This window comes from Pelmatolapia mariae, linkage group LG7 (genome assembly GCF_036321145.2).
Source record: "Pelmatolapia mariae isolate MD_Pm_ZW linkage group LG7, Pm_UMD_F_2, whole genome shotgun sequence".
Lineage (NCBI taxonomy): Eukaryota > Metazoa > Chordata > Actinopteri > Cichliformes > Cichlidae > Pelmatolapia > Pelmatolapia mariae.
The window spans coordinates 533,266-670,879 of record NC_086233.1 but is presented as its reverse complement, the minus strand read 5'-3'; the positions used below and the strand labels follow the sequence as shown (position 1 = coordinate 670,879).

The following is a 137,614-nucleotide window of genomic DNA, read 5'->3' as shown; positions in this document are numbered from 1 at the left end:
AGCTTCTTGCCATTTTTTGTTTCTTTTTATCGCTGTGTAACTGATTTCAATTGAAAGCCTGCTTGCGCTAGTACCTCTTGCCACGGATACCCACAATCCTTTGCGGTTTTACCCCTCAATGACGTCACATTTTCAATCTCTATACAGCGCATGTACTGCTAATACTACAAATCCTAGAATGCTCTGTTGGTGTTTTGGCGCCTCAGTCACTAACGCCCTCTCCTCTGTTGACCATAGTCATAGCAACCGTGCGAATACTGCCACGCTACCTCTCCCAAAATGGCCAAAAGAAAGAACGAAAACAGGAGCTTTCTGGACAGGTGGGAGACAGAATATCTGTTTACCTATGTAAAAGACAGACCTGTTTGTCTTGTATGTGGAGCTCATGTGGCTATAACCGAGGAGTACAACATTAGACGACACTATGAAACGAAACACCAAGAGAAGTACAAGGACCTGGACATGACTCAAAGGCGCCGGAAAGCAGAAGAGATGAAAAGAAGTTTTGTTTCACAACAGACTATGTTCAAAAAAGCCATATCACAAAGTGAGGCTGCTGTAAAGGCTGGTTTTGTTGTGGCAGCAGAGATCGCAAAATCAGCCCGGCCCTTCAGTGAGGGAGAGTTTGTGAAAAGGTGTATGATGAAAGTTTGCGACGTTGTGTGCCCAGAGAAAAAGCAAGCATTTTCAAATGTTAGCCTGAGCAGAAACACAGTAGCTGATCGCACACGTGAACTTGCCAACAATCTATATAACCAGCTGATGGAGAAGGGAAACAGTTTCGTTGCATTCTCCCTCGCTGTGGATGAGAGCAGCGACGCCTCTGATACTGCCCAGCTTTCAGTCTTCATCCGTGGTGTGGACTCAACTCTCTGTGTTACAGAAGAACTTTTAGGATTAAAATCAATGCATGGCACAACCACAGGGAAGGAAATATTTGAAGAGGTTTCCAAATGTCTAACTGAAATGAAGTTGCCATGGGAAAAACTTGTGGGGTTAACGACAGATGGTGCACCAGCGATGTGTGGTCAAAGGAGCGGACTGGTGGACAGGGTACGGGAGAAGATGCGAGCGGAGAACTGTGCAGGTGAGCTGACTGTTTACCACTGCATCATACATCAAGAATCACTTCGTGGCAAAGCCCTAAGGATGGAACATGTTATGACCGCAGTAACACGAGTAGTTAACTTTATAAGAGCCAAAGGTCTGAATCACCGCCAATTCAAATCTTTCCTTGAGGAGTGTGGTTCGGAATACGGAGACGTGCCGTATCACAAGGAGGTGAGGTGGTTAAGCCGAGGAAAAGTACTGAACAGATGTTTCGAGCTACGTGAGGAAATATTTCAGTTTCTGGAAAGCAAAGGGCAAGACACAGCTGAGCTCAGGGAGCAAGAGTTTCTGTGTGAGCTGGCCTTTATGTGTGACATCATGAGCCATCTCGATGCGCTGAACCTGCAGCTTCAGGGACGGGGGCGTATCATCACAGATATGTACGCTGCAGTGAGGGCTTTTAAAACGAAATTGTGCCTGTGGCAGAATCAGATGCTACAAGGAAACCTGGGCCATTTTCCCTGCTGCCAAACGATGAACATGCAGAGCTCTACTGCTGTGTTCCCATGTGCACAGTTTGCTGAAAAACTCTGTGTACTCAGTGCTGAGTTTACCCGGCGGTTTGCCGACTTTGATGCCCAGAAATGTCGATTTGAACTGCTCAGTAATCCTTTTGCAGTTGACGTGGCAAAAGCACCAACAAACCTCCAAATGGAGCTGATTGAACTCCAGTGTAGTGACACGCTGAAGTCAAAGTATGATGCTGTGGGCGCTTCACAATTTCCACATTTCATCCCTGACACAATGCCTGGGCTCCGCACCAACGCTGCTCAGGTGCTCTCCATGTTCGGCAGCACTTACCTATGTGAGCAACTATTCTCCTCGATGAAGATGGCTAAAACATCTCACAGGAGACGTCTGACCGATGAACACCTTCACTCGATCCTGAGGATTTCCTCAGCTCAGAGCCTGAGCCCAGACATTGAGGAACTAGCATCCAAGAAGAGATGCCAGGTATCTGGCTTGGACACATCAGAGTAGATCAGTGTGTAGCAAACTGAGCTATAATTAACATTTTCTTTGTGCAATTTGTCTTGCTACTCCCAGACATGGGCTTGAATGGTTTCACGTTTAATGATATTTTTATTAGTTAAGTGGTTTATTATTGTTATTTTATTTTTACATTTATTAGCCTTGGGAAAAAGTTTACTGCTAAAATTTAATTCAGAAGGCTGCAAATACATTTTTTATTTAAGAAATGAATTCCAGTGATATGTTATTTAATTGGAATTTCAATTTTGCATGTGTGCAATATTAAGTTATATATATTTTTATATAAGTTATATATCGTTCAGTATTAAGCTTTGCTTATTCCATATTCAGTTTTTCAGCAAAACTTATTTGAGTCTATAAGAAAAGGTTCCTTGTTATATCTTGAGGAAGATTTTTTTCAATAAATATTAATGTTAGCCCGCGACTTTGTTCCAGTTTCTAATTTTGGCCCACTGTGTATTTGAGTTTGACACCACTGCTCTACCCCTTCATCAGCAGAGGTCAGAGGTCAGATTATAGAAGCCGTTATTCTGAGAGCGCTCCATCGTCCTTGTCTTCCTCCTCCATCAGTTTGACTCTGCCTCGGTCAGAGAAACACTAGTTGGCGCTGTTCCTCTTCCAGCTGGCTCAGTAAACAACAGCAGCAGAAGAAAACTAGGCGTAGGTTTAACACGCAGCGAATCCCCTGCTGGTCGTGTAGGGCAGTGTTTCCCAACCTTTTGGAGCCACGGCACACCCCCAAACAAAAATGTCACAAAAAGCACATTGATCATTTCCCCCGCACTCCAGGCAGAGCAGAACTGGCTCAGTTTGTCCCCATTTTACCTTTTTTGCTTCCTTCTGACCACTGCTCATGCTGGGGCCTTCATCTGGGTCGGAGTTTCCTCCAGGACCAGGTCACACTGACTACTTTTCCTTTGCAATTACTTATCTATTGCTATTACGCGCTGCGTCGTCTCACAGCATGACTATTATGTCATTTCTTTGTCTTCTTCTGTCTTACTGGCAGTTGGCAACCCATTGAATTAGAGCAGGTAGTTGTACTGCCCTCTAGTGGAAGAGAATGTCATTGTTCTGCCCGTTACTCACGCTGGTTGCTTAGAGTACTAATCAGGTGGAACCAGATAATCTTCCACGGCTCACCTGATCATTTCTCACGCCACACCTATGTCCCGCGGCCCAGTGGTTGGGAAACACTGGTGTAGGGGTACTGTCCATAGGCTGTATATAAAAGATGGAAGCTGCCACCTTACTTCACCTCTTGGTTCGTCACTTTATGCAGTTCGAGCTGAGCGTTTTTGGCCTCACCAGCTTGGAGTAGGGTTTTAACTTGACCCACAGGTCAGGATTTGAAGGGGCGGAGCCAGGGCTTAAAGGAGGTGGAGCTATAACAACTAATTCCCGACTGTATCAGATAAAGAAGAATTATTTTGAGCTGTGAATCATGCAAAGCTGCTGAAACAATCACTTAAGCGTTTTAAACTCAGCAGGACACACCTGGGTAAATCCAGGTGAAGCCTCTTCAAAATAAAACGGGTGTGTTCTGAATTTTGACCTGCTGTTATTTGTGACAGGAGGGGCGGAGCTTGTCCAGGATGTCTCTGAGCCACTCACCTGTGTCGCCCATGACGGCCCAAGGTATCCCATCGCCCGCCCAGCTCACAAAGGCCAATGCCCCTGTCCACATCGACGTGGGCGGGCACATGTACACCAGCAGCCTGGCGACGCTCACCAAGTTCCCGGAGTCCAGGTGAGAGACGTGAGCCTGGGGGAATACCTGGGCATGCAAGTATGTTTACTGAAGCGAGGTGAAAGGCATTCTGGGTCCTTAAAGTGAAGACCGGAGGGAACATGTATATTCACGCTGGACGACAGAGGGCTCGGTCACGTGGTCGATGCTGGACGGCGAAATGTTCTCAGATGAATGCTAGTTTGTGGAACAGTGAGGCCAGCACCGCCCTGCTGGACAAACTGTGCTATAACAACACAGCATTTTTCTTTTTGCTTCCTTCCCTGCCTACGATAGCCGTAATGCTCCGACAATCAAGCTGTGCGGCTTCGTAGCTTAGCAAAGTCGTACTGAAACATGTGACGGATTTTCGAGCGCCGTGTACATAAAATCGTTTCGAGGTCATAAACACAACCAGAATTCATACATAAGGCCAGTGTTGATTTTCAGAAAAATCAAAGGATTGATTTTAAGTGTGCCGTATTTTCCAAACAACACGGTAATAACGACGGCCCGCTAGCATGCTCTACCAAAAATAGTGCTTTGTTGTGTATCTGACGGACGAAAGCTAAACCAGTTCCACACCACTGAAGTTGCAGCATTTTTACAAACCAGTTCTGCTTCTTCTGTTTCATTCAACGATCCGCTTTCGCCCTTCTCATTCTCCGTCGCCGCCATGCTTTTTCCGCCATGTGCATATGAAAACAAAGGCACTGCGCATGCGCGTTTTACCCATATTCTAGCGCCATATTTCATTTTCTTATCGTTGCCCAACATTATACCGGTGTTACCGTGAACAGTAGGTGTGTCTGAGTCAGGCCAGTACCAGCAGGTATCTACAGCCAATCAGGCTCTGATGTGGAGTCTTTCTCCGTTACCTGTATCCGCCCACAGCGCAACCATCAAAAACACACTGGTTTCACTTCCTGCTTTAAAAAAATAATCATGGCCTGAAACAAAAAAAGCCATAATAACATGATTAATGATAATGTGTGTGCGCTGTATGCTAATATTGCTCTGTGGTAACGTTAAAATATTAACATTAAAATGAAAAACAGGCCCTGGCGGGGCCTTCCCCTAATTATTAAGTTAAAGATGAAAAGGAGCATTTAATGGTGAAAAATGTGATGAATACAAACACCTGCAGCTGTTTAATGGTGGGAACAGGGAGTTTAATGATGGCGTGTTTGATCGCTCTTTGCCGTACCCAACCAAAGAGAGCGAGAGAAGGACAGAGGAGCTCTAATTTACTTTTGAAGGACAGAGGAGGCGACGAGGAGGCGAAGCTGATAAGAGGAGGAGGAGGAGAAGAGATTCAGCCTGCAGAGACTCCACAAGAGCCTGACCACGGCTCAGAAATCCTCCAGCACACGTTACATGATCCTCCTCACTGAGCATGCTCAGACTGGGCTGGCTGTAGTGGATGGTACAGAGATGGTAGAGCAGATCAGCTACTGACTGGAAGGTTGGCGGTTCGATCCTTGGCTTCCCCCAGTCTGCATGCCAAATATCCTTGGGCAAGATACTAACCCCAAGTTGCGACCATTGGAGTGTGAATGTTGGTTAGATTGGGTGTGACTGGGTGAATGTGGCATGTTGTACAGAGCGCTTTGAGTCCTCCGGGAGAGTAGAGAAGCACTACATAAGAATCAGTCCATTTACCATTACTCCTCCTCATCCTCCTCACTGAGCACGCGCAGACTCCTCCTCCTCCTCCTCCTCACTGAGCACGCGCAGACTCCTCCTCATCCTCCTCACTGAGCACGCGCAGACTCCTCCTCCTCTCAGTGAGTCACAGCTGCTGAAGTTTGGAGCTTTTGAATGAGCGCGCTCAACAACAGACGGTTTCTATGACATCATCACCTTTATTCTGTCACTGATCAGGTGTGTTGAACTGATCCAGATGTGCCTCTGTAAACACATCAGCACAGATTGCAGCATGAGCCCGTCCTCGTCCACTTTGAGTTCGTGGGGTAAAATCAGGATTTTCTTTTTCTGGCGCTAACCAAGAGAACGCTTCAGTCTCATCTGCTCTGCGTTCCTCAGATCTTAGTACTTATTGGCGCTCTGGCTGCATGTTGTTGACCTTTGACCTCGGGCAGTCTGACATCAGACCGTGACCCCGGCTCGTGTCTCTGCAGGATCAGCCGGCTGTTCAGCGGTGCAGAGCCCATCGTGTTGGACAGTCTGAAGCAGCACTACTTCATCGACCGGGACGGCGACATCTTCCGCTACATCCTCAGTTTCCTGCGCACCTGCAAGCTGCTGCTTCCTGAAGACTTCCAGGTGAGCCCCTGCAGCTGCCGGCACAGGTGAACGCCTGTTCACGGTTCAGACTAATTGCATTACTGATGATCTTTATATGGCCGCCCTTCTATGAGCCTGGGTCTTCCTGTTAAAAGGGGATTTTTCCTTCCCACTGTCTCCAAGTGCTTGCTCACAGGCAGTGGTCCGCTTGTTGATTTCCTGTTATTGTGCGACCCTCAGCCTGAAGTATGAAGCTCCCTGAGGCACACGTGTGATTTGGTGCTAACCCGTGAGCTTGGTCCAATCAGTGACCAGCAGAACGTGAGAGGATCACATGCTGAGCAGAATCTAAATAAACTAAACCGAGACAACCGGCACTCGGTTTAGTTTATTTAGATTTCACCGTTTCCATGGAAACAGCTAATGTTTATTTGTAAAGTACTTTCATGGTCAAATTTCACAAATGTGTAAAACAAACTCTGTGAGGAGTCGTGAACAGTTTGACTCTGAGAGATGATTGGTTCATACTGAGACTCGTTGTTTTAGCTTGGACTCTGTAACGTGCTGATGCGGCGGCGCTGATGCTGGTGGCAGCGCAGGCGAGTGTGTTTTACTAAATGAAAGCAGGAGGCGTGTGTTAGCAGCATACTGTTTCCTCTGATCTGTGTGTGTTGTTACTGAGATACTCGACTCAGTGAGTCAGACGGCCCGCGGACACACCGCCTCTTTACAAAAACACATCCACCCCCACTTCCACCGGGGGGGGGGAGGGGGAGAGGCTTTGATGGACGCCTGAGGGAGTGAGGGGTAAAAAACCCACAAACCTCCATCTGAGTGTCAGACAGAGAAAATCAGAGGCAAGGGAATTAAGTGTGCTCAGGTTTTCAGAATAAAAGCACCAGTACAGCAGGAAGTGAAGGTCAGGAGAGTTTTCTTTTTTAAAGGGAAATAGGAAGGAAAGAATTAAAGGAAATAAGAAAACAAAGACAGGAAGGAAGAACTGGAGAGAGGATCTGATGTGGAGCTCCTCGTCCTGCTGGGATTCTTCTCTGTGATTGGTAGATTGATCCTACATGCTCCAGCTGTTGATCTGACAGTTTTCAAATACCACGCAGGAAACAGGTCGTCCATTATGAGGTCATGTAATCAGGCTGATCTGTAATTAGCTTATTATTTATATTGATCAGTTGATTGTTGTCATGTGACTCTCTCCTCAGGACTTCCCCCAGCTGTATGAGGAGGCTCGGTACTACCAGCTTACTCCGATGGTGCGTGAGCTGGAGCGCTGGCAGGCGGAGCGCGAGGCCCAGCGGACGGCGCCCTGCGAGTGTCTGGTGGTCCGCGTCACACCTGACCTGGGCGAGAGGATCGCGCTGAGCGGCGAGAAGGTCCTCATCGAGGAAATCTTCCCCGAGACCGGAGACGTGATGTGCAACTCGGTGAACGCCGGCTGGAACCAGGACCCAACCCATGTCATCCGTTTCCCTCTCAACGGGTACCTGAGGCTCAACTCTGTGCAGGTGAGTCCGCTCGCATCGCCAAACGTTCTCCACACGCCAGGAGCCCAGGAGAGGCGGGTCTCATGCTTCGTGCTTCCGTGTCTCCCCGCAGGTCCTCGAACGCCTCTTCCTGAAAGGCTTCGAAATCAAGGCGTCCTGCGGCGGCGGCGTCGACTCCTCCCAGTTCAGCGAGTACGTGCTGTGTCGCGACCTGCAGCACAGCCAGTCCGTCACCAGCACGCCAATCCGGATTAAGCAAGAGCCTCTGGACTAAAGAGCAGCGGAGACCGTGTCACCTGAGCACGTCGAGCACACCTGCAGCGGAGGCCCCAGGAGGCGGAGCTTGGCTGCCGTGTACATAATGTTTTGTCATTACATTTTTATAAAGTGCTGTTTGTATATTTAATGTCTTTGTAGCTCAGCTGTTGTTCTCATAAAAAGAAACCACACAAAGCTCCGCCCACTTTCTCTTTCTCTTTATTTCATTTTTTTTGCAAAGGTACAAACGACTGTAAAACGGCCCGGCGGGCCTCAGGTGCGAATACACAACGTAGGAAATATAAATAGTCCCAAAAATGGCGTCCTTCAGTTCATAGGGCTCTACGCCATCGCCACACAGACCGACATTAAAGCGTTAAAAACCTTCCGGAAACTTTCAAACTGCATTTCAACCACGAGGCTCGAGTCCAGTAGCACGCAGCCGCCGCCAGGAGGAGGAGCACTTCCTGTTTCACCTTCATTTAAAGGGACAGTCCGTCAGTTTACCTGCTGAGAGTAGTGACGTTCAGACCCCGCCCCCTTCCAATGAAGCCACTCGTCATCAACAATTTTTCTAAAGAAACGACTTCATGAGGAAAAATGTTTTTGTTCCTCAAACTTGTAGAAAGTTGGAATTTTAGGCTACAGTCGCCCTACGGTAACCGCGGTAACCACAGTTGCTAGGGAAAATAAATAAATCTGCATTCTGCAGATGGCGCTGCATTAAAATCCTCGCGATCGCGCGGCCGATGTTTTCCGAGCTGCAGGGAAACCACGCAGGAAGTTGTAATAGTTCACCTTCAAAGTAAAAGCTTTGGCGTCGCAGGCAACAAGATTTTAGAGCGTTTGCAGACAAGGTGCGTGTTCAGCAGGTGATCACAAGAACAACGGGTGGTTACCAGGGCGTCAGTCTGCGTTTACAGGATATTTGTAATTCCATTATCTGAGAAAAGAATCAGCTGGTTAATCAAAACAAACTGCAGGTCGGGACTGAAACTGGACATCGATTTTTCTGATCGATAAAAATTTTTCAGGTTGTGAAATCAGACGAAACGCTTGCTACGTTTTGCGCTCGATTCGCCCGAAAACGCCACGACTTCACCGATCTGACCGTCCGGCTCTCACACAGATTTGTCTTAATGTTAAACTGTTCCTTTGACGAACACAACATCGTGAAAAGAAGCTCCTCCCATCACATGACGGAACTGAGCCGAAGGATCTGAGCGCGCTCAGAAAACTTTCAAAACAAAACGATGAGCCTGCGAGCCTGGCGTCCTGAGTAGGCCGACAGGAAATCTAAACAAGAGGTCGGGAAAGGTTTGACTCAAAGGCACCTGTTCAGGTACAGCGCTGGAGTCCGGAGGCGCTCGCCACCTCATCTCACAGAAGAAGCTCAGTGTCACGCTGCATGCCCGTCAGCTCAGCTCAGCTTTTTATGGTGTCACAGGAACACCACGTGAAACCGCGGGAGACGGTTCACGTGTTGATCGGCGGACTAATTGAGTGGAGTTGCAGCGGAGGAGGAGCTGTGGACGAAAGGTTTCTAAGAGGAAGAGAAACCACAGCATCCAAAAACATTGGCGAAGAACAAAAGGACCCAAAATGGCGCCCTGAGGAACTCCACGCTGAAGTAGCATTTGCTCAAATGAGTAATTAAGAGAATAATTACAGGTGATGTTCCTCAAGTCAGCAGCTAGACACAACAAAGGAGATCTTCCACACAGCTTCTCGAGGTCCAGCTGGATTGTGGGTAATGGAGGGGGCGGACTTAATAAGGCAGTTTATTTCCTGGTCACATGACTTGAAACAGTATTCAACAGCAGTTTGTTCCAGACATCACTGCTGGACTCAACTACAGGGGTGGGCGTGGCCACAGCTTCGATAGCGTAACCCAGGCCGTGTTTCACACCCTGTTTTAAACTGCATCAACGAGCAGCCGAGCACCAAAACAGACCAGCCTTTCAGCCAATCACAATCTGTCCAATCAGCCTTGGATCTGGTTTCTGATTGGCCTGATCTGGATGAGAGCAGTGGAGTGCTCCGCTAACGGAAGGGCGAGCTGAGGCGGGATGTCCTTTTCTAAAAATAATCGTAAAAGCAGAGCTGAGCGTTAAAAGGTGCTGTAAGAACTGAAGACCAGAATCAAACACCTCCCCTGGAGGACTGGGGGCGAGGGGGGACGGCTGCAGCGGCGGTGGCTCGCTCCTCACTTCAGCAGAGCCTTGTAGAGTATCAGAGAGCGAGCCGTGGGCCGATCGTGCTCCATACAGAAGATTAAGTCCCTGAGGTTAACTCGCGTGATCCGCTGGCGGGGCTGCTGGCGGGAGGAGCCGGCCACGGAGGAGCCGGCGGCTGAGCCCGAGGACACCTGGAGAGGAGGAAGGAGAGAGAGAGAGGAGGCGGAGTCAGTGAGCAGAGAACAAACATGGAAGGAAAAAAACATCCTGATGAGCTAAAGCTGCACTTGCTGTGCGACCTCTGACACACCGTTCGTCTCTGTGGTCTTAAAAAGTGCCTGAAGCACAGCGACCTTTGACCTCCATGTTTGGCGCATTTACAGATGCCGGGTCTACGCCGAGGCTCCGCCCCATGTCTGCACAAGCTCTCCCACGCTGCTTTAATCCCTCGCTGGGTCCAGACCTGCTGCCGGGCCACGCCTGCGTGCGGAGGGTGCGCCGGCAGCCGGAGGTCAGGTGACTCCCAGCCCTGCAGCGATTAGTCAAAGTACTGAGCAGCTGCTGCTCCAACATGCCCGTCGCAGCGGTTCCAGTCACACGGTCTAAGGTGAGCCAATCATATTCAAGCATCCAAAACGAGAGAAACTGATGAAGCCCCCCCCCCCCCCCCAGACTGAAAAGGCCCCAATAAGCCAGAAAGGCCCTGAGCGATGGGTTCTCACAGAGCTGCAGGTATCTGCAGTCAGCTGATGGCGAACGTGATGGCGAGCTGCAGGCTGACCCGGTTACCGAAGCCGACCAGGCTCATGTTGGCGATGAATCCAGAGCGAGCTGCTCCTGAGGATGACGGATGCTCTTCCTCACTCTGCTGGATGTCATATGAAGGAAGATGGACTTCTTGTTTCATTCAGAGCTGACATCACCTCTCAGTGAAGGAGCTGGCAACGCCACAGTGACACCTGCGTGCACGCATCTGTGACTCTGTCCTGTCAGCATGTGTCACGGTGTCGGAGCGCTGCTCCCTCTCCCACTCCGCTGGAAATTTCCAGCACAAACAGATTTGTGTTGCCTCTTTCTAATCTGCCCTGGAGCTGCAGCAGTTTGCCCTTCAGCGTCCACTGCAGGCCCGATCAGGCTTCAGATGGGTCTGCCCGCCCCGGTCCCGCCCCCCACCACCTCAGGCTGTAGCCTGCTTTGAATGCACGCCTGCAGACGCCGTGTTTCACCAACAGGAAGCACAAACGCTTCCTTTCATTCGGCTTTGATCGCCTTCAGGCTCAGTTTGAACTCCTTTGTTTTCTAACAGTGGGGCGGCATTCGTGAGAACACCTGAGCAGGTGTCACGGCACAAACGCAGACTCTCCCAGCACCAACCACAGCTGCTCCGACACCGCCTCGGCCCGCACAAACGCGACCTCTGTCCCTCAGCGGGCCGTCTAAGCTTGTACCATTAACACTGATGGTGTGTGACCTCACGCTCAGCCGGGGCTCAGGTAAAGGTTCCATCTACACCGACGCCCTGCGGGCTCGTGAACGCCCCTCAGGGTGACTACAGGAGCCACGGCGGTTCACTCTGCAGCGCTGCTGCCACATGGTAGAGTTTGAGTTTCTCACTGAGCTGACTCCTCTGAGCTCAGAGCGTCCACGAACACAAACGGCGTCTGATCCTAATGCAGACTGAGCTCAGTGAGCTCGCGCCACACACTCCATCGCGTGGTCATTCCTCTCAACCTCCAATCAGGCGCTTCATTTCCTGAGAAAAGCCCTGACAGCTGCAAACATCTGGAGCCCCCCCCCCCAGTTCATTAGCCAATAAGTTAACTCATTAGTCCAACGAGCATGGCGCCACCACACTGTTACTAAAACATGAACACAGCACCTCCGACCGGAGTGCCTCGCCCCTGTTGCCCCCGCCCCCACGCTTGCTGCCAGCTGCTCTGTATCTGCTAAACGAGCCCAGAAATGCTGGATTTCTCTGTAGGGGCTTGGCTTTGTCTGCGGCTGCTGGGGGGCCAGCCTCAGGCAGGACAGGATGGGCAGGGGGGCACCACCCACCCCCGCTGTCTCAGTTCATTTCAGAAATGAATGGCTGCCCCTGAGGGGAGGGGGAAGTGGCAGAGGGGGAAAGTCAGACCCTCACAGCCCCCCAGGCACACACTGACCCCCTTCACTCAACTCTGCTCACATTCACAGCCTGAATTGAGGGGGGGGGTCGTTACACACACGCGCTCTCTCGTGATTGGTCAGACACGCTGCAGGTTCTCCACTCTGTGCCATTAAAAGCGCAGCAGCAGAAGAAGTAAACCTACAGTTCCTCTGACGACCAGCGGAGGCAGCAGTGAGTCATCACCTATACAGGGTGGGGGTGGAGTCTATGGCTCACCTGTGCAAACTTTGTTAAGGCTATGATTGTTATCAGTTCTGCTGGTTTTGGGTCTGTTTATCATGTTGAGCAGGGTGGATGAAGGTGGATGAAGGTGGAGATTGTTCAGTAATGAATTCAACTGGTCATGCAGGGGCTCTGAGCAGTGGCGCCCCATGCTGCACAGCTGATTGGAAGAACAGCTGAGCTAGCAGCTGACATCATCACACATACACACTGATGATGATGATGGGGTTCCCTGCTGTGTTCTGTTTCTTACACCACCTCTGACCTGGTGTCTTACCTCTGTGCCAGCTCCGCCCGGTGAGTCCAGCTTGCGTTTCTTGCGCGGGCCGATGGCGGCGAGCGCAGTGAGGTTTGCGTCTCTCTGTCGCATCTGAGCAAGCTCCTGCTGCTGCATCTGTGGGAACAATCAGAACATCAGGAATAATCACATGACTCAGTTTTTACACTTGATAAAGTCACAGACAGACAGACGGGCGCACAGACAGACGGGCGCACAGACAGACAGACGGGCGCACAGACAGACAGAAAGATGCACAGACAGACAGGCGCACAGACAGGCGCACAGACAGACAGACAGACGCACAGACAGACAGACAGACGCACAGACAGACAGACGCACAGACAGACAGACAGGCACACAGACAGACAGGCACACAGACAGACAGAAAGATGCACAGACAGACAGACGGGCGCACAGACAGACAGACAGAAAGACGCACAGACAGAAAGACAGACAGACGGGCGCACAGACAGACAGACGGGCGCACAGACAGAGACAGACGGGCGCACAGACAGACAGACAGACGGGCGCACAGACAGACAGACAGACGGGCGCACAGACAGACAGACAGACGGGCGCACAGACAGACAGACAGACAGACAGAAAGACGCATAGACAGAAAGACAGACAGACGGGCGCAGAAACAGACAGACGGGCGCACAGACAGACAGACAGACGCACAGACAGACAGACGGGCGCACAGACAGAGAGACAGGCAGACAGACGGGCGCACAGACAGAGAGACGGGCGCACAGACAGAGAGACAGGCAGACAGACAGGCGCACAGACAGAGAGACAGACAGACAGACAGGCGCACAGACAGACAGAAAGGCGCACAGACAGACAGACAGGCGCACAGACAGACAGAAAGGCGCACAGACAGACAGACAGGCGCACAGACAGACAGACAGGCGCACAGACAGACAGACAGAAAGATGCACAGACAGACAGACAGGCGCACAGACAGAGAGACAGGCGCACAGACAGACAGACAGGCGCACAGACAGACAGAAAGAGGCACAGACAGACAGACAGGCGCACAGACAGACAGACAGGCGCACAGACAGAGAGACAGGCGCACAGACAGACAGACAGGCGCACAGACAGACAGAAAGGCGCACAGACAGACAGACAGGCGCACAGACAGACAGAAAGGCGCACAGACAGAGAGACAGGCGCACAGACAGACAGACAGGCGCACAGACAGACAGAAAGATGCACAGACAAACAGGCGCACAGACAGACAGACAGAAAGATGCACAGACAGACAGACAGGTGCACAGACAGAGAGACAGACAGACAGGTGCACAGACAGAGAGACAGACAGACAGGTGCACAGACAGAGAGACAGACAGACAGGTGCACAGACAGAGAGACAGACAGACAGGTGCACAGACAGAGAGACAGACAGGTGCACAGACAGAGAGACAGACAGACAGACAGGCGCACAGACAGACAGACAGACAGGCGCACAGACAGACAGACAGACAGGCGCACAGACAGGTGCACAAACAGACAGACAGGCGCACAGACAGACAGGCGCACAGACAGACAGACAGAAAGATGCACAGACAGACAGACAGGCGCACAGACAGACAGACAGACAGGCGCACAGACAGAGAGACAGACAGACAGACAGGCGCACAGACAGAGAGACAGACAGACAGACAGGCGCACAGACAGAGAGACAGACAGACAGACAGGCGCACAGACAGACAGACAGACAGACAGGCGCACAGACAGACAGACAGACAGACAGACAGACAGACAGGCGCACAGACAGACAGGCGCACAGACAGGTGCACAAACAGACAGACAGGTGTACCTCTTTAGCCTTCTGCTTGAGTCGAGCCTGTTCAGGATCTTCTTGTCTGGCACGACTCTGGAAGTAAAAACAGAGTAGATGCATTAATCTGCTCATCTTCACCTGTCAGACACCAGCCCACAGCTCAGACCGACCCCTTTATAAACCGATAGATGACATTATTAAAGTTTGGGGTCAAGGGAGCAGGTAACCTCGGTAATCGACACAAAGAGAATCCTGGGTGACGACAACAGCATCCACGGGTGGAAATGATCACCTGCCCCAGGCCACCGTGGCAGGTTTAGATTGAACTCCTGACCTGTTGGGGCAGCAATGCACCACGTTGCTGCTAGTCTGCTTTATGCGATTATGTGATCCCAGCATGTGATGTCGTCAGACTGCATGTCACCGATTGGCTGGTCAGTAGCGTCACTCGGTTCGTTCATGAAAATTAAAACCGCCATTTTTGAAACCCGCCGATGAAAGAACTGGTTACAAACAACAACAACGGTGTGTTCCCCGAGCGTGACGAAAAGCTACAGAGCGAGCAGCTGGTATATCGGCTTTGAAGCGCTCGTGTCGCACATTGATTACGTCGCGCGATGCTCTGACGTGTTGCTATGACGACGATCATGCAGGTTAGGTAGTACAGCATTGTGATGGAAAACCAGTCGATCCAAGTCAAGCCGTGGCGATCCATGGCGAGCCGATCCGAGTACTAATGGAGAAGGCTCTGGAAGGAGGGAAACAGTAACTTCAGGCGTGTGACGTTACAGTTCTGGAGTTTAGTGGGCGGGCGAAAACAAAAACGCTGGTGTCAAAGGAAGAACCCAAAGTTAAACGGCGGAAAATGGAAAAGACAACGGCGAGCCACGCGACCAGCTCGTTTTGATGAGAGCAGCCAGTCAGTGGTTTGTTCCAACTGTCGGCAGCACAACTACGAGTTTCACTGTAGGAAAAAAAAAAGTGAAATTATCAACCACAAACGGTCTAAATGAGGAGGAGGAGGAAAGCATCATTCGAGGAATCACAGCTATGCGGGTTGAGGGCCGATACAAAATGTTCTCCCCATCTTTTACCTACAGTCTGTTCTTTCAAACCAGAGTGTCTAACCTCAGGCGGGGACAGAAGCACGAGCTATTAGTGTGAGCTCATCAGTGATGAGCAGAGAGACGCCTGAGGGCACACAGCGAAGCAGACATCGTCACAGAAACAACCTTTTCTCTGTCAGAGAGGACAGAAGATCCAGGACCGCAAACAGAGCTCCTCAGTTTGGACTTCCTGCAGCAAACACACCTGAAATCTAACCTGCGTGCACGCTGAGGGTTCGACACCGGCCTGCGAGCCGCCTCCTTCATCCAGGCGGCTCACACGCTCGTTTTAGAAACACACCCGAGAGTGAAGGTGTGCTTTCACTGTGAGCTGTGATTAGTGGAAACTAGGGGTGGAGCCGAACCCGAATACGGTGTTCGGAAAGGCACGAATATCGTGGTTTTTACAAATAATTATTTCAAACAAATACTTTAAAAAATATTTTCATTCGGGAACAAGAAAAACTTTATATCAAAAAGCTGAGTTTCCTTATCAGACCGCAGTGCATGATGAGTGAGTGACACGGGCTGCTGCACACAGTGACAGAGAGGCTCGGCTGAGTGAGAAAAGACTGAACTGCATCACTGTTTTTGTTGAATAGATTTTTTTCTACCTTAACTGGTTTCCGGAGGCAGTTTATAACTTTCGCGAGGATCTGGAGATTAATCGATTAAGCTGCATTATTGACGTCTGCAGTCGGGTGCTCTCGTGTTCGCTCTGTTTACGTAGCTCTGTTAGCGCGCTCATTTAGACCAGCGGTCCCCAACCCCCGGCCACGCACCGGTACCTGTCCGTGAGTGTTGAGGTTCAGGTGTGAAATTTACGGTTTTCAGGGTTTTTATCGTTAATATTTATTGTTTTAATCGTTACTTCAGTTTCTCTGTGTCTTTTCCTGTGTGTTATCAATAAATTTTATTTGGTACCGGTACTGGTTTTATTTTGCTGTATTTATCCGCAACACATTAAAGGCCGGTCCGTAAAAATATTGTCGGACATAAACCGGTCCGTGGCGCAAAAAAGGTTGGGGACTGGATTTGGACAATAGGCTGTTGACAGAGTAACGTTAAAGTTCGCTTTAAAAGGTTGAAACAATGCTTGTGTAGTTGTGTTGAATTGTATGTACTTGTGGGAGTTATATGTACGTTTAGGTTACTCTGTCTTTTGCAGACAGCAAGATGTAGACTATAGGCCAGTTAACCTTAGCAGAGCTTCCCGTCACTCACTGACTTAACTGAAACTCCCCACATGGTCAACCGAATGGAAAAGATAGTGGCTGCTGTTGAGCCACCTCTTGGTCCTCCAGCAGCCAAAACAACTTGATCAAGTTCTGTGTGGAAGCATTTTACACTCAGTGCTGCAGATGAAACCAAACTGATATGTAATGTGTGCAAAAGTCAGATCAGCAGAGGCAGAGATATCAAACATCTGCCAACATCTGCTATGCATAATCACATGCACTTAAAGCATCTTATTCCTGGTACTGTCTGCAAACCCCCCACAAGCACCGGTTCATCATCACAGCCATGTTCTGCCCCTGCAAGTCAGTTTCACTGTCTGTTCAGCGTCCTCCAACAAGAACGGGTGATGGTGGGTTCATAATGTTCACAGTGGTATTTTATCAGTTGTTGGTTTAACCATGGATGAGGCAATGGCTTTTGTTATTTTCTTTTCAATGACGTTCCTTGTTACATGCTCATTGCTGGATTTATGCAAAAACATCAACTAATACTGCACATCCATAATTATTATAATGGATATAATTAAAGAATACTTACACTATAACATTAATTAGAAGTGTAATGCAAAAAACTGGATTTTTACGCCTATTTTGAATTTTTCTCGAATACAAATACTTCCCTCCCCTCAACAAATACAAATACCGGCTGCTTTGCACATCTCTAGTGGAAACACTGATCACTAGGCAGGTCCATAAAAACACAATTTGATTTCACGTCCACGAAATTATAACCTTTAGAGAAACATGAATTTTCTTGGTGAGTTTTTACACACAAACATCACACGTGGAGTTCCACAGGGCTCAGATGTGGGTCCTCTGCTGGTGGATATTCACAGACACACACATCTACCCAACGTCTCGGTTATTGCAGCTCTTTATACGTTGCTCTGATCTTACTTCGCTGCATGCAAGCTGTTTGTTTTTAAGAGTCTCGATGGACGAGCTTACTTAGCAGAACTTCTGAAACCATATAATCCTGCGAGCGCTGAGGTCCACCAACCAGCTGCTCCTGCAGATTTAACAGCCTTCCCATTGGCTCCTGATCTTTAGAACAACTTACCTGCCTGGTCTCTCAGGAGCAGAAGCCCGGCCTTTTATACAATCGCAGTTTGATTTACTTGTTTCATTTTGTGTTTAGTTTAGTGATCGTTTCTATTTAGTGTATATTTGGTATAACTTTGCATAAAATGTGCTACATCGTTAACTTTGACTTTCATTCCCAAACTCGGGAACCAGAGTCCTGATGATCAGCTGAACCTGACGACGACACACGAGACAAGGACGGGGAACAGGAAGCTGGTCCTCTTCAAACTCAGCTTCTTTCAAAAACATTTCATGTTTGACTAAACTCTTCAGAAAGGCGAACGCAGAAACGTGTCCGATTCAGGTCCGATCACACGAACGTACCTTGGCGGCCTTCAGCAGCATCTCTCTCTCCTGCTCGTCTTTCTTCTGTTTCTCCAAACGCTCCAACTGCTCGAAGAAACGCAGCTGAGAGCGAACGTCCGACGTCTGCTCGTAGCGCTCTTCATCCTGATGGGGGGAGGAGAGAAACGGGACATGTAAACCAGACTCCATTTAAATATCTGCTAATTTAACATCAGCCTGCGCAGCTCAACGGTAACAGCAGATCTACAGCAGAGTCGTCCTGGAACAGCCCGACGGCGGCTCGATCTAAACGCAGGTAAGGCACGCTGCGAGCGTTCTTACCTTCCCGCCGTCCGTGCGGTGCTGCGCGATGGCCGAAACCTTCTCCAGCAGGGTGCGCAGCCTGGACTGCGTGGCGTGGGAAACCAGGTTCACCACTTCTGGCGGGACCTCGCTGACGCCGAACTTCTTAGCTGAGAACGAGAAAACAGAGAGATCATCAGGACGGGACGCCGCTGCACGTTAGCAGGTGGTTTCTGCGGGTCGATCATCCCAGCTTCATTTCCTTTCTGAACTCGTCTTCATCCTCTGCAGCGCCTACAGTTCTCCTTCTGTCCTCGGACTAATTTTAGACTCCTCCCTGCATCCTTCACTAAGAACAGCCGACAGAGAAGGAGGACGAGGTCCAGACTGACTGAGCTGAACTTTGAGGCTGAAGGTGAAACAGGCTTTCAGACGTGATACCTGAGCAGGTACAGGAGAATCAGGAGACCCGCTGATTCGCTGAGTTTTCACACTGACCTGTGTCCAGGATGCGGCGGAGCAGCAGGCCGCTCGGCAGGAAGGACTCGTCTTTACACGAGCGGATCTTCGTGCCCACGAGCTCCGAGCTGGTGGCAAGGATTCGGGCGTTCTCCTCATTGAGATTGACGCCAGCCATCGAAGCCACATCGTTGATGTCGTCGTCATCTCTGCGGGTTAAGAAAAGGAAAGCGGGATGGTTAGGAATGTCGAGGCTGAGGAAGAACGTGTCAGAGCTCAGGTCCACACTGCAAACGAAGCACAGCAGCGTTCCCCAGTCTCATTGGCCCAAAGATGAAGTCACTTCCTGTTTATCTTTTTTATTTCAGTGTATTAAAATATGTTCCTCTCACACCTACACTCAGCTTTGCTCGCTGTGCCATGGGCACACACTGCCCCCTCCTGCCTCATCTGTGAACTACACTTCCAACAGGAAGTGGTAACTAGTCTTTTTTCTGTTGGAGCCTTCGCAGAGTCAGAGTAACACTTCTGTTTGTAGAGCCGGCTCATCACGACCCCTCTGACCCAAATCAGGAACCAGTCAGAGCCAGAGACGCTGGACAGTCACTTCCTGTTTGAAATTCTGTTCATGCTCATGTGACAGCGGATGTGAGGTCATCCCTCCGGCCGTGTCAGATTAGCCTGAAAGTTTGGGCTGCTGTCCTCGCGATGAAGCCCGACCTGCTGTCACAGATCACGCGTGCTTCCTCATCGTGACCTGTGCTCACAGAGGCCCAACCTTAAGAACGCTTAACCTTTTCAAGACTGATCCGACACGGTCAGGTGTTCTCAGCTGATGTTTTTAAATTAATGTCACCTGTGCCGTTTCAGGTGAGGCGACCCTCGACCGTCCTCAGTAAAGCTGAGCTGTGTGACTGAAACAGCTGTTCTGCACTTCCTGTTTTGATGCTTGTTTTTTGGCGCTCCAGGGCCTCCGTATCTCTGTTCGACCTCCAGGACTAGTTTATCCATCGTTCCGTGTCCATCGTTAGTTTACAGGTGTCACAGACGCTGCTCTCAGTTCGCGCTTTTTACTTTTTAAATAAAGTTTTGCTCACCTGAACGTCCCGCCCCCTGGATCGCTCAGCTTCTTCTGATTGGCCTGAGCTGCAAGGTTCACAGGGCTTTTGCTGATGATGGTTGTGGGTCCTCTCACCTGCAGCGTAGCTGAAAAGGGAAAAAAGCGATGCTTATTAAAAAAATTAAAAAAACTCCTCCCACCAGCTGTGAAACAGGCCTGATAACCCTGCGGTCTGCTGCCACCTGGTGGTGGCGCTTGCTGCTTTTTTTAACCTTTAAAACAGCCGATTTATTTAAATCTGAGCAGCTTAAGCTGCGGGAGGCTCCGCCCCTTAAAACAAAAGTGAATCTCCAGGTGCGCCGAGCAGCTCGATAAACTCACCCTGAGGTCTGAAGACAATCGGCGCCCGAGCCTGCACGGTCTGCACTCCAGGTCTGCACACAGGCTGCAGGAGAGCATCATGACATCATCATTACATCATCATCACAGAGGGCTGAGCCTCAGACTTCCTCTGAGGGGTCAGCGTTCACTTGTTTCTTGACGGCGAGTGGCGTGCTCACGGTTACCCGCAGCGCTCCGGTGAGGACGTTAGAGTCCGAACAAACGAGTCTGACGCAGGTTTGCAGCTGGAGCGTTTTTCCAAATTAAAACATCCGAAATATTTTCATATTTACAAGATCAAAGGTTACAAAACTCTTTTTGTTGACCTCTAACCTCACGATTCTTACCAGAGCCGCCGTGCCGATGGGTGCATTCAGACGGACGGTGCCGCCGGCCGGGCTGACGGGCAGCCGCGGCCTGATGGTGGTGGCGGTGACGGAGCCAGGGGTGGCCGGAGGCGTGACCACGGCGCTGGGGGGTGCAGTCATCAGAGACTGCTGGCTGTTGAGCAGCGTCTGCCGCAGAGCGGGGAGGCTTTTCTGTGGAGACACACACGCTTAACGCCTGCAGTAAAAGCAGCAGTAACAGTAGTAGTAGTGTTTGCAGTACTACAGCAGTACCTTGAGGAAGGGGATGAGGTAGGGCTGTGGGGAGGACTTCAGCTCAGCCTGCAGCCGAGTGGTGAACTCCTCGGGCTCGATTTTGGCGTCCTGAAAACATGAAGACGGCATCATACGATCACATGACCCCATAGGTCCAATCAGGCGGCAGTGAGCAGGAGGAGGAGCTACTTACGAGCAGGTCCTGCACCAGGGCTTTCACGTTCTTCGAGGTATCCGGTGAGGGCGAGTTGTGGGACGCCAACTTGATGAGCGTGGCGAGGAAGTTCTTGCATTTCTTCACGTTTTCCTGCATTTCCTGTTGAGGACGACAGAGGGTCAGAAACAGGAAGTGCCTCCATCACAGCAGCCCAAACCTGCCGGATACACCTGAACCCACCTGGGACACCACGGTGACTCTGGTGGCGGGCGAAGCTGCGGGCGCCGGTGTGCCAGTCATGGGGGTGGACGGCACACCGGCAGGTTTGGCGACAGGCGTCCCCCCCGTCGTGATCACCGTCGGTGTCTTCTGGGGGGTCGTCATCTTCACCGATACCGGCGTGACGCCAGGCGCCACTGCGAGCGCCTTCTGTAAAGCAACAGAAAACAGACAAGTCACATGACCACCATCAGGCTGAGCTCGGATGTCACACGCCGCCGCGTTCGCTCTAAATAAAGACCTGGTGTGAAGATGGCGGTCTGATAACTTTTAAAAGTTTAAAGCTCAGGTGTGGAAGGTGAGGCGGGGTCTTTAACACGTCTGTCGCCTTCATCACAGGCGAGCGACCACACAGTTTGACCCACAGCCGTGTGGTACCTGTGGGTACCTGTTACTACGAACGTACCTGGTACAACCCCACGCACGCTGAGGCGGTACTAACTGTTAATGGAACATTAGAGACTGGTGGAAAAGAGGCTTAAAATAACCATCAGGTGTCACATGACGTGCTGCCAGGAGGAAACACACCTGCACTGCGGCGGTCGTGGAGGGAGGCTGAATCATTCTGGTCTGAGTAGGCGTGGCCAGGCGGACGGTCTGAGGGGTGCCCGGTGCCTGCCGACAGCAGGGAGGAGGGAAAACAACCAAAATCAGGTAACATCAGTTCCACCAATCACAAAAAAGCACTACAGAAGGACTTCCTTTTTACTTCATTAAAGCCCCTCCCCAGAGCTTTAAAAGGGGAGGGGCTTGACTTCTGGCTGCAGCAGTAAATAAACTGAAAAGTAGGGCTGGGTATTGATCCGATTCACAAGGTCCCGATATGATCGATTCGACTTGAATCGGGGAAATTTTGCCTCAACAGTCAGAAATATTATAATTCTGATCATTTATCAGCGCATATCCATATTTTTACAGCTATAAAAGAAAAGCTGATGCTTGTGAGACTTTATCAGAGGTGTGAACATCACAGCAGATGCCTTAGTGTCAAAGTAACTGAGCATACAACACAGAAAAACATGAAGGAGATGTTCCTGGCCTGGCTTTTTATAGCAGACAACCTTAAAATATTCTGCAGTCGATCAAAAACAGAAGAAAACCATGAATCAACATATAAACATTACCTGATGCTGCTGAAGTGAAGCAAAGTTACAGAGGTTTGATTAGAGACAGCTGAGTGTTTTGCAATTTGGCATCATTTTAAAAAGTTTACATTTCTTCAGTATTGAACAGCAGAAATGACGCTTCCTTGTCAGAAGTCAGTTAAATTAAAACAAAAAAACCACAGCGGCCGACAGCGTTGTAAACAACGGTAGACTGGTGCGTAATAATGCAGAAAACAGATTTTTAGACGGGAAACTGTTCTTGAAGTACACAGAGAGAGAGAGAGAGAGAGAGAGAGAGAGAGAGCTGTGCAGGAAGTGTGACTTTTTCGTGGTGGAAGCAAAACATCCAAAGTCAGAGTGAATTCATGACGATGTTTATGTGAAGCGTAGTTTGGATCTTCTGTTGCAGCTGGTTCAGTAAATTTTGGTTGGAGAGAGACAAACCTGCAGCTTCAGAATCAGCGCAAAAAAAGACGTAAACACAAAGCGCGGACCCCCCGACGCATCAGAATCTGTGAGCCGTCAGCTTTCTCACCTGATGGCGCGTACACGGGCACGCCGTTGGGGCTAAAAGCCGACAGCTCGCTGATTCTGATGCGTCGGGTCCGTGCTTTGTGTTTACGTCTTTGTGCAGAGTCCGTGCGCCTGCTCTCATTTACTGTTTTAGCTGTTTGGTGGTTGTAGAAATTTTGTGAGGTTTAGCCTGAGATTCTGGCGTTTCGGGCAAAATAAATGTATATTTAAAAATCGATTCAGGATTTTAATGAATCGATGTCGCCTCATTCAAGCTAGAATCGATTTTAATCAGAAAATCAATTATTGAAACCCACCCCTACTGAAGAACTTGACTGTGATTGGTCAAGCTCATCAGATTGGGAGTATGACAGTGAAACAAAAATTAAATGTGAAGTAAAAAACTCTCGTACCTGCAGTGTGTGGGCGGAGCTTACCGTGGGGGCAGTGCTCACCCGGATGGTGGTGCCGGCCGTCGGCGTGGCGGGTCTCTGCGTGATGCTCGTCACCGCCTGGCTCTGCTGCGTCTTGGCCTGAGCCTGAGCGAGGACCTGCTGGGGGACCATGACCAGCTGACCCGTCTCAGTCCGGACCAGAACCATACCTGCAGGAGGAGGAGGAGGGGGGCAGGTCAGGACATTTACTGTAAACCGAGCGCGTGCTGCCAGGCCGCACACTCATGGTCCCGATGCCTCGCCCAGTGTCTGTGGAGGGTCAGGCAGTCTCACTGAGGGGAGGAGCATAAGGAGAGGAGACCTCGGAGACTCAACGACATGCCATAGAAACGCAAATCATCCCCCTCTGACAGCTGCAGGCCAAAACACTCACACTGAGCACGCTCTGATGACTCAGTGCACGCTCTCCTCCAATGGCACAGCAGAGGTTCTACGCCTGAACGCAACACCTGACTCTTCACTTCCTGTCTCAGCTCTCACCTTTGACCAACCCACACAATCAATAATCAATCGTTCTCAACAATGTGCTGAATATGGTCATGTGACCCTGAGGGGCTGGAGACTCGAGCTAGTCCACTGATCAGAATCCTTTATTGATCACTGATGTGGTCGCTGTCGCTCACACAGCAGGAGCAGGAACTCAAACAGAGCCAACCTCGGTCTGATAATCTGCCTGCTGACCAGATTATTGATTTAACATTCACACAACAAAAAAACTCAAAGCTGCAACTATCAAACGTTCAGATTAGTCGATCAATCAGGCATAAACTGATCAGCAGCTGATCACTTCATCGATAGCCTTCCATCAGACGCCGCCAGCTCTCAGCAGATCCATCAGTTACTGAACAGCAACAGGTCCTCCTCAAAGGGACGATCGATTACTACTATCCACTGATCGATCACTGATCGGCTCACAGATCAGCTGGGAGACTGTGGGTCACCTGGTGTGTGTGTGAGAGAGAGAGTGTGTGTCTGTTACCGAGTGTGTGTGTGTCCTCACCTTGGGGCATGGTGAAGCCCTGGGGCAGCTGGATGGTTGTCTGCTGCTGGGGCCGGACAGCCAGCGAGGGTTGGGAAGTAGCGACCCGGGTGGTGGCGGCCACCAGCCCGGGTCTCTGCTGCGGGATGGAGGTGGCCACCACGGCCGGTCCGGGCGGCCTCACCACGGCCACGGCGGGCTGGGACACCCCGTTGACTGCGGGCTTAGCCCCGGGGGAGGGTGACGTGCTGGTCCCGGTCTGAGGGTGGCTGATGGGGGCCTGGACCGTGGGGGGGGTGCCGGTCAGGATGACCGAGCTTCCGGTGGCGGGCTGGCTGGGCACGAGCACCTTGGCGTGCACGAGAGGGTTGCTGTGGTTCACGACCTGAGAGGCGGAGGCTGCCGGCGGGCCGCCCTGCGGGTCGAGCCCGTTCTGGGCCGCCGGGCTGGGGAGCCTCTGCAGGACTGCGGAGGGGGAGCCCCCGGAGGGCTGAGGTACGGGGAAGCCGGGCTGTGAAGTCGCGGGGCCGGCCCCGGCGGTCGCAGGAGCACCGGGAGAGCTCACCAACTTGGCGGCTCCGGTACCGCCGTTCACGCTCTGCAGTCCGGGGGGAGAGCTCCTGACCGCCTCCGCAGCGCTCGGACCCGGGACCGCAGCCCGGGGGAAGCTAGCGCCGGCGGCCGGAGCGCCGAGAGTTCCCGGTCCCGGAGAACCGGCGGGCGGAGGCGGTCCGACCGCGGCCAGGCTGGCTCCCACGGGCCCGGCGGAGGTAGACGAGGGCAGCGGTGCGGCGGACGGCGGCTCGCTTGCGGTGGGCTCCGGGGTCAGCACCGCTCCGGGATGTCCTTGTTGCGGCTGCTCCGCGGACTCCGCTCCGCGCACTTTCCCTGAGAAGTGGCCCGCGGCCGACGGAGCCGCGTCTCGTTTCCCAGCGGAAAACGGAGGCGCGGGAGGCTTTCGGTCGCCTAGCTGAGATTCCAGAGAACCGACCAGGTCGCTCACCGCCTTCTCGTCCACCTCATTGAAGAGCATGTCCTCCAGTGGGTCGGAGGCTCCCGCCATCTTTGATGCTGGACCGTTGTGCAAATCGTATTTTAGAATGTACGCATGCGCCGAGGATCCGGCTCGCTTCCGAGCATAGAGATAGGAGAGGCAGATTTTCCATTAGAGCCGCAGCTCTTTGTGTACAGGTGAGCTCGCAGGTGAGGGCAGAGTCCAGCCACTCAAAACTTTATTTGAACACAGGTTCAGTTCCGTTCAATTCAGCCAACGAGGACAAAGAGGCTTCGTATATAACCCGTAAAAACAAAAGTGGAGTAAAAGAAAACAAAAGGATCCAGGAGAAACCTGATCAGATTCTATCTATCAATCAGATTTCTCAATAATCTGGTCAATAAATCCTGCTGATTTTATTCCACACATGTTTACATCTGTGAACTGTCACAATCCACCACTTCAACAGATCCACGCGGCCCTTCCTGCTTCCAGCTCTAAAGCTTCCGTTTTTTAGAGGTGAGCGAGGAGCTCCGGAGGCAGCTGAGATAGTTCTGGAGGATATTTCCTAGAAGTTAAAGATATCTGACCTGGGAAGAGCTCCCAGGAGAAGGTGGAAACTGACCGCGCTTCAGACAAACATTGGATGGTGAATAAATAAAATAATATTAATAAAAGATCAAGAAAATAAAATTGATCCTTTTAATTAAGCGTTTATTATTGGTATGGTGCTATGGTAGAGTAGTTCTATTGTTCCATATGAGGGCCAGCAGCTGCCGTCTCTTCTATCGTCCTCAGATCTACAGCTGACGAAGCCGTGAAATATCGCGATGCTGGGTAGTATCGTTAGCCCCCGCGCTCAGAGCCTCAGATGGAGGAGCAGGTAGCCATGTTGTAGCCGCGGAGCGCAGTAGAGTCAGCAGACACAGACCCCCCGGAGGATCGTTTCTGTTTCGCGTGTACTTCACACAAGGCGCCTGTCCGTTTCTCTGCTAGAAGCTCCCAGTCACGGACAGCACCATGAGCGGCGGGACCCCCTACCTCGGCAGCAAGATCAGCCTGATCTCCAAGGCCGAGATCCGCTACGAGGGCATCCTCTACACCATCGACACCGAGAACTCGACAGTGGCGCTGGCTAAAGGTAGCACTGCCGCGTGAGTGGAGGGCTCGCGGCTATGCTCTTGCTCGGTTTAAGCTTTGTTTGTGTTGCTGAGCTGCGGCTGCGCGGGAATAAACAACGGTGATTAGCAGTTTTAGCCGAGCTTAGCACGCTAAACTAAACCCATTGGAAAACACGGTTAGCTTGGCTAACACTATCATGCTAACATTCGTCACAAAAGCGTGTTCTGCCGAGCTAGCATGAAACTGCACCGACTTATTCGGGTTCAAGCGGATAAAGAGAGGCTAAACTGCTGTGACGGCTCACAGCAGCTCTCTGTGCGCAGGTAGAGTAACAGGTGATTCAGCTAACCGGCTAACGCTAGCCAGTAGAGGAAGCCGACACCAGGCTCGTTTCCGGTCAGCCTCACCTGCTCACCGCACTCTCTGACGTCACTGAGTGCGCGTCAGAGACCGGTGCAGGCGGAGCCGGGACAAGTAGTATAGTGGATCGCGTGGTTTTGTGGTGGTATGTCCAAGAGTTATGTTGTGCGAGTGAAGCACGGTGTCACGTGACCTGTGACAGAGCAGGAACAAAAAAACAAAACACACACCAGAGTGAGGGCTGTATGTATATGTGTTTCCTTAGATTTCTCAGAGCCCTCTGCAGGTATTCCGGGTCCTCTGGGTGATCTGAGAGGAGATGTGTCCGGTCTCCTCCCAGCTCAGACCACAGCTCCATTTACTGACCTCTGACCGCCATTAGGTGCCTGACGTCTGATAATGATCAATAACTAGGTTACCCAATGCTCTCCTCTCTGTAGTAGGGGTATCACCTAGACTACTGTTCTGCTCTAATTGGCGTTTGGTGCTCCATTAGGGTGAATTTAAGAGGGGTGGTTTGAACCCTGTTTGCCCTTTGACCTGTGATTCTAACAGCACTTTGTTTCCTCCTCTGACAGTTCGTTCGTTCGGCACTGAAGACCGGCCCACCGACCGGCCAATTCCGCCTCGGGATGACACGTTTGAGTACATCATCTTCAGAGGCAGCGACATCAAGGACCTGACCGTGTGCGAGCCACCCAAACCCACCTGCTCGCTGCCCCAGGACCCTGCCATCGTCCAGGTACGCCCGTCCTGAGGAGGCAAGGTCGTGTTTGGCCTGTGGGCCGTCTGATTGGACTTGGCCCCTCTGACCTGAGGGTCCTGACCCGATCCACTTCCAGTCCATCTTATGTTGAAATATTATTTCCACCACCTCCTGTAAGCTGAGCTGTGTGTGAGAGAGCTTTATTTTAATCTGTCCCCTCTGCTATCACAGGACTTTTACTGTGAAAGGGACAAATTAGGCTTCCTGTTTCAGTTTTCTGCGAGAAATGAAACGAGGAGCTGATGTGACCTTTAACCTTTCTTCCTCCTCCTGCAGTCATCTATGAGCTCCAGCTCCTCGTCCGCCGCGGCGCCAACCCCATTCCAGTCTGCCGGTTCCTACGGCCTCTTCAGCCGAGCCCCGGTCCCCGCCTACAGCCAGTTCAACAGTAGCCCGTTGGTGTCGCCGCAGCTTGGTGCTGCAGGTAAGCAGGGGGGTGGGGTTCTCGGCGGGCATGAAATCCAAGGGTTCAGGGTCTGTCCGTGACCCTTGTGCCACGTAACTCATGCCACAGGAAGCGAGCAGGGGTGGTTTGTGGCGTTGGCGTGATTGAGCCATCAAGGCCTTCACTTCCTGCTCCACATGACTTCCAGGCGGTCCAGAGGATTAAAAGTCAGCTGTGATGTTGAAGCTGCCACTCGCAGCGCTTTGTTTCTGCTCACCAGTTGTTATAAGAAATCCCGATTGCAGCAGAGACGCAGTGAGAATGTCGCCTTTACTGTTACTGCAAATGTTTGTTTCACTTAATCGTGTCACGGACCCAATCGCGGTTTTGCCTTTTAGTGTTTTTGCTTTATTGTAAAATCTTTACTTTGTGTTAAATGACTTCAAAGGTCAGCACAAATTCCTGCGCTGCTTCGCCACCGTGTGATGCTGAAGAGTTGTATGAGTCACTTCCTGTCCTCCTGCAGTGCTGAAGCAGGAAGTGAGGAACACCTGCACGCCCTGCTCAGTTTCTCTGATATGACTTCCTCTTGGCGTGATCATTGATGATTGATTAGCGCCGCACTAACTGTGACCTTTCCCCCGGTTCTGCAGGTCGAACCAGCCCAGGTAGCCTGGACCCTCTGAGGAAGAGTCCGGTCCTGGATCAGGCAGTCAGCGCCGCCCCCTCAGCCGCTACCACTACTGCACCGGCTCCCGGCCTGGGACGCAGAAGCCCCGCCCATGGCCGCACAGCCTCCTCAGGACAGAGCAGCCAGAAGGCGCAGCACTCACAGGACAGCGTGGACACGAGGAGAGGTGAGGCTGTGAGGGAGGGTTGGCCTGTAGATATGGCGTCGGCACCACACATACTGCTCTGTGTTTACGGTATGAGCCAATCGGAGCGTGATGTCCATCCTCACGGTGTCCCATCAGGTAACAGGAAGTCAGTCGAGTGTCACCTGACTTCCTGTTACCTGCATGTGTGATTGCTAACATGTGACATTACCTCTAAGTGCTGCGAGGTCGTCTGTCATCGTGGATGTGCCTCAGTTCACGTCCTCGTGTCTCCCCCTCTAGTTACCACGGTAACTAATGTCCTCCTCGTTCTCCCTCTATTCTTCAGCTGCCGCGGGTGCTCCGTCTAACAGACGCGGCAGAGGAGGCGGTCACCGCGGCAGAGGACGCTTCAACGTGCGCCGGGACGGCCCAATGAAGTTCGAGAAGGACTTTGACTTCGAGAGCGCCAACGCGCAGTTCAACAAAGAGGAGCTGGAGCGCGAGTTCCAGAGCAAGCTGAAGCTCCGAGGTGAGGTCACCGACAGTGGGCTGAAATGTGGCGTTAAGTGTAACGTTCGTCTGAGCGTGTCCCGTTTCTGTTGTTCGCCACACAGACGAGAAGGCACTCAACGGCGAGGATAAAGGCGACTCTGGCGTGGAGACTCAGAATAGCGAGAGCAACGCCGACGACGAGTGCGACCCGCTCGGGCCCAACTGCTACTACGACAAGTCCAAGTCGTTCTTCGACAACATCTCCTGCGATGACACGAGGTACGAGTGCTGTCAGTGTGGGCGTGGCTTCTGTACACTGATGGGGTGGCGGTCACTAACAAGTGAAATGTTTTCTGTCCGGCAGGAAGACGAGCGAGCGGTCCGGAGGGTCGGGGTTCCCGAGGTGAGTCGCTTTAACCATAACCCCGACCACTTCCTGTTTGTAGCGTGCTGCGTCTCTCCCTCACCGCCTCCTCTTGTTTCTCTTGCAGGGAGCGGAGGCAAACGTGGGCGGAGGAGCGGCGGATGAACGCTGAAACCTTCGGCATCCCGCTGCGTCAGAGCCGAGGACGCCAGGGCTACCGTGGCCGCGGCGGCACAGGTTATCGCGGTGGGCGGGGTCGCCCGGCCAGCCGGGGCTCCTTTGGGCCGCCGCAGGGAGGCGCTGGCGGCTACAGGGGAGGATACAGAGGAAACCAGGCCGGCCGGGAGTTCGCCGGCCGGGAGTTCGCCGACCTGTCGGCGTACCGGGTGAGGTCACGTTATTGTGTTTTAATTTCAAGACAGTGAAGGCTCAGGGGGCAGGGTTAGAGGGCTCCTGACTTGAGGAAGTAGGAGCTGGAGTTCCGCCCCTGTCCTTCTGACCTTAAAGTCTGACGTCGCCTCTCGGTGCTAACGTTGGCGTTTGTTTCTGTTTTTCTTGCAGAAGGACGACAAAGTGGCGGCGTAGTAACGGCGGGAGGAGTCGTCGGCACAGAGGCGGAGCTTCTTCAGAGGAAGACGAGTAGTTGTTGCTGTTTTGTTGAAAATAATGAAGTTGTGTATTTGTCACCAGCACCGGTGTCGACGCTTGATGCAGCGTAACCTTCCATGTCTGGCAGCGGCGAGAAACCCTCGCAGGCAGCCGTGCTGAGTATTTGCGAGGCGTTTCTGTCATGCCGTCTGTGACGACTCGTCCGACCAATGCCTGCTGACGTAGCTTTACGGGCACTTACTTTCCTCTAACTTCATCGCCAAAATGGCTGCCAGCTCGCTCTCACCTTTGTAATGTGTATTTTTCTACTGCTACGTAGACTTCCTGCGTTCTTCTTCGTTGCCGACCCGCTCGCCCTCACGCGTCGTGACGTCCTCTCCTCCGACTCGCTGTTTCTTTCCCGCGTTTCCTTTGGTTGTGGCGTAGGGTTTGGCGTTTTCTCCCTTTGTGTCGCGGTCTCACGTTAGCGTAGCCGCCGACGTGCACACGTCACTGGCGTTTCTTTTTCTTTGTTTTTTTTCTTCCCGGGTCACACACTAACCGAAAGGTCAAAGTTCACCTTTGTCGCCATTTTGTTTTTCTCATAGTTGCTTTCAGTTGGAGGCGCTGCGGGAAGTACGGAGGACGTTTAATGCTTAAATTAATCCGTTTCCACAGATTCATTAGAATTCCATACTTGCTGTATGGAAGGTTTAAAATGCCACAGTTTAGAAAATAACTTGTAGATGGTTCACTTCATGTTCCTTGAGCGTGTTCAGTGATAGTTCAGGAAAGACGTCAAATAAACTTTATAAAGAGAGAAATGAAACCTGCAGCAGCAGGAAGTGCTAGAAATCTTTTAATTCTGACACATTAAAAACAAATGAACTAAATCAGGCGTGATATTCGATGTTTGCTGTCAGCTGTGAGAGTCCTAAAGACACGTACAGATGATTGAAATCAGATTCTGACACATTAAAAGCGTCTGCAGACAAAACTGAAGCTTTTTCTTGATTTAGCCATTTAAAGTCTTCCGCAGCAGAGTGCGTTTTGCACTTTCCTCATCGTTAACTCGTTCGTACACTAAATATCTCTGCGCTACGTTTACCCTGAAGCGCGAGCCCGTAGCCGCTGCAGGAAGTGATGTCAAGTAGAACAAGCACGAGCTCGCTGTAGCATCGTAGGTTAGCAATATTCAAACTCTTGGGTTCTTACTAACGTGAGTCCTGACTCTGCCCCCTCGCAGCCAGGCACGTGCAGTGTGACCTCAGAGGATGCGTTCAGGGTTTCCATGGCGGTGAACACATCCTCTCAGTTTGATTCTCGCTGCCGTGATTGACAACGGGTCGATGCACCCGGCGTCCAATCACAGAGAGACTTGAACAGGGAGCGAGAGACTTTGAACTCGATGTGTCACAGGACTTGATTTAAAGGCCAGTACGGAAGCTCATCAGGGCCAGTAAAGGTGCAGAGTAAGAGCTGGATGGACTGGAGTTTATATTTGGCCGTGATGGGCCTCCGTAGGTGTGGGAGCTGCACTTTGACACGTGTTTAAAAATCAAACTTGTTGAAAATAATTTTGTTTTTAATGATGACACGAGCAAAATAAATTGAAGTCACTGATTGTGTCCGCCTGCTCATTGTGTCTGCTGGAGGTCAGAGGTCATCCTCAACACTTTGGTGTAAAGGTGATTGATCTGTGTCGCGGGGTTACAGGCTGGTGCGGGATCATCGCGAGCCGCCACAGGTGCTCCAGGTCATCGGTGCACGCCGCTGCTCGGTGCTCATCGGGGTCTTCGCCTGCTCTTGCCTCAGCATTCCCTCGGGTGAGCTGCGTCTCCACCCGGGTCTGATGATAATTACAGGTGTTTGAGTGCAGAGACGCGTGGACAGGTTTGTGAGCTCCACCCTGAGCCCAGGTCGTCAAGTCAGGTGTGTTCCTCTAAAAGCTGCAGCAGCTCAGACTGAACGTGAAACGAACGCAGAGCGGCGCCTGAATTGCTCTGACCGTGCGTTTGAAGCGATCGATCCTCTCTGTGGCTGGACTGAAGCGAGCACAGAGGCACTGATCATGGCAGCACAGGAACAAGCTCTGAGTACAAGATCCATAGAGGCTGGGGTCTATCACAGCGGGCAAGACCCCAGGCTGTGTAAAGATGCCCCTGAGACAATCCAGCACATAACAGCAGGGTGCAAGATGCTAGCAGGCAGGGCATACATGGAGCGCCATAACCAAGTGGCCGGCATAGTGTACAGCAGTGGTTCCCAAACTGTTTTCGCTAGGCCCCCCTTTGTTTTACAATACACCCCCCCCACACACACACACCCATATTTTGTTTTCAACTCCGTTGCAGTTTATTCCACACCTCAAACCTTTTGTACACAATTAAACCGAAGTTAACTGCAATAAATTACAGGTTGCAATTAAATAAACCACTGCTTCTTTTAAATAAAAGAAAAACCATCTTTATGGTGTCATTATTTTACATATAGTTGGGTTATTTTCACTGTGTAAGAATATTCAACACTGCTATCAATACATCAAAAATGTCTCTGTGCAAAATGGGTTTAAAAACATAAACAACTTTGGGATCCTGTCTGTGATTTGAATCGGGGAATAAGCCGTGACACGACCGGTGTTGTACCAAGGTAGGTATCACTGACAAAACGTGTTCCCCCTGCAGTTCAAAAAAGTGCCCCTCCGACAGCCAAACCCATCTGTCCTCTGATTGGATTATTACATTTGTGATTGACATGACATTGACCAATCAGATGAAAGGAAGAAAAACGGGGTCAAAATCCGTACGTGTAACTTGCAGGGGGTTTTTGGCTAAGTCCACACACAAATCTTTTTTACACACATACAAATCTTTTTTACGCACACACAAATCTTTTTTACGCACATACAAATCTTTTTTACGCACACACAAATCTTTTTTACACATACAAATCTTTTTTACGCACACACAAATCTTTTTTACACATACAAATCTTTTTTACGCACACACAAATTCTTTTTACACATACAAATCTGATTTACAAGTACAAAATATTTATGACCACATTTTGAGCCCATAGAAAACAGCTAAACATGAGAGGTTTTTGGACAAAGTTTGTGTTTTTTCCATTGTTTAAGCACTGCTTCCAGCCAAGAGTGATACCATATATGCCCTATAGCTGCAGAAAAGGCTAACATTGTTATCTTTTTACAAAAAACAGCTGAACATGAGAGGTTTTTGGACCAATTTTGTGTTCTCCATTCTTTAAGCACCAGTTCGAGCACCGTTTAAGCACCGGCACCGTTTCAAAAGTACCGGTTTGGCACCGGTATCGGATAAAACCTAAACGATACCCATCCCTAATCATAACACTTATAAATGTCGGTCTGTCCTACAGAGAAACTGCAAAGAAAGTCAAGGTGTCAGTGAGCACAGTTTCCTTCAGCATCCAAAGGCTCAGAAACTGTGACAGGAAGAGGTCTGCAGACCCAAAGACACGACTGAACCAGAGGACAAGTTTCTGAGAGTTAACAGCTGTGTGATGGCGGCTGACAGGACAACAGCTTCAAGCAGCTTCATAGTGGTCGTAGTAAGAAAGTCTCAGTTTCAGCTGTGAAGAGAAGACTTCAAGCTGCAGGTCCTTTAGTTCATCACACAGGATCTTTGTACGCCGTCGAGTGGGTGAAAGGACGGTTCCACAGTGAGTGGCATCAACTGTCAAACATGGAGGAGGAAGTGTGATAGTCTGGGGCTGTTTGCTGGATCCAGGGTCGGTGACTGGTACAGAGTGAGAGGCTCCCTGAACCAAAACAGCTACCACAGCACTCTGCAGCACCATGCAGGACCCTCTGGTATGCATCTAGTCTGTGAGGGGTTCATCCTACAGCAGGAAACATAAGTCCAAGCTGTGCCAGAACTACCTCAGGAACAAAGAACAAGACGGTAAGGTTGTAAACATGGAGTGTCCAGCACAGTCTCCAGACTTAAACCCCATCGAGCTGGTTTGGGATGACCTGGACAGAAGAGTGAAAGCAAAGCAGCCTACAAGGTCCACATTTATGGGACCTTCGTCCACAGATATGGGAGAATATTTGATTTCTGTTGGAGACACAATGCCATGCTGTGTTCAGCTGTTATATCTGCCAGAGGGGGCTACATCGATGAGACCACTTTAAAACATATTTATAACAATTATATATGATTTTTTCTATTAAATAAGGGTAGCATGGTGGCATGCCTGTGGCCTCACAGCAAGAAGTTCCCGAGTTTAACGCCGCCATGTGGGTGGGGTCTCTCTGTGTGGATGTTCTCCACATGAGTGAACATGAGTGAGTATGTCAGTTTGACTGTAGCCCCTATAATACATAACTATGCAGCCCAGTGAGTATAAAATCCACAAAACTACACAACATCAGGTTTTTCAGTTACAAACACGGGTCTGACTTCAGTTGGTTTTGTTTTTTGTTAGAAAAAATCAAATTGTTGCTTAAATCCACACAAAGTGTCAGAAATCTGCAGCGTGATGAAAACACTGGTCACCAAAATTCAAACCTCATTTTTCAGGATTTGTTGGGTTAACCCTCTGAGTCCAAAATATGATTGGACATTTTTGACTACAGTTTGATTTTACGTTTGTATTTTACCTTTAATTTTTTCTCCTTGTTTGGTATCGTTGTTTTCAGTGTCTGAATTTACAGTTATTTTGCTACTGACATGCTGTATAAACAAAACTGATCTGAAATCACACAAAAACATAAAATTCTAGTAGTTTTTTTTTTACTGTAAAAACCACAGACATGTTTAGTAAATTAGTTTCATAACTTCAAATGTAAATTTTAAAAACTTATGCACAAATTTTGCAAACAATAAAGTTATATACAACTATTTATCTAAAAATGCAGCCAATGCTTCTGGCCTTTTTTGTGCACCTATTCTAAACTAAACTGTGAGAACAACCAGGAGTCACAATAGCATGCCCCAGAAATTATTTGAGCCAGTAAAAAAAAATGGGACACCAAACCTGCAGGTCTGACAGCAGGAGGTGTATCCAACAAATACACAACACACTAACTACACAGTAACTACACACTCCATGCCAAACGTCACAAATCTCTCACATCTCAAAACTCGCCATCTCTCTCTCACTGCCATCATTCCCAAAACTTCCCCCTCTTCCTAAACAAGCAAATCCCACGTGATGCCATATTTTTTTTTGTTGGTCGACATGGTACATTTTTTGTGATGTCCTTAGAAAATTACCATTTCTTCCCGCACAAACGTGACAATAGTACTCAGGAAAAAAAATACTTATATAAATATATGTCTATATCTACCTATCTATACATAGATAGATAGGTAGATAGATAGGTTTTAGTGGCCTAGCTATGAAGTTTACAAACTAGTATATAATTGAAGTTGGAACTTTGATCACAAGGTGGACTCAGCGTGGCTGCAGCTCGTTTCTATGGCAGCTTAAATCAGTCATGTGATTTGGAGGTGCAGCGTATCCGTTGACTCCAGAGCATTAGTAAGACTCACCTTCAGTCCATTTCCAGAGTGTAACAACCAACTGTGTGAAATCTGAAATGCCCATGGTGTTGATTTAAATGTGCTCTGGGAACAATCATAGGCATTGTTGCTACAGAAAACAAGAAATCCGATCCACGCTATGGGCTGAACCATTTGCTAATGGTGTGTGTTTGTGTGTGTGTGTGTGTGTGTGTGTGTGTGTGTGTGTGTGTGTAACACTTAGGGCTGGGTATCGTCACTGATTTCTAGATTCGATTCGATTTGATTTGAATCGGGGAAATTTTGCCTCAGACAGTCAGAAATATTATAATTCTGATCACTTATCAGTACATATCTATATTTTTATATCTATAAAAAGAAAGCTGACACTTGTGAGACTTCATCAAAGATGTGAGCGTCACAGCAAAGGACTTTGTGTCAAAGTAACAGGATAAAACACAGAAAAACATGAAGGCGGTTTTCCTGGTCTGGGTTTTTATAGATGACCTTAAAAATATTGTGCAGTAGATCAAAAACGAAGTGCAGCAGAGCAAAGTTACAGAGGTTTGATTAGAGACACAGCTAAGCATTTTGCAATTTTGCATAATTTTAAAAAGTTTAAATTTGTTCAGTACTGAACAGCAGAAATGAGGCTCTCTTGTCGGAAGTAAGTAAAAAAAAACTTAACGGCATTAGAAGTTAGCTCGCTAGTTTCCGTCTAAACATGATATAGCATGTTCTGACTGAGAGATTTCTGAAAGAATTCAAACGTACAGCTCTGCTATCACTTCCAACGTAAATGAAGACAGAAAACTAAACAGCAGTGACGTTTGTAGGGTTACTGAAGTTGGGCTAGTTGGTATATAATGATGTGCTACGTGATTGTAGCGACACAGCTATGTTAGCATAAACACAGTGAAGCTGCAGGATGAACGCTAACTTTTTTCCACTCGATAAAAGTTAACGTGAGGGTTCCTGATGGTTAGAGACAAATGCAATCGCATGGCAGGATGCTGTAAATCACATGTGTCAAAGTCAAGGCCCGCGGGCCACATCCGGCCCGGCGTACATTTATATCCGGCCCGCGAGATCATTTTATATAGATGTATTATTATTGTTATGCATGGCCCGGTGACATGAGGCGCTAATAATATACAAACTACAGATCCCATAATGCAGAGCTGCAGCCTCCTTGCTGAACGCTAGGCTAACTGGGAACATTCCCGTCAATCAAGTCAAACTTCTGTTATTGCGAAGCTAGCCGCTCACAATGGTGGAGAGAAAAGTTGATTCTGAAAGCAGAGCCTTTCAGCGCCAGTGGGTGACTGAATATATGTTTACAGACATTGTTGGTAAACCCGTGTGTCTTATTAGTGGAGCTAATGTGGCTGTAAGACGGCACTACGAGACAAAACGTCAGGATAAGCTGAAAAACCTAAATGCAGAGCAGAAACTACAGAAAGTAGAAGAGCTAAAGAAGAATCTGACATTTCAGCAGACTTTTTTCACCAGAGCAAAATCACAAAGTGAAGCTGTTGTGAAAACAAGTTTTATTGTAGCAGAGGAGCCAAATCAGCCGGTACCAATCTGAAGAGCTGCATGATGAAGCTGTGCGACGTCTTGTATCCAGACAAAACGCAGATTTTGGCAAATGTGAGCCTGAGGAGAAATACGATTGCTGATCGGGTTTGTGAGATGGCCACTGATTTAAGAACACAGTTGTGTGAAAGAAGCCAAAACTTTATTGCATCCTCTCTTGCTGTGGATGAAAGTACAGACATGATGGACATTGCACAGCTGACCATCTTCATCCGTGGAGAGGAAATATTGAACATTAAATCGATGCACGGGACAACGACAGGAAAAGAAAGTGTAACCGACGTGAAACTGCCCTGGGACAAACTTGTTGGACTTACAACAGATGGAGCGCCGGTGTTGTGCGGTGAAAAAAGCGGACTAGTCAGCAGGATGCGAGTAAAGATGCAGGAGGAGAACTGTACCGGTGAGTTATCAGCATATCACTGCATCATACACCAGGAAACACTGTGTGGTAAAGTCCTAAAAATGGAGCATGTAATGATCACCGTGACGCAAACCGTGAATTTTATCTGAGCTAAAAGTTTAAATCACCGTCAATTTCAGGCTTTTATGTGGGAAATAGATTCAGAGTTTGCCGACATTCCTCATCATACAGAGGTCCGTTGGCTGAGTTGGGGAAAAGTTCTCAATAGAGTTTTTGAGCTCAGCAAGGAAATCTGTCAGTTCATGGACATGGCCTGTATGATGCGGTGAAGGCATTTCAAGTGAAGCTGTCACAAATGCACCAGTGCAACCTGCCTCACTTTCCCTGTTGCCAAGTAATGTTGAACCAAGTCAGCGGACTTTGCTGAACTGCACCTGTGCAGATTCAGATGGAGCTGCAGTGTAATGATACACTCAAGGGAAAGTACGACACTGAATGGCCCGCACAGTTTATTAGTTCCATTCCTGAAGCAATGCCCAGCTCCGTCTACATGCAGCTCGAACCTTGTGTATGCTTTCATTTATTTTTTCTGGGGTTTTTGGCAGCATGTTCATATTTCTAACTTGCATAATTTTGACAGGATATATTTTTATGAAGAGCAAAATATTTAAAGTTAAAGTTTATTTATTTTTTTTTAAGTTTATTTAATCTGGAATAATATTCCTGTCTGTTTTTATTCATATTTATGTTTAAAAAACATTGTTTTAATGTGTTCAGTAAATGTTTATCTTGTTTGGCCCACGACCTAAAGTGTGCCTTGAGTTTTGGCCCCCTGTGCAATTGAGTTTGACACCCCTGCTGTAAATGGACCAAACTTCAGTCAGGAGAACAACTGAGATAATCCATCCACAATACCAGGTTATTCATTAATATACTGCTGCATGGGCTGGGCTGGAGTTACATCGTAAGGGTTTAAAAACTGAGCTTTAAAATGAACAGTGGTGATAAAAACCGAGAGAGGCCGACAGTGATCACTGACTGTTTTTAAGGGCTTTTGAGATTAAATAGAACAAGATACAAAGCTTATTTTAATAAACAACAGTGTCATATGCAAAGCTAGGATGGCACTAGGGGTGGCAAGAGAGCATTTTAGGGTGGCACATGCCAGCCCATGCCAACCCCGTAGATCTGCCCTGTCGCAATAGCGACGCAATATCGTCACTAATCGGCTTCCATACTTCAGTCCCGCTGCCTTTGAGGACGTGACGGGTCGGGTCTGTGGGCGGAGCTCGGGCGGTGGGTTCTATGCTGTGATTGGTTGGGAGCGGCTCTTTCCCCGCGGTGCTCCTCCCTGACTCTCCACCACATTCAGTCAGTCCAGCACCGGCCGCGGAGGGTCGAGTCTCACCGGGGAGCGTCTTCAATTTGTCCACATCGAGCACCGAGCAGCCGCCATCATGGCTCTGACCGCCGACGCAAACTTCCAGAAGCTGAAGCAGTGGCACGAGGCGAACGGCGCGAGCCTCAACATGAGGGCCCTGTTCGAGTCCGACCCGGAGCGCTTCGGCCGGTTCAGGTGAGGACAGCCGGAGGACGTATCTCCGGGGTTGGAGGTCCTCAGCGCTCCGCCCGGTTATCGATTCTCCTTCTCGGACTGTGACCGCAGGTGACCGACAAGGTCACCGTTCCGCTCCGCGCGTTTCCGCTGTAAGTCCCCCACCCCCGTACTCCCTTCGTCATCATCGCCCCCCCCCCCCCCCCCCCCTCCCCCCCGCCCCGGTACCGAGCCCGAAACCCGCAGACCAGAGGCCCGACACCCGGTGGCTCCCTCCTCTACCGATACGGGTTACTGTTAGCTGCTTGCTAAAACGAGTGCTTCCATTATCGGACAGTCGGCAGAGATTTCCTGTTTGTGCCGAACCTGCGCGCGTGCTTACTAAGCGTTCACCAACACACCACGAGGCCCTCACAGGTGGGTCTCAGGTGTGGGGTTGACCTCATACTGACGTTTACGTTGCAGACTGTCACGGGAGCGACAGGTGGCCTGTGGCGCCTCTGTCCGATAATGAAAGCAGAAAATCTGAAGGAAGCGGACCCCGGTGGGGGCTCGCCCGATGACAGGGCGGGATGTGGGCGGTAATGAAGCACAGGAGCCGGGGGTGGGAGAACCGGGCACCGGGTCTGCCCGCGGGTACGTGCGCTGTGACGCATCCGCAGACAGACTGAGTCATCGCGTGAAAGAGGCCCACGTGCTGAGGGAGCCTGAGCAGAACCATCACAGGAGGCGGTGTGAGGCGTTTCCTGGACCCTCACACTGTGAGCTGAGGGTGATGCGGCGTTCATCACCCTCAGGCGGTCGGCTCTGTTGTTGTTCAGGTTCTGTGTTTGGCTGCTCTGTGCGTGTCTGTGAAACTGGGTGTAAATAAAGGTTTTTGGCTCTGCTCACAGCACCACCCTGCAGACGGACGATGGCAACATCCTGATCGATTATTCCAAGAACCTGATCAACCAGGACGTCTTGGCCATGCTCCTGGCCCTGGTGAGAACACACTCGGTCTTTGATTTTGAAAGGCAGCTGGAGCTCACCTGTAGCAGCAGGTTCAGCTAAAGGTGAGCAGAGGAGGCGTGCCTTATCTGCTCAGAGCTTCAGTGAAACAGGAAGGTTTCCACACTTTATTTGGAAAGAGAAGCGTTGCGCCACGGCACCAGTGGCGGGCGCCGTGTCAACATGTCACCGCTTCCTGGTGGTGAAACGAGCTTCCTGAAGTCACCTGATTGCTGCCCGTGTGTTTCCTGTGTGCAGGCCAAGTCTCGGGGGCTGGAGGAGGCGCGGGAGAGGATGTTTTCCGGAGAGAAGATCAACTTCACTGAGGTAACGCCTCCTCACACGTCGACGTAGAAACTAAAAGGGGAACGGAGGTCACGTGACCGCTTTCCTCTAGCTTCACTTATCCTGACATCATTAATCCCACGAAGGTGTTTATCAGGTCGATCGAGGAAAGGTTTGTAGAGCGAATAAATGATTCAGCCCTCAGAGGCTCTGAGGTGTGTGTGTGTGTGCACTCGCGTTAAAGTACACCTGTGCAGGCTCGACCTGTACGCATCTAAATTCCAACTGACACTCAAACGCACCACGATGCCTTTATTTTGTTGGTTTCAGAGACGCTCTTCATCCTCCACCTGACACCGCGCAGACTCAGAGCTGCTGACACACACACACACACAGGCTGAAGGTCAATGTATTGCTCAGCAGCGGCTGATTGAGCAGCTCCTGATCAACACGATGGATCACAAATCTTAAATATTTACGTAAACACGTTTGTATCACTTTGTGGTGCTTTCAGGGTGAATTCTGAGTTCAAATCTAAACGTCATCGATCACAGGAAGCTGTTATAATTTTACCTGAAAGGGGCGGGGCTGGCATCATCCAATCAGATTGTTGACAAAGAGGAATACATAGAGTGCTATGAAGACGAACACTGTAAATGGCTCCTGTACCAATAAAGTTCAACCTGTTTGAACGTGCTGATGGATCCTGACCTGATCGGGGGATTCCACAGATCTGATTGATCAGTATGGTGATGTCACACCTGCTGATCTCTAACCTGGGAGCAGGGTAGGGTCACAGCATCTGTTGCCATGGTGATATATCCCAGTGTGAGGTGGCCCTCAGACTCGGAGTTGACTCCGACATCAGCGTGTGTGCGTTTGTGTGAGGGGGTCACTGCTAACCCCGTTGTTGTCACCGCGTGCGCTCACAGGGCCGGGCTGTGCTCCACGTCGCTCTGAGGAACCGCTCCAATACGCCGATGCTCGTCGACAGCAAAGACGTGATGCCCGAGGTCAACAGGGTGCTCGACAAGATGAAGGCGTTCTGCCAGGTGAGTGTGTGTGTATGTGAGCGTGTGTCAAGGCGTGTGACACCTGGAGGTCGTGACCTTTGTCGTGCGTTTACAGAGAGTTCGCAGTGGTGAGTGGAAAGGCTTCAGCGGGAAGAGCATCACTGACGTGGTGAACATCGGCATCGGAGGCTCCGACCTGGTGAGTGACCGCCCAGCTCTCGCACGCACTCGCGTCAGCGGTCATGTGACTCACTGTGTTGTGGTGCGTTCAGGGCCCTCTGATGGTGACGGAGGCTCTGAAGCCATACTCGGCGGGAGGACCGGACGTTTGGTTCGTTTCCAACATCGACGGGACTCACCTGGCCAAGACGCTCGCCAAGCTGAACCCCGAGACCACCCTGTTCATCATTGCCTCCAAGGTCACACACACACACACACTTAACTCCTGGGTCTGAGCGTGCTCAGTCAGTTGCTTTCAGTTTCGAGAGACTCTATTGGTTTGAGTTATTGTTTGCTAACTCTCCGTTCCTCACTCTGACCTTCTCAGACCTTCACCACCCAGGAGACCATCACCAACGCCGAGTCCGCCAAAGACTGGTTCCTGCAGACCGCCGCCGACGTGAGTAGACCCGAGTCTGACGCAGCTGCTCTAAAACACACAGTCACTTTAAAATGGAGGCAGACGGGGTCAGGGGTCGGGTGGTGATCTCTCCATCACGCTCACTAGCTTCTCTCCTCTCATCCTCCACAGAAATCTGCTGTGGCCAAACACTTTGTGGCTCTGTCCACCAACTCAGTGAGTCACACATGCAGACACACACATGCAGACACACACATGCAGACACACACACGCATGCAGGCAGACACACACGCATGCAGACACACATACAGACAGACAGGCGCACGCACGCAGACACACATGCTGCCCTAATCAGATCACCTGCAGCCTCCTCTGTCTCCGCCTCCTTCAGGCTAAGGTGAAGGACTTCGGCATCGACACGGCAAACATGTTCGAGTTCTGGGACGTAAGTGCGCCTGTTACGATGAGGATGATGTCACTATGAATGCATGTGACTCAGATGGTTTTCAGCGGCGGGTTGGTGACGTGTAACCTGGGTAACACGGCTCCTCTGTGACGTTTTTGAGTCGACCCTCGTTATTTATTTAATAATATTAGTTTGTGTCGATTCTGGCTCCTTCACAGTTAAATTCATCGCTTTTCTTTACATTTAAGGAGCTCTGGATTTTTACCGTAGTCGGAGTTCCTTTGTGTTTCTCGTGAGGTCGCTCCTGTCGTGACCTCGGTTAACGCTGCCATCCTTCCACTGAAAACAAACTGACAGGAAGTGTCTGAAAGCGGCTCGGTGCGAGCTCGCTGCTTCCCGTCACTGCTTTTATTTTGACGATCTGCTGCCCTGCCTGTGCTCTGATTGGAGTGACTGTGTGATGTCATGTTTGCTCGTCCTCAGTGGGTCGGAGGTCGCTACTCGCTGTGGTCGGCCATCGGTCTGTCCATCGCTCTGCACGTAGGTACGTCTGTGACTCGGCTGTCGCCGGGGCCGATCATCGATCAAAGTTATCGATCAGTGATGGTGTCATCCTGTCAGAGCAAAGAAGGATTATGCTGGACTGAGAATCAAGCAAAGCTGCTCTGCAACGATCTGAGCTTCAACCTGTTGATATGTGCATGACTGAGTTAATGTCCCTCCTTCTGAGAGCCTGATTAGTAAACTCTGGTTTGTTTTGTGTTTCAGGCTTCGAGAACTTCGAGCAGCTTCTCTCCGGAGCTCACTGGATGGTACGTCGGCGTCTCTTCTGCTTTCTTGCAAGCGAGTTACTTCACGTTCGTCTGCGGGACAAAAACGGATTTCAACACGTGTTATTTGATCGTTGCGTCACTCTGAAATGTTTCCACGCTTCCCGTCAAGTTACTGAACAGGACACTTTCACAACTCAGGCTCGAATGTGATAGGCGAGAGAATGGCGCCCTTTGTTTCTGCACGCGCTCTGTGCACACTACTTGCACACGCTCTGCTGACTGCAGGTGAACATCTCACCTGCAGTCAGCAGAGCGTGTGCAGCCTGACAGCAGGAGCATGAACCTAAACTCTCCTCCTCCCCCCTCCTCCCAGGACAACCATTTCCGCAGTGCCCCCCTGGAGCAGAACGCCCCCGTGCTACTCGCCATGCTCGGCGTCTGGTACATCAACTTCTTCCAGGCAGAGACCCACGCCATGCTTCCCTACGACCAGTACATGCACCGCTTCGCCGCCTACTTCCAGCAGGTCAGTGACGCGGGTCTGCAGGTGTGACGCCTGCGTCACGTAACGCGCAGCAGACCACAGAAACCGTACATTACATCAGACTGCGGCGTGGGGTTTCGTGTTCGTGATGAATGTCGGCGCTGATGACCCGTCTGTTTGGTCTTCAGGGCGACATGGAGTCCAATGGGAAGTACATCACCAAAGATGGCGCCCGCGTCAACTACCACACTGGACCAATCGTGTGGGGCGAGCCGGGGACCAATGGGCAGCACGCCTTCTACCAGCTCATCCACCAAGGTGAAGCTCCACCCTTTAATTATGTAACAGTGACCGCTCGTTAGTGAACATCAGGGCAGCTTATCACACCTGCAGTCCCAGCGCAGGTCACACAACAAACCTTCATGATCCACGCACAGGTGAGTTAAAATGGTCGCAGACGACGTGCCGCGTACCTGCAGCGCCCGAGCCTGAAGCTGAAGCTCCTCCCCCTGTGGAAACACCTGTACAGGTCCTTTTGTAAACATAATCAGATGTCTTTTATTTGATAAGAGACGTGAGAGGGGCACACCTGAGTGTCTTTGATCTGCTGCTTATTGATCTGAGAACGTTGTGGAACCCAGCAGAGCATTGGAGATGCTGTGATTGGATACCACAGGGCTCCTCCCACAGATGATTGATGGTGTAGAATGCTTTCTTTAACTCTCCCACGACAGCACAGCGAGCTGGATTATTCTGGATTACTGAGGCCAGACAGATTTTTCTTCTTTGGTCTGATCTGATTGGAGCTCGCCGCCTCGTGCGTCTGAACAGTTCAGCCTGTGATCAATACCCAGAGTTAACAGACTGCTTGTCCTTCCTCAGGCACTCGTATGATTCCTGCTGACTTCCTCATTCCTGCTCAGTCTCAGCATCCAATCAGAAACAACCTCCACCACAAGGTCTGAACATTTAACGTTACCATAGCCAGGCTGAACTGATTAGCTGGAGGAACCGAGAGCACACCTGGATGATGTAACGCCTCACAGGTGTCGTGTGCTTCATGCAGATCCTGGTGGCAAACTTCCTGGCTCAGACCGAAGCGCTGATGAAGGGAAAGACTCCGGACGAGGCTCGGAAAGAGCTGGAGGCCGCCGGCATGTCGGGAGACGCTCTGGAGAAGCTGCTGCCACACAAGGTAAGAGCGCACACCTGGACACAGCTGTGTGTGACCATCAGAGTAGAAACAGTCAGGTGACTGTATAGCGTGTCGACGTTCCAGCGTTTAAATGACGTTTTTCTCTGCAGGTGTTTCTGGGGAACAAGCCGAGCAACTCGATCGTTTTCAAGAAGCTCACCCCGTTCATACTGGGAGCTCTGGTCGGTGAGTTCTGGCTTTTTAATCAAACATGCTGCTGTGGGCGGAGTCACTGCAGGTGATCTCCGGTTACTGTAAACTTCAGTTGCACCAATAACGTCTCAGGTGTGTCCATTTAAAGAGGAGGAGTCTGACAGAGCTGTGTTGTTCTTTCAGCCATGTACGAGCACAAGATCTTCGTCCAGGGCGTCATGTGGGACATCAACAGCTACGACCAGTGGGGGTGAGTCACACCTGGGCGGGGCTAAACTCGGGTTTAAGGTAGATTAAGCTTCCACGTTTGGGTTTTATTTTACGATTAAACATATTTATTTTTTAGTTTTAATTTTTTTTAACGATCTTGAACGGTCACTTTGCTGCCACTAATAGACCTCCATACATTCCCTTTTTTAAAGAAATGAAAGTTGTTGGGTTTTTTGTATTTAATTTAAAACAATGAATTTTCACTGTATTTATTTTATATCACGTCTTAAAACATGTATTCAGAACTGCTTACCCTTCGTGACGCCGTCTTCTTCTAGTTTTACATGTTTTCATTTTGTTTTGTCAGGTAACCTTGAGGGTCTTTAAAGGCGCCTTTTATTATTATATATATTCAAACTTGCCCCATTGGCACCAGCAGTCTTCCGTACGTTTCCCTTACAAAATAAATGTTGTTGACCAACCAGCGTTGCTGTGTAAAGTTGCGTTGCTGACCCGCCTCTTTCCGCCGCAGGGTGGAGCTCGGGAAGCAGCTCGCCAAGAAGATCGAGCCGGAGCTGAAGGACGACTCGGAGGTGACCTCCCACGACTCGTCCACCAACGGCCTCATCAACTTCCTGAAGAAGAACTTCGCCTGAACGTCGAGCCCACGTTAGCCGACCTCATCCTCATCCTCCACCCTGATTGGCTGAATGATGTTTGTCTTGTCGTACACTGTGAGCACTTCCTGTCTGTGATCTGTGTGCTAAGAGTCTTCACGTATAGACGAGTCCTGAAAACGTACACGTCTGTGTAGGTGACCATGCCCAGTCAACTGTGACTTTCAAAATAAAACCCTGTTTGTCACCAACGCTGTGTTTGGTTTCATTGTGAGGTTGCAGGAAATGCTTCTGTCCAATCAGTGAGCTTGTTTAAAGGAGAAGTCGGCTTCAGCAGTCAGTTAATTACTGATCAGGTGTGTTTATGTTGGACTGGCGTGTTTCCTGCCTCGCTAGACGACGAGTGGGGGGGGGGGGGGTGCTGAGCTGAAGCCTCGCGCTGATGTTTGGGACGGGACGAGGGAAGTGCTGGTGACGCTGCACAACAAGGCCGTGCTGGTGACACATGAGCAACAGGTAACACACACCTGTAATGCTCACCGGTGCTGATTTTACACGCCTGCTCTGAACTTATCAGCCAATCAGAGGTCAGCAGTACCTATGCAAGTCATGGATTTCCGGTAAATCTCACATCAAAGCAAATGTAAACTCTTCTGTGACAGAGCGTGGCGACTCACAGCCAAACGACAGTTTTAAACCTTTTCTGGTGGAAAAAAAGCATCTGAACCCAGTTCAAACAGGTGAGTTATGACACATCGTGCCTCCGTACAGGCGTTCAGTTCTTGCATCAGCCGGTGAACGTGTTTATTTTAACATGAGATGACTCACTGCAGAGCCTCTAGTGGACATCAGGGGAACTGCAGGTGTGGAAGCAATGAAGGGTGCTGAGTCTGACTTCCTGAAGTTGAACACAGTTGTTATTAAGACGTTTAAGATAAAGTAGGATGATTTTGGTCTGGATCAAGCAAAGCTGCTCTTATTTTAAAGCCTTATTATTAAATTAACTCTTTAATGCCTGCTAGGAGGAATTTAACGTTTGTGTGGAGCAAACATTGATTAAAAACTAAAACAGCCGCATGCCTGCTCTGACCTCCGTGCACGAACGCATCGTTTGTGCTTCAGCGAGCATCAGCCCGCTCAGACTGGACGAGCAGGAAGCGAGGATCAGACACAGTTTATCCTCAAGGGGTTTTTTTGCACTAATAAAGTGGAGTAAAGTATTTTGTCTTGTGTCAATTATATCGTCAGTTATATCGTTATCGCAAATTTTCAAATGTATATCGTGATAAATATTTTTGGTCATATTGCCCTGCTCTAATTACCAGGCCTCTGGAGAACTTCAACACATGCTGAGGAGGCCGTTTAGCCATTTAAATCAGCTGTGCTGGATCAAGGACATGTCTAAGACCTGCAGGACGCCGGCCCTCGAGTTCCCACCCCGCAACAGACTGTAGTTAAAAGAGGACAGGACGCTGCACAGTGGGAACATGGAGCTGTCGTGTTGCTGCCATCAGATTACAAACAGGCTCGTATTCTTATTAAAGATGTTTGTTTAAGTGGAAATATCTGAATTACACATCATCCTGAGTTTTTTGAGCAGGGTTGAATTTATTCTGAAGTTTTACTGAAAGTTAAAACATCAGTAACTCAGAAAGGTACAATTTTACTTTTATTTTGAAATTTTAATTTATCCAAACTTCATGTGTGACTCTACTGTAAAATTATTTTCAGTTTGAAGTTTTCTAATTATTTCCATATATTTACGTTTATATTCGTTAACACTTTACGTTTCTAAACCGTCATCTCTAACTGGTTTCCTCTCAGTCACCTTTGGGAACAAGGAGGCCGCCACTCGCTGCGGAGACTAGCTTCTTGCCACCTTCTCCTCCGTGGCTCGGGCAGATTACGGGGGTGTCTACGCGGTGTTCTGGCCCGCATGTCACGGCAGTCAGCCGTGGATCCGTCTCCCGTGGCGAACGCCGTATGTCACGCTCTGCTGGCAACCCGGCCCAGACCGTTGTACACCTCCGGACAGACGGGCTGGTTCCTCCCGTTCATCGACCGCCGCCATGTTCGACCCGTTTTTAAACACACCGACTGTCAGCCGGCGGGACTTCAACACTCGAGCTTAAACGAGACACTCTGAAATAAACACACGCTGACCTCTGCGAGCCTCCATCTTTTATTTACAGTCTGTGTTTTACATCTTCAGAGGTCTGAACTAACCTTCACCTCCTCATGACGAGCAAACAAGTGGAGGAGGCGTGGCTTTAAACACACCTCAGGTGAGTCACATACAGAATTAAAAAACAAACAGGGAATAAACATGCAGCTCTCAGGAGCTCTGAGGCTGCTCGTGTCCTCCTCGTGTCATAAAAGCAGGATGTATAACATCCAGACAGCTGCTGCTCCACGGCAGCCTCATGTCTAAAAACATCTGGAGCGCGAGCGTCTTCAGTCCTGAGGCTTCACGAATGCTCTCTTCACCTCCTTCTGGTTCTCCTCGTCCGCCTCCTGCGCCACTCGCTCTCGCTTCGTTGCAAACTTCTTCTTCATGCTTCCGACTAAGCTCTCGTACCTGCCGAGAAAAACAGCAGATGAGAGCCTCGCCTCACACACTGTGTGTGTGTGTGTGAGAAATGAGCTACAGCAGAAAAACGCAGCGCTTCAGCATCAGAGGGAAACAGTTCGTACCTCAGAGCCATTTCTTCATCTGTGACGTCTGTTTGCATTTGGCTCAGGTCCTCCTCTTCCTCCTCCTCTTCCTCGCTGGGGTTCATCAGAGCCATCAGCTTCTGCAGGGACACACAGGATGGTTCCAGTTTAAATGCTGCAGAGCAAACACTCAGAGAGACTCGTTGTTCTGGGGTCAGGAGTCAGGGGGTAGGACAGAGGACCCAGGGTGAGGAGTCAGGGGGTAGGACACACCTGAAGCCTCCAGGTGACAGAGGCAGGGTCGTACTGGGATGCTTCTGCTGCAGTTGTACAGCTGAGATCTTACAGCATTGCTCAAAATTTAAACATGAATAAAACAGCTGGTCGTTTCCATGGTAACCTTCAGTCAGACACAGTCCCTGCTGGTTTAAATGGAGGCTGATTATTGTTAAAAACACGAAGAACAAACTGATGTTTCTCAGCTCTGTGTCCTCCCAAACACAGCAGTCAGGTAATCTGACACTCCGCGAGGTCAGGGGTCAAAATAAAAACAGGAAGTGGGCGTGAAATGAGACACACCTCGACTTCAGGATTGAAGCCTCTGAAGGAGAGTCGGCCATACTTCAGATCCTCGCAGGGAACGAAACTCCTCTCCTCGATGATCAGGTTCCTGCAGGAGCAGAGACGCCACAGTATTAGGAACACCTCCAGAATAACATCATCCGCCTCCATGATCACATGACCTCTGACCCCTAAGTACTTAAATCACACTTCACTGTGTGTTCAGACTTCAAACCAGAGTCCATTCAGAAAACTGCACATTAAGCAGCTGCATGAAGAAAGTCCTTTAACGACGGTGCGAGGCTGTTATACTCCTAGAGTATTTAAAAGTAGAATGGGAGGCAGAGCCTTCAGTTTTCAGGCCCCTCTTCTGTGGAACCAGCTTCCAGTTTGGATTCAGGAGACAGACACTATCTCTACTTTTAAGATTAGGCTTCAAACTTTCCTTTTTGCTAAAGCATATAGTTAGGGCTGGACCAGGTGACCCTGAATCCTCCCTTAGTTATGCTGCAATAGACGTAGGCTGCCGGGGATTCCCATGATGCACTGGGTTTTTCCTTTCCAGTCACCTTTCTCACTCACTATGTGTTAATAGACCTCTCTGCATTGAATCATATCTGTTATTAATCTCTGTCTCTCTTCCACAGCATGTCTTTATCCTGTTTTCCTTCTCTCACCCCAACCAATCACAGCAGATGGCCCCGCCCCTCCCTGAGCCTGGTTCTGCCGGAGGTTTCTTCCTGTTAAAAGGGAGTTTTTCCTTCCCACTGTCGCCAAAGTGCTTGCTCATAGGCTCGTATGTATTATTGTAGGATCTACTGTACAATATAAAGCACCTTGAGTCGACTGTTGTTGTAATTTGGCGCTATATAAATAAAATTGAATTGAATTATACATTTTGCTTGAACTAAAGTGGGCGGAGCCTGAATGACGCTCATACGTACTCTTTAGCCTTGAGCTCGGGTAGGTCCAGGTACCAGTGCTCATCACTGATGATCCTCCGCTCGTCCTCCTCCAGCTGCTTCTTCGTCTCTGCATCCAGACGTCTCTGCATGAACTGTGGACACAGACACACACACACACACACACACGTCACTTTCAGCTGACGTGTCTGAGAGGCTTTAACCACACCTGCACTCATGAATGATGATTTTACTGCACTCAGCTGTGATTGGCTGAGGTCTCCTGCAGAGAACCACAGCAGTTTCTCTCAGTGTGAAATCTTCCACATCTGCCGACCAGATTTTTAAAGTAAAGGTGAAAATCAGCTGAGAGGGCTTCAGTCTCATTGGTCAAGGCATCAGGCCGCAGAAACATCTCCTCCACGTTGGTTCAGCCTCCCCAGGAAACAAACCAGCACTCTGCAGGTTATAACCGCCCCCTGGACGTCATATCCGGTTCTGATACAGTTTTTAAAGCATGAATTTCAGCCGTCGTTCCCATTATTAGTGACAGCCATTCCCCAACTCTCTGTGAATGGTACTCATGGCCATTGATCAGTGGTTGTTGATCAGTGGTTGTTGATCAATGGTCATGAGAATTTGCATAATTAAGATTAAGGAACTGAGCTCCCAGCCCATTGTTCCTTCAGTGGGCTGGTTTCAGTCATTATGCAAATGTACTGTTATGTTTCTCCGTTACGTTTCTCCCACAAAACGCTACGTCCAGAAAAACAGAATCAACTTTTGGAGATTATTAGTGACGTAACACAAATACCCGAGCATCCACACCGGTTCAGATTCGCATCACGTGACAGATCATTTTAAAGTCAGAGTTTATCTTTAGTGTCTCAGACTGGCACACATTATTTATAATAAATTACATTTACAGCCTGTTATTAACTCTGCTGCACACCGATTTACTCTCCGGGTCACACTCGACATCAGGTAATAAAATTCAGCTTCTGTGTGAGATTTAAAACTTCATGTGAAGCAGAAAACCTTAAATCATCAGATTTCTGAGTGGAGTTATGCGCCGGCGCATTACAAAGCTAACGTTCTGCTAGCTATCGGCTGCTAGCTGCTCTCGCGTGTCCGTTAGCACGCGCAGCTTCACTCACCTTCATCCGCAGCAGGTTTTTGGACAGCTTCACCGACTCACTCGCCATCTTTAACCCAAGAGAATGCGGCAAACCAAACCGGAGGACCCTCGGTGCTGCACACCGAGCTAACGCCACGCTAAACAGAGGCAGAAAGAACCGAGCGCCGAGCTGCTTCTCCAGCCCTGCTAATCGAGCGCTGATGTGCAGCCCAGGGGCGGATCTAGAGAAATTTTCTTAGGGTGGCATGGAAATCAAATGGGGTGGCAAAATCAAAGCCATTTCTTTATACATATGCAGGTGTTACATTCTGTAATATGCATTATAAATGGTTAAAATACATCAAATGCAGTATAAGTAAACGCATGTTTTATATAAACATTTTTCTTATTTTCTCAAACCACATAATTAAACATCTCAGTTACATAAAACAACTCCAGTTTGGAATTTATGTACTGTATCCACCATATAATAAATAAGCATGTAGCCCAATAACTATAACACCCAGAAAGCTACACAACATGAGGAGCACAAAGTCAAAGTAAACTGTATTGTTATCTCTGCTATACACAGTACAGTATATAGGGTTAGGGGTTAGGTAGTGAGTTCAAGAGTCCAATGCCTTGTGAGAAACAGCTGTCATGCAGTCTGGAGGATCAGGCCCGATGCTGTGATAGCGTCTGCCGGATGGAAGGAGAGAAAAGAGTCCATGTGAGGGGTGTGAGGGGTCAGGCACGATGCAAGAGGCCTTACTGATGCAACACGTGTACTATAGCAGAGGGAGAGATGTTCCGATGGTCTTGGCAGCTGTTTTAACTACAACTGTAATTTAAGTTTCTGAGTTTCTGACAATGACAATAAAGACATTCTATTCTATTCACACTGCTTTTATTAGAAGTAATCAAACTGTTACATGTTACTACACACTGACTACACCACACAATACTACACACTAACTACACACTCCAAGAACACTAAATGTCACAAATCTCTCACATGTCAGAACTTCCTATTGATGTCGTCTTGCCGTCGTCACATCCAAAGCTTGCCTCTCTCCCCAAACAACCAAATGCCATATAATTTTTTGATTGGTCGACATGGTACATTGTTCCACTATTCATTGTTAATTGTAGCAAGGCTCAAAGTCTAAATAAAGAACATTATCATATGCAAAACTACGGTGGCAAGAGATTGTTTTAGGGTGGCACCCCAGTAGATCCGCCCCTGCTGCAGCACCAAGTTTATCAATAATGATCAATAATACTTTAAGGAGTCTGTATCTGTATGCTCATTTATATCCTATCTATCAATCCCTAAATGTGATCAGCTCCTGATCCTTGGACTCACCTCTCAGGAATCTAAAGCCCCTTTTCCATTAGTACCTACTTGGATTGACTCGGCACGGATCGACACGGATCGACTGGTTTTCCATTACAATCAAGTACCTCCTAATGTTCATGGTCATTGTCATACGTTTTTATGTTCCCCTAAAAAGGTCCAGGGGATGAGGGGAAGTAACAAAATGTGTCCGGGTCAAAAAAAGGAGACAGAGAGACAAAATGGTTAAATTAAAGAATTTTATTACTGCTTCTATTAACAACTGAACTAAAAGAGACGGACAAGCCGCTATCACCATTTACAGAAACAAAACAAAACTCAAGCGTTAATCAGTAAACTGAAAAGTACGTCAAAAAAGGCTTAGTAACCAAACACACTCCTCTCCATCGAGCAGGGGCAAACAATCATAAAACATAACATAATTAGTGACACCAATGGTAAAACAAAAGTGGACATCGAGGCAGCGGTATACCTGCTGCTCGGTCCGACTCGGGGACAACGGCGTTGTTTTTTGTTTTGGACATATATGAATCTAGAGATCTGAACCAATCTTGTGGCGGTTTAGTTGGGATCATTGAGAATAAATAATTTATTTTTGGTAAGACCATCATTTTTATAGCGGCAACCCTTCCCATGAGTGATATGGGTAGACATTTCCACCTAGCCAGATCACCTTCTACTTTCTTTAAAAGTGGGATATGGTTTAATTTAGTTAGATCTGCAAGCTTGGGAGAAACATTAATACCTAAATATTTTATATTTCCTGATTGCAGTGGTGTAGAAGAAGAATTATGGAAGGAGCAATTAATCGGAAGGACTGTAGATTTTGACCAGTTAATTGAATAATCTGATATTACTGCAAAAGAGTTTATCAATGCAATCACCCCAGAGAGATTGGTTTGTGAGTTCTGGAGAAAAAGTAACACATCATCCGCATAAAGGCTGATTTTATGTTCCACGTTCTTGCATTTTATGCCCTTAATTACTGAATTCTGTCTAAGAAGGCTAACCTGCCACTTTTATAGACGTTTCTCCCTGAAAACATCCAGATTACCTGGATGACTGAGCATGCATCACCACAGAGCAACAACAGTTAATTACTTTTCATAACTCTGCAAACCTCTGATGTCAGGGTGTGTGTGTGTGTATGTGTTGCTGATGATGTGGAGACCCCCTTCTCGGGGGTGTGACGTACAGAGTATGGAGCTTGGTTGAAAGTGACCTATTGTGAGAGCAGCTTTGCATGATTTACAGCTCAGAATAATCCTTCTTTATCTGAAACTGGCCCTGGGAACTTCTTTTCAATGTAGAATAAAGAAAATTTGTGTTGTATTTGTTGTAACTTCTGCTGCCCTCTTGGAAAACAGACACCTGAAATCCAAACACCATTTCATGCTACATTATCCTGGAGCCATCAGAAAATTGGGCCCGTAGTTCATTTCTGGTCCGTGCGCTTTGAGGCAAACTTGGATTTTTCTAACGAGTTATTCGTGCGAATTGCAGCTTTTGGAATATTTGTAAATCCCAGGCCTACAGACACCGAATAATGATGTGCTACACTCTTTTTTCTGACCTTGACGTTGGGCCACGAAGCACCAGACTGCTCGGTGCGCACATGATTTTGAAAAAGTCACAAGTGGATTTGAGGGAAGTTCTGTTTTCACATAAGTGTTTCTGCCATCCTGGATTAAGTACAAAGGTACAAACTACAGACCGGGAATGACACTATTGTCACTCTGAAGATGGGAACCTGTGCTGAATCGTTAACAGCACTGTGACAGTACAGTCCTTTGAAAGGTCTTTGCCTTCACTGTGTCCCCCCCCCCCCCCCCCCACCCCCCCTCCATCCTGTGAAAGGAGAATAGCAACGAGTTTTGCGTTTCTTTGACTGTTTTAAACATTAGAAATGATTTTGTGTAAATGGTTTACAAAAGCCTTTCGTGTTTGTCTCGACCTTTGACCAATAGCTACTTTTTTCAAATTCAACACTAGAATTCTAAATATTTTTTTTTTATTATTTTGGAGTTTCAGTCACAGGTCACAATTTGCAGTTTCCTCTGTTCCATTTACATTACAATGGTAAGTAACTGTGTTTAATGAGATTTTAAGCAAATGATTCTTTATCAGTTTTGATCTAATGTTACATCATTTCCACCATTTTACACATTCAAACTTTGTATTTAGTCTTTTTTTATTGCTCAGGGGATAAAGTGATTATTTGTATTTTAGAGGATTTGGATCTTACACCACCTACTGAACTGCAAACCAGAGTTTCTTCAGACAAAGGAGCAACATTTGTAAGTTCAGCTGTGCCATCACGCTTTTTTATCCATGTACATTCATTGGAATGAAAATTTAAAATGAGAAATGTTATCTTTTGAGCATATTAAAACGATTCCTTTCCTTAAGTGTTGTGTGGCAGGCAGGATGTAGGACTCGGAGACAGGAGGATTAACTACAAGCAGCAGCTTTACTGCTGCAGAAGGTTTGAATATGAAATACAAGAAAACTAAACTAGAAACTCCAAACTCAAGTTCAAAGTAGAAAACACAAACGGGACGGAGAACCAGAGAAGTAAGCACAGAGAGACACACGGGCAGCACAACGAGAGGATGGGGACAGGTGGTAACACAGCACGAGACCTGACTGCACACAGGACAGAGACTATCAAAATAAAACAGGAAACACACGACAGTCACAGAGGCACGGGCATGACACTGAACAAAGGGAACACGGAGCACAGGGACGGCGTGACAAAATGCCACGGGACACAGGAACTATAAGTATCCACACTTCAATGGATCCACACACCACACAACAGCAATTAAAAATCCTGAATACTGCTCAGTTTCTCAGTCAGTGCACTGAAGAGCACTGATTATTAAAAACATACGGTGTGTAGCACATCTTTTTATTTAGACACATAAATAATGACAACTGCTGCAAATGTACTGAGAAGTTGTCAAAAATGTTTGTGTAACTTCATTCAGATTAAAGTGTGTAACCTTGGCTTGGATCTCCTAACAAGCGAACACTGGCCTTCTTCATGTCGAGCGTGCTGTTGGATCTCATGGCTCCAGCTTTAAAGAACACTTGACAACTGCAAACTTTTTTAACATCATATTTGTTTCCTTGTTTTTCAGGATGTGTGGTTCAGCCCTGGCAGAAAACTCAGGCCAGCAGCAGGATTTCTGGAGGAGTGTCTACGCAGTGTCAGGTGAAGGCTTCGTTCTGGCAGGAAGAAGAACTCAGCAGCACAGGAACGCCAAGAAAACAGCCTAATTTTGCCTGGTACTAGAAAATATACTTGCTTCTGAAACCCCTTGATTTTTGCAGCGATCTAAGCTTTTATCATTTGAGTGCTTGGCCTTCTATCTTTGGTTTGAATTTATTTACTTCTGCTTCCCACAGAACCAGAACAGAAAAACTTCTGGCTCAGGTTTCCCAACACATGCTGCAAACTGCCCTCCACAGGGCAACGTGGACCCAGTCAAATGGGACGGTCCCACTTCAGCAAATTTTCACCCCGGGCATGCTGAGGTCACATCTCATGGACTAAGGACCTGTTCAACACTCAGAAGTAATACAATGTGTAAATGTACAGTGTACAATTACAATACAAATCTTTTTACTCTAAATATTTTTATTCAGCGATTGTGGATACAGCTTACAAAAAAGGAAAAAAACAACAGAAGGGAAACATAAAAACTGGTCACACTGAATACAAACCAGTCTCTGAAAGTGCTGCTGAATCTACTTAACCAGGATCGGAGACATGGTTGGGGTGCCACAAATGAGGTCCTTGTTTTTATTTTCTGGCTGGAAAGTGGAGCATCCTACAGAGTCGTCTCCAGGGTGTTTGCAATACCCCGTTCCACTGTTCACCGCATCGTCCACAGGGTCACAGAGGAGGTGGTGGCCATTTGCCATCAGGTCATCCACCTCCCTCAGACCCCTGAAGATCTAGACGTTGTTTCATGGGTTTGCACAGCTGGCAAGACACAGAGCCTTTTTGAAAGCTGCTGGTGCAACTGACGGCTGCCATGTCTGCATCAAGCCTCGCAGTGGCCCTGACGGTCTGTGCTACAGGAACAGGAAACTGTTCCCCTCCATAACCCTGCATGACTCCAGGGTGCTACGCAACAGCCCACTGTACCGACAGGCCATTTACCCCCCTCCAGGGCATTTCATCCTAGCAGATGGAGGGTACCCCTGTCTCCAACATCCACACCACCTCATCTCTCCCTACAAGAGGCGAGTCCACTGTGTGGGAGCCCACACTTCGACCCTCATCATTCCAAAAGCACGCTCTATTATAGAGCGTGCTTTTGGAATGATGAAGACGAGGTTCTGGGCCATCTTCCTCAAAGTGCTGGAGGTGCACCACACCTTTGTACCTCATGTAAGTCAGTAGAATACATAGCCATTGTTTTTTTTTTTGAATAATCATAATGACATAAAGGGAACTACAGTGTATGTTCATGTATAAACATGTTATTTACAACACAAAACATCTGTTTCAGGTCATAACAGCATGTGCTGTGCTGCATAACATCTGCCTCGGTGCTGGTGACGTTATGGCCCCGGAGGATGAGCCCGAGGATGACGTTCGAGATGAGGGGGAGACTGGTTTGGAGGCAGTCAGTGGTGCTCTCTGGTGGGACCAGCTACCTGCTGAGGTGTCTGGACTGGAGGAGCTACCCCTGGACCATGATTGTTGTTAACAGCTTTTAGTGGCGCATTGTTAGAGTGCTAGAATATTACTTGTCATATCTGTATTAACAGGAGTGTTTGCACCACTTTGTTCTTGCATCTTTCTGCATACATTAATGACATGTCAGCCGTTAGTTACATCAGCCCTGCAAACCAAAGTGATAGACGATGCAGTGGACAGTGGAAACGAGCATCCCTGAACAACTTCTGGCGACCACGCTGTATGATGCTCAGCTGGAAACGCTCATTCATGTGTTTGGTCCTGGTCCAGCAGATTGAACAGCACTGCCCAAGACTTCCTGCTCAGCCAAATAACAGGCCTAGTTAAGCCTGTGCACTCAGGACTTAAATGAGAAGTCTTACTGATTAATTATCCTGTTACTTTTTTTTTTTTTTCACTGTTGGTATTCCCTCAGTTCAGATAATGTCTTAATGCAGTTACACATAAATTGTTACGTTGTACATAGTATGAGAGAATAGTTGAAATACAGTTGGAGTGTTACCAATGATTTTTATTTACAGGACTTTCTACATTCTGTTAATGCTGTACATTGTTTGTCCAACAATTCAAATAAAGTTTGACTCTGTACCACGACTTTTATTTACAGAACTTAAATCATTTCGTATCGGTTGTACAGATTTTGCACAGACATTCATACAAAGTGTAACTCTTTACAATGGGTTGTATTTACAATACTGAAATCATTTTTTTACTACAACTTTCTCCAGTCAACATATCAGCCTGTCCATCCTCTCAGCTTGTCTTCCTCCATTTCTCTCTGCAGTCTCATGTCCTCTCTCCTGTTCATCCCCCCCCCGTCCCTCTCTCTCTTTTCCGGTCTTGGCTCCAGCTGGGCCTCATCCTCCTGCCGTTGCTCATCCTGCACTCGGTTGTCCACTGCTGAACTGGGCCCTGGAGTTTCCTCCTGGATGGAGTCCATTAGGACTGGAGGCCTGGTCTCTGTCCAAACACCTCATCCATGAGGGCAAACCAGGGCCATGTAGCAGCAGTGGGTTTCCCACTCACCCCCTGTCCTGACGTGGGATACCTGCAATCCTAAAGGCAGAGGAAGTCAAAAGTGGCAGTTCAGCAAAACAGCAACAGTACAGGTTTACATGAATAAGTTCGACTAATACACATTTCAGTTCTGCTGTACATACTTTGTATTTACGCAACAGGGTGATTTTCCCCGCCAGGCCCATCTTCTCCAGAATTGCCCCAACAGACAGACTATAATAGAACATCATGTTAATCCCTGAACAGGACCCACAGCAGAATGTACCAACTTAGAACTAAAAGAAATAAAAAAGCTCTCTCCGTTATGCCCAACAGATACATGCATACTGTTGCTGTACCTCCGACCACAGCGGCTGAGTTCACCGGTGAACAGGTGTTCAGAGTTTGATGAGCTCAGCTGTCTGCTCCTTGCTCCCTAAAATATGACAGGACATTCTCAGCTATCTCACACTTCTGTTTCATCGGTTTTGTTTGACGTTTGTACAACATATTCAACTGTGTGAAGACTATAAACTTTAATCTCAGCCGAACTGCAACAAATAAAACACTGACAAAAGCCAAACGACAACATTTTAGTTATCTAAGTGACTTATATATCATGTTTAACCTGAGTAGTGAAAGACCGCGGGGGGTTTCAGTTATGTGGGTAACAGACATGGCCAAAAATGTCAGGGCACTATTGCAAATATGTGATGTGTTGATAAATCGAGCAGATATTTGGAGTTTACACAGCTACATTCTCGCCTTAAAATACCTTAAAAAGTTTATTTTGTGACCCTGACAGAGTAATATTGAAACGAACTGTTCTGCTAAACATCAGTGGGACAGTCACCTACGTTTAACCACTGTGAATAAATTCACCTTGACATGTACAATTACACTTTCATTAACTTTTGCATCTCGACATTTCTATTGCTACTTCCAAACTAACATTTATAAATGTAAGTGTCCTCCGCCGCTGTTTCTACCACGCCGCTGGTCCCAGAGTTGGGACCAGGAAGCAGAGTTGCAGTCTTACACGCCTCTCTGCAGCTTCTCTCCTCCTGCTACCCCCCCAAAAACCCATCTCCATTGAGACTGTGTCAGCTCCCAAACAGACAAAAAACAAACCAAAAACCAGCAATAAAAAACTTAAACATAAAAAATCAAAAAGAAAGAACAATACAGAATCCACATCTGAACCAAAGAGTAAAACAGTGAAATGTGGATTATTAAATATTAGGTCTCTCTCCTCCAAGTCTCTGTTAGTACATGACTTAATAATCGACCAACAAATCGATTTACTCTGCCTTACAGAAACCTGGTTGCAGCAGGATGATTATGTTAGTTTAAATGAATCAACACCCCCGAGTCATTCTAACTACCAGAAACCTCGAAGCACAGGCCGAGGGGGCGGTGTGGCAGCAATTTTTCACACCAGTCTATTAATTAACGAAAGACCAAGACAGACTTTTAATTCATTTGAAAGCCTGATGCTTAGCCTCGTCCAACCCAGCTGTAAAACTCAGAAACCAGTCTTATTTGTTATCATCTATCGTCCACCTGGGCCTTACACAGAGTTTCTCTCTGATTTCTCAGACTTTTTATCTGATTTAGTGCTCAGCTCAGATAAAATAATTATTGTGGGTGATTTTAACATCCATGTAGATGCTAAAAATGACAGCCTCAAAATTGCATTTAATCTGTTATTAGACTCAATTGGCTTCTCTCAAAATGTAAAAGAACCCACCCACCACTTTAATCACACTCTAGATCTTGTTTTAACATATGGCTTAGAAACTGAACATTTAACAGTGTTTCCTGAAAACCCTCTGCTGTCTGATCATTTCCTGATAACATTTACATTTACAATGATTGATTACACAGCAGTGGAGAGTAGACTTTATCACAGTAGATGTCTTTCTGAAAGTGCTGTAACTAAGTTTAAGAATATAATCCACCCACTGTTATCATCTTCAATGCCCTGTACCAACATAGAGCAGAGCAGCTACCTGAACGCTACTCCAACAGAGGTCGATTATCTTGTTAATAATTTTACCTCCTCACTACGTACGACTCTGGATACTGTAGCTCCAGTGAAAACTAAAGTCTCAAATCAGAAGTACCTGACTCCGTGGTATAATTCTCAAACACGTAGCCTAAAGCAGATAACTCGTAAGCTGGAGAGGAAATGGCGTGTCACAAATTTAGAGGATCATCATTTAGCCTGGAGAAATAGTTTGTTGCTTTATAAGAAAGCCCTCCGCAAAGCCAGAACATCTTACTATTCGTCACTGATTGAAGAAAATAAGAACAACCCCAGGTTTCTCTTCAGCACTGTAGCCAGGCTGACAAAAAGTTAGAGCTCTACTGAGCCAACAATCCCTTTAACGTTAACTAGTAATGACTTCATGAACTTCTTCAGAAATAAAATTTTTATCATTAGAGAAAAAATTACCAATAATCATCCCACAGATGTAATATCGTCTACAGCTACTTTTAGTACCATTGATGTTAAGTTAGACTCTTTTTCTCCAATTGATCTTTCTGAGTTAACTTCAATAATTACTTCCTCTAAACCATCAACGTGTCTTTTAGACCCCATTCCTACAAAACTGCTCAAAGAAGTCCTGCCATTAATTAATTCTTCAATCTTAAATATGATCAATCTATCTCTAATAATCGGCTATGTACCACAGGCCTTCAAGGTGGCTGTAGTTAAACCTTTACTCAAAAAGCATCTCTAGACCCAGCAGTCTTAGCTAATTATAGGCCAATATCCAACCTTCCTTTCATATCAAAAATCCTTGAAAGAGTAGTTGTCAAACAGCTAACAGATCATCTGCAGAGGAATGGCTTATTTGAAGAGTTTCAGTCAGGTTTCAGAGCTCATCACAGCACAGAAACAGCTTTAGTGAAGGTTACAAATGATCTTCTTATGGCCTCTGACAGTGGACTCATCTCTGTGCTTGTCCTGCTAGACCTTAGTGCTGCGTTCGATACTGTTGACCATAATATCTTATTAGAGCGATTAGAACATGCTGTAGGTATTACAGGTACTGCACTGCAGTGGTTTGTATCATATCTATCTAATAGACTCCAATTTGTTCAAGTAAATGGAGAGTCCTCTTCACCCACTAAGGTCAATTATGGTGTTCCACAGGGTTCAGTGCTAGGACCAATTCTATTTACATTATACATGCTTCCCTTAGGCAGCATCATTAGAAGACATAGCATAAATTTCCACTGCTATGCAGATGATACGCAGCTCTATCTATCCATGAAGCCAGGTAACACACACCAATTAGTTAAACTGCAGGAATGTCTTAAAGACATAAAGACCTGGATGGCCGCTAACTTCCTGCTTCTTAATTCAGATAAAACTGAGGTTATTGTACTTGGTCCTGAAAATCTTAGAAATATGGCATCTAAGCAGATCCTTACTATGGATGGCATTACCTTGGCCTCCAGTAATGCTGTGAGGAACCTTGGAGTCATTTTTGACCAGGACATGTCCTTCAAGGCACATATTAAACAAATATGTAAGACCGCTTTCTTCCATTTGCGCAACATCTCTAAAATTAGAAATATCCTGTCTCAGAGTGATGCTGAAAAACTAGTTCATGCCTTCATTACTTCCAGGCTGGACTACTGTAATTCGTTATTATCAGGATGTCCTAAAAACTCGCTGAAAAGTCTTCAGTTAATCCAAAATGCTGCAGCAAGAGTACTGACAGGGACTAGAAAGAGAGAGCATATTTCTCCTGTCTTGGCTTCCCTTCATTGGCTTCCTGTTAAATCCAGAATTGAATTCAAAATCCTGCTCCTCACTTACAAGGTCTTAAATAATCAGGCCCCATCTTATCTTAATGACCTTGTAGTACCATATCACCCTATTAGAGCACTTCGCTCTCGCTCTGCAGGCTTACTTGCTGTTCCTAGAGTATTTAAAAGTAGAATGGGAGGGAGAGCCTTCAGTTTTCAGGCCCCTCTTCTGTGGAACCAGCTTCCAGTTTGGATTCGGGAGACAGACACTATCTCTACTTTTAAGATTAGGCTTAAAACTTTCCTTTTTGCTAAAGCATATAGTTAGGGCTGGACCAGGTGACCCTGAATCCTCCCTTAGTTATGCTGCAATAGACGTAGGCTGCCGGGGATTCCCATGATGCATTGAGTTTTTCCTTTCCAGTCACCTTCTCACTCACTATGTGTTAATAGACCTCTCTGCATCGAATCATATCTGTTATTAATCTCTGTCTCTCGTCCACAGCATGTCTTTCATCCTGTTTTCCTTCTTTCACCCCAACCGGTCGCAGCAGATGGCCGCCCCTCCCTGAGCCTGGTTCTGCCGGAGGTTTCTTCCTGTTAAAAGGGAGTTTTTCCTTCCCACTGTCGCCAAAGTGCTTGCTCATAGGGGGTCATATGATATGATTGTTGGGTTTTTCTCTGTATTTATTATTGTGCGATCTACTGTACAATATAAAGCGCCTTGAGGCGACTTTTGTTGTGATTTGGCGCTGTATAAATAAAATTGAATTGAATTGAATTGAATCTGTAGCTGCTGCCATCGTTACAAACTGAATTGGCTAGGCTGCGCTATGCATTCTGGGATATGTTGGGCGAAGGATACACTGACCCATACTTCAAATTCGGACAAATGAAGGACTCATTTGTCAGCCGCATTTGGAGCAGCCTTGGGAGAGCCTTTGTCGCGTTGCTGTGACGTAATCGACCTTCAAATGCGGCCTTGAAGGATGCAGACCCTGAATTGGGATGCAGCCATGGTGGAGCACCACACAGCCCAACAACAGGACACATATGTGCTTGTGCTGGGGGACAGGCTTCGTTGCTCCTGAGCTTTTGGAACAGCTGTCTTCAAAGCATTTTGTTTTTGATGTAAGTTAGCCAAAAGCATGTGTTCAGGTCTGGGAATGTCTTAAAACTGTCATCTATCAAATTAATGAGGGCTCAATTTGCTATGATGGAGGAGTGAAACGTTGCTCATAAAGGTGCATGACATGATCTGAGAGGGAGTTTCCCTGCTGCTATTTTTCTTAAGTCTAGAGTTTGTAAGTCATCCCCTGTTTAATGAAGTTTTTACATGTAATTTGTTCTAAAACAACTGCATTTATGTGAAATGTTGTCTTCACTTGTATTAACATGTTTTTGGTATGAATTCTGCTGTCTGTATTCTATGTATCACATGGCAATAAAAGTAGTTTTATCTTCAATCCATTGTTTATTTGCTGAATTTTAAAGTAATTACAAATCTTTTTCTAACCCAGTTTTTGGATAGTTATCCTAACCCAGTATGCCAAATCAAACCAGTAACCCAGGGTTGGCTCGGTCTATATTTGACCCAGCACTGGGTTACAAATGCAGTTATTTTTAACCCAGCAGCTGTTAGTGTGTATTAAAGAATAGTAATGATCGACTGCTTTTCATCCAGAAAACTGTTGTTCACGTTAGCCAATGTGAGCAACATTTAGCCAACTTGTGCTCTCAGTTTAGTTTTATTTTGCCCCTCACCCCAACCAGTCATGGCAGATGGCCCCGCCCCTCCACGAGGCTGTTTCTGCTGTAAGTTTCTTCCTGTTAAAAGGGAGTTTTTCTTTCCCACTGTCGCCTAGTGCTTGCTCATAGGGGGTCATTTGATTGTTGGAGTTTATGATGTAGAATTTAACTGCACAGATGTAGACCCACCAACTGTTCTGTCATCATTACACACGAGGATATTTTGATATTTGATGACAAAAAAAGTTGAGTTTGAAGAAGGACCATTACCTAAAACACAGGTGCCAAAGTCCAGCCCTCGAGGGCCGCTGTCCTGAAACTTTTCCATGTGTCCCTGCTGCAACACACCTCAATACAATCAGCAGGTTATTAGGAAGACTGTAGAACGTGACTGCACGCTGAGGTGGCAAATCAGCCATTTGATTCATGTTACAGCAGCTCATGACTGAATGAACATGGTGCAATAAAAGTACATTTAGAAGCAAGTGTTTTACATTTACTTACATTTACTTCCTCAGCATACAGTCAAGTCTTGCTAATGACCTACTAATTGTATTTAGGTGTGTTGCAGCAGGGACACATTGTGGCCAGGCAACACAACAAAAACTAGAACATCCAGCAACTTGTTGTCAACTAAGCAAGTGTTTAAGGCTGAGCAATCCAGACGAGAACTGAAGCAAGCTGCAGGAGGTGACCTGAAACTCCCATCAACTATATTCACGTGTGGCTTTTCTGTCCTCAGCGAGGTCATTCAGATGCATCATCCTGTCTGTGCCACTGTTTCCACGTGTCATGGCTAACGGACGCACTCACAGAGTTCTTGCAAACAAAGAGTTGAAAGTGTATTTGCAACAGAGTGAAACCACAGTGATATAAATATATGTGCAGTGAGTCGGGCGGGGGTCCAGGGAGACGAGAGAAGGGAATCCACACATGTCCAGAACTCCACTCACCCTGCCACACACAGGAATCACAGGGAGGGTCCGTAACCAGGTCCGGGGGAAATCCATATACAGAGAGCGAAGGTTAGTTCACCAAGCGAACACACCGAGGGAGATTTCTTTAGAGGAAGCCGAGAGCACGAACACAGGAGCTTCATGTAAAGCTATTTGCTGGGCACCAGATTCATGGCTGCAGCGGCTGGTGGGCTGTTGAGATGAAACTGATGATGAGATGATGTTCAGTGATATGACACTGAATTTCTTAAAGCTGCTGGGCTTAAGAGAACTTGTGTGCACTTTCACTGCATCACTTATCAATACCCATGCAACATCAATTTCTTATCAGTTCATTCTGAACTTTTTCCACAGAAAATGTAAGCAGGACATGGGTGGGGATGCTGAGGGGCTGCAGGGGTGTGTGCCTGAGACGGCCAAACGAAGTCTGTCCTCCTGTGAAGACATCACACAGAGCCGAGAGCGAAACAAAGAAAACTACCTGAAAAGTGTAGTCGAGCAGTTTGACATTCAGCCTGCTGTTAGCTCAACATTTTACACTCATTTACACTAAGATCCACGTCTATGCCCAATTTAGTATCACTACTCAACCTAACATGCATGCAGAGCATGCAAACTCCCACAGAGGAAGGTCCCGTGATTCAGTCCACCGCCCTTCATATTTACCATACAGATAACTCGATCTTCTGCCTCCCCCTTCTTCCTCTAATTACTATAAAGAAGTGCCTTTAACAAGTATCCCCAATGCATGCAATAGATCATTTTTTCTTTGCCAAATGATGAAAAAAGTGACAACCTTATAATTGGTTCACATTGACAGAATCTTTTTTGGTCTCTTTATAAAAACGTCAGGCCCTCTTTGTATTTCTCCAGTAGTTACTCTTGAATTCTGTTTTTATGCGATGTTGTTAACGTTTACTAACTGGTGTGAGTGGGGGAAAATGTTAGCATGCTCACACACTAGCTAAGCTAACAAGTCGCTGACTCAGTAAACCGCCATTTTGATCACCATTGTTGCTCTACTTTACAATAGGGCTTTGGAGCGTGATGTCACGGGAGCGGGGCCACGCGCCCTCCCGCCATGACAGTAGGCCAAAGAAAGCACACGGAAGCGTCAGCTATGGTTCGTACGTGCTTGTGTTGCAACGTTAGATCACACGATAGGGAAGGCAAGAAGCTGGAAAATTGGCTCTCTTTTCATCGTTTCCCCTCCTGGAGGCAACGGGAGGGATCTCATGTATCCGATATTACTAAACGAAGACGTCAGGCTTGGATTGCAGCGGTCAGACGAGCGGATATCGAGTTCTCTGCCATCCCCAATTTTTTGTTGGTTTGCTCGCGGCATTTTCTTTCCGGTGAGTTCTAAATAAATTCATATCTCTCTTAATAGGCATTTAGTGTTATTTTGAATGCGCTGAGGTCATAGATAATTAGATAAAACTAATGTGTGATGCTGCAGAACCACGTCATGTTGACGGAGTAGCGTATTATTTGGCATTATTGCAGGCAAACCAGCATATGAAATATGAAACAGAAAAGAAAAGTATGTTTATTTTTTTTATTCAAGATCTGTTCACATGTACTAAGCAAGTACATACACATGAAATGCAAACTATTTACATGGCAACGCACAGCTGGCAACCTCTGGCTGTATCTTGGTCATATGGTCAACGTACTCACAACGTGGAGGCTTAAAAACGGCCAAATCTTGTACCCAACCGTTTGTGAATTAGATGTGCGCCTCCAGGAATTTATAATTCCGAAAATGATTCGCCGTGTATGCGCTGACTCCACAGACAAGGTACGCGACGATATCGGGATAGGACAACGGCGGTAGGCCTTCTGGGTTTCTACTCCACTGCCTTATTTCATACGGGTCCACATTACAGATGCACGCTATTTTTTCCATGTACCGTCTCTTGGCGTCTGGGCGCAATCGTTCGCGATACAGCCCTTTGTCTTTTGCGTTGATTTTAAGCGTGGTTCTGGCAGTCCTGCTATCAACACAGTGTGTTTGTTTTGATTTGTGGCCTTCTGACATGGCGCCGCGATCCCACAATGCACTGCGGCGTGACGTCAACTCCAAAGCCCTATACCTCTGCTCAGGCTGTGAGTGCCCTCCCTCTCAGCCACCACAGATCCCAACAGTGACACAGCGAGCCAGTTCGAGTTGGACTATGCCCTCCCCCCAGTCCTCCAGTGCCAGTCTGGACACCTGGCGTGTACAGTTCAGCCTGTAACTTAACCAGAACTGGTTGTTGCCTCCTGTAAAATGTTGTTTTTGTCTTTTTGATCCACTCGTCCACGCGTGTATGCAGAAGCATAACTGTGAAGATTAACATTTTAATAAACACTTGTCATGAACATACATTTCTTCTTCCCCAGGTGTGCACTAACTGCCATCCTAGGCTCAGTTTGTGCCCAACATGCTGAGGTCCCCTGGCCGTGGAGAAGGTGGCCAACTCTGTGCTCTTCCCCTGCACGCACGCTGCATCAGGGTTCACTGGGTTTATTATCATGTGTGAAATATCAGTGGATCAAGAAGAGAAACTGCTCTTGGTTCGTCTATATATATATATATATATATATATATATATATATATATACATATATACATATATATATAGGATGTTCAGCTTGTTGCCTCTAGAGCGGACCAAAGGGTGCTTCCCTGTGATGAACACCTCACATCTGCATTTCTACAGCATGGAGCACAAATTATGTGTAGGATCTACAGCATGAGTTAAAATGGTAAATGGCCTGTACTTAACTTAGTCCCTATGGACCTCAAAGCACTTTACACTACATTCAGTCATTCACACACTGCTGATGGCAAGCTACATTGTAGCCACAGCTGCCCTGGGGCGCACTGACAGAGGCCAGGCTGCCGGACACTGGCGCCACCGGGCCCTCTGACCACCACCAGCAAGCAACGGGTGAAGTGTCTTGCCCAAGGATACAACAACCGAGACTGTCCAAGCCGGGGCTCGAACCGGCAACCTTCCGATTACAAGACAAACTGCCAACTCTTGAGCCACGATCACCCACCAAAGCCAAAATCTGAGAAGAGAATATGCACTTAAACACAGCTGACAGGGTCGGCTCTTCTTCTTGTTGCAAACACTGATTTCCAAAGGCACAAAGAAAAAAGCCCTCACTGTCTTTGAGTAATTAAGAGTTCTGATCTATGGGCTGATTTAGAAAACAGGATGAAAAAAAATGGAAGAATCAGTTATTTAGATAGAAGGTAACTTACCAGTAAACAAATCACGCTCCTCCAGTCCTCTGCTGACATCACTGTTACCAAATCACATGATTGAGTTCTGCTGTATCTCATAGGATACTGTAACTTGGAATCAGGTATGATCTGTGAGGAATTTTATTTGTGTTAATCCAACTAGCAAGTTGGATTAACTTGCTAGTTGCACTTTACTGGGCGCTGTCACGTCGGGGCGCTGTCACTTGGTGTTCGCTCGCTTTGTGGTAGAGTATCACTTCCTGTTCCTGCTCAAACACAGTGGTGTTTCTGAGTAGCTTTTCTGCTTAGCAATTTAATTTAAATCTTCTGATACATCCCTTTTTCATAGTATAATCTTAACGTGCTTCATCTGAATCACCCTTTCTGTGTGCTCACTACCTAATTTATAGCCAAAGTATTCACTCACTGTCTCTTTACTGTTTCGCTAGCTTAGCTTAGCTCGTAGCCGACTTGTTAGCACCATGGCTACTTCACCTGTCCCTGTTGCACTTTCCTGCTCATTGTGTCAGATGTTTAGTTACTCCTCGGCCTCCTTTAGCAGTAATGATACCTGTAACAAATGTAGCATATTTGCAGCTCTGGAGGCCAGGATTACTGAATTGGAGACTCGGCTTCGCACCCTTCATTCACCCGTAGCTAGCCAGGCCCCTGTAGCTGGTGCAGCCGACGATAGCGTAGGCCCCACTAGCTCCCCCCCGGCAGACCCCAAGCAGCTGGGGAAAGAGGGCGGCTGGGTGACGGTGAGGAGGAAGCATAGTCTTAAACAGAAGCCCCAGGTACACCACCAACCTGTTCATGTGTCTAACCGTTTTTCCCCACTCGGCGACACACCCGCCGGGGGTCAAACTCTGGTAATTGGCGATTCTGTTCTCAGACATGTGAAGCTAGAGACACCGGCAACCATAGTCAATTGTCTTCCAGGGGCCAGAGCAGGCGACATTGAAGGAAATTTAAAACTGCTGGCTAAGGGTAAACGTAAATACAGTAAGATCATAATTCACGTCGGCAGTAATGACACCCGGTTACGCCAATCGGAGGTCACTAAAATCAATATTGAATCGGTGTGTAACTTTGCCAAAACAATGTCGGACTCTGTAGTTTTCTCTGGTCCCCTCCCCAATCAGACCAGGAGTGACATGTTTAGCCGCATGTTCTCCTTAAATTGCTGGCTGTCTGAGTGGTGTCCCAGAAACGATGTGGGCTTCATAGATAATTGGCAAACCTTCTGGAGGAAACCTGGTCTTGTTAGGAGAGACGGCATCCATCCCACTTTGGATGGAGCAGCTCTCATTTCTAGAAATATGGACAAATTTATTAAACCCCCCAAAATATGACTATCCAGAGTTGGGACCAGGAAGCAGAGTTGCAGTCTTACACGCCTCTCTGCAGCTTCTCTCCTCCTGCTACCCCCCAAAAACCCATCTCCATTGAGACTGTGTCAGCTCCCAAAAAGACAAAAAACAAACCAAAAACCAGCAACAAACAACTTAAACATAAAAAATCAAAAAGAAAGAACAATACAGAATCCACATCTGAACCAAAGAGTAAAACAGTGAAATGTGGATTATTAAATATTAGGTCTCTCTCCTCCAAGTCTCTGTTAGTACATGACTTAATAATTGATCAACAGATCGATTTACTCTGCCTTACAGAAACCTGGTTGCAGCAGGATGATTATGTTAGTTTAAATGAATCAACACCCTCGAGTCATTCTAACTACCAGAAACCTCGAAGCACAGGCCGAGGGGGCGGTGTGGCAGCAATTTTTCACACCAGTCTATTAATTAACGAAAGACCCAGACAGACTTTTAATTCATTTGAAAGCCTGATGCTTAGCCTTGTCCAACCCAGCTGTAAAACTCAGAAACCAGTCTTACTTGTTATCATCTATCGTCCACCTGGGCCTTACACAGAGTTTCTCTCTGATTTCTCAGACTTTTTATCTGATTTAGTGCTCAGCTCTGATAAAATAATTATTGTGGGTGATTTTAACATCCATGTAGATGCTAAAAATGACAGCCTCAACATTGCATTTAATCTGTTATTAGACTCAATTGGCTTCTCTCAAAATGTAAAAGAACCCACCCACCACTTTAATCACACTCTAGATCTTGTTTTAACATATGACATAGAAACTGAACATTTAACAGTGTTTCCTGAAAACCCTCTGCTGTCTGATCATTTCCTGATAACATTTACATTTACAATAATTGATTACACAGCAGTGGAGAGTAGACTTTATCAAAGTAGATGTCTTTCTGAAAGCGCTGTAACTAAGTTTAAGAATATAATCCACCCACTGTTATCATCTTCAATGCCCTGTACCAACACAGAGCAGAGCAGCTACCTGAACGCTACTCCAACAGAGGTCGATCATCTTGTTAATAATTTTACCTCCTCACTACGTACGACTCTGGATACTGTAGCTCCTGTGAAAACTAAGGTCTCAAATCAGAAGTCCCTGACTCCGTGGTATAATTCTCAAACACGTAGCCTAAAGCAGATAACTCGTACGCTGGAGAGGAAATGGCGTGTCACAAATTTAGAGGATCATCATTTAGCCTGGAGAAATAGTTTGCTGCTTTATAAGAAAGCCCTCCGCAAAGCCAGAACATCTTACTATTCATCACTGATTGAAGAAAATAAGAACAACCCCAGGTTTCTCTTCAGCACTGTAGCCAGGCTGACAAAAAGTCAGAGCTCTACTGAGCCAACCATCCCTTTAATGTTAACTAGTAATGACTTCATGAACTTCTTCACAAATAACATTTTAATCATTAGAGAAAAAATTACCAATAATCATCCCACAGATGTAATATCATCTACAGCTACTTTTAGTACCATTGATGTTAAGTTAGACTCTTTTTCTCCAATTGATCTTTCTGAGTTAACTTCAATAATTAATTCCTCCAAACCATCAACGTGTCTTTTAGACCCCATTCCTACAAAACTGCTCAAAGAAGTCCTGCCATTAATTAATTCTTCAATCTTAAATATGATCAACCTATCTCTTATAATCAGCTATGTACCACAGGCCTTCAAGCTGGCTGTAGTTAAACCTTTACTCAAAAAGCCATCTCTAGACCCAGCAGTCTTAGCTAATTATAGGCCAATCTCCAACCTTCCTTTCATATCAAACATCCTTGAAAGAGTAGTTGTCAAACAGCTAACAGATCATCTGCAGAGGAATGGCTTATTTGAAGAGTTTCAGTCAGGTTTCAGAGCTCATCACAGCACAGAAACAGCTTTAGTGAAGGTTACAAATGATCTTCTTATGGCCTCTGACAGTGGACTCATCTCTGTGCTTGTCCTGCTAGACCTCAGTGCAGCGTTCGATACTGTTGATCATAATATCCTATTAGAGTGATTGGAACATGCTGTAGGTATTACAGGTACTGCACTGCAGTGGTTTGTATCATATCTATCTAATAGACTCCAATTTGTTCAAGTAAATGGAGAGTCCTCTTCACACACTAAGGTCAATTATGGTGTTCCTCAGGGTTCAGTGCTAGGACCAATTCTATTTACATTATACATGCTTCCCTTAGGCAGCATCATTAGAAGACATAGCATACATTTACACTGCTATGCAGATGATACGCAGCTCTATCTATCCATGAAGCCAGGTAACACACACCAATGAGTTAAACTGCAGGAATGTCTTAAAGACATAAAGACCTGGATGGCCGCTAACTTTCTGCTTCTTAATTCAGATAAAACTGAGGTTATTGTACTCGGCCCTGAAAATCTTACAAATATGGTATCTAACCAGATTCTTACTCTGGATGGCATTACCTTGGCCTCCAGTAACACTGTGAGGAACCTTGGAGTCATTTTTGACCAGCACATGTCCTTCAACGCACATATTAAACAAATATGTAAGACCGCTTTCTTCCATTTGTGCAACATCTCTAAAATTAGAAATATCCTGTCTCAGAGTGATGCTGAAAAACTAGTTCATGCATTTATTACTTCCAGGCTGGACTACTGTAATTCATTATTATCAGGAAGTCCTAAAAACTCTCTGAAAAGCCTTCAGTTAATCCAAAATGTTGCAGCAAGAGTCCTGACAGGGACTAGAAAGAGAGAGCAGATTTCTCCTGTATTGGCTTCCCTTCATTGGCTTCCTGTTAAATCCAGAATTCAAAATCCTGCTCCTCACATACAAGGTCTTAAATAATCAGGCCCCATCTTATCTTAATGACCTTGTAGTGCCATATCACCCTATTAGAGCACTTCGCTCTCACACCGCAGGCCTACTTGTTGTTCCTAGAGTATTTAAAAGTAGAATGGGAGGCAGAGCCTTCAGTTTTCAGGCCCCTCTTCTGTGGAACCAGCTTCCAGTTTGGATTCGGGAGACAGACACTATCTCTACTTTTAAGATTAGACTTCAAACTTTCCTTTTTGCTAAAGCATATAGTTAGGGCTGGACCAGGTGACCCTGAATCCTCCCTTAGTTATGCTGCAATAGACGTAGGCTGCCGGGGATTCCCATGATGCACTGAGTTTTTCCTTTCCAGTCACCTTTCTCACTCAGTATGTGTTAATAGACCTCTCTGCATCGAATCATATCTGTTATTAATCTCCGTCTCTCTTCCACAGCATGTCTTTATCCTGTCTTCCTTCTCTCACCCCAACCAATCGCAGCAGATGGCCCCGCCCCTCCCTGAGCCTGGTTCTGCCGGAGGTTTCTTCCTGTTAAAAGGGAGTTTTTCCTTCCCACTGTCGCCAAAGTGCTTGCTCATAGGGGGTCATATGATTGTTGGGTTTTTCTCCGTATTTATTATTGTGCTATCTACTGTACAATATAAAGTGCTTTGAGGCGACTTTTGTTGTGATTTGGCGCTATATAAATAAAATTGAATTGAATTGAATTGAACTAATGTCATTAATCACATGTGCACATCATCTGTCTGTATAAAGTCAGAGTTATTTGGAATTACATTTTGGAAATGAAATCTAATGATTGTAGAACAAAGACACACGATGTTCATCTCGAACAGAACATTTTTATTTTTGTCTGTGTGGTTTTCTGTAAATATACAACAGGTCTAGTTACCACTTACAGTGGCTTGCAAAAGTATTCGGCCCCCTTGAACTTTTCCACATTTTGTCACATTACAGCCACAAACATGAATCAATGTTATTGGAATTCCACGTGAAAGACCAATACAAAGTGGTGTACACGTGAGAAGTGGAACGAAAATCATACATGATTCCAAACATTTTTTACAAATAAATAACTGCAAAGTGGGGTGTGCGTAATTATTCAGCCCCCTGAGTCAATACTTTGTAGAACCACCTTTTGCTGCAGTTACAGCTGCCAGTCTTTTAGGGTATGTCTCTACCAGCTTTGCACATCTACAGACTGAAATCCTTGCCCATTCTTCTTTGCAAAACAGCTCCAGCTCAGTCAGATTAGATGGACAGCGTTTGTGAACAGCAGTTTTCAGATCTTGCCACAGATTCTGGATTGGATTTAGATCTGGACTTTGACTGGGCCATTCTAACACATGGATATGTTTTGTTTTAAACCGTTCCATTGTTGCCCTGGCTTTATGTTTAGGGTCGTTGTCCTGCTGGAAGGTGAACCTCCGCCCCAGTCTCAAGTCTTTTGCAGGCTCCAAGAGGTTTTCTTCCAAGATTGCCCTGTATTTGGCTCCATCCATCTTCCCATCAACTCTGACCAGCTTCCCTGTCCCTGCTGAAGAGAAGCACCCCCAGAGCATGATGCTGCCACCACCATATTTGACAGTGGGGATGGTGTGTTCAGAGTGATGTGCAGTGTTAGTTTTCCGCCACACATAGCGTTTTGCATTTTGGTGTCATCTGACCAGAGCACCTTCTTCCACATGTTTGCTGTGTCCCCCACATGGCTTGTGGCAAACTGCAAACGGGACTTCTTATGGTTTTCTGTTAACAATGGCTTTCTTCTTGCCACTCTTCCATAAAGGCCAACTTTGTGCAGTGCACGACTAATAGTTGTCCTATGGACAGATTCCCCCACCTGAGCTGTAGATCTCTGCAGCTCGTCCAGAGTCACCATGGGCCTCTTGGCTGCATTTCTGATCAGCGCTCTCCTTGTTCGGCCTGTGAGTTTAGGTGGACGGCCTTGTCTTGGTAGGTTTACAGTTGTGCCATACTCCTTCCATTTCTGAATGATGGCTTGAACAGTGCTCCGTGGGATGTTCAAGGCTTGGGAAATCTTTTTGTAGCCTAAGCCTGCTTTAAATTTCTCAATAACTTTATCCCTGACCTGTCTGGTGTGTTCTTTGGACTTCATGGTGTCGTTGTTCCCAATATTCTCTTAGACAACCTCTGAGGCCGTCACAGAGCAGCTGTATTTGTACTGACATTAGATTACACACAGGTGCCTTCTATTTAGTCATTAGCACTCAGCAGGCAACGTCTATGGGCAACTGACTGCACTCAGACCAAAGGGGCTGAATAATTACGCACACCCCACTTTGCAGTTATTTATTTGTAAAAAATGTTTGGAATCATGTCTGATTTTCGTTCCACTTCTCACGTGTACACCACTTTGTATTGGTCTTTCACGTGGAATTCCAATAACATTGATTCATGTTTGTGGCTGTAATGTGACAAAATGTGGGAATGTTCAAGGGGGCCGAATACTTTTGCAAGCCACTGTACACTTTTTAAAACCCTTACAAGGTAAAAGCACTGGGAATGTAAACCATTACAAACAACTTAGGGATCATGTTGGTATTTGTCCTCTTTTAAACAACTTCAATTATTTTAAAAGTAAAAGATAAAGAGAAGAAGATAAGAAATGAAAGGAGAAAACCAAAAATTACACTCAGTTAATTACTTTCCATAGCATGTTTTTGAGAGCATAAATGTTTCTGGGTCTCCTGTCAGGTTCAAGCAGCACCTTCATCCTCAGCTCTGCTGCTCCCGTCATCACCAGAACTCCTCCGTCAGTCCGTCATACCCGTGCTCCACCAACCCCACCGGCTGCGGTTAAACATTGTTCAAGTTCAACCTTCTCCACCTTTAAGTCTCTGCTGTTCTTCTCTGAACACATCTTCGCCCTCTCAGGTCCTCCGTCCATCACTCTCCACTTTCCAGCCTCTCAGAGCACACTTCCTTCCACCTGTCACATGACTCCTCTGTCCTTACTGATGTTATATTCATGTTTCTGAGTGAGGTGACTTTAAATCAAACGTATTATTATTCATGTGTTTAGGAGGAAGCCGGAGAGAACACGGGAACACGGACAGTTCCCTGTTGTCATTAACAAATGTACTCAAACAGAAGCTAACCTGGCAGTGCTGACTTTGGCCACACCCCCACTCACCTGTTGGTTTTCGCTCTGTGCTCACAAACACATCGATAGAAGCTAACGCCCCAGGATCTGTTTACATACTCATTTAAATATGCACATGTGCAAAAATGATGTTTACAGTAAGACGGGTCTCTTATGGATGATAAACAGATCATCCAAATCTCAAGTTAGCTCATAATCTCTGATGATGTTCGCTAAACAGGGTACATAAGCAAGCTAAGTGACATAGTGAGAGCTGAACAGTTTGCACTTTGGCTCATTAACATGTGAGATACAGCGAGCTTGAATCTGCTTATTTAACCTGTTGTAACGTCTGCAGTATACACACGGTTCAACTGAACTGAGCGAAAACAGCAAAATATAATAAAACACAAAAACACCTGCGTGAACGAAAAGGTCACACAGTCGTAACTGATCTCAGCTGAGCAGCAGCTTGTTCCAAAGAGCAGCGACTGAAAGCAGATCTGAGATCTGATCCTGGAGCAGCAGGTGCTGACCCCCACCCAGAGCTACCACAGGATGACCAATGACGTGGCTTCAGTACTGCGTGGTCAGATTTCCATGGTAGAGTCAGCCGTTAATCGCTAATCATCAAACATCATGAATCAGACCCAATACCAAAATTACTTTTAAATACTTTATTGCAGGACAGTACTGTAGTACTCTGGGTACTCTGACCCACTGTGAGCTGTTACACCTCCACAGCTGGCAGGGGCTGTGCAGGGGTTTACCTGCTAATCCAGGTGTGGACAGGGGGCTGGCCGCTCCACCCTCAGAGGAACTCCTGGATCACTACCTCCTTCAGGGAGTGGGAGGACGCCTCCCCACGCTCGGCATCTCTCACAGCGGTCAACTCATCCTGCAGCTGAGCCACGGGCCGGCCCAATTGGTACCCGAGGTCCACCAGCAGCTCCAGCAGCGGCGCTCTGTAGCGCGTCAGTCCGTAGCGCCTCACCGGAGGCAGCGCTCTCTGAGCGGCGGAGAACGCCCGCTCCGGTTCGTCCAGGTCCCGGTAGCAGACAGCGAGAGCGGCGAGGGCGGGCACGAGGAGGGTGGGCTTCTGCCAGGGCAGCAGCTTCTCCTGGATGTCCAGCACGGTCTGCAGCAGCTCTGCGGCCGGCCGGAACTGCCCCGCCCGGAGCAGGCCGTGCGCCCGCTGCTGCTCCTGCTCGGTGAAGAAAGCCGAGAAGCAAGGGGAGTGTCTGACGCAGCGCGTGGCGTACAGCTTCGCCAGGTAGTCCTGCAGCGCCAGGCGCCGCTCCCCGATGCTCTCGGGGGAGAAATTCCCCGAGAGCATCTTGCGAGGCAGCTGCACCTCCTCCAGCTCCTCGTCAAACTCCTCCAGCAGTTTGTGGTGGAAGCGGGAGAAGTCGCTGTAGCGGCGCTCCACCGAAACACGGCGGGAATCGAAGCTGCCGGAACGCATCACCACCACCTGGTAGAGCTGCAAACAAACAGAAAGAACCGTGACCTTTGACCTTTAAAGTTAACTCTGCTGTAGCTCAAACAGCCAGTCAGAGAGACAGGCTGGACTTCCTGTTCCCTCTCAACGGTGAACCCTCCGCGGGCGTCTTTTCTCTGATACGTTATGCTGACAATTACATTCATTCATACAACACCAATCACGACACCGATCACCTCGAGGTGCTTTACACTGTAACATAAAGATTCTACAATCATACAAAGAAAACAGAGAAACCACCAACAATCATATGACCCCCTATGAGCAAGCACTTTGGCGACAGTGGGAAGGAAAAACTCCCTTTTAACAGGAAGAAACCTCCAGCAGAACCAGGCTCAGGGAGGGGCGGGGCCATCTGCTGTGATTGGTTGGGGTGAGAGAAGGAAGACAGGATAAAGACATGCTGTGGAAGAGAGACAGAGATTAATAATAACTAATGATTAAACACCCAGTGCATCATGGGAATCCCCCAGCAGCCTACGTCTATTGCAGCATAACTAAGGGAGGATTCAGGGTCACCTGGTCCAGTCCTAACCATGTGCTTCGTCCTGATGATGATGCTGTGTTTTGGTCCTCTGGGGCACCATAGACAAGCAGAAAGTTGCTGATGTGTCAGTTTGAATATTTCCTTCATTATGGAGCACATTAGCTTCTGTGACCGCACAGCGTCGGTTACCTGCACTCATCAATGAACAGCTCCCTGACTGAGTTTTACATGTTTGAGGTTTAAAATGAACACACCTGACAGTGGCAGGCAGGGAAACTGTTGGGACCGCACAGCAGGTGGACAGGTGAGTGCAGGCAGGTGTGTTAAAGCTGGTCTTTGGGTTGCTTATTATCTCAAATATGTCTTCATAAAGATTTCACTGCTCAGCCAGTGCCTCTTATGACCAGAGTTCACTTTCACTGCTTCCTGCTCCAACGGCCACACCTTTGGAAAATAAGCCCCTCCTCCTCAGGTTAAACTTTCACTTCCTGCGGGCTCACCTTCACTGAAAGTTAGCTGTGAACATTTACAGGTTAGCCGCTTTGCCCCTCATCCTCATCCTCTGTCTGAAAGAATCTCTTCTGATTGGCTGTCCCTCAAAAACAGAAGGTATTTCACCTCTATGACATCACAGGGATCCAAGAGTATAAAAACTGCTGAGCAGAGTGTTTGGAGTCGGCTGGTGGGTGTGTTTCGGTGTCTCACCACGTATTTGTGTAGCACGTGCTCGACGATGCGGGTGGAGGGGATCTCAAAGAGCAGCCGGACGGGTCGCTCTCGCTGCTTCACCGCCCTCCAGTTCTGCTGCAGCTCCTTCGTGGTTAAACTGGAACAGCCGGGCAAGTCCTCTGAAACAGCAAACACAGCGAGTCAGCACCCACTGCTGGACTGGCTCACCTGTGGAAAGGCTGCATTATTAGGGGCGTGGCCTCTTTGACTCTGTATGCTGCTTTAGCAGCTGCCAGCCTCTTTGAAACCCACCTCCCTACCAGCTCCTCTTTTCACTGTTTCTGACGTGAATCATTGGCTGCAAACACATAAATATCTGACAGATAGCGTCAGCTCAGCGTCAGTGTTTGCTCGGGTGGTGGTCTGAAATGTGAGTGAGACTTGACCTAAAAGTTTGACGTCTGAGTTCAGACAGAAGAAAGAAGAAGAGGAAGGTTAAGAAGGTGAAAGACGACAGAACCTGGAGTCATTGTGTCCACCTCAGTCAGGTCTTCGGCTCCCTGCTGAGCTTCTGCCATCGGGTCCAAACTGCTGATCTGAGGCCAGAGAAGCTCGCTTATCCTCCTGATGTTCACTCAGTGATGGGCAGCTGTGTTTTCTGGCTCTGTTTCATCTCTTTTGGATTTTTTTCTTCCTGTAAAGATCAAAGCTGCCAGTGTGGCTCCTGCAGGTGAGTGAGGGGTTAAAAAGGCCCGAGCGGCCTGCCGAGTGTCGCTAACAGAAGAACAGAAGAACGTGCTGCACGTTTGCGTGCTGACAGACGAGTGCAGGCAGGAGGAAGTCGACTTCAGCAAACATGCTGAAGAGGAAGTGAAATGAAAGACCAGTGTGTCGTAAATGGTGTGTGAGAGAGGTGCTTGTTTTATGGCTGCGGAGCAGCAGGCGGGTGGAGTTAGCTAGCAGAAAGCAGAGTGTTTCGCATGCAGCTCCTCTCTGCTCCTCTAGGGGGAGCTCTGAAAGCTCTTTAAGCTTTAATGTCCATCTGCAGGTGCACAGGCAGGTCAGACGTCACAGGCAGACACCACTGACTAGTCTTTATTAGATTTACCTTAACATGCTTCACAGTGTTAGAGAGGAACCCAGACACTGAGCAGCTTTCTGTGACAGAGGGGAGGAAGAAGACCTCCAGCAGAACCAGGATCAGGGAGGCAGACGTGGTTCAGACGATGCTTGCTGTGGTTTAACTGGATAAATCAAGCTGTGACTCATCTGCACAGCTGAACTTTGACCTATGGTGCTCAGAAGGAACTGAGACTAAAGTAAAAATAAAACCAGTCTCAGTGACGGAAATAAAAATGAAAGCCAGACTTTAGAAAAACAGGAAGTCTGACCACAAAACTACCCCCCCAGTGGGGATCCCAGCTGCGTGTCTCCACCCCTGCATAATCACGTGTCTGGCTCGGGGCGGCAGCAGGGCGCAGTGTTAGAGGAAGCACCTGCGCAGACTTGCCCCGTTTCTCAATATGCGTACTTGTGCGTACTTGCGTTCTCGTGTACTCGTGATACGTCATCAGTCGGAGACCAAGTACTGTTCCAATTCGAAGTACGCATCAAGCCGAGAACGCGAAAAAGTCCCGGATGTGTTCTCGCTCCGCCCGTTTTATCGAGCATGCATCGGTGTGGACTTGGTACAGCTAAATATCCCAGAATGCATTTCGTCCAAAACTCAACAGCGGACTCCCGGCACATCGTTTTCAGTGTTTTATTTGTTCCTGAGTAAACCGGTTTGGCTGTGATTAAAGTTAAGCTTCATAACATGTTACTCACAGTTAAATTAAGAGGGGACGGCAGTAGAAACTCCGGACCTGTGACATCATCACGTACGCAGGTGTTCCAATTGTACAAATCGCGAGTACGTACTCGCGTACTTGAGAATTGAGAAACGGCCTTGGTTCTTCTGCGCTGTGACGCTGATCAGCTGTTTCTCCGTCAAAGTGAAAGTAAAAGTTCGCTCGCGTCGCAGCTCCAGGATCAGCTGATCCGACAGGTTTGCTCTTCCTCCTCCGCAGGTGTCCTGGACACGGTGAGTCAGGTGCCAACATCACGGCAGCCCGAGCCGTTATTCCTCGCTCTTAATAACCGCGTGGGAGGACACGCGTGGAGAGGTGATGGAAACACAGTGGCTGTAAAAGGAAGCAGGTCGCACTGCGGCTGATTTCGGCATCACCAGAGTAACTCAAAGTGCACTTTTTAAAGGATGATTTATTCATTAAGGGAACAAAGTGATCAAACCTACCTGTGTGCAAAAGTAACTGCCCCATGAACCTGATAACTGGTTATTGTGTTTGAGTCGGTACAGCAGGAGAGGAAGTTCAGTAGAATACAGTAAAATGCAGTAGAACATGCATCGGTTTTGACAGCAGGCAGCTGATGGCGCGCTCAGCATGCCCACTGGCACCAAACAGGTTCAGACACTGATGTCCACCTTTCTGTGGTTATTATCTGACCGACTCTTCCTGTTCCTTTATTTGTGAATGCTGCACAGAGCGAGCGTGGTGGAGGTCTCTGCTTCTTCATTTCATTTTAAATACAGACGTTCAAATATTCCGGTAAGCTCTGGTTTCTGCTCTGACTCTCAGCAGCTGAAAATGACGAGCCGGCGAGCTGAAGACGCCACGGCAACCAGCGAGGTGTTCCAGCTGCTGGAAAAGTACTGCAGCAAGAGGTCAAAGCAGGGGTCACCTGAGACGGCAGTGAGGACGATTGCTGCCCGCCGTGTGAAAGGAAATGTCCCAGGTTGGTTTGAACTGTGAGCACGCAGCTGGTGCTTCCTCCTTCCTCCGCTCACCAACACGGGAAAGATTCTCTGTGGGTCTGCTGATGTGCTCACCTGTGTGCTCACCTGTGTGCTCTCTGGTCAGTTATCTTTCCTCAGGGTCCAGCTCCCTGTGCAAGTTTCCAGAAGTCTCTGGAGGTCGTACTTGATGGAGAAGGTGAGTGAACAGGTGTTTCTCTGACGTCCTGTCCGTGTCGAGGCTCAGACTCATCACGCCGACCGCTCAGTTTGTTTCTCAGGTGAGTCTTCCACCTGTGATGAGGTGCACAACAGGATGCTCAGTACCTCAGCGCACATGGATGGTGAGTGTCCAAAGCGGCAGCAGGACGCTTGTGAAGGTGAGAATGTCGGAGTCCTTTTACTCTGCCCGTTCTAATGAGGCGTCTCGCTGTGCCGCAGACATCGTCCAGAGGCTGGTGGAGCTGATCAGAGCGGAGGGAGACGACATCGACAGGAAGGTGAATCAGACGCGTAGATGGCTGCGGCAGGTAGGCACCTCAGTACTGAACACCGGTGTGTTTCTGTCAGATCAAACAGAACCTGGACCTCCAGCAGCAGCTCAGAGACCTGGACTACGACATGTTCAAGAAGCTCACCTCCAGCATGCAGAGCCTGGTCCACCCGGCGGAGTGGGCGGCACCCTCTGAGGTTCAGATTCAGAGGCAGAAGATCGCTCTGGCCTTCGAAGTGACCAGCAGGCTGTCAGCCACGAGTCTGGTGCACCAGAGGAGGGTGCTGAGCTTTGGAGAGCGGTATATTCAGGAGAACCACTCGGCTTGGGTGGAGCAGCACGGAGGCTGGGTGAGCATGAAGATGTGTTAGAACGTGAACTGTTAACTTTCACTGATGTTGAAGCGATTTCTGTGAAATGAAAATGATTTCTGGGTATGTTGTCTCTGTCCAGGCGGAAGCTTTCAGCATCGACTGAGCTGCACGAACCTCAGAGGAATCTCCAGGTGGAGGTCACCACACTGTGAGAGTTCAAGTATTTGAGCCATATTTGTTTTGTAAAAGTAGAATTTTTTAAAATAAACTTTTGAAAAACACACATGCTGACTGAGTGTCACTGACAGTCTTTGTAAACTGAGAAGTTCTTGAATTACACCCATCAAACTCTCGCGCCGCCTTCCTGGACGGTCAGTGACCTCGCAGCAGCCATGTTATTGGTCACATGATGTTATTACAAATACTCCAAAAGGCTCCAGCAGCACAAACACAGTGCAGAGCTCAGCCAAGCAGCTACAGCCACCTGTGTCACCATCCACCTGTCAGTCAAAGAGGCCACGCCCCTAACAATGCAAACTTTCAATCAGCTACAGAGACCAAACAGTTTGTGTATCACACTGTAAACATGTTGATTTTAACACAGGAGTCTGTGAGTGCTGACTTCATTCAGTTCAATTCAACTTTATTTATACAGCACCAAATCACAACAACAGTCACCTCGAGGTGCTTTATATTGTACAGTAGACCCTACAATAACACATACAGAGAAAAACCCAACAATCATATGACCCCCTATGAGCAAGCACTTTGGCGACAGTGGGAAGGAAAAACTCGATGCATCATGGGAATCCCCCAGCAGTCTACGTCTATTGCAGCATAACTAAGGGAGGATTCAGGGTCACCTGGTCCAGCCCTAACTATATGCTTTAGCAAAAAAGGAAAGTTTGAAGCCTAATCTTAAAAGTAGAGATAGTGTCTGTCTCCTGAATCCAAACTGGAAGCTGGTTCCACAGAAGAGGGGCCTGAAAACTGAAGGCTCTGCCTCCTGACTGAAGGCTTTTCAGGGAGTTTTTAGGACATCCTGATAATAATGAATTACAGTAGTCCAGCCTGGAAGTAATAAATGCATGAACTAGTTTTTCAGCGTCACTCTGAGACAGGATATTTCTAACTTTAGAGATGTTGCACAAATGGAAGAAAGCAGTCTTACATATTTGTTTAATATGCGCGTTGAAGGACATGTCCTGGTCAAAAATGACTCCAAGGTTCCTCACAGTGTTACTGGAGGCCAAGGTAATGCCATCCAGAGTAAGAATCTGGTTAGATACCATATTTCTAAGATTTTCAGGGCCGAGTACAATAACCTCAGTTTGATCTGAATTAAGAAGCAGAAAGTTAGCGGCCATCCAGGTCTTTATGTCTTTAAGACATTCCTGCAGTTTAACTAGTTGGTGTGTGTTACCTGGCTTCACTGCTTCCTCTGCTGGACGTCAGAGGAACTGCAGGTTTTGGTGTTAAGCCAGTGCTGAAGAAAAAAATATTGTTGATCTTTTTGAGAAAAAAGTCCAAATGTGGAGATTAGTTGTTTCAGGACAAACGGCTGCTGTAGCGCCGACGGGTTAGTGAAACTAAGTGATCAGCTCTTATTGTGATACAACATAAATGCTCTTTATTGCACAAGGCTGTAACCTCACATCATCACTGCAGCTCATCCAGCCAACTCTTCCACGTTTGTTTTTTCCTGCTGACCAGAAACAGCTTCCTGCACGCTCTTCAGCCTCCTTATTACTAGCCTGTGTTTATGAGACAGTAAAGAAATAATTTCCTTAAAATAAACTAGTTCTGATTTCACTAACTGGTGTTTTGTAGGAGGTGCAGCGGGCTGGATGACTCTACACCACGTGGTGCTCATCTCACAGTTGAAGAAGCTCACAGTCGAGTATTGCTTTCAATAACGAGGAAAAGCCACAGCGTGACGGCAGCAGAGTGTCAGGAAGCTGAGGAGCACGTTGTGCCTGTGGGTCAGTCCACGCACATGTTTACACGATGGAGGTAACAGGACGAGACTGCAAGCTAAAATAAAGTTTGGGGCTCAAACATGAACCCAAATAATTGCCCGGAGGTGTTTCTGTGCCGTAGCCTGACTGTGACACATCGTGAATGTTTCAGGCTGCCGTCACAGTCCACTGAAACTAAAGGTCAACCACCTGAATCCTTTATTTTACCAACAAAAACATGTCTTTAGTTTCTGTTCTTTGTTAATGATCCTTCAGAGGGTTGGCTTTTTACTTTTATGTGTTTATGAGTCACATCTACCTCTTTAAAACCCTTTCACCTCTTTGACGAGACCAAACCGTGTGGAAGGAAACGTCCCAGTTTAAACCGTGACGCTGCAGAAGCTGAAAGGAGGCGACTCGGTAAAAGAAGGAAAATCACTAAGTAGGAATTATTAGTCCGAAGAGCCAGGGAGGGATTTTTTTCTGGGCTCATTAGCAGGGGCGGATCTAGAAGGGTGGCATGGGGTGGCAAGTGCCACCCTAAAATGATCCGTTGTCACCCCAAGTGCCACCCCAGTTTTGCATATGACAGTGTTGTTTATTAAAATAAGATAGCATTAACAGTTTGAGCGTAGTTACAGTCAACAGTGAATATAAATGCTAAAACTGAATATATTGGATAGTGTTCCCCCCTCCACCATTAACAAATGGTTCAGCCCAAAGCAGGACCGGCTTTTTTCTTGTTTTCAGTAGCAAGTAGTGGTGTGCGATACTGCATATTTTGGTATTGATCCGATACCAAGTAAATTCGGGCCAGTATCGCCGATACCAATACCGATACGATACTTTTCAATAAATAAGGTGGATGCCTCATTGAATTGCTAAATCGCAATTAATTTTCATGACCTTAAGTGTTTTTTGTGATGTTTCCTTTGGTATTATTAATTAGTTAAAACCCAGGACATAATTAGGAGAAATAATTTATTTATAATTAAATAAAAAATGTTTTCTTATTGTGGCAGCTCGTGGTCTGTGATGCCACTGCAGGTGAGATGGACTCACCTTCACTGCATCTAGAATGATGCCTCGCTGGCTTAAAACCTGTGCGCTGCTTGTGCTGTTGTTGTTTTTGGTGTTGATGTGCACAGCTGGCAGCAGGAGGGCTGCAGCCGTTGAATGTAGGCTACTGTTACAGCAACGTGTGATCACTGTAAGGGTGGACAGCGCGCGGCTCGGGGTGAGCCGGAGGCTGGCGCGCCAGCGGGACCTGCCAAGCTGGAGACGGAGGTCGAGGTGCGCGCCTGAGGGTGGCATGCTGTCTACTTCGGCACGCAGGCTGCATGGTCCTGCGTGCCGGCCGTCTGCCCAGCTGCCTGTGAGCCCCAGCTCACTTCCACGCCTGCTGCGCCGCCGCTGCTTGCCATATGGGTGGCCATCAGGCCAGCTCCGGGGCTTCCGCTGGAGGCGCGGGCGACCGCCAGAGTGGACACTTCCACATCGCTGGGCTGGGGCATGGGGCGCCGATGGTCCGGGCTGATTCCCTCGCCTGCTCGCGGGGTGAGGTGAAGCGGGCGAGGGGGGTATGTCGCAGGGCGTGTTCTGCGATGCCGCTGCAGGTTTGGTGGTGGTGATGTGTACGGTTGCCAGCGGGAAAGCTGAAGCCGTTGAATGTGCTGTTACAGCAACCGTGTGATTATTGTAAGAATAAATGATGCTGGGAAGCATGAAAATGCCATCGGGTCTGCCGTGGTGGCGAGCTTTTTTTTTTTTTTTTTTTTTAATCTTAAGTGCACGCAAACCAGTAAACAAATTAAAACAAATACTGTTGCTAAACTATAATACAAAAAATCACAATTAAAATTCTTAACAACAAAAACAAAAACAAAAAAATATAATTAATATGTAAACAATTTAACAACCGCCAAAGTGTCTAAGTCACGTGACGTGTCAGTGCAACACCGAAACATAAGAGTGGGGGAGAGGGAGCAAAGTGTGCCTGCTCTCTGCTGACACAGGAGCGGTGAGTCCAGCGACCTGGTTGTTTCGTTTTTGCCGAAAGCACAGCATTGTAAACAAGTAGAACTCAAAGTAAAGAATCGATCTCACCAGGCTAGTATCGATCCGATACCGATGCCGACTTGGAATCGATACTATTGATATTTCGATCGATCCGCCCACCACTAGTAGCAAGTGATGCTTATGATTGTGCCAGAGCACATTTTGAACAACACCATGGGCGTTTATCAATATGCGTACTTGTGCGTACTTGCGTTCTCGTGTACTCGTGATACGTCATCAGTCGGAGACCAAGTACTGTTCCAATTCGAAGTACGCATCACACCGAGAACGCGAAAAAGTCCCGGATGTGTTCTCGATCCGCCCGTTTTATCGAGCATGCATCGGTGTAGACTTGGGACAGCTAAATATCCCAGAATGCATTTCGTCCAAAACTCAACAGCGGACTCCCGGCACATCGTTTCCAACCCCCCCCCCAAACCGCTCGCGGACTTCTCACCACTCAGGATAAAGAAACTCCAGCAGCTGTCTATAGTATTGAGTGTCCACTAGAATAGAAATAAAAGCGTTCTAACATCTCACCTGCTTGTTTTTATTAAGGTATGTACACGTATGTACATGTACACTATTTTTATTAATAGAGGTTTCACTACTGAGGTTAAAAATGATATATAAGTCACTTAGATCACTTCTAAATGTTAATGTTTGGTTTATTTCAGTGTTTTATTTGTTCCTGAGTAAACCGGTTTGGCTGTGATTACAGTTAAGCTTCATAACATGTTACTTACAGTTAAATTAAGAGGGGACGGCAGTAAAAACTCCGGACCTGTGACATCATCACGTACGCTGGTACAAATCACGAGTCCGTGCTCGCGTACTTGAGAATTGAGAAACGGCCCACGAGTCCGTGCTCGCGTTCTCGGCGGGTACGTACTCACCGAGAACGCGAGTACGTACTCGCGTACTTGGGCATTGATAAACGGCCCATGGGAATTTCGCTTTTTACACAGGTGGTTGGATGTTACACTCTGGAAATGGAAGGAAGGTGAGTGTTATTAACCCTCTGTGGTCCACAGACACGCTGCACCTCCAAATCACATGACTGATGTAAGCTGACACAGCAACAAGCTGCAGCCACGCTGAGTCTCTATTTCAGCCCACATTGAAAGTTCGGACTTCAAAGTTTTTAAATTTTAATTACAGGCCAGTAAATCCAGAGTTATAATAATATATAAGCCACGCTTTTTACTAAATACTGTCATCACGTTTTTGTGTGTGTGTGTTTTAAGCGTTTTCTAAGGACAGCGCGAAAACAGTAAAGAAAGGAAAAAAAGCCACCTCTTTACTATCGGTGGAAAAATGTACCATGTCGACCAATTTAAAAGTCAACACGTGGGATTTGGTTGTTTAGGAAGAGGGAAAAGTTTTGGGGGGTGACGGTAACAGCAGCGAGACAGAGCGAGCGAGAGAGAGAGAGAGAGTTTTTAGATGTGGGAGATTTGTGACGTTTAGTGTGGAGTGTATACTTAGTGTGTTGTGTTGTCTTGTGTAGTTGTTCTGTTGTGTAGTCGTTTTGTTTTGTGTGTCAGTGAGGCCACTAATGAATGTCACAAAGGCACATTGCAGTGTAAACGCGGTAACGAAAACCAGCGGAGTGATACACCTCCTGTTGTCAGGCCTGCAGGTTTATCCCTGTGCTGTTCTCCTCTGTCTTTCTTTTGGTGGACAAACTGTTTTTTTACTGGCACACATCATTTGTGGGGCATCTTATTGCGAAACCTGATTGTTCTTTATTTTAGTTTTAGTAATATTTTTAAATGGTTGTACAAAATGAAAAAAAAACCAGCAGGTGTATTGGCTGCATTTTTAGATAAATAGTTGTATATGATTACAAAATGTACAATTTATATTTGCATTTCAAGTTATAAAAATTTACTCAACATTTACTCAAAATAAAATGAAACAATTTGAGGGTGAAATACAAACGTAAACTCAAAAGGAGTCAAAAATGGTCGGTTGTATTTCAGACCTCAGAGGGTTAATCCAACAAATCATGAAAAATTAGGTTTAAATTTTTGTTCATGACAGTGAAGATTTCTGACATTTTGTGTAATTTAAGCTGTAACAATGTGATTGTTTTCTAACAAAAAACAGTGAAACTTAAGTTAGACTTGTGTTTGTAAATGAAGCGCCCCATGTTGTGCAGCTTTCTGGATTTTATACTTATTGAGCTACATATTTATTTATTATACAGGCTGTACAGTACATAGAGTTAAAACTCACATGTTTTATGTAACTAAAGTGTGTAATTATGTGGGCTAGTTTATAGTTATAGTTATAGACTATATTTATATGAAAAACGTGTATACTTACTGCATTTGAATTATTTTAACCATATGTAACCACCTGCATATGTGTTTGAAAAAAAAAAGGCTTTGATTTTGCCCCCCATTTGATTTCTTTGCCACCCTAAGAAAATTTCTCTAGATCCGCCCCTGCTCGTTAGAGGATCTAACAGATCAGGAAGTAAACACCTGTGTCAGGTTCTTTCAGCCACGTCATTGACAGTAAAAGTTTTATTATGTTGGTTCTGATGAGTTTCAGCTGGATGTGTTCCAGGCTACGTCTTGCACAATCGTGCGCCGCCGTATTTTGCAGACAAGTCCTCGCCGTCTCAGCTCTTCAGGTCACTCATCACAGGTCGTACCTCGTACTCACCTTTCAGGTCGTAGCACCTACTCTATGTGAGCCCCTCCCCTTTATTATCAACTCTGAGGCTTGTCATCATGTGCTTTCTTTCTCAGTGTAACCATCACCCAGTGTTTAGTTGTAGGTTGTGTACATTTACTTCATGTCTTATCTGTGTTTAGTCGTCAGTCTTGTCCCCGTGTTGGTTTACCTTTCTGTTGGTATTGAAGCGGTCACCTGTTCAGTTAGTTCCTGTTTTATTTTGATACTTCTTTGTGTCATGTGCAGTTCTGCTCTCACTGCAGGTAAAAATGAAGACAGAGAACTGCGACACTCGGGAGCTTTAATGGTTCATCATTTACAGGCGTGTACAGAAGCAACACAGCAGCACAGGAAGTTCAGTCAGCCGCGGCCAATCAGCTGAGAGCGCCGCCTGTTCAGTCTACAAATCACACAAACCCTCAGTCAGATCACATGGCTCACTGATGCTCTATAGTCACGTGACCTCAAAGCTCATCAGAGGGGAGGACCTTCAGACGGAGCGTTCACACCAAACACGAAGGGAAGCTTTCATGCCGTGACATCGAAAACGAGACAACACGAAGAGAGGCGAATGCGCTTTGATGCAATAAACAATGCATTCACCCGATCCTGCTGACAGGAAGTATGGCGAGAGCTCAGACGGACGCCAGAGGAATCGCAGCGCGAATGAGGCGGGAGTCGCACGATTTCGCTTCTTGTTCACTTTGAGCCGAACTGTGGATCCATCACACAGCTGAGAGAGTGCCGTGGTTGCCTGTGCAGTTTGGCGCCAAAGTAAAGGAGAAACAGGTCGTCGAGGTGAAAATTTACCAAAAGTTCATTTGTACGATGGATGGCGGTTGGCTGAAGGGGGTTTTGAAAGAGGTGAGTCAATGTGTGAGGGTCTTATTGGACATCCTTCTTACTCATGACATCTTGCTCTGATGAGCTGATCGTACTAAGCTAACCGCCGCCATGCTTTGCAGCAGTTCAGCCCGAAATGCAGCGAAAGAGACGGGATTCAGACGAACGTAAACGGCTTGAAAGTGTCAAAAACAGGCCTTTGACTCTTTGCAGGCAGTCAAACAGAGCGACGCGGGGACGTGAATGCTGCACACAGCGAGGTGAAACTTTGGTTCGTGTGAACGCAGCTTTGGATCGGCGTGGGGAGCCTCACAGGGAGCGTTCCTCGTCCTGGATCTGCCTTCATGAGGAAACACCTGCAGATGCTTGGGCAGGGTCTCGGTGACCTTTGAGCTGATCAGTAAGTCGTCATTGATGGATTCGTGGCGCTGTGATACAGACTATGAGCTGGTATGATAGCTAATAACTTCCTGTGGTTGCTACATTGGACTCAGAGGCGTAGATGGACGCGTGATGGCGGCTGATGTTCTGCAGAAGCTTGGTGGTGCGTCCCCAGCTTCAGATGCCCATGTAGGTGTTCATCTTCCCCATGGCGTCGCACACAGTGGTGAGGTCGCTGCGCAGGTCCTGCACCACGTCCTCGATGCTGCGGGTGTCTTTGAGCAGGTCGACGCTCTGAGTGTACGGGTTGTAGTACACCGAGAACGGGCGCTTTATCGTCTTTGCAAACTCTCTGTGGGAAAGGAAGCACGCACAGGAAGTCACGGCGGGCTCGGTCCAGGCAGGAGTTTAGTTCCTGTTCAGACTTTAAAACACTCACGATGCGTTCAGGGACTACTCGCTGCTTACCTCATCTTCTCCTTGGCCTCCTCAAAGCTCTCCGACACGAAGTAAACCTCTTGGAAGGTGGTGATGAGACACTCCTGGTTACAGGTCGTCTTCGGGTCAAACATCTTCACACATGCCTTTTCAGACAGGGCATGCTGGGAAAAACATCAGCAGACAAACATCACTTCCACCGTGCGTGTGTGCGCGCGTGCATGTGTGCGTCTGCGCGTGCATGTGTGCGTCTGTGTGTGCACGTGCATGTGTGCGTCTGTGTGTGCGCGTGCGTGCGTCTGTGTGTGCGTCTGTGTGTGCGCGTGTGCGTGTGCGTGTGTGTGTGTGTGCGTGTGCGTTGTGTGTGTTACCCTCAACTCTCCAATAGACGACAGTAAACCGGCTCCATAAGCTCTCAGCTGACCGTCCTGTTTGCACAGTCCGAACTCGATGGTGAAGAAATAACACTGAAACACACGAGGCTCCATCACTGATTGGTCTCTTTAAAAACTGGTTTCTATGGCATCATGTCCAAACCTCTGTGTTAGAGACATCAGCTGTTCAGATGGCCTGTGCTTTCATGTAATACCATTTTGCACCACAGGGGGTGTAACCACGCTAACCCTCACAAACAGAAGCTCTGAGCAGCAGCTGGGTGGGGCTTCTGTCCCATCTCTGTGATGTCATGGAGATGTATGACTATAAAAACTGTGTGAAACTGAGTCTTTAGAGCGCATGTCTTTGTGTTGTTGATTCTGTTTTGTACTGAGTTACAGGGCTTCAAAGTAACTGAGTACTTTTACTCTGTTACTCTAACAGAACAGATCCACTTTAAAGTGATGCTGTAAAGTTAAAACATGTTGGTGATGCAACATGTTCTTCTAGCGCCACCATCAGGTGACACTTCATCATTAAATAAGGTGAGAATAGGACTCTCATCGTTCCCAAACAAAACATGAAAAAATAATTTTCTAAATTAATATAATTAACGTGTAATAGGGTGTAAAATATTTAATGTCATACAGCTGCTATTTTTAGTACCATTACTCTTAAAGAGAGATTTATTTATTATTTTACTGGCTTATTTCCATTTCTTTTATCCTAAGTCTTCCGTAAACCTCCCACAGCTGGATTCGAACCCTCTGCAGCATTACCATGACGATGAAACTCACTGTGGCGAGTTTCTGAACGTCCTCGTCAGACGCTCCCAGGGAGGCCAGACCGATCTCCTGAGAGAACTGGGCGAACTTTGGATCAGCCAGTAGGGGGACGTGACCCAGCAGCTCGTGACACGTATCTCTGAGAGGAGGAGGAGGAGGAGGAGGAGGAAGGATGGATCACTACAACTACTGAATACACAGAGTGGATTTCACCTCTTTGTCTGCGTGATGCTGAGCTGGAGATCATCAAACTCATCAAACTAGAGATGGATGAAAGGTGGATGTGAGGTGGAGGTACTCACGGCTCGGGGGTGTAGAGCGGGTCGGTGCTGTGCCGGATGTACTGAGTGCAGTTGAAGACTCTGTAGGCCAAACCAGCCAGGAAGTCTCTGGGAGACAGATAACCTGCCACCGGGCGAACAGTGAAGCCAGAGCGCTCTGAAACACACCGGAAGCCACACAGGAAGTGAGGTCATCACCCTGTTCAGCTCTGGCCCGTTCTCATCCATCAAAAAACGTCACCGTGCAGGGATTATGTCATCAAAGAGGCGGGGCAGTCACCAACAGTTTCAGCAGAACTTCTGGACTCTGTAATATGACTCATGGGTCTTGAACGTGATATGAACGTGTTCAGAGAGACGTACCTCTGAGGAAGAGTGAGACGTCCTCCAGCTGCGGGATGTTGTCCTCTCTATAGCCACAGAGCTTAGTGAGCAGCGGCAGGTTCTTCAGGTACTCTTTGCAGGCGTGAGTCGGGTACAGTTTGGTCAGCTCTCTGAACACCACGCCCCACGTCCTCACCTCCTCCTCCGTGTACTCGATACGAGGGATGGGCTGCCCGCTGTGGGGGGAGGGGCACGTGAGACGTGAAACACGTGAGAGGTGAAACACGAGAAAACACGACGAACGGACAAACATACTTACAACTTATAATTCATGGCCACTTCCACAAAGTACTTCCTGCGCTGGCGATAAACATTATCTTTAAACCCCTGACAGGAAGGAAGAGGACACACAGTCAGAGTACAGATATCCCATCATGCCCAGCTTTCTGCCACCTCTGCGTGCACCTCTGGGCTGCTCGCAGCTTTGCTGCCACTCGTACGTCCCACCAAGAAAGGCTGACATCTGACACGTTAGCTGGACCTCTTCCAGTGTGTCGAAGCCCCAAAGACGAATTTATTGTGTGTGGATCGAAGAGCGGGCAGGTGTGTGTAAAAAGCCCCGCCTCTTCCACGTGAGGGGGCAGATGAGCAGCACATTGAACTCAGTACCTCAACCTGTGGGGAGGTCTCACTTCCTGATCTATGCCACCTACAGGCTTTACAGCTGCAGACTCAGTTAAAGTTTTCCTCTTGAATGAAAACAGCTGTAGGAGGTCCAGAGGCAAACTCAGAGATGAGCCTGAAGGCCCGAAGGAGAAACTTAACACCCTGACCTGCACACAAAGGCCCTAAACACTGCAGTCTGCCCCCCTCTTTGTCTCGAGTGTAAGATGAACTCAGATGACCTCACGCTGCAGGCGTCTGTGAGCTGTTCTTTATAAATAAAGTTGAACTGAAACGACTCACGGGATGGTCGGCGTCCAGCTCGGACCCGTACATCAGCACTCTGTGAGAGCACTGATCCAACTCGGAGATCTTCATGGGAAACCAGGGAACCTCGTCTTCATCTGAGAAGAACACAGAGAAGCCTCACAACGCTCAAACACTGCGGCCTGTCAAACCTTTACATTCTGTATGATAGCTTTTCATTTTACAGTGTGTATGTCAGTCGATTGCAGACTGAGTCAGCTGAGTTCTATTTTCTTAGGTATATAACCCTAGCTAATCCTTTAGTCAGCAAAGAGAAAATATTACATTTAGACCGTACTGTCAACGGTGGCCAGCGTGTTCTACGACTGTTTGTGTATCAAAACATTTTTTATTCACTATTTGAATAATATCGACAATTAGCAATAAATCAGGAAATAAAACATGGATACAGTTGATTAAATACTTTGCAATATTGTTTTTGTTTTTATGTTTTACCCCTGAGGTTCCTCAAAACTCTGGCCAACATTCATCTGTAGTGAGTCATTCCCGACAGGATCTGGACAGCTTTTCCTGTATCAGTCCACTGTTTACCTCAGAGGTCAATGCTTCGCCTTCATTTAGTCTTGACTTGTTAAAGGAATCTGACACAAGTCGATTAAACAGGCTCACTTCTGACTGATGACAGCGATACTGAGCTGAGCTGTTGAGGATATCCTGAACTTTACTGTCGGTAAGCGCTGCTATTTAAGCTGCTCTTAGCCTCTGTTAGTTTTTGATATTGTCCACTACCTGCTGTTAGTGTTTGTTAGCCTTTTTAGCTATTGTTAGCCTCTGTTAGCTGCAGTTTTAGCTGCTTTTAGCTTGTGTTGGGTGCTTTGTTAGCCTCTTTTAGCCTCTGTTAGCCTCTGTTAGCTGCGGTTTTAGCTGCTTTTAGCTTGTGTTAGCTGCTTTGTTAGCCTGTGTTAGCCTGTGTTAGCTGCAGTTTTAGCTGCTTTTAGCTCGTGTTGGCTGCTTTGTTAGCCTCTGTTAGCTGCTCTTGTACAATGTGAGAATGTCAAAACTGTTTATCAGGGGAAAAGTGTGATATTTAGGACACTAACTGGCAAAATGTGACAATATCAGGAATGAATGAACAAGTTTATGCATGTTTTCATGTATTAGCTCCCTGACTTCAGCTCAGGAGATGAACTTGAGCTGCGGAGGAAGACAATATGATTTTGTTTAGATGTCGATGGCATCGTCTCTTTCCTTCCTGTTTTTGTTTCTTTGGTGAAGGGGACGCCTTCTCCAGCGGTAAAACAGGCGTGGTCATTTAATTGTCGCTCCACGACACACGAACACCTACGACTTCTCTTCTCCTCCACCCTTTGCCGTTTTATGCACGTGGCTAGAAACTGGCCACTTTAGTCAAAACAAGATGAAGAGATCCAATCAGAACTAATCAGGTACTACAGAAAAGGTGGGGCGAGTGTGAAGTGATCCAATCGGAAGTGACCTCATTGTGCAGCGTTTGATCTGCTCCTCATAAACAGCGAGGGAGGGGCAGTTCAGCCCACTCCCATGAAAACGCAACAGAAGAGGGAGAGAAGAAGAGACGCGGTCTTTGTAAACAGCGTGGAGAATCACTCACTGCTCAAAACACAACTTTTACATTTTAGATTTGAGTCACTGAATCAACTTCAGATTACGTCTGCTGTAATCGCATCACATTTAGTCGACTAAAACTAAAGCAGCAGCTGTAAAGACAAAAGCAGAAAGCCTCCAGAAATCCAGGTGTGTGCATCTGAGCGCGCTCATACCTGCTTCGGCACACCACACATGTGCTGGCGTATTGAAGGACACGATGTTGACGTGGTCTTTGAGATGCTCCAGCAGCTCGTTGAACTCTTTCTTGCTGCAGCTGCAGTCTGCAAAGATCTCCACCTCGTTAGGAACTCGCTTGGACATCCGAGACTCGATGTGGTTCAGGTTCACGTGCTTCTCCTGCGGGAGGATGCGAGGAGAGAGAGGGTGAAGATGGAGGCGGGGCAGAGGTTCAGGCGTGATCTGTTTTTGAGGGCTTCCTGACCTGAAACAGTCTGAGAGCTTTGACCAGACAGCCAACCTCGTTCTTCAGAGAAAACACCACTGCCGTTTTCCCAGAATCCTCTGTGCCCTCTTTGTCCGGCTTCTCGTTGATGGGACAGAAGGACGGACGCCTCGACTGACAGCAACAACACAAACATGACGAAGAACGTGAGGTTATTGTGACAAAATGAAGCGTTTAGAAGCATCGACCAATCAGGTCTCTGACTGCGATGGAGGTCTCATTAGGCCCTCCCACTACGCTACAACTGTGGATTTTAATGCCACCCTGCACCTGAGGGGGCGACAGTGAGTCAGCCCTCAGTCCAACGGGACAGGAAGCAGCACCTCCAGGTCCAAGAGGAGCGTGCAGGCAGGGTGGAGTGGGTGGAGAAAGAGTGTCAGGGATTTGGAGATGTGGAGATGCTCAGATGTTTGTTGGGAGTGAGCAGTGTGGACAGAATCCTGTCATCAGGGGGACGGCTCAGACTCAGAGAGGCTGAGATGGTCTGAGCATGTGCAGAGGAGGAAAGGTGAAGGGTGGAGCTGCAGGCAGGAGGACTGAGCTCAGAGGAGGTTCATGGAAGCAGTGAAGGGAATATGCAGAGGGTCGGAGTGACAGAGGAGGGTGAGTCGTCTGTGTCCTGTGCAGATTTAGCTCAGACTCCCACCAGCAGGGGGCAGTGTTTGACCAGGAGTCAGGCTGAGGTGCTTCTGCTGCTGTGAGTGAATTTAAACTGTACCAGTGTGTCTGCAGGTCACCTGACCTTCATCAGCTGATGGAGCCTTTTCTCCACCCTAAACCTTTTTACCTGCGTGTTTTTGTTTTCGCTGCGTAAACTAAAGCACAGTTCTGTTTCTGGTTGGGTGACTTCCTCTCAGTAATGCCATCAGTGTGATCGCTCCCTCTGATAGGCCGGCCTCATAAAGGCGTGGAGCGTTATCTGATGCAGACGGCAACGAATTTCCCCAGAGCTGCTGTTCAAACACACGGTGGCGGCGGCGTGAAGCAGCTTGCTCTGACAGCTGTTAGCGTCATGAAATAAAGATGTGGAGCTGCTGACGGACGCTCAGACAAACAGCCCGCAGCCTAGCAACTGACGACACGCATGACACGCCGCTTACCCAGAACTCTGAAAGCAAAGACCCCACAGTGAGCACGGACACACAACTCTGAGTACTCTGTGTGTACTCTGTGTGTACTCTGAGTGTACTCTTTACCTCATACTGAGCCTGGACATTATCCTTCGCTCTTCTTCAGTGTCTGGATTGTGGACGGTTTTTATTTTTCGTGGACGAACTTCGATCCCTGCGAGCCAACTGGCAGGAATATGCTGCCTGCAAAACTGCATGCAGGGAATATTTAATGTGTGATGTAAACGATGCAGAGCCATCAGCCTGACTGCAGGTTTTTCATGTTGGCCCAGAGAAAAAGAAGAAATATTGCTTAAATACAGTCCAAAAACATTATTAAACATCACTTTAGGCTGATCGTTTCATGCTAGGGTTTAAATTGTATTTGCATTTGTTTTTCTGCTTTTCTTTGACAGATTTCCTGTCATTAGAAAAAGATGTAAATAGAGAAAATGGTGCAGAGATAAAAACAGAAATAAAAGGAATAAATAAATTAAAGTGAATGTAAATAACGAGTATCACAGAAAGAACTCTGTAACATTAATTCATGTCAGATTGATTCGTTCCTGTAGATTTCTTTTGGCACATTTGTTCCTCCATAAAGCAGAGGGTCGAATTAGAGTGTGGAGATGAATCTTCAGTTACTGATCTGATCGCTCTGGGCAGTTTTTTTAATCGATTGATCTGTTTCTGCTGCCTGGATGAATACTCTGAGCTGATGGGATTACTTGCTTCTTGCTCAGAGGCTCTTCAGCAAGAAGGTTGTGTGGTCAGCCAATTAAGGTAAAAAAGTACTAAAAGTAGAAATAGATTAGTTTGACTTTGAATTTTTGGAGCAGAATTTGAGAAATAAAGAGTTTCTTATTATCTTCTCCTGATCAGCGATCAATAAAGTCCCGAAGCTGCTCTCAGCTACAGTACTCGAGTAAAAGTACCCAGTTACTCTAAAAGGAGGAGGATGAAGACTCCTCACCATCTGTCCGCCGGTGTGCCGCTGCCGCTGATGCTGCTGGTCAAACATGGCCGAGTCCAGCGACAGCCCGCGCCGCGACCAGTACTTGCTGGAGAACATCATCATGGCCGGCTGCATCCTGGGGATGGGCTCGCCATCGTCCTTCATCACGTGGCCCGACGCCATCGGGAACCAGTGAGTGTACGAGTACCAGGACTCCAGCCTGTCGCTCTGCCGCCGCTCAGGAGGACGAAGAGGAGGATGCTGCTGCTGATGCTGCCGGAGCTGTGAGCTGCTGCCGACCCGCCTCCTCAAAAATACTCCCCCAGGAGGGGGAGGGGGGGTAAGCTCCACCCACACAGACACCCACAGCAGTCTCCAGGTGGGCGGAGACTTTGGCTGCAGAGTGACATCATTAGAGCACACATAGCAGCTCAGAGACACACCTGAACACACACACACACTCATTTTCACATCTCCTTGAGGACATTGAGCTGATGTAACACTTTACCTGCTGTCTCACTCTAACCAATAGGAGCTAATGCCTGACCCCAACCGTGACCTAACCACAGCTGAGCCTTCAAAGCCACGAGGACCGCCATTTGGTCCTCCCAATTACTGGTCCCCACAAAGATGTTTAAACAAGCACGCACACACGGACCTGAGTGTTTAAAAGCCGTTTCCCTGACACACCTGGTCACCCCACCTGAGTGATTTCCCGCTGATGTCGAGTGTCATGTGACAGGAAGGACATAAAAAGAGTAAGAAAGGCTCCATGGCTCCGCCCTCTCCGGCTCGGACGGACCATACCACTCCCACAGGTGAGGGGCGTCAGGCCGTGTTTCCTGCTCTCACACACCTTAAATACCTGCCTATGTTCATAAATCCTGTCACACAGCTGACCTTCACCCACAGAAAGTCATGTGACCACAAATCGAACTGATCACGTGTGGCGACTGGAGCCGATCAGGTGATGACACCTCTGACCTCTACCTTACTCATAGCAGCAGCAGTGGAAGCTGAAATAGAAGCTGCTGATGTCATTCCAGCTCGGGTCACATGATTCCCACCTGTACATCCTGCTGTGGCCCCGCCCCCGACTGCCAGATATCAGAGAGAGCGGTCTGGTTCGACTGTGAACATCTGCAGCTCTCAGCCTAATGAGCTTTGAGTCTGGAATGGCGCCGTGCTCTGATTGGTCGTTTCAGATCTTAAACTTCAGTTTGAGGTTTCATCAGCTGTGAGCAAAGAGGAGCGGAGTCCTCTATTAAACCTGTGGGGGGGCAGGCAGGTGATGGACGGCTGATGGTTGGCTGATAAACAGCCATGATGGCAGCGGCGGTTATCAGCGTGCGGAGACAATTTCCTGCCACACAGGAAATGAAAGCTGCATCAGGAGGAGCCGCGGCTGCTTTGTTCCCGAGGCTTTATGAGCTGATTGCAGGTGATACCTTCATCTTCCTCCTCCTCCTCCTCTTCGCCTTTAACACCAAACTTCTCCAATCTAAGGAGGCAAGGAGGAGGTGGTGGTGAGGGGGAGGCGGAGGAGGAGGCCAGGAGATATCTGACAGTCACATGAAAGCAGCTGAGGTGACATTTGGAGCAAACGGGAGGAGGCGTGACATTTATGAAGATGAATCGAATCATTTCCTCACATCGACGCAAGCAAAGCAGCTGCCCTCCACCTCCACCTCCCCTCCCACTCTGACTGTGCAGTGGCGCAGCTCTCTGATTGGAGCTCGGCCCTGCAGGTGTGTTTTCCTCCTGCGTATGACACAAAGCGAAAACGTCCGCGCCTGATATTCAGACGAAGCCGAGCATCATCGTAAATAATCTGGCCTCCTGAGACGAGCGGCGATGCTGGGTCCAACTGTGGTCTCCATGGTTACTGACAGGTCAGCTCCAATAAGAGAGAGAGATGGCGCTCAGTCCTTAACGTATTTTAAGGTGGAAGCAGACCTACAGCTGCTGATGTTTATGAGGACAAAGTTCAGCATGTGTGGGTGGAGGTGAACATGGTGCAGTCGGACTCAGTGTCCCCGTATGCTGAACTGTCCCAGCAGCAGCGATCACAACCACAACACGCGCAGGATGTTTGATTGTATTCGGTAAATTCTGAGTGTTTGACTCACATACACCACAGATTTCAGACACAAACTGAGCCTCAGGATTAAAATACGACCCCAGACGCTCCTCCTCTCAACGCCAGCCTCGTTCCTATCACCTCCACAAATCGAAGAGGATTTAGTTTTTGTAGTCCGCCTTCAGCACCCTGTAGTTTCAACATGCGTCACGTTAAAGAGCGGTGTATTGCACTGCTTCACCTCACTACAATCAGCAGGTGATTTTAGACCCAGACACACCGCAGGGCTGTGTGCTGCTACATCATGGAGTCTACAGGAGGTGGAGGCCCTGAACCACTCAGGACTCCACCCAGGCACCTGTGTCATCAGTGCCTGGGTAAGGCTACAGCGTTACCGAGCTGTGTTCTCGTTACCATCAGGCAGGCGATGCAGACCAAAGAGCTCTACTGCACCACCTGTTAGTGTTCCTCAGGTGGAGCCATGCTGGACGCTGAGGTCATCTGCACTCACAACATAAACCAGATTCAGTGTTTCAACCCTGAGAGGAAACTGTGTGTGTGTGTGTGTGTGTGTGTGTGTGTGTGTGTGTGTGTGTGTGTGTGTGTGTGTGTGTGTGTGTGTGTGAGTGAGAGAGAGAGACTGTGTGTGTGTGATCCAGATGTCACAGCTGAGACGGGTTCACGCTGCAGGAAACAAACTTTATTTCTTTGGTTTGTTCGCTGTCGTCATGGTGACAGAAGCTGATGACGTGGAGTCTTTAATCTGATCTCAGTACAGAGAAAAACGTCAGAGTGCCAACAGGAAAAGGAACACAGGCACCTCCTGTCGGCGAATAATGCGAGCGCCATCATCCAACAGAAAGAGCTCCTCCCTCTGTCACTGCATGGCCAATCAGGGCTCTTGTGGGCGGAACTTCCTGGATCTGAAGCCTCATTCATTCAAACTACAGCCAGACAGCTGCTCCACCCTAACCCCTATCTTTAACATATCCGTAACACTCAGGAGGCGGAGCCAACAGGTGAATGATTGCTCAGTCACTGGTTGGCTCCGCCTCCTGTTCATCAGGATGAATGAGGTTTCAGATCAGAGCGGAGCCTGATTAGAGCCGCACGATACAAGAAATTACAAAAATAAGATTCTCAATAATCTCTTTACACACGCCCCCTCCTCCAGTGAGGCGGGGCCACAGATTCACCCCGCCCACACACAGTCCATCTCCACTCTTCACTACGATACGAAGGCCCCTCTGCCACTCTGCTCGCAGCTGCTTTCTCTCGAGTGTCCGTTGGAGACGCCAACCTCCCGCCGAGCCGCTCCGGAAGTCGCCGCCGAGCCGCAATCGGTCGAGCCTGCACGGCGAGACTCGACATCAAAGCCCAAGATGGTGGCGACGGGGCGAGGGAGGTCCTGAGGAGGAGCAGACAGATCAGGGTGAGGGGTCAGATGGACGTACCACGACAGAAGACGCTCCCCGCACTCACCTTGCAGCTCCTGATCTGCAGACAGATGCCCTCAGCTTTCTGCAGGATCTCCTCGATGTCCAGCTTCATGGAGAGCTCGTTGATGTGCTGAAACACACACACAAACACACACACACACACACACAGGCAGGTGAACAATCTCAGGTGTGCACAGATCTCCGGGCAGCTTTGGGGTGACGCTCACCTTCAGGATCTCGTTGAAGCCGTAGTTCTCCTCCATGATCTTCTGCTTCTCTGAGTCCAGGATGGCGCAGCACACCAGCAGGTGAAAGTTCTCGCAGGGCAGCCCGGTCCACATCACCTGAGGAGGAACCACACGTGAGACCACAGGAAGAACGACACCCGTCAGCACCTCCGACCCCGCAGGAGGACACCAACCTCCCAGAGCCGCAGCACGTCCACGAAGCTCAGCTCCCTCTTGAACCTGATGAGCAGCCAGCGGAAGCAGAAGTACAGGTATCCTGAATCCTGAGACTCTGAGACACAGACAGAGGGGGCGGGGTCATTCAGAGCCGCTGTTATTTACAGCAAGCACACACGCACAGCTGCAGGCGGCGTACCGAGGTAGTTCCAGAAGGCGAGGTCGAGCAGCCTGAGCAGCGAGCTGAGCTGGATCAGCTGAGTCTTCATGCCCTGCATCTGCTCCTCAAAGTTCTCGTGCTGCAGGACACGCGGCGGTAAATCAGCACACGGTTTAACGTCCGAGCTTTCAGAGCAAAGATCAGACTCACCATCTGGTCCATGAAGGCCACGAAGCACCAGAAAGCCTCGACCTCGTTTTCCATGACGTAGAGGATGGGCGACAGCAGGTCGCTCATGCCCTGAACGTAACCTGCAACACAGAGAGCTTCCTGTCACGAACAGGAAACGGAAGTGGCGCCGTACCTGCGGAGGCGAAGCGTTCGCTCACCCAGGTCGAAGTCGTACATGCAGTAGGTCATGAGGATGTCGTGCAGCAGGACCAGGCCCGGGTTGTCGATGCCCTCGTAGAAGCGGTTCGTTCGGTCTGTTCGGTTCACGTCCTTCTCTGAGAGCGCAGACACATACATCACATGACCTTTGACCTTTACCCCCTCACAGCAAGCTGCACCACCCAACTCAGAAGACCAAAGCGGTCGTCACTCAACTCCTGCAGCTCTCCCTCCACCTCCACCTCAGCGCGGCAGTAACTGTGCATTCACTCGAGTACCTCACTGAAGTACTGCGTTCACTCGCTGTACTGCAGTATTTCAGATGTAAAAACTGGACTCCTTTAACTTTACAGGTAACGCCGCAGATCTGATCCCGGTGACAGTGTTATGGTCTCACCCACCTGCTGCACCCGACTCCATACGGACATCATCTCCAGCATCAGAGCAATAATCAATCGCTCATCAATACTTCTGATTGACATTCTTTGGCACATCAAACATCACAAACACCTTCAAATGTGACGTCATCCACCCGCTACACTGGACTGCTCTCCATCAGGAGCCCCGCCTAAATAACCAAACAAGGCCTGAGCCGAGGTCCTGCTCACCGATCAGACTCCGGTAGTCCCTCAGTCTGGAGTTCCTCCTCTCCTGCTCCTCACTCACAGATTTCCACTGCAGCTTCATCCTGAAGTATTCATCACTGACACACACACACACACACACACACACACACACACACACCTGATTACCCTGACTGGTGTGTATATCATGTTAACATGAGGTGTGTGTGTGTGAGAGAGTGTGTGTACGTTTTCTCTCTCTGCAGGGTCTTCCTCTCCTCGTGCGTGCTCTCCCAGGGATAATACCCCAGCAGGAACTTCCAGGCCTCCTTCCTGAGGGCGTGGCACAGACCCTGCAGACAACACAGACGCATCAGGGCGTGGCCTCTGCTCATTTCAATCAGTGTCACAGGTCAAAACACCAACGAGTGCTTTACAGTAAACTCAGGCATAAAAACCAACGTGAAGATCAAACAGCCTAAAACTGAATAAATGAGTGATGCTGCTAAGAATCATGTCAGCTGATTGGTTCAGAGCTGGACACACCCACAGACACGTACGTACCCCCTTGAAGACGGCGTGTTTCAGGTCTGGGACGTTCTTCATCCTCCCGTCTGCGTCCTGGTGTCGCGCCCAGTCGTCCGCAGTCAGCGGCGACTTCCTGCTCACCTCGGGCCTCGTGCCCAGGTCGATCTGACAGGGTCAAAGGTGAGCAAAGAGCATCACACGGCTGACACACCTGCTGCCATGCGCCTGCCTAACAGCCAATCACATTAGAGCCCTCACCCTGGTGATGACCTCGAAGCCCGGCTCCTCCTGCTGGTTGATCTCCAGCCCCGGGATGACCTCGCCCAGCAGGTCGGCCACCTCCTCTGGGGGGCGCTGTTGCTGCTCCTCCGTCCCCCGCAGCGCATCGAATAAGTAGTTTGTGACTTTGGAGAAGCCGCCGAGCGTGGTGACGTACGGGTCCCGCTTCAACTTCTGCGGGAGACAAATGCAGAGCTCATCAGCCGACGGACGCCGGAACAGGACGTGAACGCAGCACACGGGAACGCACGACTCCAAACGTCATCTGAAAATCAATCCTACGACGTGTTTTCACAGCAATAAGAGAAAAAAAAGACAGAATTCTACGTGTGAAACCAGAGCAGCAAACATGGGCAACAGCCCACCGCAGCGACCTCGCTCACAAAACGAACACACAGATTTATTTAGTTTGAAATAAATGCGCTCTGATGCACAGCAGCTTCCACAGAAACATCTGCGTGAAGATCACACGTTAACGTGTCCATTTACCTGTTAAATCACCATGGTAACAGCTGCTGAACCCCTCACTGTGAGGACCATGTGATGTTCAGACTTTTATCTGCAGCATGTTTCAGTGTGACAGAGTCCCTGTGCGCGCGTCTCCACGTCGCATGCTAAAACCTCAAATGTGTTTTTGTACCTGCAGTACACCACAGGAAGCTGTGGGGGCAGCATCGCTGCATCACCTGCCAAGACTGCACTCAGCACACAAATAATCGAAGAGAAATCAGACAGGTTAATCGACGACCAAATAATCTATAGTCGCACCCCCTGTGTGCGCATGCGTGCGTGCGCTTGCATGTTTGTGCATGCACGCTGAAATATTGTTTTGTCGCCGTCACTCTGCTGGAAAAAGAACAACCAATCACATTCATTCCCTCTGATCTGGTTTCCGTCATCAGGCAGTGGGACAAGCAAATCCAGATGTTGGAGCCTAACAGCTGGCGGTGAGAGACGGTTAAACTTCTTACGTGAACCAGGCCGAAGTTGTTGTCGTCCAGAAGGTTCTCGAAAGACTGCGACAGAGCTTTGTTTGGCGTGCTGACCAGCAGGCACGTGTGGTCGCTGGGAGACCTGCAAACAGGAAACATGTGACCTCAGTAACAGCTCACAGGATCAACGCCGGCCTTCTGATAACAAACGGGTGCTTATTATTCACGGCGCGAGCAGCAAATCAGACATCAGAGGAAGCGCTCGTCTCTTTGGGGTGTACAGATTCTATCAGCCAATCAGCAGGCAGCGCATGGGTGGGACGTCATTATGAAGCCTGATAAGAACTTTAATAACAGCTATCTGCCCCCGCCTCACCCGATATTTGGATCAGAGGGACGGGAACGCTGCCGCACGCCTGTGGAAATCAGCCATTAGCATATAAATGACCCGAGAGAGCGGCGCCAAATCCCCCCCAGCAGCCCCCACCCCAAGGTGGAGTAACATTTATATGTCTCCCTGACTGAGAGTAACTTGACTAAACTGTCTGTGACACAAACACCAATAACTTTATTGATCTGTATGTGAACCTGATCAGAGCTGACCCCCCCCCCCTCCCCTCCAAAAAAAAAACCCTCCTTGAGGTGGAGGGCGGGGTCAGAGCTTAACATCAACCGCTGGACTCACTCTGTGAGCAGAGCGAACCTCCTCAGGCTGTCCAGGAACGCTCTGCTGCCACCCTGGTGGAAGTGCAGATGTGGCAGCGGGGTGGAGGAGTCCTTCAGCTGCAGGATGATGAAGGTCCAGCCCTCCTCCCTCACCGTGACGGAGCGGAGGTCACTGACACTGAAGGCGAAGGCCCAGCGGCTCCTCTCGTGGCTGCTGTTGAGAGAACCTGGAGACAGGAAGCAGGGATTAGAAAACACAGGGATTTCAAAATAAAAGCTCAGAGATCAGCCGATGCACCCGTCTGGCTCAGGCTGCTGAGATTCTTCACGACCTGCAGATCCAGCCCGGCAGCTCGAGGCTTGGCTGCAGCTACAGCATTAGAATTCCTCATCGCTGCCTCATCATCTCTGAATCTGAGTCACGTGATTCCAACATGCCGAGCAGGTTAAAGCAGCCACTCACCCTCCATGTTGGAGCTCCGCCTCTTCCTGAACGACACGGCGTTCACCATGTCCCACTCTGTCTCGTAGCTCAGCTGAGCCTCCAACAGCTGCTGAGACTGTGGACGGTCCCCCGGACACTGAGCCCACTCCACCACCGAGCTCGAGTCCTGCGCGCGCGCGCACACACACACACACACACACACACACACACACACACACTCTTAAATCACCTTTACATGAATATTCTATTTTATGTTCTTTTGGTTTGTTTAAAAATGTGTTCTTGGAAACTTTGAAGTTTGGCTGTAATCATATCAGGAAATTCAGTTTATTGATACTCAGTTGGAGTCAATAAAGTTGAACTCTACTGAAAGGGACTAACAGGACAAACCTTCCCAGCACAGAGCATGTTTGAGGGGTCGACGGCGTCCTCCAGAGGTCTGTACTCTACCACGATCTCAGCGTCCTGACGGCGAGGACACACATTGACACGTTACTTCATCGATCAATCAAACAAATCACAGGAGCGTTCAGGAAGAAATGAGAGCGCTTCTGTTCCGATCGCATAGATCTATAAACAATCAATAACAGTGACAAACTGGAGCTTTATTCCAGCCAATCATGTCCAGTTTAACAGGTCGTTGATTAACCAATCAGGTTATCGCCCTGGTATCAAACATGCTGCTGGTGTGTGAGGACGTTTTTCTCTTCGGGTCGTTCCATCGCAGAGACATTCTGATACTTAATCGATGACCAGGCTGATTAATCGATACCAGAGTGTGTCAGGACTGTTACCTTGTCGAGGATCCGGAGGGTTCCTGAAACCAGGAAGTCTGGCTCGATCTCCTCATCGCTGCTGGGATGGAGGAAGACTCCCTCGTGTTCAAATATCACCTGTGGAGCAGAGTCACAGTGAGGTCAGCTGAAGGATCAATACAGCAGGCAGGAAGTCTGATCACATCACATGACATGACGTCTGAGGACTCAGGGCATTGTGGGAAAAATAACCTGCGATACAGCAAGAAGGTGGCACACCTGTTCCACCCACAATCATCGCTTCAGATAAAACCACTGATCAATACTAATCAAAACGAATCAATCAGGTTCCCCTGAGATCAATCACGCAAACTTGAAGCGGTCTGCTGAGGTTCACCGGTCCGCCCAGGGACCACTGCACGCTAGTTTAACCCAGCCTGACCCCCGAGAGCCCCGACCCTCAGCCCTACGCCGCCCGCAGACAGCGTCCGAGCCGGAGAGGCGGACAGAGGCCGGCGGATAGCCGCCTCCCGAGGCAGCTGCGGTCGGTGAGCTCAGTGGCTAACCTAGCAGCGGCGGCGCAGAGCTGGAGGACGGAGCTCCCGGCCCGACTCGGGCCTTCTCCCCGCCGCGGAGCCCCGGAGCTCCGGCCTCCGCGGCAGAATCCCGGAAACGCGCTCATGTTTTTACCTTGAACGCAGGCTCCGCCGCCATGTCTGGACTCGCTCTCCCAATGACGACGGCAGCTCACGTGACCACCAACTTCCAAAACACAACCGACAGCTCAGCTTCCGGTTTAAAAAGGTCAACTTCCGGTTAGAACCACGCCCACTTCAACGGGTCAGCTGACGCCCAAAGGGAAAAAAAAAAGAGCTTAAAGTAAAAACTGACAAACGGACGGATACATGTTACGTTACAGTATTTATACTGTGGAGTACTGCAGCGGGAAATACTTAGGCCTCAAAGCTAATAGACCGTTGCTATGGTAACAGCAGATCGCAGATGGTGAACGGTGAACACAGAAGAACACCTGGGAGTCAGCTGACTCTGAAGCTTCGTGCTGACGAAACAGTGGGCGGCGTCACAGACACAAACTGCACCTGACCTCCGATCAGCTCAGCGAAGCCTCCATCAGCGTCCAGATGTGCCTGCTGAGCTGCTCGAGGTCGGTGACGTCATCCCAGGGTTAAACATGCTTCACGAGTTTCTTTAATCGCTTGGACTCTATTCTTCTCTGCTACTACAATATTCAGAAAATCCCAATGAACGCTCTACGTGTCTTAGAGTCACTGACCTCTGTTCCTCCGTCTGTTTCTTTCTGGACGCTGACTGGATGAAGGTTAGTAACAAAGTGAAGAGATTTCATTTGGAAACATTCACCTTTACTCAGTTGTTATGGAATCATATCGCTACGTTCATCTCTAACAGCATCTTATCAAAAACTTTTCTACCAAAACGTATTATTTTGGTTTTACTGACTTTAGTGAGAGAGACTCTCATTAATCAAACTCCACATCCATAAATGTAAGTTCTCCACTCTCAGGACAGAAACGGAACAATTTGTTCCTCTCACAACAAGAAAGCTTTAAAACCATTAATAATCTCACTGTGTCTCTCGCCTTTCCCTGTTTTAATCTGGAGTTCTGTCCTATTTAATTGTACATACTCTGCCACTGTATCATAATTTTGCACTACAATTGTACATCGTGCCGTTTTCTGCTTTTTGTTAAAGATTCTGTTGAAATAAAGTTGGAGAAAAAAATAGTTTCTTTCATGAGCGTCATCAGTGCAGGTTTTTAAGTCCAGATTGAAAACCTATTTTTATTCCCTGGCTTTTAACTCTGTAGGAAACTGACACCACCTTATTTATTTTATTGTATGTAATGATTTTATCGTATTTTTAAATTGGTAGTTGTTTTAATCTGTGTTGTTCAGCACTTTGGACTGCCTTGTGTGTTCTTAAAGGGCTATACAAATAAACGATGATGATGAGCGACACATCCTGACATTTCAAAATAAAGGAAAAATCTAGAATGATTAATCAAACTTTTAGAAATGAGACAAAAACGGATTAAAATGAGGTTCAATGTTTTTATTTCATGCCTCGCGGTGACCGCGTCCTCCTGGAACAGCTGGCTCCGCCTCTGGACACGCGTGAAAAATGTTTTCGTCAGCCTAACAGTTTTGATATTGTCACACACAGATGACATCATCAACGAACCCGATCAGTGTATTGAGACACAGCAAGAACTTTATGCTGAAAGGTGAACACACCAGTGGTCTGGAGGCACAGGTGAGACGCCTGCTGGCTCTCCTTGTACAAAGTCAGAGAGAATCACGTCAAATACGACTGATGTGAATGTGTCACTTCCTGGTTGTGACAGGAAGCCGCTGCTGGAGGAAGTGACACGGAGGCAGTGAAGAGGCACACACCCTCTTATTTTAGAAAATAATTTAATAACAGGTGAATGTAAAAAACATCAGTGGCAGGACGCGCGTCTCCTCTGCTGCTAATACTCTTTAATCAGCTGATTGACAAAACAAAAGCACATTGCACATGAGTCTCAGAGGGGCGTGGCCAACAGCGGCGGTGGTCGGTCCAGTCTCTGCATCCGCTCCCTTTCTCAGCCGCGTCGCCTCAGCAACACTCAGTTTGTTTAACTAAAGAGTCCACAGACAGGCGACGGCGGCGTCCTCTTGACACACACACACACAGGCGCCAAACACACCCTCAGCACCCCCCTCCCCCCGCCCTCCCCGTCAGGTAAATGAGATATAAAAGGGAGGGAAATGACTCCAACTGAAAAGTGAGGAACTAAAGAAAGGTGATGAAGAGTGAGGGCGGCACTCAGCTCTCGATACTTACACTCACACCGAGGCGCTCCCGGAGGGTGCGTGGCTTCAGCGGCCGGGGAGGGGGACGTCTGGCTTACCTCGTCTGCTCTCACTCAGTCACCTACAGCCTCTCATTATTGATCTATTAATGATCAGTCCGATCAGCCGTCCTCGCTGAGCGATGGGCCGACGCCCCCGCTCACGCTCACCCCCGCCCGCTGACAGCAGTCCCACAGCCGCCGAAGGCGCTCCGAGGCCCCGCCGTCCGCTGCCTCCAGCAGCAGACGCTGCAAGGGTGTGGGGGGGACAAAGGGAGGGGTAAACAAAGGTTGGGGAGGGGTAAACAAAGGTTGGGGGGGAGGGGGGGACATGCGGGAGGGGGACGGGGACGGAGGGCAGGTGAACATGCTGTATACAGGTGAGTCAAACTGTTTATAGTCACATAGTCATAGAATACGAGGCAGTGCACACAAGCCAATCAGGATGGGCCGACGCCCTATCTGAACAGCTGATCTCAGATCTACTACAGGGCCACACACTCTGACCAATCAGATTCCAGTATTTCTTTTCCCAGTCCAAGTTTTTAGGACCCCCCGGCTCAGATCTGAGAGCAGCTGTCCAATCACAGCTTGTCTAATGTGATGTCATTATCTGTGTGTGTGTGTGTGTGTGTGTGTATTACATGTTTCCACAGGGCTGCGCTCAGTGGGAGGTTCTGCAGGGCCTGCTGGAACATGTGACGCACCTGAAACACAACAAGGGGGCGGAGACACACACCACTGAGTGCTCAGCTAGACTCCACCCTCTTTTCTTGATTTGATTCAGTCTCAGACTCACCTCAGCTCGCTCCTTTAGCTCCTCCTCCACGGCGATTGCTCTATGAACATACGCACACACACACAATCAGGACGCAGTAATCATTGATCATCACCGATCTGGCGGGACTGTCGACGGTCGCGCGCACTCACATTTTCCAGCTGCTCAGACACTTGGGGGTGTTACCGCTCAGCATCCGGGCCTGGAACTTCAGGTGCTCCACGTTCCCATCCAGCCACTCCTGGTGCAGCAACCTGAGCAGCAACAAACACACAGCAGTGACATCGCTGATATGGGCGGAGCTAAACTGTCCCTGTGGTCGGATGATTTAAATCCAACGACAAACAGGAAGTAGATGTATTTTCCATCTCATTACTGGAGTCAAATCACTGACAAGTGACATTAAGCTCCACCCAATCTTCCTCCAAGTGTGTACCTGAGGCCCAGCTCAGTGTTATTGGGCATAGTGTAGCACAGTCTCTCCAGAACCAGTGCATGCTGGGATGGCGGCAGGCAGCTCAGGTAAAGCGCGACCACCTGCAGAGGGAGACATGACATCAGCAGACTATAACTACAGACCTGCCGCTGAGCAAGGCAGCGAGCGCTCACATCTGTGTGACGACGGCACGAAGTCGTGACATCACGCAGGTGAAGATGGCGTGTGGCAGCAGACTCGACCTCTGACCTTGTTGTGGAAGCGGTAGCAGCTCCAGAACTCTGCGGGGTTGAAGGGGAGCTCGAGTCTCGAGGGGGTGGTGCTGAGGCAGCGCTGGACCAGGTCTGAGAACGTCCTGGACTGTGAGGCGGCGGTGGTGGCGCGGGCCTGCGGGCTGCAGCTGAACATCAGGTAACTGCAGAGAGAGGGAAACTGTGAGCAGCGGGTGCGTGCGGTCGAAGCGGAAGTACCTGCGGCAGGTGAACTCACTCCATCCACAGCCTGTGAAGCTCCTCCAGCTGGGTGACCGCCCCCAGCGCTCGCTCAAACGCCTCCGCTGCGTCCTCCACCGAGCCGTGCAGCCACTGCCACCGACTGCAATGACAGCGAGCACGTTAACCCTACTGCGTCCGCTTTCATCATCACCGCAGGACGCCATTTATGATGATGAAACCTTAAACACCAACCAGTGAATGAGGTGGAGGAAGCTCATCTGCTGGCTCAGCCGCTCCTGGAGCTCCTTCTTGATGGCGGGACCTCCCAGCAGCTCGGAGGAGGAGGAGAAGCCCAGGATGTGCCTGAGGGAGGAAGAACAGAGCGCCGTCAGCTGTCCGTGCGGACTACAGCTGGGAAGACGGAGGCGTCGGGACGTACCGCAGCACATCTACGGGCGTCCGCGGACTCTGTTCGTCCTCGCAAAGCGACAGCACGAAGCCTCTGAACAGCGGCGTGATGGCGCCCGCCTTCTCCTGTGGACACAGAGACGGTTCTTAGCGTCGAGAGGCGGAGCTTAAACTTTATTCACAGACTCACGGTTGAGCTCACCTGAGCCATGAGGAACTTGCAGCAGTGGTAGAAGACCTCAGCGTTGTGGGGGCATTCGGCCAGAGCGTGGAGCCACATGCTGACCGCCCGGTCGCCGCTCCCGCCGTGCAGGTGGAGGTCGGCCACAGTGTCTCGCAGAACGCACGACTCGGGACAGAACTCGAGCAGCGACTCGCACAGAGTGACGCCCTCGCTGTACCTGCGCACACACACAGCGCCACCGTTTGCTCGAGGCGCTTCATAGACCGTGATGTCACAGAGCACAAACTCAGATTTGACCTTTGACTTCACAGCTGTTGATGTCACAGCTCGAAAGCAGCGATCAGCTTGACCCCATCCCGTCACACTTCCTGCCAATCAGCTCACACGTTCACAAACCTGACCCGATGACATCACACGAGAGAACAAACATGGCAGACTCCGCATTGACCTCACAGGTGACCTCGCGTCACCACACCTGCTCCTCTGGGCCAGGTCAGAGCGGTCTGATCATCACAGTGTGATGTCAGCAGTGAGCTCACCTCTGTAGCAACTTGTAGAGGAAGATGAGGTTGGTGTGCAGAGGAAGGCAGGCCAGCGTCCTCTCGCTGTCAGATGCGTGCTCGTCGCTGCACTGACGGACGCCATCTGAGAGGAAACAGTCACACAGGAAGTGGAAACCAGTTAATCTTAGGGAGACAAGAACCTCGCGTGTCTGGTGGGTCGCAATGCCATACCTTGGAAGAGAGCGACGAGGATGTCGGCGGGCGTGCTGATGTCCCGCGGCGTCCTCCATGGCAGCAGGAACGGCTCCCTGCTGACTACACGGGACGGGCCGGACTCCGCGGGGTCGTACAGGCACGCCGGCAGTCGGTCGAACTCCGTCAGGTGGATGTAGGAGAGCCAGAGCAGCGCCCGGTCGGCAGCCATCAGGTGGTCGGCGATGCTCCGGTCCTGAGGTGACTTCAGAGCGTTCTGAGAGGAGAAACGGAGAGAGCAGATGTCACGTCACATTAGTCCCGCCCTCTGGAATACAGGTGACAGCCGGTCATGTGGCCCCCAACATGGCTGCACGCTGACTTAAACAGCTGTGTTTGTTGTTTACGAGTCGTTTGTTTTTTAGGTCATGAACCCGATTCTTTAAACTCTGTAAAAAATGTTCCTCCCACTCTGACGTTACGTTTGCGGTGCACAGCGTGAAGCAGGTGCCCGAGGTCACGTCTCACCTGCAGGACGGCGAGCGCGCTCTCCAGCCGGCCCGTGAACAGGCTCAGTTGGACTCTGTAGAGCAGCGCCTCCATCAGCTCGAAGGACAGCTTCTCCGTGACTCCAGATGACGCCTCGGCAAGGAGGAACTGCAGCAGACGCTCGCACACGTAGTCTTTCCCTTCAAACGAGCTCTCCAGGTTCAGGTACTAAGCAGCAGAGGTCAGAGGTCATTATGACATTTACCTGATAAATGAAGCTAAAACCACCAACGCGCCAACGTTAGCCCGCTGAGCTGTGCGGTGAGCTAGCGGCTCCTGCGAGCAAACCACGCTCACTTACGTTCCACCACACTCTGTAGTCGGGGGCGTGCTCCACCGCCATCTCGCACATCTCCTGCACCTCCTCCCGGCTGCCCCGCCTGGAGAACAAGGACAGGTAATGGCTCCACACCTCGGGATTATCGCAGTTGCTCTCCAAAGCGCGTGACAGCGTGTTCAGGGCGGCTTCCAAACACTCTGCCGCAGAGCTGCAGGGGACAGATTAAAGGTTAAAGGGGGTGGAGCTCCGCAGCACAGAGCTTGAGGTCGGCGGGGACTTACGTCTCGCTCTGATTGAGGTATTTGAAGGCGAGCTTGATCCACAGCTGAGTGTCTCGGGGGCTCTCCAGGACGCTGGCCTCCAGGTTGGCGATGTCGTCCGTCTCGCTGATGAAGTAGCGTTTGTCCTCCGAGGTGACGCACGCGTCCAGAGCGGAGAGGCCAGTGTGAGCGCCGCTGTCTGCACGCACACAGACACACGTGAGCTCACTCAGACCTCCCACGGAGGAAACGACGAAATCCTCCCCGTTTACTAACCTCTGCCAGGTGTCATGTGACCGGCCGCCATCCCCTCATCGCCGCTGCCGTCGTCCTTGGGACCGAGATCACTTTGCATCGATGGCTTCGGCCTCCACCTCCTCGCATCCTTGTAGGTGGTGTAGGGCGGGACTGAAGATGGAGGGGACAGGTGAGAAGCACGGAAGCGGCTGGAGAAGTGGGCGGAACGTTACGGGAACGCTGACCTACCGTGGCGCTTGCTTTCGTTGACTTTGCTGACGAGGAGGACGGCCTTCTGATCGACGCCCATGCGGTCCTTGTTAGAGCCGAACAGCCTCTTCATGTACTTCTCTGCAAACAAACACAAACACCTGAGCTTCCATGTGACACGCCTGCTGACCACCAGGCCGAGGCTTCGCACCCACCGCACCTGTGGCGGCGCACACGTCCTCGTCCGAGCTGCCGTCGGAGCAGCCGATCAGCGACAGGTCGTAGGACAGGATGTCCTGGAAGAGCTGGTTCCCGCTCAGAGTGCAGTTCCTCATGTGCTGCCTGCGGCGCAGAGGGACAAACATTAAACAGGAAGAGCAAACGCTACAGACTCAGGCGGGACGCCGGGTAACATTATCGTCACGGTAACAGGGCGACACATCACGCAAACACGCCGCTGCGTTGTTTTACTTTGGTGGCGTGACATCCACCAGCGATCAGCGGGGTGTGTGCACACTCAGCGGTCAGGTATCCATACGCTGTACGGCATTCACACAAACATGCAGTTATTCTAGCTGCTCCGTGTCTCTGCTGGTTAACTACTCCCACAGTTTTTATCCGATTTTCACCGTTCAAACTTTAAACTGTTCTGCTCTTTCTGCTGATGACAGCTGTATCTTTTGGTGCTCATAACTTTTACACTTTTTTAAATATTAAGATTTTTATGCCATTCTTTGGCCCATTAAAATGAATGAACAACATTACAAGTGTGATCACTGATTCAGCTCGCCGGGGTGATTTGAGCTCCGTGAGATGAGCAGCGGTTCTCAGAGCAGGAGGCCCGGGTTCGAATCCCGCCCATGGAAACATGTTTCAGCCAATCGTCTCGCTTGTATTTCTGCTAATTCATTACAATTCTGCAATTGTTATGATTTCAACAGCTTTTCTAATGTGTACTTCAGCTTCTTCACCTTTTCGGCACAAACTTCAACTTCTTCAGCTCTTTTCAGCAGATTCCACTACACGGCATTCACACCGCATTTTCGCAGGAAATGCAACTTTTTCTAGTTTATATCTGTGAGTACAAAGCTGACACTGTGAGACTTCATCAGGTGTGAGAATCACAGCCTTTGTGATAAAGTAACTGAGGATAAAAACATGAAGCAGACTTTCCTGGCCTGGCTTTTTATAGCAGAGAACCTTAAACATATTCTGCAGTCGATCAAAAACTGAAGAAAACCATAAATCAACATGTGAACGTTACCTGATGCTGAAGTCACAGAGGTTTGATTACAGAAGCTGAGCGATTTAAGTTTACATTTCTGAGATGAGGCTTTGATGTCAAAGTAAAACAGCGAAAGTCATGACGAAGTTTATCAAACGTGAAGCTCAGTTTGATCTGCTTTTGCTGCTGGTTCAGTGAACTTGGGTCAGAGTGATGCAACCTGCAGCTTCATGTAGCACTTACGTGGAGTTATATACAGTACCAATGGATAATTACCAAGGTAATGAGTAATTTGGGCTAGTATCAGAAGATTAAGAACGACTCTTAGAGCTCTGGTATATGAATGGCAGAGAACCAGACAAACACAGCTGTGTGGCTTTAAAAGTACTTTAGTGATGTTAAGCCTTTTAAAAGAATTTCGTAACCAACACTGAATTACAACAGGTTTTAACAGAATTTGGCGAGTCAACCCAAGATCCTAGGAGACGATATACATACACACGCACACTCATTTGCACATTGATGGACTACAATCCTCTACTGTACAAGTAGTGCGGTAGGACAGACAATCACACACACACTCCTCATTGGACGAACTCTAGTGCAATACACCCGTTTGTCATGGGCCCCACCGGTACCATTTGGACTTAAAAAAAGACTAATTCTTTTACTTGTGCACAATTTTATTTTATACTATTTTTTTGCTACTTTGGGGGAAATTTTTATACTTGAAATTCTGTTAAAACCTGTTGTAATTCAGTGTTGGTTACGAAATTCTTTTAAAAGGCTTAACATCACTAAAGTACTTTTAAAGCCACACAGCTGTGTTTGTCTGGTTCTCTGCCATTCATATACCAGAGCTCTAAGAGTCGTTCTTAATCTTCTGATACTAGCCCAAATTACTCATTACCTTGGTAATTATCCATTGGTACTGTATATAACTCCACGTAAGTGCTACAAAAGTGGCGAGCCAGCCAGGAGCTCTTTGGTGCATGAATATCAGCAGTGAAACCTCCTTAAAGTGTGTATTGTCATTGAAACATCTTTTGCTATCTCCACCAGATGGATTTTGTATTGAGTTCAGGTATCAAAGTTCCCAATGCAGTAATTGTTAGTGGTATACTCAATTCATTGGATGATGAAGAGGTTCTTGACTTTTTAAAGCAGTATGGTACCTTTAGAGCCGTCCCAGTTGTAGATTCCAACTCTGAGTTTTTCAAAAACCTGATCGTTGAGTACCAAAGTGGTAACTCCATTGATGCTTTAACTGATCTTTTGCCATACACATATGAAGTTGAAGGGAAGCCCGGTGTAAAATACCATGTAAGAACTCTCTCCAGCGTTTACACTGCCAAGGTGGGTGGCAGTGCTACCAAATCCTACCTAGATGAAATAAAGCAGGTGGCAAAACTGAGTGGCAAAAGTTTTGAAGAGGTACTGAAGTCGATGATGAAAGGTCTCTGCTGAGGATGCCGATAAACACATTCTCAAGCAGAGACTCCTCCCCTCTTTAGAGTGAGGTTCAATGCGCCCTGAAGACGGCAGAGGTACGCAGAGGCCTTTTCACCAGGATCCTGAAGAGTGTTCATGAATTGGGCGAAAAGCTCCTCTCCGTCTTCCACTGTTCCAAAAGCTGCATCCAACAACTGAAGGTAAGTTTCAGGTGTAGCTTCTGGGCTCAGTCTGTTGACAATGTCAGCTGCAGGGGACAACAAGGTCTCAAAGATCTTTCTAGATTTTTGAAGTTCAGACATGGCGGGGTCTTTCCTGAGAAGTTCCACATGTGAACGCCATGTGTCATAATCTGCCTCACCGCTGGGTCTGGGGATCCTGCCAGAGAATGAGCGGAGTCTCATTGGAGAACATCTTTCTTCACGATGTGTTCCACAATGACTTTCTGAATTTCAGGTGGGTTGAAACTGTTTGCCGCACTAAGTGGGCTCTTTCTGAAATCAACAGGTAGGTGTGGCTCTGCACCACCTTGAATCAATCCTACCTGTGGTGGATCTTCAGACAACTGCTGGTGTGCAATCTCAGAAGTTTCAAGAAAGGGGTGAAGCTGGTTCTCCCTGTTTGGATCATCAACTTGCATGGAGGAAAGCATACATTCATCTTCGGTCTCTGAACTCCCAATGATTTCACTGATCTCTGTCATCATCGACTTCAGCACCTCTTCAACCCTCTGAGAAAACTTAACCCTTGTTTGACCAGAGCATATATATATAAATCTGTGTCCCTTTTTTGTTTAAATAAATATATTGATCTAGTTTCACTTTCATTAAACAGGGACAGTAAGAACAGAAACAATGAACATTAAATGTTTTACTTTTTCTTCTCTTTGTTTGAGATGATTTTAGGAACTGGGTTACATTCAGGATCTGTGAGCTTTTGGCCTTCAGCCCGACGGCGTGTCTGTGGACGTGCCGTCGGGTGAAAGATCCACGCTCTGTGTTTACATCCTTGTAGCTGCTCTCATTTACTGCTTTAGCTGTTTGTTGAAATATTTCCTGAGCTTTAACCGGAGATACATTTAAATGCAAAAATCGATTCAGGATTTAATGAATTGATATCACGTTATTCAAATAGTTGGTTTTTTTTTTTTTGTTTGTTTTTTACAGCCCGCTCACCATCTGCAGCCGTCGTCGTTGCACGTTCCCGTGAGGTCGAAGCGGCAGAAGCACTTCTTTGCTTCGATGGCGTTGCTGTACGTCACCGAGCTCAGAGACAGCTTCTCCTTGGTCCTGTAGTACGGGCTGAACCTGAGCGGGAGGACACAGCTGTGAGCCGACCGCACAGACCACATACGAGCTCTGCTGCTGTCGGTACGACGGAGCTACCTGTAGGACCTGAAGACCAGCAGAGGGCTGTGGTACGGTCCGAAGGGAAGCGGCCTCAGCTCCAAGCTGCCCGACGAACTCACCGCTGTCTCCACCTCAGCAGGAAACACCTGGATGACCGAAAACACAGAGCGTTAGCATGAAATTCCGCCGAGACCTTCGGCTGCCCCTCTGACAGTCTCCGCTCACCTGTGCGGCGGGGGCGGGGTCCACGTCCTCCCCCAGCACCTGCAGCTCCATCAGCAGCAGATCTCCCAGAGGTGTCTTCTGTTGGTACAGCCGCTTCAGGGCGTCCATGTCCAGCCCCGCGAACATCTCAGCAGGAAGCTCCACGCCCGCCAAGCCGCTGGGCAGCGCCTTCACAGGCTTGGCGGCAGTGCTGACGTCTTTGGGCGGAGCCGAGCTCGTGGCGTCCAGGTGGGGTTTGGTGAAGGAGCAGCTGGACTGACGGAAGGAGGAGCGACGGCCGCCTCTGGCCGCAGCAGCGGGCGCAGGTTCCGGTTCGTGATCCTCGGCCTCCGCGGGGTCCTCGCTGTCCAGCGTCAGCTTGTCCTGGGAGAGGTCGTGCAGTGAGGGCTGCGGCGGCGGCAGCTGGACCTGAGGGTCCGGGGGCGTGGCGGATCGCAACGGCGGCTCTACGGGGAGCTCTGGCGGGATGCCTTTGTTTCGCAGCACCTGCGCCTCCTTCAGCTTCTGGATCTTCAGCGCGTACTCGGACTCGAGCTGCTGCAGTCGTTGCTTCTGAGCGATGAGCTCGGCGAAGTGACGCTCAGAACCACGGGGCGCTGCGTCACGCCGCGGCAACTTGCTGAGCTGGAAAGGAAAACGTTACACAGGTTAAACACACCTGCACACAGCGGTGCTCCGTCAGAGCTTTCTTATAGTTTTGGCGGCGGGTGCGTGTAACCACCAACGCCTCTGAATCCATGGTTACCCACGAGCGCCACGAGGAGCTGCGTGAGCACAAACATCCTCTGTAACAGCCCGAGTTCGTTTAGCCAGCGCCTCCCCACTGTGGGTCCCGCCCTGATCGTTGCCTCCCCCACAGCTGTTCATTAGCTAACTGGATGGGTAATTAGCTTTATTAGCTTACCAGCCAGCTAATTACAGCTAACGGCCTCACCTGTAAGTTTCAGCAGCAATTCTTCATGTAACTGTTTTTTCAGAATAAAAGCCTCTCTGGCTGAGTGTTTCTCTTCTGAGGGGGAGGAGACAAACACAGAACAACCTGCAGGTTCCACAGAGAAACAGGAAGACTCACCGTGGGCCGGCTGGAGTCCGCTCGCCGTTTGGGCGCCCTGCCGGCAGCCAGGTGAGCCTGCACCAGCTCCTGCTCTAACCGCACCGCCACCGTCTTCTTCACGGAGACCCGCTGCTCCACCCGGTGGACCTGCAGAGGACGTGGAGGCGGTCAAACGACACCAAACAAGGAGACTTCACAGCAGCCAGGAGGAGCCTCTGAGTGCCGCCGTGCCGACCCCACGCTGGGGTCGTGCAGATTTAAGAGAAACACCCAGCAGCGAGTTGGGGCGGTAAAGTTGGCGTACCTGCTCGCGCAGCTTCCTGAGGAGCGTCTTGTTGGCGCTGACGATCCTCTCCGACGCCTGCAGCTGCTCCCTCAGTTTGGCCACTTTGGCCTCGGCGGCCTTCAGCGACTCGTTCTTCTTCAGCTCCTGCTGCAGCAGGTGTCGAAGCACGGCCTCATCTCTCTGCAGCAGCTCCCTGAGGGCAGCAGACTCCCACAGTCAAAGCGGCGCCACCGAAAACCTCACACACGTCTCCGGGTGTGTTTTAAGATCTCACCTGTGTTTGCTGAGCTTCAGCTCGGCCTCGCTCAGCTTCAGCTCCACCGCTGGCTTCAGGGAGGAGTCGATGGAGTCTGCAGTGGCGGGCGAGGCGGAGCCACGAGGGCTCTGTTCCTTCATCATCCTCTGCCTCTCCCTGCTGTGAGTGTGCACACCCACAGAGTTAGTAAAAGTTTTTGTGTGTGTGTGTGTGTGTGTGTGTGTGCGTTTGAGAGAGATCACGTGGGTACCTGGCGATCTCCTCTTTGAGTAGGCGGTACTCGGCCTTCTTGGCGTCAGGCAGAGCCTCCGGCGTTCGGACCGGGTTGTTCTCCTTCTCAGAGGCCGACGCTCCTTTTGGCTTCGCCGCCTGAAAAATAAGAAGTTCAGAGTCGTGACATCATCACGCAACGCCGCAGACACATTCCGGCTGCACAACGATCGTCGTCGTGCCCGGACGGTTCAGGTGAACGCGCTCACCTCCACCGTCCTTCGGGCCTCTTTGATCATGAACTCCAGGCCGCCAAACACCGCCTGTGATGAGCTGCAGGCGTCCATGTCCGAGTCGCTGTCGTCAGAGTCGTTGAGAGAAACCACCACCGTCTTATGTCGAGGCAGCTGGACAGACAGGTGGTTGGCAGACAGGTGAGGGGCAGTTTCAGGCTCCATGTTTGTTTCTAAATAAGGAGCGGTGTGCAGCGAGCCTCTTACCACAAGTGGCGCTCTGGCGGCGAGGTGCACTCTGGCGGCCTTGTTTGGGCGGGGCTGAGGCACCGTGTTCAGACTGACCGTGCTCAGGTTTCCTCTGGGTGGAGGCTGAAGGTCTGCGGGGGGAGGCCCACCTGGAGAAGGAGGAGCGCTGGAGCTCTTCTGCAGAGAGAAAGTCATCATCATCATCATCATCATCGTCAGGAGCACAATCTAAACATGACATCAACACGTGACGCCGCGGACCTCCGAGACCACCACCCTCTTGTTGGCCATAGACATCAGGCAGGTCTCCCTGAGGAGCATCTCCTCCTCCTCCTCTTCATCAGCAAATGGAGGTTTTGGGGGGGGCTCCAGCTCATCTGGGGGAGGGGGGAGGGGAGGAGGTGGGGGAGGAATGGCGGAGAGCAGCGGGGGGAGGAAGGGCTGCGAGAATTCCTGAGGGGTGGAAAGAAAAAGAGAAAGAGACGTCAGCGAGCTCCTCGGAATGTAACCGTGGTAATGAGGAGGAGCGAGGAGGGGGCGTACCATTCCGAAAGGAACGGGGTCGGCGCCGTACAGGTGAGGGATGCACGCCGCCTCCTCCACAGACAGCAGGTTGCTGTGCGTCGGCGACGGGACTGAAACGCAGACAAACCAGTTTAAACGGGAAACAGGAAGTGAAATGCGGGTCAGGTGCACCTCCTGCCCCCTTACCTGGCGAGCCAGTCTCACTGTCCGTGTCCATCGCCACCTCGTCATAGTTGTCGTACTGGTAGAGGTTCCCCGAGGTGTCCAGGCCCGGCTTGCCTGCAGACTTGCGGTGGTCCCGGTCCCTGGACTGAGCAGACACAGGTGAGTCAGCACAGGTGAGAGTCAGGTGACCACACTGGGTGTGCGCACACGGCGCCTTACCTTGCTGCGCGTCCTCTTCCTCCCGCCCACCAGCTTCATGAAGCGATTATATTGTTCGTCCTGGTTGGACAAGTCGCGGATTCGCCGGATCTCGTCCTCCCGCTTGCGGCGCTCCTCCTCCTCCTGCCGTCGCTTCTCCTCCTGCTCCCTCTGCTGCTGCAGCTTCCACGTCCTCACCTGCTGCTTTCTGAACGCCTGCTTTGCCGCCGAACCTGTGAGACACGTCACACAGGAGCACTCAGAGCCAATCAGAGCTGACCGCTGTTTTCTGCTTCACTTCTGAGCGTGCTCACATTTAAGGCGGCACAGCCCGCACACCTGTCTCACCTGGGCTGATCTTCTTGGTGATGTGAGCCTTCCCGGGGATGCGGGCCCTCTCCAGCGGGCCTTTAGGTCCGGCTTTGGTACATGGCTTGGGTCTGTCTCTGTCCTGAGGTCTGGGCCCGGTCTTGTTTCGCTCGCGGTCCCTGTCCTGAGGTTTGGACCTGGTCCTGCTCCTCTCTGTGGCAGCGGCGGCAGTGGAAGCGGACCTGGTGGTGACCCTCTGCCTGGCGGGTGGGGCGGCCCCGGGGCCCGAGCTCTTCTCCTGGGTGGCTTTAGTGATGCGTTCTTTGCTCCGCCTCATCACCTGCTGCTCCTTCTGCTGCCACTTCTTACTGGCCGACTGCAGAGCGAGGAGACGCAGCTGCAGCTCTGACAGCTCCTCCTCCTCCACCACCACCACCTTCTCCGTGGCCTGACCACACACAGAAGAGACGTAACGTGACACAAACCAAACGGCATCGAAGCGAACAGCTGAATCTTTTCCCTGCGGGTAGCAGCTGCACGGCCTCACCTTGTCTGGAGAGTCCTCGCTGGACGCCGACGACTCGCTGGGACACGGCGGCGGCGGTTTCTCCTGCTCCTCAATGATGCACGGGTCACACGGCCTCTCGTCTGCGGGGTCTCCTCCTTCTGCTCGCTGTTCTCCCTCACCTGGACACACATTGCACAGGAAGTGAAAACACAGCGTCTTCATCAAAGGTCGCCTGCTCCTCACTGCACGGTGCTAATAAAGCTCTGGTTTGGGGGCCGTGCGGGGACTCTGCAGGGTGGACCGGCGTGGGTTGTCACAGTTTTCACTGCTGCGTGAACCGAGGATCGCGACAACATGACGACCTTCAGTTCCATCGTTAAATGGCTCATTTTTTAAATTCGTTCTGGCAGAAAGAGGCGAATACCCTGTCATCCTGTTACAGCTGCGGGGAAGAAGGCGGAACTTCCTGTTTAGTGACCCTTTAAAGGACAAACAGCTGAGCTGAGCCTTGGCGAGCAATGTGACAACCAACCCCGGTCCACCCTACAGGGAAACGTCCTTTCAGAGGACCAATCGGAGAGTCTGCTGCATTGGTTCGGTGTACGCTCGTGCCGGCGGCATCGGTCTGCTCACCGCCGCTCTCGCGCGTCCCCTCTTCTGCTTCTTTGGCACCTTTTCCTTCCAGTTCTGCTCCGTTATCTGTGATTGGCTGATCCCCTTCACCTGTCGACACACAGAACAGGAAGCTGTAAAAACACACCGAGCTTTACACAGCAAACAGGAAGTGATTGGGGATTGGTCCTCAACATGGTTTAAGTCACCAAACGGGTAAAAAGAGGCGTGTCTACAGCTGCGATGTGAAACCAAACATTCGGATAACGAACTCACCATCAGGCTTTGCCCACTTCTTCTGCAGCTCGTCCAGGTCGGCCGGCGTGGGGAGTTTCTGACGAAGCGGTTTGATGTTGAAGGCCTGGAACACTTTCTTCCTCTCCAGCTCCGACACCTCCTCCGCGGCTGCTGCCGGACTCAGAGCCGGGCCCGGTTCAGCTTTGGCGTCCGTTAGAGTGGCGGCTACACACTCCACCACGTCGTCCCTGACTGGTGACGTCCGTGGCTCCAGGGCCATCGTCTCCTCTTTGCGGATGCACTCGAGTTCGATCTGGATCTGTTTGTATTTGGACAGCAGATCCTCGAAGGACTCGTCACCACTGCTCTCCGGCCTGGGAGCGCCGTGAGCCGCCTTCCTGAGCCGGTTCCTCCCGAGAGGTTTCTCTGAGGTCTGCGTTAAAGAACGCTGATCAAGAATTAGTGACCAACACTGATCAATACTCATTTCATTTTTAAAGTCATGATTTAAAAAAAATATATTAAAAAATAAAATTTTCAAAAATACTTACAAAGCTTTGCTACCAATGAAAAGCTTCATTTTTAAGAATGTGTGAAATTAAAAAATGAACAAATTAAGAAATCCTCACAAAAAATGTCCATGTAAAAGAAGCAAATGTGTCCTATCATCGGATTATTGATCGCAGATCAATGGCAGAAAACTCGCAGCCCTCTGAAAACTAATCAAAGCTTTTTCAGTTATTGAACTCATGATCGCAGTTCGTCAGCTGAACGTTTGATTATTGGCGTCACATCCAAACACATTATTTATTAACGCACTTTGTGTGTATTTGTAGTTCCTGCGCTCTGACCTGTGGCTCTAAGCTGTCTGTTATACACTGCACCATCTTTCGTCTGTAACACTAAACCTCCGCTTGTGGGATCAATAAAGTATTGATCTATTGATCCATCTATTGATTTGGGCTTTTCACAGCTGTCTTCAAGATCATTTCAATATGATCGATCAAACAATACATGAACGAGGAAATAATCGATCACTGATGTAACCGTGTAGCGGATGAATGAGGACAGCTGATGGGAAGTTGCAACCACACATACGTCATCACCGTGCAGGTTTCGTTTCCTGCTGTCACGCACGCACGCGCGCACCTGGTGGAGTGTGAAACGTGAACCAGTCGAAGCCCAGTACACTCACGGATCAATGTGCTGTTCATTAAACCAATATGTAATCAATGAAACCCTGACCGGCTCCTCGCGGGCTGCCTAATTCAATCACCGTCCCGGGGGAGGGGGCACGTGACACAGCAGAAAGGATACGCTTCCTCGCGGGGGAGCTGTGGCTCTCTCCGGGCAGGTACCGTCCGGGAGGCGGCCGGCTGTTGCCCCCCCGGCCGCCCCGGCTCCAGCCCCCGGGGCCTCCGTTCGGCATGCCGCGGTGTCGGAAGCGTCCCAGTGCGCCGTGGCTGCGCTCCCAGAAGCTGGACCGCGGCCCGGGCTCCCCGTGAGAGCCGAGCCCGGGAGGCTGCTGCTGCGGCGGCGGGGAGGGAGGCCGGTCGGGCCCGCTCGGCCCGCACTGCTGCCGGTGGCCGGGCGGGAATGGGCCGAGGCTGTAGGGCATGAGGTGGCGGAAGTCCGGCGGCGGGTGGCCCAAGTGCGGCGGCGCGCCGTGCGGGTGCTTGTGCGGCTTTCGTGGCCTTGGAGGAGCACCGCCACGGGGCCTGCTCCCATCCCCCCGCCGCGGAGGCGCTCTCTCCTCGGTGTCATCATCGCAGATCTCTCCGTCTTCTAGCTCCCCGTCCTCCGCGGGGGATCGGTTCGGAACGTCTACGTCCATGTTGGGGTGACCGTCTGCAGCTCCCTGCTGGGGCCGAACTCAGCGGCGGGACCAGGAGCTCATTCCGCGGCTCTGAAGCAGCTTCGCGGAGGTTCTCTCCGCTCTGACCGTTAGCTCTCTGTTAGCGCTCTGCTAGCTCCGCTGCTACCAACAATCACCGCGATAAAACCCGAGACTTCGCGGGACCGGAAAAAGCACGTAAAAGGAGAGCTGTGGGTTTTTCTCTTCCTCCCGGGAGGCGGGGCCTCCGCATGTTGTTCTTACTTTATTTATTGTTTTTATTTTGTTGATAGTTTTTGTTTGAGTATGTTTTGTTTTAATTTAATTTTAATTTATTTCATTGATTTTGTTTTGTTTATTGTTTTTATTTTTTAGTTTCTTGTTTTTTATTTGTTTGTTTTCATTTGTTCTTATTTAATGTCATGTTTATTTTGTTTATAGGTTTTGCTTTGTTTCTTGTTTTTTTTTTTTCATTTATTGTTTTAACTGGTAGCAGGCTGCAGTGCTTCCTGTCCGCTCAGGCCTCACTGATGGTTATTCTCTGTTCCCTCAATCAGAATCAGTCTCTCTGTGTGTTTCTGTGAAAGTGGCCACAGCAAGAAGGCCAGATCTACCACCAGCATATATAATAAAGTGAGAGCAGTGTGTTTTGAAAGGAGAGCTTATATTTATTAATGCGGTGAATGCGGAGGTGAAGCCAGAAGAGGGTGGCGATGAGACACAGTGAGGAGCAGGAGGAAGGTGTAGGAACTGAGCAGAGGAGCAGGAAGGCGAGCAGGAGCAGCAGGTTGAGGAGGACGGAGGTCAAGAAGATGAAGGACACAGTGGAGTGGAGCATGAAGTCCTCGTGGGAGGTTGTGTGTGGAGCTGCAGGTGGACACAAGTCAGGAAGATCATTGGAGTCACATTACTTTAAATCACACAGGTGGCCTCGGTTTCTATTAATCATTTATTATTGATTATTTATTCTGTGAATTAAAATTTCAGTTTTCCATTTTAAGCAGAAGGTGAAGCAGCGAACGGTGGATGGTGAATCAGAGTGGTTCTCACAGCTGCTCGATGACCCCACAGTTTCCTGAAACGGACATAAGTCACACCTGTAATCGCTCTGTGGCACCTGTCTGTGTCACCTGTCTGTGTCACCTGTCAGTGTCACCTGTCTGTGTCACCTGTCTGTGACACCTGTCTGTGTCACCTGTCTGTGACACCTGTCTGTGACACCTGTCAGTGTCACCTGTCAGTGTCACCTGTCTGTGACACCTGTCTGTGTCACCTGTCTGTGACACCTGTCAGTGTCACCTGTCTGTGACACCTGTCTGTGTCACCTGTCTGTGACACCTGTCAGTGTGCTGGTGTGGACGTGGACCTTGCAGCTGCAGGTTTTCAGATCCTTTCGAACCTTCCAGAGAGACTATGCTCTTCCTTCTTTGTTCTGACAAAGCTCTGAGAAAGTTTGGTAAAGTTTCAGATTTTCAGAGCTTCAGTGGGTGTTAAAAAACATTCACGGTGTTTCCTTTCTGCTCTTGGTGAAGCGTGAGAAAATGCTTCCCCTCAGAGATCTGGCAGGACAAGCAGCACAGTTTATGACGAACTTGTTCACGAGTTCAGAGCAGTGATGCTGATGTGACACGAGGGTAACGTACGAACTCAGGGGGTCAGAGAGCAGACGGACAGACGAGTGATCCACGTTGTGACCAGGATGTTTCTGTCAGGATGAAAAATTAAACAAGTGAAAGCTTCACTGCCAGCCTAAAAGACTTTAGTATGACAGGTGAAAATTGATCTGACGGGTTTCCACTGAAGGCGTTTTCTGGGAGCACTGGGTTGTTGTTGTTCTGCAGGAAAACACTGGGCAGTTTGTAAATCAGAGCCAGAAGTGTTGTGTTAAATAAATAAATGTTAATAATGTGAGGTCCAGTGGGAGCTTTAGCTTTAACATCACTTGGTTTTCAGAGGAAGAAACATTCATGTGTACAGATTTGATTCTGCTGACTGAGCTGCTCTGATGCCAGGTCAGAGACAGACTCTGCAACAAGTGAGGAGGTTCAATCAGCATCAGTAAACACCAGGTTTAAAATCAGATTTATACTATCGAGATCCCACAAAAAAATACCAGCTCATAGTATGGTTAAAGACAGCGAAATACTAGATAAATATCAGCTTTAAAGACATGTGGGTCAAAATAGCTAAATACCAGGTAGATATGAGATCAGTAGTAGGTATAAAACAGTTACATACTCAATTAAAGTGGGGTGAATTTCAGCAGTTAAAAGCAGCTTAAATAATAGATAAGCATGAGTGAGTGTGTTTTGCGTGTAGATGTCTGATGGCTGCAGGAAACCCCTCCTTTCTATATATATACTGGTTTGTTTGTTTTAATCATTTTTAAATCATGCTTTTTATTTGTTTTTGTTTTTAATGTCTCTGTAAAGCACTTTGAAACACCTTGTTGTTGAATTGTGCTATATAAATAAACTTGCCTTGCCTTTCTGCTGAAGCTCAGATCTCTGTCGAGCATCCACACTGAACCTGGAGACAAAACTCAGGCTGTAAAAACTCTGTCACCACAAAACATCCAATGATAAGATGAGCTGTTACTGCTGATCTGTGTAAATATTAAGGCCTCAACATTACTGGTGGTGCATGTATTACATGTTGGTTAAATGATGATGGATGAACGATGGCTGATAGATGATGAGTGGATGGTTGATACAGCAGGATGGAGGATCGATGGATGGATGGGTGGTTGATTATTTTAAAGTTAAATGAAGTGTTGGATGAATGAACCAGAAATGCTGAAGTAAATTACAACAAATTACTGGACTATGGGATACTTCAAGCCAGAAGAGCCACTGCACTATGTTGGAGGAGCACGGCTGGGACTCTGGGTGAAGGAGTGCAGATTTTCTAAGCCTGGAAACACTAACGTACATTGACGAGAGCAAACAACGGGACTTTATGAATATCTGGAAGCCACACATGAATATCATAGGGAGTGGGGGCGGAGGTTATTCATGGGGAAAAAGGGGCAAGAGGAATCTTGTCTCTATGACTATTTTTGTTTTGTTCGTTTTTAGTGTCACTGTGAGAGCTATGTTCATTTCTACACTTGATCAGGATTCATGCAGGTTTGAAGTGTGGGTGTGTGGATGTGGGGAGTTTAAATGTCTGTTTGCATTGTATAAAAGAAAATGTCGATAAAAATACAAAAAAATCAGCTCTGAACTGTTTTCTTTTTATCTTTTGAGTTGTCTTGATTTTCAGTTCAATTCAATTCAAAAGTTATTTGTATAGCACATTTAAAAACAACAGATTTGACCAAAGTGCTTCACAATTGGTTAAAAACAAGAGAAAACAATAGAGAAACAAATACAGGTAAATAAGAAGACAGTAAATTCAAAATAAAAAAGTGAGTTTTAAGACGCGATTTAAAAGACTGAATAGACTCTGAAGTACGAGTCTCCTCTGGCAGGTTCTTCCAGAGTCTGGGTGCTGCTACTGCGAAGGCCCGATCTCCTCTGTGCTTCAGTCGAGACCTTGGTTGTGCTAAGAGCATCTCGGTGCTCTTTGGGGTCATGTTGAGGAGTTCGTTTAAATAACAGGGCGCCATATTATTTAAAACTTTAAAAGTAGGTAAAAGAATCTTAAAATCAATACGATATTTTACAGGGAGCCAGTGTAAGTTTGCTAAAACTGGAGTGATGTGTTCATACTTACACTGTTAAAAGACGTGCAGCAGCATTTTGGACTAACTGCAAGCGATGGAGAGATGAGTGTTGGAGACACAAATAGAAAGAATTGCAGTAGTCCAGTCTAGAGGTGACGAAGGCTTGAATAAGTGTGTCTAGGTCTCTTGGAGGAAGATGAGGCTTAGCTTTGGCAGTTTCACGTCAGTGATAAAAACTTGTTTTCACAGCTGTGGACACTTGCTTCTCTAATTTAAAGGAGCTATCTAAAAACACTCCGAGATTCCTTACAGCGTGAGAAAGATGAGAAGCAAGAGGACCGAGGGTATCAGCTAACTTGTTCAAAGGGGCATGAGCTCCAAAAACCACAACTTCAGTCTTATTTTCATTTAGTGTAAGAAAATGCTGTGTTAACCAGTCTTTAACATCGTGTAGACAGTTAAGCAAAGGCTGCAGTGGGACAGAGACGTCCAGTTTCAGGGGGAAGTACATTTGGATGTCATCAGCAGAACAATGAAAGGGGATGTTGTATCTCCTAAAAATAGATCCCAAAGGCAGCATGTATAAGGAGAACAGAGTTGGACCCAAAACAGACCCCTGCGGCACACCACAACACATCGGGGCAGAGGAAGAGGAGTATTGCCCAATTTAAAAGAAAGAGACATCTCTGATAAATATGATTTAAACCGTGATAAAACCGTGCCTTTTAGACCAACAACGTGTTGAAGTCTCGATAAAAGAATGATGTGATCAACTGTGTCAAAGGCGGCAGTCAAATCTAAAAGGACTAAAACACCAGAGCAACCTGAGTCGACGGTTACTCGTGAAGCGCAGTAACAGTACTGTGACCAGATTTAAACCCAGACTGGAACACTTCACACATGTCATGAGTGTCTGAAAAGGTCTGAAGTTGCTTGAAAGCAACTTTTTCCAAAGTTTTGGACATAAAAGACAGTTTAGAAATTGTCCTGAAGTTAGAAAGAACATTTGGATCCAGATTTTTCTAATGGGTTGCACAACAGCATGTTTGAAAACAGCTGGTACACAATCTGATGACAATGAAGTATCTAATAAAAGTACAATACTAGGTCCAATGACATGAAAAGCTTCTTTAAGGAGGCAAGAAGGAAGAATATCTTGAGGGGAATTAGACGGTCTTAAGTGATCAACTACTTCCTTCAAGGCAGAAAAGGTCAAAGGATCAAACTGCTGAAAACCAGCCGAGCATTTACAAGGTGGATCTGGGTCTAACACTGCCTGTGAATGTAGAGTTCGTAAGGTTGGGATTTTTTCAATGAAGTGATTCATAAAGTTTTCACAAAGTGCAAAGGAAGCCTCCATAGGAACAGTGGCACAGGGGTTAATCACAGAATTAAAAATATTGAAAACAACTCGGGGCTTATGACTGTTGGTAGAAATGACACCGGATAGGAAAGCAGATTTTACAGTTTTCTGCTATTTTGCTAAGTCGTCACGCAGGACGCCCAAAGACACCTGGAGCTTGTCTTTTTTCCATTTTCTCTCCGCACGTCGACATTTGCGTCTGAGAGCGCGGGTGGTTTCATTCAGCCAAGGTTGGCGTGAAGATTCGGTGCGTTTAGTCCTTAGTGGAGCAACAGAGTCAAGGATGCTGGAGCATGTTGAGTTAAAAAGGTTAGCTAGCTCATCAGCTGATAGTGTCACACCGGGGTTGGCATCATAGAGGACCGAGTTAGTAAAAGCGGAGGAAAAGTAGGCAGCAGTCACTGAATTTATCATGCGCATCTGACGCACAGTTTACTCGCTGTCCACGTTACGCACTGTGACATTAAACATAACTGGGAAATGATCCGATATCCCACAGTCCACATCCAGACCATATGAAAGCACCAGATCGAGTGTATGACCTTTTTCTTGAGTTGGATCACTCACCGACGGAGTGAGATTTAAAGTGTCAATAAGGGCAAGGAAGTCTTTTACTAGTGGTCCAGCCAGTCTCACAGCATACATGGATGTTAAAATCACCACCAATTAAAACACGGTCATATCCTAACATAAGATTCCCCAGTAAGTCAGCAAAATCGAGATTAAAATCCTTAACGCATTTCGGTGGACGATTAACCACCGCGCAGACAGCTGATGGAGCGCAGTTCAGTTCCAAAAGCTGCACCTCAAAGCTGGCATATGAAACAGGCGGCAGTCGCCGACAGCGAAATCGTTTTTAAATACTGAAGCTAGCCCTCCACCCCTGAAAAATGAACGATCGGGGGGAAGGAGTTCAGAGAAAGAAGAAAACTCACCGGGTCAAAGTTTCCATCAGGAATATAAAATCCAGTCCCAACGAGATAAAAAAAGTCATTAGGATGAAAGTCTTGTTTGACGGTGACCTGGTGTTTAGCAGGCCCATCCGAAGTGTGATCAAAGTGTTGCTAACAGGAGCACGTCCCAGCGGACGAAGGTTACTGAGATTCATGCCACCTCTGTAGGACTGCACCCATCGCCAGACAGGTGAAGGCTTCGCCGGCAGGACCGAGGGAGCAGGAGGTCCAACAGACCGGATCCAGCAATGGCAGCTGAATCTGTAACTGGACTGGTCCCAGAGAGGACGAAAAGATAGTAGCACATCTGTAAGAGTACAAGGTTTCTTTACTCCATGTGATTTCAGGAAAGCCTTGAAGCGTACCAGGATGCCATCTCGTTTTCCCTTTCTTCTAGAGCGCTTCCTGCGAAGAAGGGTAAATGGTAAGCGATGTAGGCAGTCAGGTAGGTAAGATTTTCTGGCTCGCTTTCCAAATCAAGCATTCGGGGTTTTAGTGGCCGAAGGTTCAGAAGAGTTTGGCGATCATGGACGAGTAAAGCAGAGCCATCAGGGCAACATAGAAAAAGATAGGTAACAACCAGCAGACACAACCCAAAGAGACGGCTCGCCATGCACACTGGCACCATCTTGGGGATTTTTAATCTGTTTGATGCTTTTTTCCAGGACAAGAAAACAATTCAAATTTCCAGTTACCCTCCACAGTGACTCCACTTCTGTTATTAATTCTGCTGATAAGGAACTGTTCAGATTTGAAGCTTTGCAGGAAACTCGTTTCATCAGGAATTTCTGAGCCTTCGATGAAACGAGCTGGGGGTTCTCTGTAGAGCGAAACAAATAGAGCTCAAAAATGTGACGTCAAAACCGCAAAGGATTGTAGGTACGAGTGGCAAGCGGTACTAGCGCACACAGGCTTTCACATGAAAACAGTCACACAGCGATAAAAAGAAACAAAGAATGGCAAGAAGCTGGTCGCATGACAGCCACGGGAAGCCGACGGGTAAAGAGATCGTTTTTTATCGGATTACGTCGTGGAAGAGGAATTGGCCTGGATTGCAGCCATTCAAAGACCAAATATAATGTCCCAGAACACTCCAGCTCACATGTTAGTCTGCTCCAAGCATTTCCACAAAGGTAAGTCTTCTGTTGTAGTTGTTACGTAATTTATCATAACATAATTGTTGATGTAGGTTACAAATAAGTCTTATATTGATTTGAACTGAATTCGTTGCGCTATGCTGCTTTGTTCACTGTGGCTTTGCGGGCTAATGTTTGTTGTGTTTTGTAGGAAAACCAGCCTACAAAATGCTGGAATGCGATCCAGACTGGGCGCCCTCTATCAACCTTTTCATGGCTGTGTGTTATGCAGGCAGGCAGGATTGGACCCAAACGCAGGACTCGCGGAGGCAGAGGTGAACTTAAGAGACTCGGTTTATTACAGGAAAATAAGAAGAACGTAAAACTAACTGAACTGGGAAAACAAATAAACTAACAGGCAGACAAGCGAGCAAACAGAACACACAGAGAGAATGAGGGTGAGCAGACGTTAATGATGCGACAGAGAGCAAAGGAAAACACAGGGCTTATATACACTGGGAGTAATCAGGGAATGGGAAACAGGAGGCAGACACAGCTGGGAGAAATTAGACTAACGAGACAGGGGAGAAGTAAAACTGAACACACTGACATCAAACTGGGACTATCAAAATAAAGCAGAAAACATGAAACAAATCACAAAGACGCAGACTTGACACTGAGAGGCAGACTGAAAGAATATAACACATGGAACCCAGGGACGACAGAGACTTAAAGAAGAATTAACATCAAACTAAACTCATGACCAGAGCCAAGCTAAAACATCGATTTATAATACTCATCAAAACAGGATAGCTAAAGAATCAGATATAAATCATAATACAGAAAAACACCAAAACATAAGAAACAGAAAATGCTGGGTCAAAATGACCCAGAACCGTGACAAACCTGGGTCACACCGCGTTTAAAGCTGCTACCACAGTGAGATTTGATCGGTTAAGAGAGAGAGCGATATCAAAACAGCCACAAAAAGTCACGCATTTATGTGCCCAAGTGTTGTATTGAAGCAATCAAGTGATGAATAGCTGTTTTCCAGTATGTTGTTTTGAAATTATTATTTTTTGCATTGTTGATTTGTTTTTCAACGAAGCAGCTAATAAAGCACAATGGATACAATTTTGCCTCTTTCTTGTAAGAGCCTAGACTTGTAGTCAAGACCACCTAAACCAAGACCAAGACAATACCAAGACCAGAGGGTATCGAGACCAAGACCAAGACAAAGTCGAGACGAGACCAAGACCGAGACCGAGACAAAAAAGTCTTTAAACTGCAGCCAGATGCTGCTTGGTTTACGGGTCTCAGGCATGTTTGTGTTTCTGCGATGCACTCGCACAGCCCTCCTCACCGCTGTCTACTGTCTCACTCACTGAGAGGACAGACACACGCGCCACCTGACTGTCGCGTCTCTCACCCTCTCTGTTTTTCACATAATGATATTATCCTATATCCTCGCATGTGATTGGCCACAATATGGAGGGATTGGAGCACAGCTGAGCCACTGTGTGAGAGCTGAGCAGCCAAAGGAAATGAAGTGAGGAGCCGGCTCTCGCTCAATGAGAGTCGACTCTTCTGATTCACTACAAAGCACTCTGTAAGCACGGCTCTTAGAGCTGATGCTTTTGAAATGACACATTATCGAACGTTATGTTGTGTGTCATGGATACTGTTGACTCCATATCTCCCGACCACTATGTCGATCTGAGACAGCGAGACTGAGACAGCGAGACCAAGACAAGACCAAGACCAAAGTCCGTCGAGACCAAGACAAGACCAAGACCAAAGTCCGTTGAGACCAAGACAAGACCAAGACCAAAGTCCGTCGAGACCAAGACAAGACCAAGACCATGTAAAAGTGGTCTAGAGACATCCAACTCTATAAGATTCTATAATAGAATGAAACAATAATGCCAGTTATAAATAAAGACAATAATTGAATGAATTACAAGACACTTATTTTATTTCTATTAGATCTGAAAATGTTGTGTAATACTACAACCTGAAACGACAAACAGATGTGTTGGCCTGTACAGGAGATAAAGGAAAAGAACAACAGCTGTGAAATGGAATAGTCCAAATCACCAAAGTAAACTGGACCTGGGCTTGTTGCAGGGATCTGAAGTTACTAAACATGTTGTGAGTGTATGCACTCACACTTAGGACCATATAATTATAAATATGTGCGTGATGAAAGTTGGGCAGCACGCTAACGTCCTTACTCCACTCTGTATGCTCGTATGGGTCTGACCCTTTCACTCCTTTGATTTTTTCCTCGACCTTTTTTTTGCCTTTTCGTCACGTCTGTCTTTGTACGGACCTGCCGTGTTCTCCTTCGTTTTGTACATAACTGTTTTTGGGGCAAATAAAATGCAAGAAACCGCAGAATTAATGATTACCGGTGCTAAAAATGCTAGCGCTTGATGCAGTGTTTTGATTTTGCTGCCACTCGTACCTACAATGCACTGCGCGAAAGTCACGTGGACTGTCGAGCTCTATACACCACAGGCTGATGTCCCACAGCTCTATGTCCTAACAGCCAGCCAGATGCATTTATGCTGTAAAGAGGCAACATACTGTTAACAAACACAGAGGCTTGAACACACATTAAATTCACATCCATCTGTTTCACTTTAAACATTTAAACATTTACGTGACATAAAGACATTAAAACTCACGTTAAAGTCACAGCAGAGCTTCTGTTAATTATTTTGCTTCCAGCAGGAGGCGCTGCTGCAGCAAACACAAAGTTGAACAATGCTTCACACCAGGGGAAAATGACAATCGAATAATGACCAAATATCCAGCAGGTTTAATAACAGAATGATGCTGGTTAACTGACCAAATCTGTATAAGAAAAAGGATAAATATTAGATACACATCAGGTTTAAAGACCAAGTGAAAAAAGATTAAGGTTCGTTTTTTTTAGTTGCTGATTAGAGATCAGATAAACACCAGCTAAATATCAGGTACATATGAGGTTAACGCAGATAAAAGGTAAACTGGTAAATCCTCCCCTGGGTCCTGATCCCCTCTGACTCTAATGACACCACGATTGCTAACATGAACATCGTGTTATATAATTAGTAAGAGCTAAAGCCAGGACGGAGACCAGACACCCATCAGGGAGGTGAGCTCAGAGAGGCTCGCTTTGTCACATGTGAGGATGTTCCGATGTGGCATCTACCGAACAACCATTTTATTTTATCTCTATTGTTTGTTATTTTAGCATTTTGCTCATTCTACATGTTCACCGGAACGAAACAGGTGGTTTGTTCCTATGTTCAGACCCACATTCTGGCTTCAGTAAGAAGATGCGTGCTCCATCGTTAATTAGAGAGATGTTGTAGTTACAGTACAAAGAATATCATCCCTTTAGTGTTTTGTGCTTATATTTATTTACTGCTGCTGTAAGGATCAGCTTTGCAAAGGCCCGTGGGGCTGTTAATATTCATTCCTGTTGTGTTGACAATGTGATTCTCGGGGAGGCGTGATGTGGTTTCACTGGTGCACCATGAGCTCCGTGCTCATGCTCAGCTTTGTTGTTCAATGTTAATAAAAGCTGCCTTCCTGTAACTGTGCGGTGTATAGGGCACGGGAATGTGCCCTGTTCTGTGGAAATGTGGTTTGAGGAGACTTGTCCTGATCCAGGTTTTAATTTGGACCCGAAACAGGAAGCACTTTGTGATGTCACGAACACGAGATACGTACAGCATCAGCAGCTGGCGGAGGGAAGCAAAGGCTCGGTCAGGGACGTACCCGATGGGTTTGAGGGCAAGACTGAGAGCCCGCAGCTCTGTCAGAGTGCTCAGAGTACTGACAGGAACCTCCGTCAGGATGTTTTCATCCAACCACAGGTGACGCAGCGACCACAGGCCTCTGAAGGAGGTGACTGCAGATGGGACAGGAAGTTAGCATCCAGGCAGCTGGCAGGGAAAAGCAAACATTTGTGAGCTGCATGAAAGGTTGAAGAAGGGAACACAAAGTCTACTGCGCTTCTTATTTAAAAATAAAATCTAAAAATAAATCAATGGTAATTGGACTGGTTCTCATATACCACTTTTCTACTCTTCTGAGCACTCAAAGCGCTTTACACAACTTGTGCATTCATCCATTCACACAAGCACATTTTCATAGTGCTTTCTAAATAACATTCACACTTCGCTGGATGCATCAGAGAGCAATTTGGGGTTAGTATCTTGCCCAAAGATATGTGGCATGCAGACTAGGGGAAGCCAGGAATCGAACCACCAACCTTGCAATCAGTAGATGGCCATTATTACTTTGATCCCAGCAGAATGATGGACTCAAAGGTAAAACTGGTGGAGTACTAGAGCATACGTAACACACACACTGGTTGTTCTGTGGTGAATGACATCTGTCCATACAGTTAGGTGTAAATACCTCAGAAATAATCCCAACAAGAAGCAGATGTGACTGAAATGTAGTTTTGACAATCACAGCACGTCAGACAGCTGCAGCCCGCTTGCAGGGTTGAGGTCCTCAGCAGGAGGAAGGAGGCTTGCTCAGCCAGGTTATCAGCAGTAATCTGGAGTATTGCTTCTGGTTCAGTTTAAACGAGTTCCTCTTCATCAGCCACAGAGGCTCGTCACTGCACTCAGAGGGTCAGGGTCGACCTTTCTGTCTGTCTCCTCTTTTCTATTTTTTCTAAACTGAGCACCTGATGGCTTTGAACTTTTCTTGTCCATCTTCCATTGGTTTTAATTTTGCACTCCAGTATGAACACCCATCCCTCAACCCGAGGATCACCACAACATAACCTAATAGACCTACACCTTAGTTCACAGATTCACTTTGTCTAGGGTTTATTTCTGTGATTTCACACAACCCAGGATTCAGATCATGAATACATAATGGGCTTGGATTTACATCATTATGAATGAAATGCGCTCTATTTGGAAGCAGCCGCCCCCCCTCCCCTTTCGACGGGTTGTGTGTGAGACTTTAAATCCTCAAACTGTAAATTATAAATTTTAAATTGTTATTGATCCCTTTACCCCTGGTCCTAAAGTGTATATTTATTTTCTTACTCTTCTTATATTTATTGTTTGTTTACTTGCACTGCTGTAACTGGAGCCTCGTCGTCTCGTCTCTCTATATACTGGACTGTATGTAGCGGAGATGACAATAAAGTTTATTTTGACTTCAGCAGCGCGCAGGCGCACCGAGGGCTCTCGCGCTCACTTTTCACGTATAGAAAAAACATCGGTGCAAATTATAAGTCTGTATCATGATGTCTGGTGTTTTCGTGTTTGTTGTTTTGTTTTTATTTTGTTTTATTTTGCGAGCTGGTTATTAGACGCTGCTCCAGCCAGCCGGAGAATCCCCCGCCGCCCGCCCTCTCCTCCCTGTGCCGCAAGCAGCAGGCGCACCTCGCAAACAGAGGGCGCCCTTACTCCCAGCAAATGGGCGATAGAAAACCGATCGGTGCCTGTGCCATTCCCGATATGCGCTGGCTGATGTCGGGGCAGCATGAGTACGAGCAATTTTTTTTTTTTTTTTTTTTTTTTTGCCGATGCCCGTGATGCCGCCCCTCACCACGATGCCGCCCCGGGCAATCGCCCGTGTCGCCCGTATCAAAAACCGCTACTGGACACAGCTGCAACTGGATTCAGTCTGATCAGATTTTAGCTAAACAATTTGTGTTTTCAAAACATCACACGACCTCTTCGAATTGTTAGAGTAGCTCTGTGCATACTGATTCCTTACAAACAAACCATAACATAAAGTAATGTTTTCATGTTGTTTTTGTGATGGCATATTTACCAAATATAATCTGAGATTCAAATCTGTTTAGCAGTATTTTGTGTATTTCAAAAGAAATCAGTGGCTGTATGTCCCTTTCTTCTTTTCTAAGTTGTGTTTAAACAATTATAATAATATTGTCAACAGTTCTGGTGCTAACTAGAAAAAAGACTCAGCACTATCATGAATGATGTTTACCAGTCCTTGCAGTTCATTGTATTGTAATAATGCAATATTTAAAGAATATTCCCCCCCTCACAGCAGCCATTTAAAACAATCATCTTAGGTGCATGGTTTTGTTTTTGGTGGGGGGTTTCAGTTTTCCTTTAGGTGATGCAGCAAGACTGAACCAGTGGCTGGCTAACATGAGAAGGAAGGACTGGACACCTGGGCCATCATCTTGTCTTTGCAAGGCTCATTTTGAAGAAAATGACATCATCACGGACTCAAAGGTTAATAAAATCTATATAATCTACATAACTATACAATATGTAATATTATAAAAAATAACATTAAATATAAAGTTCCTCATTCTTTTTTTTGTGCTGCTTTAGGGAATCTGTCACCTCAGCAGCACAGCAGTTCCAACCATTTTCAGTTTTCCATGTGTTCAGGTGAGCAGTACTGGCACAGAGGTAAGTGGCTCTCCAGGTTTATCAAGCAAGGTGTCAGGGAACAGTAATGTTGGTCAAACACATGCAAAATTCGACCACAACATGACATCAGGAGACCATAGTTACGCGTTATTAACAACCACATTAGCAGAACCAGGCTGTATGCAAGAGGATCACTGCTACAACCAAAGTCGTTAAAGCATAAAAATCAGGCTTCAGAAGAGATGCTAACAAAATACAGGAAAAAGCTGAGATTGCAATGCCAAGTCTAGGCATTTAAAGACAAAAGTTTGTACCTTAAAGCAGTGGTTCCCAAACTTTTTTTGCTGGGCCCCCCTTTGTTTACAAGAAAAATGTTCGCCCCCCCCCCCACCCCCCGCA

The 137,614-nt window shown here is 48.2% G+C and overlaps 10 protein-coding genes across 22 annotated transcripts in view; 4 read left to right on the top strand and 6 right to left on the bottom strand.

Annotated features, from left to right (window-relative positions):
* LOC134630295 (BTB/POZ domain-containing protein kctd15-like) overlaps positions 1-8,022 on the top strand; it is a 10,135-nt gene extending 2,113 nt beyond the window's left edge. Inside the window, exons 2-5 of one of the 2 annotated variants that reach the window (XM_063477470.1) lie at positions 3,678-3,853; positions 5,974-6,118; positions 7,297-7,599; positions 7,691-8,022. In XM_063477470.1, coding sequence (XP_063333540.1) covers positions 3,678-3,853; positions 5,974-6,118; positions 7,297-7,599; positions 7,691-7,852 — 786 coding nt within the window. In that variant the 3' untranslated portion in view covers positions 7,853-8,022. The remainder of the gene's footprint in view (positions 1-3,677; positions 3,854-5,973; positions 6,119-7,296; positions 7,600-7,690) is intronic. The other variant, XM_063477469.1, reaches the window with a different exon arrangement.
* A 16-nt stretch (positions 8,023-8,038) lies between these two features.
* On the bottom strand, positions 8,039-26,118 carry LOC134630293 (transcription initiation factor TFIID subunit 4-like). 2 transcript variants are annotated; one of them, XM_063477467.2, is made up of 15 exons: positions 24,499-26,118; positions 23,457-23,647; positions 21,953-22,039; positions 21,386-21,574; positions 21,182-21,304; positions 21,007-21,096; positions 20,734-20,925; positions 20,387-20,450; positions 20,043-20,151; positions 18,985-19,154; positions 18,526-18,656; positions 18,223-18,348; positions 14,508-14,564; positions 12,680-12,796; positions 8,039-10,204 (listed from the first exon to the last, which is right to left on the bottom strand). In XM_063477467.2, the coding sequence occupies exons 1-15, from the start codon at positions 25,538-25,540 to the stop codon at positions 10,043-10,045; spliced, it is 2,850 nt and encodes a 949-aa protein (XP_063333537.1). In that variant the 5' UTR covers positions 25,541-26,118; the 3' UTR covers positions 8,039-10,042. The 2 variants fall into 2 exon arrangements, with proteins under 2 accessions (XP_063333537.1, XP_063333536.1); XM_063477466.1 differs by having other exon boundaries at positions 23,481-23,647; positions 24,499-26,115.
* Positions 26,119-26,326: 208 nt separating this feature from the next.
* lsm14aa (LSM14A mRNA processing body assembly factor a) lies at positions 26,327-31,990 on the top strand. The gene is made up of 9 exons (XM_063477468.1): positions 26,327-26,612; positions 27,532-27,695; positions 27,996-28,143; positions 28,758-28,961; positions 29,269-29,451; positions 29,537-29,693; positions 29,779-29,817; positions 29,906-30,164; positions 30,340-31,990. Exons 1-9 carry the CDS (start codon positions 26,492-26,494, stop codon positions 30,361-30,363), a joined length of 1,299 nt encoding a protein of 432 aa, XP_063333538.1. The 5' UTR covers positions 26,327-26,491; the 3' UTR covers positions 30,364-31,990.
* A 7,130-nt stretch (positions 31,991-39,120) lies between these two features.
* gpia (glucose-6-phosphate isomerase a) lies at positions 39,121-46,348 on the top strand. The gene is made up of 18 exons (XM_063477465.1): positions 39,121-39,412; positions 40,285-40,375; positions 40,640-40,708; positions 41,599-41,718; positions 41,795-41,878; positions 41,952-42,098; positions 42,227-42,298; positions 42,431-42,475; positions 42,651-42,704; positions 43,149-43,209; positions 43,434-43,477; positions 43,812-43,964; positions 44,111-44,240; positions 44,805-44,881; positions 44,989-45,117; positions 45,228-45,303; positions 45,454-45,520; positions 46,013-46,348. Exons 1-18 carry the CDS (start codon positions 39,294-39,296, stop codon positions 46,134-46,136), a joined length of 1,662 nt encoding a protein of 553 aa, XP_063333535.1. The 5' UTR covers positions 39,121-39,293; the 3' UTR covers positions 46,137-46,348.
* A 1,918-nt stretch (positions 46,349-48,266) lies between these two features.
* mphosph6 (M-phase phosphoprotein 6) lies at positions 48,267-51,545 on the bottom strand. The gene is made up of 5 exons (XM_063480428.1): positions 51,373-51,545; positions 50,258-50,370; positions 49,332-49,422; positions 48,792-48,892; positions 48,267-48,675 (listed from the first exon to the last, which is right to left on the bottom strand). Exons 1-5 carry the CDS (start codon positions 51,418-51,420, stop codon positions 48,552-48,554), a joined length of 477 nt encoding a protein of 158 aa, XP_063336498.1. The 5' UTR covers positions 51,421-51,545; the 3' UTR covers positions 48,267-48,551.
* A 6,682-nt stretch (positions 51,546-58,227) lies between these two features.
* snx20 (sorting nexin 20) lies at positions 58,228-79,137 on the bottom strand. 2 transcript variants are annotated; one of them, XM_063477457.1, is made up of 4 exons: positions 78,576-79,137; positions 78,092-78,234; positions 76,169-76,881; positions 58,228-58,459 (listed from the first exon to the last, which is right to left on the bottom strand). In XM_063477457.1, exons 1-3 carry the CDS (start codon positions 78,631-78,633, stop codon positions 76,210-76,212), a joined length of 873 nt encoding a protein of 290 aa, XP_063333527.1. In that variant the 5' UTR covers positions 78,634-79,137; the 3' UTR covers positions 58,228-58,459; positions 76,169-76,209. The 2 variants fall into 2 exon arrangements, with proteins under 2 accessions (XP_063333527.1, XP_063333526.1); XM_063477456.1 differs by lacking the exon at positions 58,228-58,459 and having other exon boundaries at positions 75,949-76,881.
* A 26-nt stretch (positions 79,138-79,163) lies between these two features.
* On the top strand, positions 79,164-91,226 carry LOC134630290 (apoptosis facilitator Bcl-2-like protein 14). Of its 8 annotated transcripts, none has more exons than XR_010094279.1 (8): positions 79,164-80,851; positions 80,977-81,048; positions 81,119-81,193; positions 81,291-81,349; positions 81,420-81,692; positions 81,796-81,864; positions 83,487-83,669; positions 91,150-91,226. XR_010094279.1 is itself a non-coding variant. In XM_063477460.1 (7 exons), the coding sequence occupies exons 1-6, from the start codon at positions 80,590-80,592 to the stop codon at positions 81,817-81,819; spliced, it is 765 nt and encodes a 254-aa protein (XP_063333530.1). In that variant the 5' UTR covers positions 79,164-80,589; the 3' UTR covers positions 81,820-81,864; positions 83,487-84,490. The 8 variants fall into 8 exon arrangements, 6 of the variants coding, with proteins under 6 accessions (XP_063333530.1, XP_063333529.1, XP_063333533.1 ...); XR_010094278.1 differs by lacking the exon at positions 91,150-91,226 and adding an exon at positions 88,624-88,709; XM_063477460.1 differs by lacking the exon at positions 91,150-91,226 and having other exon boundaries at positions 83,487-84,490.
* Positions 88,875-97,441, bottom strand: LOC134630288 (tryptophan 5-hydroxylase 2-like). 2 transcript variants are annotated; one of them, XM_063477454.1, is made up of 11 exons: positions 96,889-97,441; positions 94,786-94,920; positions 94,517-94,700; positions 92,754-92,854; positions 92,107-92,174; positions 91,827-92,023; positions 91,485-91,620; positions 91,195-91,321; positions 90,394-90,489; positions 90,053-90,186; positions 88,875-89,936 (listed from the first exon to the last, which is right to left on the bottom strand). In XM_063477454.1, the coding sequence occupies exons 1-11, from the start codon at positions 97,333-97,335 to the stop codon at positions 89,762-89,764; spliced, it is 1,800 nt and encodes a 599-aa protein (XP_063333524.1). In that variant the 5' UTR covers positions 97,336-97,441; the 3' UTR covers positions 88,875-89,761. The 2 variants fall into 2 exon arrangements, with proteins under 2 accessions (XP_063333524.1, XP_063333525.1); XM_063477455.1 differs by lacking the exon at positions 88,875-89,936 and having other exon boundaries at positions 90,079-90,186; positions 91,195-91,371.
* A 2,175-nt stretch (positions 97,442-99,616) lies between these two features.
* Positions 99,617-107,167, bottom strand: LOC134630287 (TBC1 domain family member 15-like). The gene is made up of 17 exons (XM_063477453.1): positions 106,202-107,167; positions 105,551-105,649; positions 105,147-105,221; positions 104,775-104,922; positions 104,331-104,538; positions 103,685-103,787; positions 102,693-102,887; positions 102,471-102,599; positions 102,156-102,259; positions 101,952-102,046; positions 101,343-101,459; positions 101,164-101,264; positions 100,993-101,092; positions 100,811-100,908; positions 100,617-100,733; positions 100,433-100,519; positions 99,617-100,358 (listed from the first exon to the last, which is right to left on the bottom strand). The coding sequence occupies exons 1-17, from the start codon at positions 106,223-106,225 to the stop codon at positions 100,179-100,181; spliced, it is 1,980 nt and encodes a 659-aa protein (XP_063333523.1). The 5' UTR covers positions 106,226-107,167; the 3' UTR covers positions 99,617-100,178.
* Positions 107,168-107,948: 781 nt separating this feature from the next.
* Positions 107,949-126,993, bottom strand: LOC134630286 (zinc finger C3H1 domain-containing protein-like). Of its 2 annotated transcripts, XM_063477450.1 has the most exons (36): positions 123,266-126,993; positions 121,988-122,374; positions 121,733-121,822; positions 121,139-121,278; positions 120,631-121,039; positions 120,304-120,515; positions 120,106-120,229; positions 119,938-120,029; positions 119,656-119,847; positions 119,413-119,571; positions 119,182-119,319; positions 118,953-119,071; positions 118,721-118,861; positions 118,465-118,639; positions 118,179-118,307; positions 117,107-117,730; positions 116,918-117,027; positions 116,708-116,839; positions 113,076-113,197; positions 112,895-112,996; positions 112,685-112,816; positions 112,430-112,607; positions 112,170-112,356; positions 111,848-112,036; positions 111,359-111,596; positions 111,164-111,269; positions 110,643-110,841; positions 110,472-110,566; positions 110,285-110,395; positions 110,088-110,192; positions 109,848-110,013; positions 109,599-109,699; positions 109,315-109,416; positions 109,184-109,223; positions 109,029-109,091; positions 107,949-108,633 (listed from the first exon to the last, which is right to left on the bottom strand). In XM_063477450.1, exons 1-36 carry the CDS (start codon positions 123,780-123,782, stop codon positions 108,508-108,510), a joined length of 6,252 nt encoding a protein of 2,083 aa, XP_063333520.1. In that variant the 5' UTR covers positions 123,783-126,993; the 3' UTR covers positions 107,949-108,507. The 2 variants fall into 2 exon arrangements, with proteins under 2 accessions (XP_063333520.1, XP_063333521.1); XM_063477451.1 differs by lacking the exons at positions 107,949-108,633; positions 109,029-109,091; positions 109,184-109,223; positions 109,315-109,416 and having other exon boundaries at positions 109,604-109,699; positions 109,772-110,013.
* Positions 126,994-137,614: the final 10,621 nt, after the last annotated feature.

What these genes read in the sequence shown, in the direction of transcription:
- LOC134630288 (XM_063477454.1), bottom strand. Translation starts at nt 97,335, where the DNA reads ATGAGTGTGTGTGTGTGTTCAGGTGTGTCTCTGAGCTGCTATGTGTGC. An exon ending in CGTCTCACTCTTCCTCAGAG is followed by an intron (nt 91,621 to 91,826) that starts GTACGTCTCTCT and finishes GGTGTGTTTCAG; the next exon opens with AGCGCTCTGGCTTCACTGTT. An exon ending in CGTCTATTGGAGAGTTGAGG is followed by an intron (nt 90,187 to 90,393) that starts GTAACACACACA and finishes TGTTTTTCCCAG; the next exon opens with CATGCCCTGTCTGAAAAGGC.
- gpia (XM_063477465.1), top strand. Translation starts at nt 39,294, where the DNA reads ATGGCTCTGACCGCCGACGCAAACTTCCAGAAGCTGAAGCAGTGGCAC. An exon ending in TGGCCATGCTCCTGGCCCTG is followed by an intron (nt 40,376 to 40,639) that starts GTGAGAACACAC and finishes TCCTGTGTGCAG; the next exon opens with GCCAAGTCTCGGGGGCTGGA. An exon ending in CATACTGGGAGCTCTGGTCG is followed by an intron (nt 45,304 to 45,453) that starts GTGAGTTCTGGC and finishes TTGTTCTTTCAG; the next exon opens with CCATGTACGAGCACAAGATC.
- mphosph6 (XM_063480428.1), bottom strand. Translation starts at nt 51,420, where the DNA reads ATGGCGAGTGAGTCGGTGAAGCTGTCCAAAAACCTGCTGCGGATGAAG. An exon ending in CCCGAGCTCAAGGCTAAAGA is followed by an intron (nt 49,423 to 50,257) that starts GTACGTATGAGC and finishes CTGCTCCTGCAG; the next exon opens with GAACCTGATCATCGAGGAGA. An exon ending in GATGAAGAAATGGCTCTGAG is followed by an intron (nt 48,676 to 48,791) that starts GTACGAACTGTT and finishes TTTTCTCGGCAG; the next exon opens with GTACGAGAGCTTAGTCGGAA.
- lsm14aa (XM_063477468.1), top strand. Translation starts at nt 26,492, where the DNA reads ATGAGCGGCGGGACCCCCTACCTCGGCAGCAAGATCAGCCTGATCTCC. An exon ending in GGAGGGTCGGGGTTCCCGAG is followed by an intron (nt 29,818 to 29,905) that starts GTGAGTCGCTTT and finishes TTTCTCTTGCAG; the next exon opens with GGAGCGGAGGCAAACGTGGG. An exon ending in CCGACCTGTCGGCGTACCGG is followed by an intron (nt 30,165 to 30,339) that starts GTGAGGTCACGT and finishes TTTTTCTTGCAG; the next exon opens with AAGGACGACAAAGTGGCGGC.
- LOC134630286 (XM_063477450.1), bottom strand. Translation starts at nt 123,782, where the DNA reads ATGGACGTAGACGTTCCGAACCGATCCCCCGCGGAGGACGGGGAGCTA. An exon ending in GGGGACGCGCGAGAGCGGCG is followed by an intron (nt 121,279 to 121,732) that starts GTGAGCAGACCG and finishes ATGTGTGTCCAG; the next exon opens with GTGAGGGAGAACAGCGAGCA. An exon ending in ACCCCGTTCCTTTCGGAATG is followed by an intron (nt 119,848 to 119,937) that starts GTACGCCCCCTC and finishes TCCACCCCTCAG; the next exon opens with GAATTCTCGCAGCCCTTCCT.
- snx20 (XM_063477457.1), bottom strand. Translation starts at nt 78,633, where the DNA reads ATGGCAGAAGCTCAGCAGGGAGCCGAAGACCTGACTGAGGTGGACACA. An exon ending in GGTGGACACAATGACTCCAG is followed by an intron (nt 78,235 to 78,575) that starts GTTCTGTCGTCT and finishes TTGCTGTTTCAG; the next exon opens with AGGACTTGCCCGGCTGTTCC. An exon ending in ACGTGCTACACAAATACGTG is followed by an intron (nt 76,882 to 78,091) that starts GTGAGACACCGA and finishes GTTTGTTTGCAG; the next exon opens with CTCTACCAGGTGGTGGTGAT.
- LOC134630293 (XM_063477467.2), bottom strand. Translation starts at nt 25,540, where the DNA reads ATGGCGGGAGCCTCCGACCCACTGGAGGACATGCTCTTCAATGAGGTG. An exon ending in GGGCTTCACCATGCCCCAAG is followed by an intron (nt 23,648 to 24,498) that starts GTGAGGACACAC and finishes CTCCTCCTGCAG; the next exon opens with GTATGGTTCTGGTCCGGACT. An exon ending in CCAGGGGGCGGGACGTTCAG is followed by an intron (nt 19,155 to 20,042) that starts GTGAGCAAAACT and finishes CTTAACCCGCAG; the next exon opens with AGATGACGACGACATCAACG.
- LOC134630290 (XM_063477460.1), top strand. Translation starts at nt 80,590, where the DNA reads ATGCTGCACAGAGCGAGCGTGGTGGAGGTCTCTGCTTCTTCATTTCAT. An exon ending in TGTGAAAGGAAATGTCCCAG is followed by an intron (nt 80,852 to 80,976) that starts GTTGGTTTGAAC and finishes CTCTCTGGTCAG; the next exon opens with TTATCTTTCCTCAGGGTCCA. An exon ending in GAGACGACATCGACAGGAAG is followed by an intron (nt 81,350 to 81,419) that starts GTGAATCAGACG and finishes TGTTTCTGTCAG; the next exon opens with ATCAAACAGAACCTGGACCT.
- LOC134630287 (XM_063477453.1), bottom strand. Translation starts at nt 106,225, where the DNA reads ATGGCGGCGGAGCCTGCGTTCAAG. An exon ending in AACACGCCGTCTTCAAGGGG is followed by an intron (nt 102,260 to 102,470) that starts GTACGTACGTGT and finishes TGTTGTCTGCAG; the next exon opens with GGTCTGTGCCACGCCCTCAG. An exon ending in GGACTACCGGAGTCTGATCG is followed by an intron (nt 101,460 to 101,951) that starts GTGAGCAGGACC and finishes CTGCGCTCTCAG; the next exon opens with AGAAGGACGTGAACCGAACA.